Here is a 144179-nt window from a genome sequence, read left to right on the forward strand (position 1 = left end):
TGGCAATGTGACGGCTGAAAGATGATATCCTCATTCTCCTTTGCAGTTAGGTGTAACCAAAAATCTATGTTCTGGTTAATAAAATCAATGTAAACCAAAGTTATTGGGTGAAACTTCTGAGGAGTCCCTTAAGAGGGGGACTGGTGGCCAACAAGCCCACTTTTCACTTTCTCTGCATCATGCTGGGCCTGCCTGGAATAATGACGTGATGTCTGGAGTTCCAGCAGCTAGCTTAGAGCAGGAAGTCCTCCAGAGGGTAGAGGTCCTATTCCAAGAATGGCAGAATATATGAAGCAAAGGTGTCAGGGTGGCTGGTGACACTGCAAGACAGCTGTGCCAGGCCCAGACCAACTCTCCTGACCTCATTACAGGACAGAGGAGTATGTTTTTAATCTTACCATTTAAAAAGTCAGATTTGTTTCAGTGTTATTTAAATCACTTTTTATTTCTGGTCTCCATTGCCAGGGGCTGAGCCCAATTTATAGCAGAGGCCTCCTGTGAGGTACTTGTGGGCCGCCAAGGCAGTTAAGAGGTGTCTGAGCCACACGCAATGTCTACTGTACAGACGCTCAAATGAAGTTTCCTGAGTCAGTGGGAGGATGGATGTACACATGGGTGGATGGGTGGGGTTTGTGGATGTGTGGATAAATGGACAGACATGTGGATGCATGGATTGATTGAGAGATAAATGGGTAGATGAATAAATAAATGGTTGGATGAATGAATGCATGGACAAATGGGTGGGTAAGTAGATGAATGGGTGGGTGAGTAGATGGATGGGTGGGTGGATAGATGGACGGGTGAATAGATGGAGGGCTGGATGAGTGGGTAGGTGGATATGTGGGTGGATGAATGAATGGATGGATAAACACATGGGGGGTGGATGTGTAGATGAATGGTTGTATCCATGAATGGATGGATGGGTGGGTGCGTGGATGGATATGTGGATAGATGGATGGATAATTGGATGGATGGATAAATAGGTGCATGGATAGATGGATGGATGGGTGGCTAGAAAAATAGATGGATGAATAGGTGGATGGGTAAGTGGATGGATGGATTGACAGACTTAGAAACAAGTAAATTTCTACCTGATATTTTTGTATTGTTGTATAACTTTCTAGGTGTTCATTCATTGAGGAACAACTATGAAACAGGGGCTCTGGATTCATTAGCCCACCTCTGCTGATGAGGAAACATCCTGGGACCATTGAGCTTGTCAGTGGTGGGCTGGGATGAAAATCAAGAGCCCTTTGCTTCTGAGTCCAGGCCATTTGCAGCACATTGCCTTGTGACTGCCTCAAAACCACAGGAATTTTCCTCAGAGTGTTCACAGTGGTCAAAGATAAAGAGTGTCTTGTAGCCCAGAGTTCATACATTGGAAATGTTATGGTTTGTGCCCATCAGTGCTGCAAATTATTTTTAAAACAGTAATTTAATTTGGCAAAAACTTGATGTGTGATCCTATGTCTGTGTGTCTTTTTAATTTTCTTACCTGTAATATTGGTTGAGTCTTCAGAAGAAATTAAAAGGCATTAGGGAAGTTGCATAATATACAAACAACAACTTTGTTGATGAAGCTTATGCTTGCATTTAGTTTGGCTCAGAGTCAAGAAAGAATCAACTTCCCAGAATCCTGTATTTGAAGCGGGAATCCTGTTTACCCCTAAGTCTGCTTAGATGGGTAAACAACCTTGTGGGTTAGAACGAGTGGCCCGTTAGGACTGTATCCAAGACCTAAGGCTGAGTCTTGATCATGACAAGTGCTGACTATGATGGTCACAGTGCTGAATCTGAGAAGGCCATCCTAGGGTGTTCCAAAACAGAGAATGTGACAGGAGAGCTGTTGGAATTCGTGTCTGTTAATTTGTGTTTATCTGAGTTTTCCAACAAGCTAGGAGCAGGCTCAACTTTGTTTTTTTTTTTTTTTTTTTGAGACGGAGTCTCGCTCTGTCGCCCAGGCTGGAGTGCAGTGGCGCCATCTCGGCTCACTGCAAGCTCCGCCTCCCGGGTTCACGCCATTCTCCTGCCTCAGCCTCTCCGAGTAGCTGGGACTACAGGCGCCCGCCACCACGCCCGGCTAATTTTTTTGTATTTTTAGTAGAGACGGGGTTTCACCGTGGTCTCGATCTCCTGACCTCGTGATCCGCCCGCCTCGGCCTCCCAAAGTGCTGGGATTACAAGCGTGAGCCACCACGCCCGGCTCAACTTTGTTTTTAACATGGTACCTGGCAGACAGCCCAATGTACAGACTGGGTACTTTAGATGCTTAATCGCCCAACGGAATGCAGGCAAGGCAAAAGCGAGCTGACCACAAAACACTATGCGATAACAAAGCTCCTTATCTCTTTTCTTTTGCCTACGCACACACACACAAACACACACACATAAACGCACACACACACATTATATATGTGTGAGAATGCTACATGGTAAAAGTTAGCTTACATATGAATTCTAAAATGCCTGATTGTTTCAGTTATTGTGTATAACTAGCTATTCCAAAATTTACTGGTTTAAAAAGGCCACTGCACCCGGGCGTGGTGGCTCACGCCTGTAATCCCAGCATTTTGGGAGGCCGAGGCAGGCAGATCACGAGGTCAGGAGTTCGAGATGAGCCTGGCCAACATAGTGAAACCCATCTCTACTAAAAATACAAAAATTGGCTGGACATGGTGGTCCCAGCTACTCGGGAGGCTGAGGCAGGAGAACTGCTTGAACCTGGGAGGCGGAGGTTGTGGTGAGCCGAGATTCCACCACTGTACTCCAGCCTGGGCAACAGAGCGAGACTCCATCACAAAAAAAAAAAAAAAAGCCACTGCATGTATTTTCTTCATGAATCTGCAATGTAGACAGAGCTCAGCATGGGTGACTCTTCTGCTGAATTAGAAGGCTGGGGCTAAATCACGGAAGCTTTGCTCATCCACGTTTCTGATGCTTGAGGCTGGCTGCTGAAAAAGACTAGGACCAGGTACAGGATTTATAGGGCCCAACGCAGAATGAAAACATGAGGTCCCTTGCCCAAACTTTATTAAGAATTTCAAGATGGCAGAAACAGTATTCATCCAAGCATGGGGTCCCCTTCTGAGCACAAGTCCAACTGCATAGATTGTGGGCTCATGAAGTTGTCCCCGGCTTAGGTATTTGGTGTGGCCATCACCAAGAACACCCGCCATCACCAAGAACACCCGCCATCACCAAGAACACCCGCCCACGGCCTCTCTGCACAGCTTGGGCTTCTTCACAGCATATTGGCTGGATCCGAAAAGTGAGCATAGAGAAGGAGAGAGGGAAAGTGAGGTGACAGTCACAGCGTATTTACAACCTGGTTTCTGAAGTCATGTGGCAACCCCTCTGCACAAAAGCAGCCACAAATACCCACCCAATTTCAAGGAAAGGGGAATTAGATTCCCACTCTTGATGGGAAGTGCCAAGGTTCTGGAAGAGAGTGTGGGACAGAAATATTGCCGTGGCCATTTATGAAAAATATAATCTCTTCCAACAACAATATGTGCATCATTGCAGCTGTAGAGCTGATGCAAGCACATTTAAGCACTGTAATGTAATAACATGAAAATTATGTTTATTTATCCAATAAACATTGACTTAGCAAATAGAGTGTTACAGATCGTCTCCTACATGCAAAGCATGCCAAGGTGAGTAAGTCCTTTTTCTTTCATCAAATAGCCCAATTGTTCCATTGAGGAAGAGCAAAAAATGAAACAAAACAGCACACTACCACCACCACCAAAAATAACAATGTATGTCACACAATATGATATAGTCTACAGATGACGGACACAGAGTGCTGTGCGCGGAAACAGGAGAAAAATGGAGGCCATGCTGGTTGCGAAATGTTTCACGAAGGAGACTGCATTGAAGCTGGGTTGTGCAGAACGTGTAGGAGTCTTCCGGATAGGAAATGTACAGGCATCCATTCCAGAGAGCACACACGCATGAGCAAAAACACAGACATTGAGGGAAAAAAATTAGGACCTTAATGAGTAGGAAGAGAACTGGGAGGTGAGGGTGGGTAGGTAGTCTGGGATCAGGTGGGGATGAACCCTGTATGCCTTACCGAGTTGATATGGTTTAGCTCTCTGCTCCCACTCAAATCTCATCTCGAACTGTAATCCCCATGTGGAATACAGTGAAAACAGATCAACATGATTGTGCTCTCAGTGGTTCATTCCTGTAAACCCAGCACTTACAGAGTCTAAGGGGGAGGATCTCTTGTGGCCAGAAGTTTGAGACCAACCTGGGCAACACAATGACACCCTATCTCTATAAAAAAAAAAAAAAAAATTAGCAGGACATAGTGGTGCACACCTAGAGTCTCAGCTACTTGGGAGGCTGAGGTGGGATGATCACTTGAGCCCAGGAGTTCAAAGTTACAGTGAGATACGATTGTGCCTCTGCACTCCAGCCCGGGTGACAGAGTGAGATCTTATCTCTGAAAACAAATAAATAAGCATTTTTTAAAAATTTCTGCACTTGAGCTTCTAGAGGCTGTTCACGCCTTAGCTCCCTGGCTTGGAGAGCTTCCTGGCTGCCATATGCATGAGTCTGAGCTGCCTCAGCGAAGGCTGAGACATCACTTGGCACTAAACCAAGCTGCCCCAGCTGAGTCGTCCCAACCAGCCTGCTTCTGGCCACCCGGCAGCTGAGCACTGACTCATGAGTGAATCCAGCTGACCCCAGAGCTGCCTCACTGAGCCAAACCCAAATAGCTGAGCCACAGAACCGGGAATGAACTAAATGGGTATTGGTTTAAGGCACCGCGTTTTGGGGTGGTTTGTTATGCTGCAAAAGCTAATCGCTGTGTACCTAATGAGCTTCCCATCGTCCCCACTTCCCCATTCCAACACAGACATTATTGAGAATTTGCCAAGTTTTCAACGCTCTTCTAGGCACCTTGAGCGACACAAGATAAAGCATCCTCAAAGGCTTTGCAATCCTTTTTGGGGTTGGAGAAAGGGGAGGTACACACACACATGTTCAGTTTATGATCATAAACTGTTTATCTGGCTTTGATTTCCATGCTTAATCATCTTCTGGCGATTAACACCAAACTGGCTAGTCTGTGGTTTGCAGATTCTTCCAACATTTAAGGAAAATCCTTTGTTTGGTCTTGGTTGGCCATATATGGGCAGACAAAAATCCAACAGGATCACATTAATAGCTGCTTGAATTATAAGCCATGTATTTCTCATATTTTATTGCACTAGAACCTTAAGCAGGCAGTAAGAACCACCATTTATAATATACTTTATGCTATCTATCTCTCCTCATCTTATGAGGAAGTCATTGACATCCCTAATATTCTATTGCACTAGAACCTTAAATGAGCAGTAAGAACCATCACATTTATAATACACTTTATACCATCTATCTCTCCTCATCATCTTATGAGGAGTCATTGACATCCATAATATTTAAAAAAAAACAAAAAACAAGGAAATGAATCCAAGGCAGTTGATTCACATCTTGAAATTAAAACAGCTCATCTTTGAACCTTTCTCTCTCTTCCAGGGTCAGATCAGGACACCTGCATATTCTGTTCGCAGGTTCTCGTCACCGGCAAATCAACGAACCGAATTTTAATTGATGTGTGTGCAGGTGTGCATGCATGTCTGTGTATGTGTGTGTGTGTGTGTTTATGCATCCATCACTTTAACCCCATCATGGGTTCTAGTTAATGCTTAACCCTGATTTCAAAGAAGCAGATAGATTTGTTACTCAATGTAATAAAACTACTTCTCCTTAACAGGGAATGATGTTAAGTCAACTTCAAAGATAAACATGGGGCTGGGGGCCGTGGCTCACACCTATAATCCCAGCACTTTGGGAGGCCAAGACAGGTGGGTCATTTGAGGTCGGGAGTTCGAGACCAGCCTGGCCAACATGGTGAAACCCCATCTCTACTAAAAATACAAAAATTAGCTGGGCGTGCTGGCGGGCGCCTGTAATCCCAGCTACTTGGGAGGCTGAGGCAGAAGAATCGCTTGAACCTGGGAGGCGGAGGTTGCAGTGAGCCGAGATCGTGCCACTGCACTCCAGCCCAGCTGACAGAGTGAGACTCCATCTCAAAAATAAATAAATAAAAAATAAAGATGGGAAAGTTTTCGGTTCCAGACAGGATTATTTCATGACGCCCAAGCAAATTTAGATTTTGAAATATAACAAGACATGGTAAAATGTACCATTAGTTTTCTGCATAATGTTTACAAATTGTAATTTTATATTTTTTCTTTAAATTTCCTTTTGAGGTAATTAAAGAGTCTAAGGAAGATGCAAGTACACAAGACCCCCACCTAGAGTTTCATTTGCCCTTAACCCAGCTTCATTTTCTATTAGGATTGGGGTGCAATATCAGAGCCAGGTCACCAACACTGGTGCACTTCTAATAACAAGACTACAGACATCGATCGGTTGTCACAAGTTTAATAGCTTTAAGTCAACACATCTTCATTAACTCCAATATACACAAAGCATTACAGAGGAATATTTATCAGCCAATCCAGAACTATTTATGGAATGGTCAGCTCTGTGCTGGATTCTGGGAGAGATACCTAGCAATTGTTTCACAGGGTCATGTTGCAACGTCTTCCAACTTGAGGGCTGAAGGAGTGCCTGCAGGTCAATGCTGAAGGGTCTTGTTGCTCCATGCACACACAGTAATAAAAAGCTGTGCTAGGGGCCGGGCGCGATGGCTCATGCCTGTAATCCCAGCACTTTGGGTGGCCAAGGTGGGTGGATCACCTGAGGTCATGAGTTCGAGACCAGACTGGCCAACATGGTGAAACCCTGTCTCTACTAAAAATACAAAAATTTGCCAGATGTGGTGGTGGGTGCCTGGGAGGTTGCAGTGAGCCGAGATCGCACCATTGCACTCCAGCCTGGGTGACAGAGCAAGACTCCATCTCAAAAAAAAAAAAAAGCTGTGTGATAGTTCCAGGAATTCATGAGAAGGAAGAACAATTTAGATTCCCTTGGGTTACTTTCAGGAATTAGTTCTGGTTTGTTTATTGGGCCAAACAAACCAGGGTAGACGTAAAATGGCCCCATCAAAACCATCCTACGGAACACTTTTTCACTGCTGGCGGGAATGTAAACTAGCACAACCACTATGAAAAACAGCGTGGAGATTCCTTGCAGAACTAACAGTAGAACTACCATTCGGGGGAGCTGTCTCACTACTGGGTATTTACCCAGTGGGGGAAAAAAGTCATTATAGGAAAAAGGCACTTGCACACACATTTATAGCAGCACAATCCACAACTGCAAAGCTAGGGAAGCAAATTTAAGTGCCCATCAACCAATGCGTGCATAAACAAAATGTGGTATATATACACCATGGAATACTACTCAGACATAAAAAGGAATGAAATAATGTCTTTTGCAGCAACTTGGATGAAGCTGCAGGCCATTATCCTTTTTTTTTTTTTTTTTTTGAGATGGAGTTTTGCTCTTGTTGCCCAGGCTGGAGTGCAATGGTGCAATTTTGGCTTACTGCAACCTCTGCCTCCTAGGTTCAAGCGATTCTCCTGCCTCAGCCTCCCGAGTAGCTGGGATTACAGGCATGCGCCATGACGCCCAGTTAATTTTTTTGTATTTCTAGTAGAGACGGGGTTTCTCCATGTTGGTCAGGCTGGTCTCAAACTCCCGACCTCAGGTGATCCACCCGCCTCGGCCTCCCAAAGTGCAAGGATTACAGGTGTGAGCCACCGCGCTTGGCCCTGTAGGCCATTATTCTAAGTGAAGTAACTCAGGAATGGAAAACCAAATATCGTATGTTCTCATCTGTAAGGAGGAGCTAAGCTATGAGAATGCAAATGCACAAGAATAATATTGTGGAACTTGGGGACTTGGGGGTAAGGGTGGAAGGTGGGTGAAGATAAAAGACTACATATTCGGGCTGGGCGTGGTGGCTCATGCCTGTAATCCCAGCACTTTGGGAGGCCGAGACAGGCAGATCACCTGAAGTCAGGAGTTTTTGAGACCATCCTGGCCAACACGGTGAAACCTCATCTCTACTAAAAATACAAAAATTAGCTGGGCATGGTGGCATGCGCCTGTAGTCCCAGCTACTTGGGAGGCTGAACCAGGAGAATTGCTAGAACCTGGGAGGTGGAGGTTGCAGTAAGCTGAGATCACGTCATGGCACTCCAGCCTGGGTGACAGAGCGAGATTCCATTTCAAAAAACAGACAAACAAACAACAACAACAACTACATATTGGATACAGTGTACATTGTTCAGGTGACAGGTGCACTAAAATCTCAAAAATCACCACTAAAGAATTTATCCATGGAACCAAAAACCACCTCTACCCCCAAAACAATTGAAATAAAAAAAAAAAAATCTGTCACGCACCAGGGAATGTGTGAGCAAAGGCAGGAAGGAACAGAGCCCTGGGAAGGAGAATGGATCACCGAGATGACAGGGAGGGCAGGATTCTATCAATCCGCGTCCAGGCAGGCAGTGGTGGGACGGGCCATTCAGGGGTGAGGAGGCCACGGTCAGCAGCTTCTGTGCTGGGCCTTGGGGCCACAGAGAGCTGGGCTGGGGTGACATGCAGAGCCTGGGCTCGTAATCAGGTGGTGCAGCCGCTGGGAGGGGTGTGCTGCCGCCTGAGGGGCTCCGAGGAGACTAGAGGATATGAATGAGATTCCTGGGAGTGGCATAACAAATGACCACAAACAGTGGTATAGAACAACAGGAACTGATCGGGCATGGTGGCTCACACCTGTTATCCCAGCCCTTTGGGAGACCGAGGTGGGCAGATCACCTGAGGTCAGGAGTTTGAGAGCAGCCTGGCCAACATGACAAAACCCGTCTCTACTAAAAAAACAAAAATTAGCCGGTGTGGTAGTGCGCATCTGTAATCCCAGCTACTTGGGAGGCTGAGGCAGGAGGATCACTTGAACCCAGGAGGCAGAGGTTGCAGTGAGCCGAGATAGCACCACTGTACTGCAGCCAGAACAACAGAGCAAGACTCTGTCTCAAACACAAAACAAAACAACAACAGGAATTTATTCTCTCCCAGTTCTGGAGAGCAGCAGTCTGAGATCAAGGGGTGGGCAGGGCTGTGCTTCCTCTGGAGGCCCTAGGGGAGGATCCTTCCCGCCCCTCCCAGCTCCTAGGGGCTCCAGGCGTCCCTGGGCTTGTGGGCGCATCACTCCAGTCTCTGCCTCCATCTCCACCTGGCCTCCTCTGTGTCTGTCTTCATCTCCTCTTGTTATAAATACAGCAGTCACTAAATCAGGGCCCACCCTAGTGACCTCAACTGCAAAGACTGTTGTGAGCTGAATTCTGTCCTCTAAATGTATCAGTTGATGCCCTAACTCCCAGGACTGCAGGGTGTCACTGTGTTTGGAGATATGGTCTTTAAAAAGGTGATTAATATAAAATGAGATCATTATGGTAGGTCCTAATCTGATATGATTAGTGGCCTTATAAGAAGCAGATATTGGGACACAGACATGAGCTCCCTCCAGGAAAATCCCTCCTGCCCCTCCTAGCTCCTGGGGGCTCCGGGCGTCCCTGGGCGTGTGGCCGCATCACTCCAGTCTCTGCCTCCGTCTCCACATGGCCTTCTCTGCATCTGTGTCTCCTCTTCTGTCTGTTACAAAGATACCTGTCGTTGAGTGGAGGGTCCACCCTATGCCATGATGATCTCATCTTGATTGGTTGCTGTAGTTGTTATTGTTTTCAGATGGAGTCTCGCTCTGTTGCCGAGGCTGGAGAGCAGTGATGTGATCTCAGCTCAAAGCAACCTCCTCCTCCCGGGTTCAAGCGATTCTCCTTCCTCAGCCTCCCAAGCAGCCGGGACTAGAGGCGCCTGCCACCATGCCCAGCTGATTTTTGTATTTTTAGTAGAGACAGTGTTTTGCCATGTTGGCTAGGCTGGTCTCGAACTCCTGACCTCAGGTGATCCACCCGCCTCGGCCTCCCAAAGCGCTGGGATTACAGGCGTGAGCCACCACACCCGGCCTTCATCTTGAGATTCTTAACTCAGTTACATCTGCAAAGACGCCTTTTCCAAGTAAGTTCTCATTCGCAGCTTCTGGGGATGAAGACATGGACATATCTTTTAGGAGGACCACTGTACAGCCCACTGCCGTTGTATCCAGTTGCTTCCAGAGGCTCTAGCAGAGGCTCCTTTTTGCCTCTCCCAGCCCCTTGTGGCTCCAGGAGTTCCTGGCCTTGTGGCCATCTTATGTCAGCCTCTGCCTCCATCTCCACATGACCTTCTCTGTGTCTCCGTCTGTGTCTCTTCTTCCGTCTCTTAGAAGGATGCCTGTCATTGGATTTAGGGCTCACTCTCATTCATCTTAACAAATCCATCTGCAAAGACCCTATTTCCACATAAGGTCTCATTCTGAAGTCCCTGGGAGACAGGAGTTTGGAAGGGCCACGGTTCACCCCGATACAAGTTTTACTGTCAAATTTCAGTCCCCTAGATTGGCCAACACTATTTACAAACTCACAGGGCTGAGTCCCTCTGATATAGTCTCTAAAAACCAACTCCCAGGGGAGAAAGTGGACATCGAAGGGTGAAGAGGACTATAGTCCAGGGATATAGATTAAGCACAAAAATTACATGTCAAGGGCTGTCCCTCCTTGAAAGTCACAGGACAGGGCTGGGTGCAGTGGCTTACACCTGTAATCCCAGCACTTTGGGAGGCCGAGGCAGGTGGATCACAAGGGCAAGAGTTTGAGACCAGCCTGGCCAATATGGTGAAACCCTGTCTCTACTAAAAATACAAAAATTAGCCAGGCGTGGTGGCACGGGCCTGTAATCCCAGCTACTCGGGAGGCTGAGGCATGAGAACCGCTTGAACCCGGGAGGTGGAGGCTGCAGTGAGCCGAGATCATGCCACTGCATTCCAGCCTGGGCGACAGAGCAAGACTCCATCTCAAAAAAAAAAAAAAAAAAAAAAGTCATAGGACTAAGAACGAAAAGCCCATTCAACTGGGGTTCTATCTTCTAGTACTGCTGTGCCAGGAAAATTCAACTCTTGAAAATAGGTAACTATAAAAGGCATTGACTTCTGCCTCTGATTCCTAGAATGTTGCTGTTCTGCTTTAAAAGTCAAATTAAAGCCATTTTGTCTGAAAGCCTTCTCATATGCTTTTTGGAATAAATGGAGTAAGAATAGATAAATACAGAAATAAAACATTATTCTGGCAGAGGACTGATTGTATTCCAAATTATCCTCAAGAAGAGCAAATAAAATACAGAGATGAATTTGGCAGACAATTTTCTTCACATGACATTTCAATGTTTGTACGGTTTTGAACTGGGAGTTTTCACGTGAAAACATGGGGCTTAATTTCTTACTGTCAGCATTTTCTGTTGGGAGAGATCACTTTCCTTCTCGTCTGTCTGCGGAGATGCTGTTGTACTGCATGTCACTGTTGCAAAATTCAGCCTCTTTTTTGTTTAATTTACAGAAGAGTGTTTGAAATATTCTTTATACTTAACATATAAAGAATATTTTTAATGTACAGAAAAAATTTAAAGAAAATGTAGTCAGGGGAGGAAAAGTATGGGAAAAAAAAAGAGCATAAGAAGCAAAATATTGCAGCCAAAAGTCACAGAAAATGTTTTGCGATGGAAACCATTTCCTTTTTAGATGCCACTGCAGGGCTGGGCACGGTGGCTCACGCCTGTAATCCCAGCAATTTGGGAGGCCGAGGCAGGCAGATCACTTGAGGTCAGGAGTTCAAGACAAGCCTGGCCAACATGATGAAACCCTGTCTCTACTTAAAATACAAAAATTATCTGGGCATGGTGGTGCATGCCTGTAATTCCAGCTACTCGGGAGACTGAGGCAAGAGAATCACTTCAACCCAGAGGCGGAGGTTGCAGTGAGCTGAGATTGCACCACTGTATTCCAGCCTGGGTGGCAGAGCGAGACTGCATCTCAGAAAAAAAAAGGAATATTTTTAATGTAAAGAAAAATTTAATGTAAAGAAAATACACGCAGGGGAAGGAAAATATGAGAAAAAAAGCATAAGAAGCAAAATATTGCAGCCAAAAGTCACAGAAAATGTTTTGCAATGGAAACCATTTCCTTTTTAAATACCACTGCATGGAAATGATGGGAAGTGGAAAACACCTCATTTTTAGTGGTCACCACAGGGCCAGCAAGCATGCTTAATCTGGCTCTAATTTTATATCCCAAGGCCACGCCAGGAGTGTGGGTGTTTATTATGCCGTTTGAAGAGACATGGAAGCCAAAGACATGAGGCTCCTCCAGTGAGGAGAGGTCCCAGGGGTGGCCTTGGCTGGGTGGGCTCTTCTGTGAGCCTCCACAGCGATGCTTGGGACTCAGGCTCGGGCCTGAGAAGGGTGCAATCAGCCCAGGTCCTGGGGCCGCTTCTTGCTGATGACTGTCACCACTGAGATATGTACAAATCAAGTCAGGGTGCCCCTTCACTAAAATGTGTGTGTATGTGTTTGTGTGTGTGTATACACTCAGACACACATGCATATGTGAGCGTGCACGTGTTTGAGACATAGCATATGTAAGAAGTGCAAATGTATATTAAATGTAGAGATACATAGAGATACATGGATAAATGGATATAGATACATGAATGCATAGATAGGTAAATATTGATACATGGATTGATAAAGAGATCCAAATAGATACATGGAGAGATGATTGCTAAATAGATATAGATACATGTATGGATATATTGATAGGAAGAATTAGATTCATGGATAAATGATGGATAGAGGTAGTTACATGGATGAATAGGCAGACAGGTGGGTAGGTAGACAGATAGATAGATAGACAGATAGATAGACAGACAGACAGACAGACAGACAGACAGACAGATAGAGATGAATGGAAAGATAGGTAGATACATAGACATGGATAGATACATAGTGTAGATATTGATAAATGGATGAATGGACAGATATATCGATAGAAAGAATAGGTAGTTAGATATATAGATATAGATATATAGATTATAGATATGGATATATAATATAGATGGATGAATGGATATATAGATGATAGATATAGATAGACAAATGCATAGGCAGATAGATATATAGATAGACATGGGTAGATATATAGATAGATATGGATAGATGGATGGATACATAGATGATAGAGATAGATAGAGATACAAATACATGAGAGGCCAAGTGCTATGGCTCAGACCTGTAATCCCAGCATATTGGGAGGCCAAGGCCAATGAATTGCTTGAGCCCAGGAATTTGAAACTAGCCTGGACAACATGGCAAGACCCATCTCTACAAAAAATTTTAAAAGTAGCAGGAAATGGTGGTGCACACCTATAGCACAACTACTTGGGAGGCTGAGGTAGGAGGATTGCTTGAGCCCAGGAATTGGATGCTGCAGTGAGCTATGATCACACCACGGCAGTCTGGCCAGGGCAAAAGGGCAAGACCTTGTCTCTAACGAAAAAGAAAAAGAAGTAGATGACAGATAGACAGATGGATATAGGTAGATACCTACGGAGAAACAGACAGACAGCTAGATCAATATATGAGACAGAGAGAAAGAGAGAGAGAGCGAAACAGAGAAAGAGTGTATGTGTGCGTTTGAAGCGAAGACAGGGTTTCTCAGCCTCAGCACTGTGGACATTCGAGTCTGGATCACTCTCTGAGGTGAGGCCGTCCTGTGCACTGTATGGGAAGCCCCGAGGCCATGGGAATAGCCTTGGGGCTGCAGTAAGGAACGGATCCACCACTAGAGCCTCCAGAAGGAACCCACCCTGCCCAGACCTTGATTTCAGACTTCTGCTTCCAAAACTGCGACAGAATGAATCCCAGTTGTAAGCCACCCGGTGTGTGACGGCTTCTACAGCAGCCCTGGGAAATGGATACAAGAGGTATGAGACACATTCTAATATACGTTCCAGCAAAGCAAGTCTGAGTTGATATTCTTTTTTATTTATTTACTTTTTTTTTTTTGAGACGGAGTCTCACTCTTGTCGCCCAGGCTGGAGTGCAATGGTGCGATCTCAGCTCACTGCAACCTCTGCCTCCCGGGTTCAAGCAATTCTCCTGCCTTAGCCTCCAAAGTAGCTGGGACTACCAGTGCCCGCCACCATGCCTGGCTAATTTTTCTATTTTTAGTAGAGAATGGGTTTTGCCATGTTGGCCAGGCTGGTCTCAAACTCCTGATCTCTAGTGACCACCTGCCTGGGCCTCCCAAAGTGCTGGGGATTACAGGTGTGAGCCACCACACCCAGCCCCTGGGGTCTCTTTTATAAGGGCACTGATCCCCTTCATGAGGCTCCACCCTCATGATCACATCACCTTCTAAAGACCCCACCTCCTAGCACCATCACTTTGCGGCACAGAAATTTAGGGGTAAAACAAGCATTCAGTTTATAGTGATGATCAAGGAGCAAGCCCTCTAACAACGCTGGAGAGTTTACTGCTCACAGTCCTGGAGGCTGCAGGTCCAAGGCAAAGACATGGCAGATTCAGTGTCTGGTGGGGACCCACTTCCTGGTTCCTAGATGGCACCTTCTGGCTGTGTCCTCACATGGTGGAAGGGGCGAGGGGGCTCTCTGGGGCCCCTTTTATAAGGGCACTGATCCCATCCATGAGGCCCCACCTTCACGACCTCATCACCTCCCAAAGGCCCCATGTCCGAACACCATCACCTTGGAGGTGAGGATATCAACATAGAAATTTTGGGGAGATATCAACATTCAGACCATAGCAAACTTTATATGCTACTTCCTAATAGGCTTACAATCATTTTTTTTTAAAAAGATCATTGAACTCCCATGAAATTCCTTATCACCCCTTTGACTTGGACATCTAATCTGTTTTTTAATATTTCATTTAAAATAGGAAGTTTGTCACCTCCTGGGACCACACATTCTACCTGTTCAATGTTTTTGACAGGTAGGCAGTCAGGAAACATTGGTTAATAACCATGCATGGGGAATACCGTTACTCAAGTCATCTCGTTTCTTTGCCTTTAAAATTACCTTTTCTGGGCCGGGCGTGGTGGCTCATGCCTGTAATCCCAGCACTTTGGGAGGCCAAGGTGGGTGGATCACGAGATCAGGAGATCGAGACCATCCTGGCTAACACAGTGAAACCCCATCTCTACTAAAAATACAAAAAATTAGCCGGTGTGGTGGCGGGCGCCTATAGTCCCAGCTACTTGAGAGGCTGAGCCAGGGGAATCGCCTGAACCTGGGAGGCAGAGGTTGCAGTGAGACGAGGTTGCACCACTGTGGCACTCCAGCCTGGGCGACAGAGCGAGACTCCATCTCAAAAAAAAAAAAAAAATTTACCTTTTCTTTCTTGCTACTCCCTCTGCTGAAAACATTTAAGGTGAATCACACAAAACTGTTTGAACCAATTGATGACTTTAAAAATTCATATTAGCAAAGACAACTTTTGCTCAAGACAAATTAAGAACCAACATCTAGGTTAAATTATCTTTTCTAAAGGGAAATTAAGTTTTAAATAGATATCCGCCCTCGGCCAGGCGCGATGGCTCATGCCTGTAATCCCAGCACTTTGGGAGGCCGAGGGGCGTGGATTGCCTGAGCTCAGGAGTTCAAGACCAGCCTGGGCAACACGGTGAAATCCCGTCTCTACTAAAATATAAAAAATTAGCTGAGTGTGGTGGCACGCACCTGTAATCCCAGCTACTCAGGAGGCTGAGACAGGAAAATCACTTGAACCTGAGAGGTGGAGGTTGCAGTGAGCCAAGATTGCACCATTGCACTCTAGTCAGGGCAACAGAGCAAGACTCCATCTCAAAAAAATAATAAAAAAAAAATCCTCACACTGGGATGAGACACCCAACACCTGGAAGACATTGGGTCTCACCAATTACATAAAAGATCATGTGTCCTTCATACCTCATGGCAAGCTGTTCGGGAACCAAAGGAATCCAATAAGCCTGACACATGTCTATTGCTCTCCTTGGAAGAAAACATTTTGCAAAGTCAGGGGGAAATTTCAGATTTTATCTACTTATTGTGATGACCAAACATGACCAAAAGCAACCAAACATGATCAACTTCCTCTTTTTTTTTTTTTTTTTTTTGCATTTGCAATTCTTCCTTAACAAGAACATGGTAACTGCAGGTATATAACAGGAAGGCAACCACTGGGGGCTAGTTCCAAATACATGGGCCTAATAAGGAATGGAAAAGCCACTTCTTCTCCAGGAAGGTAACTGCCATTTTTAACATTTTTATCTCATTTTCCCCAACCTCCCTGCTATGGACCATGTTCAGATCCTCATCAGCCTGGGCTCTTCCAGCAGCTTCTCAGCATTGCTCTCCAAGGTGTGGTCCCTGGATCAGCAGCATCAACCTCCCCTTGGTGCTTACTGGAGATGCAGAATCTCAGGCCTCGTGTCCCAGGCCTCCTCAATCAGAGTCTGCATTTCAGCCAGACTCCCCAGTGATTCCTGCACCCAATAGAGACTGGGAGTCCTGAGAGCTGTCCTGGTGCTGTGGAGTCCAAAGTTCCTGAGGCTCACTGCATAACAGCCAATCATTCAAGAGACAAAAAGTTAGAGCAAGAAAAGCATCTTTATTTGGAGAGCCAGCAAGTCAGGAAGATACTGGACCCATGTCCTAACGAACCATCTTTAAAGGCATGAATCTCAGGCTTCTTTGTACATTGGGAAGGAGAACAAGGAGGAGACTGAGGTGAGGGGGGTGGCTGGTGACCACAGACACTTGGGCATCAGCAGGGGCCCAAGGAGATTGCAAAACTTCTTTGTCCTTGCTCAGGTCACAGTGCTCCTACAAATCTTCAACATAACATTGTTACTTGTGTGCACGCCCTTCTTATCTCCTCAGAGGTTAGTTTTGGAAAGGAACTCTTATCATCCTTGCTTTCCAGTTAAACTGTAATCTAAGTTCTTTCCATGATTAACTTGGCCCGTGTGCAGAAGTGCCTAAAAGCAGTTAGCTTGAGGAGTCAGAAGCAAGATGGAGTCAGCTATGTTCGATTTCTCTCCCTATTACACTGGCAACCCATTCTATCCTCTTCTGAGAGGCTGAGTGTTTCAAAATGTGGGCCTCGCAGTGGCTTTCGGGATAAAATCTAGGTGTCTTTAGAACTAAGCAGGGTGCAGCCCTCTGCTCAGAACCGTGCATGTGTGGCATGGTATCCTCACTCTCTCCTTACAATAAAGGTAGACAAAAAATAAAAACAGTGCTTTTCTTTCTCTCTACTCTCACTCATTAAAACAAACAAAATGAAAGAGAGAGAGAGAGAGAAAGAAAGAGAAAAAGAAACAGAAAAAGAAAGAAGAGAGAAAGAAAGAGAGAGAGAAAGAACGAACGAACGAACACAGAGAGAAAGAAGGAAGAAACAGAGGGGGGTGAAGGAGGAATGGAGGAAGGGAGGAAGGAAGGAAGGAAGAAGGAAGGAAGGAAGGAAGGAAGGAAGGAAGGAAGGAAGGAAGAAGGAAGGAAGGAAGGCAGGCAGGCAGGCAGGCCGGCCATTGCCGGCACATGGCACCTGCTCCCCTCTGCAATTTCAACTCCTATCACCTAAGAAAACATCCCGTCCACATAATTCCTAAAACATAAAAGTCCATTTTCAAATCGCGAAATAAGTAAATGTTTCTACGGGAAGGCCATCGTTCTTCCTTTTTCTCTAAACACGGCGCCAAAGTAAGTATTTATCTTCCTCAGGGGAGAGTCCTTCTCCTATAGCCTGATCCAATGAAGGCTTTCCCTCTGGGTGAACTCTGTGGGGCTTTGTTTCTTTGTTTTGGGACCTCTGAAAAACAGACGCATCATGCAATGAATTTACAAAAGCAGCAGATAAAACCCACCCACGCTGTCTCGCAGCCCTGTTCTCTTCCAGCTGCCTGCTTTGTCACTAGAACAGACTCTGCAGGCCACTGGGCTCAGGGGGCTTCCCACTGGGTTCTTGCCTTTGGCAGATGTTTTTGTTTTTACTTTCTCAGCAGATGTTTTCTTCGGCTAAACTTGGCTTAGACAAAAGATGAGGAGCTGAAGTTGAGTAAGGATTACTGTTGTGGTGTGGGTGTTTCAAAAACTATGACAGAGGCTGGGCGCGGTGGCTCACGCCTGTAATCCTAGCACTTTGGGAGGCTGAGGTGGGCGGAGTTCAAGACTAGCCTGGGCAACAACGGTGAAACCCTGTCTCTACAAAAATACAAAAAATTAGCCGGGCGTGGCAGCATGCACCTGTACTCCCAGCTACTCGGGAGGCTGAGGCAGGAGAATTGCTTGAACCCAGGAGGCAGAGGTTGCAGTAAGCCAAGATCGCATCACTGCACTCCAGCCTGGGCAACGGAACGAGACTCCATCTCAAAAAAAAAAAAAAAAAAAAACTACGACAGAACTGAAAAGTTTTAGATCAGGTGGCAAGTTTATATTTTCAAAGCTACATGCCATTTGCAATGGGTAATTTTAAGACATAGCACAGAAATAGAAGAGTAACTGCAGAAATAAAAATAGTGTATGTGTGTTTAGCCTAGCCAGTCACAATGAGGAGGACTATTTTCTTTTTGTCATTGACAAATAAAAATTCGATATGCTTCTGATATACAACATGATGTTCCATTCATATACTGAAATATGTATCCATTATGGGATGGGTAACTAAAACTAATTAACATATTACCATACATACTTTTTTTTTTTAGACGGAGTCTGGCTCTGTCACCCAGGCTGGAGTGCAGTGGTGTAATCTTGGTTCACTGCAACCTCTGCCTCCTGGGTTCAAGCAATTCTCCTGCCTCAGCCTCCCAAGTAGCTGGGACTATAGGTGCCTGCCACCACGCCTGGCTAAATTTTTGTATTTTTAGTAGAGATGGGGTTCCACTGTGTTAGCCAGGATGGTCTCAATCTCCTGTCCTCGTGATCCACCCCCCTCGCCCTCCCAAAGTGCTGGGATTACAGGCGTGAGCCACCATTCCCAGCCCATACTTATTTTTTTAATGTGGTGAAAACAGTTAAAATCTACTGTCTTAGTGGTTTTCAAGTATGCAGTACATTGATATTAACTACAATCACCACATTGTGCAATGTATCTCTTGAATTTATTCCTTAGGTCTAACTGAAATGTTCTGTCCTTTTATTATAATGCGGTGGAAGGTATCTTGAGTTACCAGTGGTGAATCCATACAGGCCTGCAGCCACGGGAATTCTTGCCTCCTCAGACGAAAGAATTTGAATGAGGGCCATAAGGCAGAGAGAGAGAGACCCAGGCAAGTTTCAGAGCAGGTGTGGAAGGTTTTTGTTTTTGTTTTGAGACAGAGTTTCACTCTTGCCGCCCAGGCTGGAGTGCAGCAGTGTGATCTCGGCTCATTGCAACCTCCACCTCCCGGGTTCAAGCGATTCTCCTGCCTCTATCTCCCAAGTAGCTGGGATTACAGGTGTGCACCACCATGCACGGCTAATTTTTGTATTTTTAGTAGAGACGGGGTTTCACCGTATTGGCTAGGCTGGTCTCGAACTTCTCACCTTCTGATCCACCCACCTCAGCCTCCCAAAGTGCTGGGATTACAGGCATGAGCCACTGCGCCTAGCCGAGTGGAATTTTATTTTAAAAGCTTTAGAACAGAAAAGAACGGAAGTACACTTGAAAGAGACCCAAGCAGGCGCCCTGAAGAACAAGTGTGGTGCTTAACTTTATAGGACCTTATAGGCTGGTCCACTTCAAGCATCTTGTATCCCTTTCCCATGATTCTTCCCCTAGGGTGAGCTGCCCGCATGCACAGGGCCCTCCTTATGCTTGGGAGGTGAGCATGAGGTTTAGGAAGCTGTAGCGTGCCCCTCTTCCTGTTTCCAGTGGAGTAACCTCAGAAGGTCATATTCCGTCATGTTTTCTCCTAATGTGCATGCTTAGGAAGTTGTGTCTCCACGGCACTTGCACTCAATGAACAATTGAGTGTGACAGGTGTGGAACATCAGGAAATGGTCTCTCCCTGCCACGGGCTGCCAAGTTATCTTTTTTTTTTTTTTTTTTTTTTTTGACACTGAGTCTCACTCTATTGCCCAGGCTGGAGTGCAGTGGCACGATCTCAGCTCACTGCAACAACCTCCGCCTCGCGGTTTCAAGCAATTCTCCTGCCTCAGCCTCCCGAGTAGCTGGGATTACAGGCATGCACCATCATGCCTGGCTAATTTTGTATTTTTAGTAGAGATGGGGTTTCACCATCTTGGCCAGGCTGGTCTTGAACTCCTGACCTCGTGATCCACCTGCCTTGGCCTTCCAAAGTGCTGGGATTACAGGTGTGTGCCACCGTGCCCAGCCGCCAATTTATCATTTTTTAGAGAGGCAATGCGATCATCGCTGAACCATCACCTGGCATTGCTGGTGGGTGGGAGAAAAGCCCTCTCCTGCCCGCCCATGCCTGTCTAGTGGCCTGTAATACTCTGACCAACATCTTCCCACGCCCCACCCATGCCCATCCCCTGGTAATCACCACTGTGCTCTCTGCTTCTGTGAGATCAAGGTTTCTAGACTTTTCCATAGGAATGAGATCATGTGGTACTTGTCTTTCTGTGCCTGGCTTATTTCACTGAACACAATATCCTTCACATTCACCCGTGTTGTTGCAAATGACAGATGTTCTTTTTTTTTTTTTTTTTTTGAGATGGAGTCTCACCCTGTTGCCCAGGCTGGAGTGCAGTGGCATGATCTTGGCTCACTGCAACCTCCACCTCCCGGGTTCAAGTACTTCCCTGCCTCAGCCTCCCAAGTAGCTGGGATTACAGGCACCTGCCACCACACTTAGCTAATTTTTGTATTTTCAGTTGAGACGGGTTTCACCACCTTGGCCAGGCTGGTCTCCAACTCCCGACCTCAGGTAATCTGCCCGCCTTGGCCTCCCAAAGTGCTGAGATTACAGGAGTGAGCCACCGTGCCCAGCCGCTCTGACACTCTTGAATCACCCACACTCATGGGCCATTGGACCCTCCCTGCAGGGCCACACCTTGGGCTCCCATCCCCCTGTGGCTCACTGCTCCTTCCCAAACACCACACCTGCAAAGGAGGATGCAGGCACATGTGCAAATCATGAAGGTTTCCGAGAAGCAGGATCTGTCCCTCCTATACCACCAATGTAAATTGCAAAGTCAATTATTCTGCCAACACATATAGTCTATTGATGTCTCAGAATATAATGAAGACCCTCAAATAATGCGTCTGGCCCTAGTGGGTATTGATACAGGGTGTTTGTTTAAGGTGGGGGTAGTAGGTGGGCAAAAGAGAGAGAAGGGATTTGGGAGGTGGGGCTGGAACTCTGCATAGTTCAATCACTCTCTGGTCTGCTGTCATATCCAGGGTCTGGGACGCTTGTATGAAAACATGGTCAGCCAGGCGTGGTGGCTCATACCTGTTAATCCCAGCACTTTGGGAGGCCGAGGCAGGTGGATCACCTGAGGTCAGGAGTTCGAGACCAGCCTGGCCAATATGGCGAAATCCCGTCTCTACTAGAAATACAAAAATTAGCCAGGCATGGTGGTGCACACCTGTAATCACACCTACTCAGGAGACTGAGGCAGGAGAATCGCTTGAATCCGGGGGGACAGAGGTTGCAGTGAGCCAAGATCACGCCACTGCACTCCAGCCTGGGCAACAGAGTGAGACTCCATCTCAAAAAAAAAAAAAAAGAATAAAAAATGAAGAGCCTCACATAATGCGTCTGGCCCTAGTGGGTATTTCTACGGGGTGTTTGTTTAAGGTAGGGGTAATGAAGGGATTTGGGAGGTGAGGCTGGGACTCTGCATAGTTCAATCACCCTCTGGTCTGCTGTCATCCCCAGGGTCTGGGACGTTTGTGTAAAGGCATGGTCAGCCAGGCGCGGTGACTCACGCCTGTAATCCCAGCACTTTGGGAGGCCGAGGCGGGCGGATCACCTGAGGTCAGGAGTTCGAGACCAGCCTGGGTAACATAATGAAACCCCGTCTCTACTAAAAAATACAAAAATTAGCTGGGCGTGGTGGCGAATGCCTGTAATCCCAGCTACTTGGGAGGCAGAGGCAGGAGACTTGTTTGATCCCGGGTGGTGGAGGTTGCAGTGAGCTGAGATCGAGCCATTGCACTCAAGCCTGGGGAAGAAAAGCAAGACCCCTCTCAAAAAAATTTAAAAAAAGCAAAAAAAAAAGAAAGAAAAGAAAATAATATCTCTGAGTGTGGGGGTGCATGTCTGTCATCCCAGCACTTTAGGAGGCTGAGGTGGGAGGATCACTTGAGCCCAGGAGTTCAAGACCAGCCTGCGCTACATAGTGAAGCCCCATCTCCAGGAAACATTTAAACATTAACCAGGCTGTGATCCCAGCACTTTGGGAGGCTAAGGCGGGTGTATCGCTTGAGCTCAGGAGTTCGAGACCAACCTGGACAACATGGTGAAACCTTGTGTCTTTAAAAAATAAAAAATAAAAAAATAGCCGAATGTGGTGGCTAGTGCCTGTGGCTGCAGCTACTTAGGAGGCCAAGGTAGGAATATCGCTTTAGCCCAGGAGGCAGAGATTGCAGTGAGCCAAGAGACTGTACCACTGCACTCCAGCTTGGGCATGAAAACCTGCATGAAACCCTGTCTCCAAAAAATATAAAAATTTAAAAAATTAGGCAGGCATGGGGGTGTGTGTGTGTAGTCCCAGCTACTCAGGAGGCTGAGGAGAGAGCATGGCTTGAGCCCAGGAGGTCGAAGCTGCAGTGAGCCATGATCACTTCACTGTACTCCAGGCTGGGCAACAGAGTGAGGTCCTGTCTCAAGAAAAGAAAAGAAGGGAAAAGAAAAGGGAAGGGGGACGGGAGTGGAGGGGGAAGTGGAGGGAAGGGGAGGGGGCAGGGGAGGGGAAGGGGAGGGGAGGGGAAAGGAGAGGGGGAAGGGGAGAAAGGGAAGAGAAGAGAGGAGGGAAGGGAAGGAAGAAAGAAATGAAGCAAGAAACAAGGGAAAGGGGGAGGGGAGGGGAAGGGGAAGGAGGAAGGAAGGAAGGAGAGAGAAAGAAAAGAAAGAGCTTGATCATGGCTGATATCCACATTGATTGAGATCCACAGAGAACAATGGGCCATCCTGATAATATAGACAATTGCCATTTCTCTCTCGTATCACCACGAAACTAGAGAGACGCTTTCTGGAGGAGCGAAGGTGCTTGAGAAATGTGGAATCCCGGCACTCGCAATGAGAAGCTTTCTCAGAAGCGAGCTCAACAATGTGCTCATCTGTTTTGTTTTTGTTTTTTTTTTCCGAGTTATGGGTGATGGGCTTTGTAAACAAGAAAAAAAAAGAGAGAGAGAGAATGCAACTGTGAATAGAGAGATTGGATGTGTCTGACGCAAGGTTGTCGCAGTTCCTGTTTTCTGGTTAGGCCTGCATTTCCTTATGAATCGCAGGGAATGGAGAACTTTTCTGGATAATAATGGCTCATTCTATGCAGAGCAGGACTTGAGATGTTATGATAAATGTATAATTTCTCAAAAGTGGTCTACTTGAGAACACAGTTTCAAGGAGTTCCTCTCCATATTTGTTCCTGGGTAAAGTAGCTCTTCCTAAGGCAATTCAGCTTTCAATTTATTTGAATCAGCACTTCAGCTCAGGCCAGCAATGTCCCTATGCTTTCCAGCCAGGATGGTCCCAGGGTGCCTCAGACATTGAGACAGAGAGGAGTGTGAAATGACTGTCACTGAGGGGTAAAGTAGAATCTGATATGAGAAAAAAACAGAGATATGTAGAAATCACAAAAGCAGCATACTATATTTCCAGTGCAATTCCATTTTAGGTGAATATAGAAAATAATTGCAAAATTTCACATATGCCTTCATTAATTTCTGCCATACTAATTTTCACATATGCCCAAGTTAATTCATACTAATTTACACTAACTACCATCAAGGCCATACAATTCTGCCCAAGGTAAAATTTACCCACTGTCAGAAGCAAATGTGGTGTTTTAAAACGAATTCTACAGTCAAGAGATCCCCACTAACCACACTTCTTAAAACCAGATGAGCAAGTTCTATCAGATTAACTCTGGAGCTTAAAATCCAACTACACAGAGAACTTTTGAAAACCCTGAATGATTAGTCCCACCTGCTGGAAGTGGTTCCCTTCACTCGGGCAACTGCTAAGTCATTGTTTTATTCAGTGTAATGGAAACACAGTAACGCATTAGATATTCGTAAGATTAAAATATTTTGAGGCAGGTCCAAGGAGCACAGTTAACGCCGAAGTGGTCATGAGCATAAAGGATATTTCATCTGCAACTCGTGTACAGTGACAGGAAAGTATTTGTGATAATGGTTGGTGAGAAATCTACAGGCAATGCTGAATTGCAGTTACAAGTGAGTGAACGCAGAGATGCAGACTTGGTCCCATCTGAGCTGACGGAGCCCTGGAATTTTACTCACAGACGTCTGGGTTCTCTCAACATATACCAAGGCAAAGAACAAAACCTCCAACGATAGGGTAACAGACGAGGGAACGAGTGGCCAGCCTTGTTCATTTGAGATACCATTTAAATAACAAACTTAAAGCAGAAATAATTAAAATGAAATTGCATGTGAAACTGCTCCTCTATATGCTTACTTTTGGTTTCCCTTGCTCCTTTTATTTATTTTTCATTATTATTATTATTATTATTGAGACGGAGTGTTGCTCTGTCACCCAGGCTGGAATGCCGTGGCGCCATCTCGGCTCACTGCAACCTCCACCTCCCAGGTTCAAGTTATTCTCCTGCCTCAGCCTCCCGAGTAGCTGGGACTACAGGTGCATGCCACCACGCCTGGCTACTTTTTGTATTTTTAGTAGAGATGGGGTTTCACCATATTGGCCAGGCTGGTCTCAAACTCCTGACCTTATGATCCGCCTGCCACTGCCTCCTAATTTTCATTATATTTTTAATCAGTAATAATTGCATATGTCTCTGGGGTGCAATGTGATGTTTCTCTGTATCTTTCCGATTGGATTCATCCTCAGCGTCAGTACAAAAACCATCATATTTGCAGACACTTGATTTGAAGAGATCCAACGCTCAATGGAAACGTCTATCAGACAATGAGTGAACGGCTGTGCCTTCCATATAAAAGCACGATAATGATGCGTTCTGAGTGGAGGCATGCCTCTGTGGTTTTACACCTCTCCCAGCTCAGCTGGGACCCAGATTCTTTCAGATTTACACCTGAGTAAAAAAAAAAAAAAAAAAGAGCTGGGACCCAGACTCTCAGAGTTAAGTACAGCCTTTCTGCAAGAGGCTCTTTGTCCACATCAACAGTGAGATAATTTGCTGTCTCAGAACTGCTAGACCAGCTGAACTTTCCTTGTTTGCTTTCTTGTTAGAGTGCCCGTGAAAAGGCAGATTGGAGATAAAATTGATTCAAGAGAGGCCATGGGTAAGAGATGTTTTGTCTCCAGTTGCATCAGAATCACAAACTATTCCAGGGGAAGGTACACAGAAGACATTTCTGTAGGCTATTCTGTGCTGAAAAGGATTATGAATGACATTTGTCACTGTGGTTCATGCATATTCTTTCTGGTATCTCAGCAGCGATGTGATACCCACGAACACAGTCAACATCGTAGAGACTGGGATGCGAAGAAGAGCACAGGAGAGCCCAGTGCCTGTGGAAAGCTCCCAGGTCCAGTATCAACACTACATTCCTTCAGCCTGTCTCTCTCTGATGTATCCCTCTTGTCAAGAGAGGGAAATGCCATTAGAGGGAGTCCATTTAATTTTTGTTGAGTGAGTGAAAGAATGAATGCATGATGAGTTCTTGTCTGTGGCCACATGCCTCTCTGCCAAAATCTATTTCTTCAAACTTAATTTCTGTCTGAACATCTCTATTCATGCTCCCTGTGCCTTTGGTATTTCAGCAAAAATCCTCCCTGGGTTCTGACTCCAGGAGACATGAACCACTCAAGTAATCTTTAGAAATCCTTCAATTAATTTTTAAAAATTATTTGTAGAGACAGGTCTGGCTATGTTGCCCAGGCTGGTCTCAAACTCTTGAGGTTCAACTGCTCCTTCTACCTTGGCCTCCAAAGGTGCTGGGGTTACAGTTGTGAGCCACTGCACCTGGCCCCAATTCTGTCTTCCAGATTTACCCTCACTGATGATCCAGTCACCTGCTCACTCTCCTCTTTGGGTCATGAGAGCTGGTGACTATGCAGCCAACAGGGTACCTTCTGCAGACTTCAACAGAGTCCTGCCCTTCCATTTACATTTAACCTCATTGTTTATCGGTGGCCCCCAGGAACTCTCAGAAACAACAGTTAGAGTGGGGGGGTCCTAAGGGGAGTGGAGTGAAGTTAGACCTGAGCTTCTAAGTTATCCTTCCTCACTTCTCCTCTGTCCCTCCCTTCTCTCACATTCCTCCTCCCCTTCTCTATCTCTTGACCCCCATCCCTTCTCTCAATTCCTCTTTTTTCTCAAGCTCTGAGAATGTTCTGGCATCTTCCACCATACAGAGAGTATGGTAGGAGGTTAGGAACTAATGGCTCTGGAATCAATGTCTCCTTCAGGTGACATTTCCTTTCAATCAGCATCTCCAAGTCTGTTCATGTTCTTATGACATCAGAGACGGAAGCAAGATTATTTGGTGCCCAGCCAGTCTCCCCCTCCTCTGGGAGATGTCCAGCCTCTGCGTCCTCTCTTCTGTCTGCACCCAGGGGACCAGGTATTTGGAAGCCACACACAGAGACTCAGCTTTAGGGGGCTGGCTCCCCATCTCAAAGACATCTGGTGGTTGAGGTTGGTTGACCCATCCAATCAGTGGTCTTTCAGTTGGTAAGTTTTTTAGCGGGGAGAGGGAGTAAGCTTATGAAGAAAAAGCACCAGATCCCTAAGAAGAAAAAGCACCAGATCCCCGTGCTTTTCAGTCTCTCATTCCTGACTCAGAGCAGGGAACCGATCTCTGGGGGACTTTGAGCTGGGAGGAGCTGACAACGGCTGCTATTGATTCGGGGCTGAGACCTCTCCGGGTTTCTGACAAGTTTGGAACTTGTTGACTTTGGGTAGGACCAAAGGCAATGAATGTTAAGGGGTGTTTAGGCTTCTGGAGGGGGTCTTGGAGAGGTGCCTGGGGCTTTTGGTCAGGGGTGATTCCCAGGAGATGCTTCTACAGGAAAAGGGCGAAGCAAGAACCTATAGATGGTTCTACAGCTCTGGAGACTGAGAGGTGAACTGGACAAAATGAAGATAGCAGGAGTCGCTGGGCCAGCAGGTGGAGGACAAGGTCAGAGGTCAACGTCCACTAAGCAAACAGCCTTTACCAGGCGTGCTACCAATTAAAGGGACAGCTTTGTGGGGCTCCAGAAGCATGTTGGTGTGCCACACTCCTGTCTTCTCCACTGAGATTTCTGTGGGGAAGGATGTTGTTGTGGAAGAATACCCATAACATTAACTTCATCATTTAACCTTTTCATTTGTGTATATATGTATTTATTTGTTTTAGAGATGAGGGTCTCCCTGTCACCCAGGCTGCAGTGCAGTGACAGAAACATCTCTCATTACAGCCTTGACTTCCTGGGCTCAAGTGATCCTCCCACCTCAGCCTCCAGAGGAGACGGGACTACAGGCACATGCCACCATGCCCAGCTTATTTTTAAAAATTTTTTGGTAGAGACTGGATCTCACTGTGTTGCCCACTCTGGTCTTGAACTCCTAGGATCAAGCAATCCTCCCACCTTGGCCTTGCAAAGAGTTGAGATTACAGGTGTGAGCCACTGCACCCAGCCTGTTTTCACTTTTTTTTTTTTTTTTTTCCGAAATGGAGTCTCATTCTGTCACCCAGGCTGGAGTGCAGTGGCGCGATCTCGGCTCACTGCAACCTTCGCCTCCCGGGTTCAAGCGATTCTTCTGCCTCAGCCTTCTGAGTAGCTAGCAAAACAGGCATGTGCCACCAGAAAAATACAGGCATGTGCCACAAAAAAAAAAAAGTTTTTGTATTTTTAGTAGAGACGGTGTTTCACCATGTTGGCCAGACTGGTCTCGAACTCCTGACCTCATAATCCGCCTGCCTCGGCCTCCCAAAGTGCTGGGATTACAGGCGTGAGGCACCGCGCCCGGCCTGTTTTTACCATTTTTAAGTGAACAATTCAGGCTCATTTAGTACATTCACAGTGTTATGCCGCCATCACCGCTATCTAGTTCCAGAACCTGTCATCACTGCAAAAGGAAACTTCGTATCTATCAGGTAATCACTCTTCATTTCCGCCCCCCAGCCCTAAGCAACCACGAATTCAATTTCTGTCTTGATGGCTTTAACTATTCTGGACATTTTATATAAAGTGACTCCTACAATACGTGACCTTTTGTGTCTCTCTTTCTGCACTTAGCATAATGTCTTCAAGGTTCATTCACGTTGTAGCATGTGACTATTTCATTCCTTTTCATGGCTGAATAATATTCCATTGTATGGATGGAACACATGGGGTTTATCCATTTAGTATTAGATGGACATCGGATTGTTTTCACCTTTTGGCATTTTGGATATTGCTACATACATTTGTGTACACATTTCTGTTTGCACATCTGTTTTCAGTATCTTTAGGTATTAGGTAGAAGTAGGATTGCTGTATCACTTGGTAATTCTGTGTTTAATGGCTACACCATTTTAACTTTCCACCAGCAAAGTAGGAGAATTCTAATGTCTCCACATCCTTGCCAATAATGATTCCTTTCCTTCTTTGTAAAAACAATTATCAGAATTCCAGTGATGCTTTGAGGATTTAAACACTGCTCAGGCGTGGCACGGTGGCTCACACCTATAATCCCAACAACTCTGGGAGGCCACATGGGTGGATCACCTGAGGTCAGGAGTTCAAGACTACCCTGGCCAACACATGAAACCCTGTGTCTACTAAAAATACAAAAAATTACCCGAGTGTGGTGTCACGTGCCTGTAATCCCAGCTACTCGGGAGGCTGTGGTGGGAGAATCACTTGAACCTTGGAGGCGGAGGTTGCAATGAGCCAAGATGGCACCATTGCACCCAGCCTGGGCGACAAGAGCGAAACTCCATCTCAAAAGCAAACAAATGAACAAAAACATCGTTCAGAACTCTGGTTCTGTGCATTCAGGGGTGTGGGAAACAAAGGCTCAGGTTGTCTTATTTGTAGTCCCATATTAAGAACTGAAAATACAGAACTGCGGACAGGCAGGCAAACAGATTTTTCTATCTTGGTAATCTGCAATCTAAACCACTTGAAGGGCACATACAGAACCTGCTGTCCTGGGTTTGCACAGTTAACTCTGCAGAAAAGCTATTCTGAACACAAGAAAGAGTCCATAGTCACAGACCCCATAGTTAGCAATTTGCTTATTGTCAGCCTTTTATTTATTTATTCATTTATTTTATTTATTTATTTTTTGAGATGGAGTTTCCCTCTTGTTGCCCAGGCTGGAGTGCAATGGTGCGATCTCAGCTCACCACAACCTCTGCCTCCCTGGTTCAAGCGATTCTCCTGTCTCAGCCTCCCAAGTAGCTGGGATTACAGGCATGCACCACCATGCCCAGCTAATTTTGTATTTTTAGTAGAGATGGGGTTTCTCCATGTTGGTCAGGCTGGTCTCGAACTCCAGACCTCAGGTGATCCGCCTGCCTTGGCCTCCCAAAGTGCTGGGATTACAGATGTGAGCCACTGCACCCAGCTTTATCAGCCTTTTATAATCAACTCAATGGGTGGTGCATCCATCACAAATGAAGTAAAGTAGGAGAGGCCAACAGCCAGGATATATCTGTGCCATCGTTATCCATCTGCATTATGTGACCTCCCACAGCGGGCACTACGGGGGGAAAAGAACACACACACGGACCCCCAAACACTGGAGTCTCTTTCTCCCTCTGTTGTCCCCTGGACCAGTAGGAGGAAAATAACACCTTGTCATCCACCAGAGATGAAAAAGGATCCCCAGCCAGGTGCAGTGGCTCATGCCTGTCACCCCAGCACTTTGGGAGGCTGAGGCAGGTAGATCGCTTGAAGTCAGGAGTTCGAGACCAGCGTGGCCAACATGGTGAAACCCCATCTCTACTAAAAATACAAAAATTAGCTGGGCGTGGTGGCAAGCGCCTATAATCCCAGCTACTCGGGAGGCTGAGGCAGTAGAATGGCATGAACCCAGGAGGCAGAGGTGGCAGTGCGCCAAGATCGCACCACTGCACTCCAGCCTGGGTGAGAGAGTTAGGCTTCATCTCAAAACAAAAACAGAGAGAGAAAGAAGATGAGGGAGGGGGTATGGCAGGAGTCTCCTTGAGGAGACCAGCATCATTAGTTTGTTCTCACATTGCTATAAAGAAACAACTAAGACTGGATAATTTATAAAGAAAAAAGACTCCGTCTCAAAAGAAAAAAAAATGAGAAAAAGAAACCCCAAAGCTTCAGGAGATCCAGGGTATGAAACTGCAAATCCATTGGGCAAGGAAGATGATGCCTCAGTATCCCAATTCTTCAGATCTTCTTCTTCTTCTTCCTTCTTCCTTTCTTTTTTTCTTTTTTTTTTTTTTTTTTGTGTGTGTGTGTGTGTTTTGTTTGAGACGCAGTCTCACTCTGTCGCCCAGGCTGGAGTGCAGTGGCATGATCTTGGCTCACTGCAACCTCCACCTCCCGGGTTCAAGCGAATCTCCTGCCTCAGCCTCCCGAGTACCTGGGATTACAGGCGTGCGCCACCATGGTCAGCTAATTTTTGTATTTTTAGTAGAGACGGGGTTTCACCATGTTGGCCAGGATGGTCTCAATCTCCTGACTGATCTACCTGCCTCGGCCTCCAAAAGTGCTGGGATTACAGGCGTGAGACCCCGCACCCAGCCCAGACCTTCCTCTTATCAGTCACCAACTCAGCTTCCCCTGGGACCACTTCAAAAATCAGCTGTTCATGAGCCCCGGTGCCAAATGCCTGGCTTCTAAGAGATAGATGAACACCCTGATTCCTCTTTTCATGGGGAAGGCGTCTCTGTCCACCCAGTGGACAGCACAGACAGCTCCTAGCACCAGAATGGCAGGGCAAGGGTAAGAGCGTGCCCAGTGGGGAGGCGGGAATGTATACACGTGCTTCCAGACAGGATGTACAAGACAAAGAATTTGAATGACTTTTTGAAACAATGTCATACGGTCACCTATGCCAAGCCAATTCCCACTCAGGAGACGGCGCCTACTCAGTGTGCTGAAACAAGCATCCCTGTGTGAGGAAGTGACTGCTGCCGGCACGGGCAGCTCACTTGGCAGAGAGGAGAGGCTGGAATGAAGACTAAAGGCATTTTCAGGGTGTGGACTCCCATCAATGACTTCTACAGAGGAATCCTGAACCCAATCTGGGGTCTGGAGTGGGGGCCAAAGGGACAGAGGGGAGGCAGGAAGGGGCTCCCTGGGAGATTTGGTGGATGACAGAGAACCACAGACACAGAAAAGGCAAAGGCCTGAACCCACCATTTGAAAATCAAGGTTAGGGAGACCCAACACAGGAGAGGATTTGGTAAAGGTCACCCAGGACAAGAGGCAGGCAAGGCTCCCTGATCGGAGCTCTCTACACCTGCATTTCTCTTTGTCCTGGTCACCAGGAGAGAGAAAAAGAGAGCCTCCGCCTGACTCAAATGAAAGATGTCTCCGTGGGTAAGGATTTCATTTTCCCCTGATGACCTAAGGAGAAAAATTCTCACTTTCATCCTCACAAATCTATCCTTCTCTTTGCATTCACCTTTGCATCTATCTACATATCTAGCCAGCCACCCACATCCATCCATCCATCTATCTGCTCATCCACCCATCCATGAACCTATTTATTCATGCATCCATCCATCCAATCATCTACTTATCTACCTATCCATCTATCCATCCATCCATCCATCCACCCATCCATTCATCTACTCATCCACTCATCTAACCATCCATCCACCCACTCATCCATCTACTCATCCACCAAACCACTCACCCAGCCCACCAATGATACATCCCCCTATTCATTGACACATCTATTCGCTGATCCATCCATCCATCTACCCATCAATCTATCTATCCATCCACCTTTCCACCTACGCATCCACCCAAACACCTGTCCATCCATGTATGTGTCTATTCATCCATCAAACACTTATCCATCTCTCCATCCATCCATCCGTCTACCCATCCACTCAGCCATTGATTCATCCATCCATCCATCCATCCACCCATATCCATCCATCCACCCATCTACCCATCCATCCAAATATCCATCCAAACACCCATCTATCCATTTTACCCACCAATTCACCATCCATTCATGCATCTATCCATTCGTCCACCTTTCCATCCATTTAGCTATCCATCCATTCACCCATCCTTCCCTCCTTCTCACTTTCCCTCAGTTCCTGCATGTGGACACCTAGACAGGTCTAGACATCCATGTAGCCATGAGCCCACCTGTAACATCATTCCTGCACAGCCTTGCCTGCTGTATTGTAGCCAATGATCATGACTATGGGTGGCAGAATATCAACAGCAGGGTGGGAAACCTGGGGCCACCGCAATTGGGCACATCTGTGAAAATGTCCGTGGATCTTTCCTTTGTGTCTTATTTCTTAGAGGACTCGGACTGTAGCACTTGTGTTATTTATCAAGTTTCTCTTCTGCTGGCCTCTGCTCAAGGGAGTTAGAAGAAGCGGCAGGAGTGAGTCTATGGGAAGCCCTTAACTCAGAGCCCCACACAGAGGAAGACGCTGGTCTTAATTGAGACCTCAAATAATAATTATAATGTGAAAATAGATCAAAGTAATCTCTCTGCCCTGCAAAATACTGAGAGGGGAAAAACACGTATTACATTTTCTAAAGATACGAACACTATTTTCCATTGGGCAAAACAGTCTAGAAAGCCTACTTGAAAGAGCCAGATAATGTTGTAAGATTTATTTGCCTAAACCAGGGCCCCGGAAAACCTTGTTTATCTGTTTACACTGCTCCCTGCTATACCGGACTAGAATAATTCCCATGTACTACTTGCTGGGGGTCCAGGAAGGGAAACTGAGACTGATTCACCCCTAGGATATCAGGGCCATAATCTAGTTGCAAGCAGAGACTTTCAGGACAAATGTCTTGATATTTGAATTTCACTTCTGCTGTTTATTAGCAGTGCATTAGCTGAACACGTCACCAATCTGATCTTCAAGTTTCTGACTTGTAGAATGACAGTGATCATTCTTACTCTAAGTTTGGTGCAGATTTTCTGAAAGTGCTTGCAAAGCACCTGCCATGTAGAGAGGGTTCCATCAAGCAGCATGGATGTTGTTATAAATTTCATTCCTGCCCCTAAAAAGGGAATTCTTGACAAGCCATCCCCAGCCCCTGACTTGTGGATTGAGCCTGCTGATGTTCAGTCAGTGGTGGGAAATGAGACCTGCTAACGGGACCCTGTACTGCACCAAGGTGCTGAACTGTTGGGAAGATAAAGGAAGAAGTCAGACAAGGTCTGGTGAGCCAGCTGACTCACCATGAAAAACATCTACAAGGAGCTCTCACGTATCTGGAACTAAATTCTGAACTTATGCATGAGTTAAAACGAAAAACAGGCTGGACACGGTGGCTCACACCTGTAATCCCAGCACTTTGGGAGGCTGACGTGGGTGGATCACGAGGTCAGGAGTTCAAGACCAGCCTTGGCCAAGATGCTGAAACCCCATCTCTACTAAAAATACAAAAATTAGCCGGGCGTGGTGGTGGGCACCTGTAATCCCAGCTACTTGGGAGGCTGAGGCAGGGAACTGCTTGAACCCGGGAGACAGAGGTTGCAGTGAGCCAAGATTGTGCCACTGCACTCCAGCCTGGGCAAAATCTCAAAGCACACAAACAAACAAAAAACATGCCAGGGGAGATAACTGCATGCTCCTTGCACCCATAAAAATAAGCTATACAAGCTCATGTTTGCCCATATCTGCACAGAAACAAGAGACCTTGTTGGAACATTTAAAATGTTGCTAAGATTTCTGCATGATTTCTTCAGCCATGTAGTATTTTTTTTTCTTGATTAGCATGTTCTCACTGGTTTTGTTTTTTAGCATTTTGAATTGATCAGCCTACTGCCTTCCGACTTCCAAAGTTTCCGATGGGAAGTCTGATGATAATCTTCTTTAGGATCCCTGGGATGGGATCAGTCACTTCTGTCTTGTGGCTTTCACTGTGCTTCAGGGTGGATCTCTGACTTCATCCCACCTGAAGTTTGCTGACTTTCTTGGATGTTTATTTCAAATAGTTGCACTGACAGGTCTAAGAATTTCCCCTGTACCATGGTGAGTGAAATGGATGAGCATGCCCATGAGAGCTCTCAGATTTTCCAACCACCCATGCGTGGGTTGTGTTCAATTTCCTCCTCCTACAACCATTTTCCTTCCTAATGAAAATGCCTGGGTCACCTCACAATGTGATCACATGACCAAATCTGGTCACACAGCCTATGCTTGGCGCCTTCACATCTACTTTGCCCCCAGCCTTTGGGGTCCCTACTCCTGAGGTCCTGAGCATTCATAGAGAACAGATCTCATTAAGAGGGGCGGAAAGGATTTGCGAGATTAAGTGGGCCAAGTCTTGTAATACCAGTCGTAGGTAGAAGCAATAGCAGGATCCAAAGACATCCATGTCCTGATTCCCAGAACCCGTGCAAGAGAAATGAAGGTTGCAGATGGAATGAAGGTTGCTGATCAGCTGAGCTTGAGATGAGAAGACATTACTGGATTACCCAGGTAGGACCAATGTTATCACGTGGGTCTTTATCATTGAAAGAGGGAAGCAAGAGGGTCAGAGTTAGAGAGACTGGAAGATGCTACACTGCTGGCTTTGAAGATGGAGGGAGCAGCCACATAACAAGGTGTGCAGGCAGCTTCTAGAAGCTGGAAATGTGAAGCAAACCCTTTCTCTCCTACAGCCTCCAGAAGGAAGCCGGCCCTGCTGACACCTTGATGGGAGCCCCGGGAAACCCATTTCAGACTTCTTACCTCCAGAACCGTAAGCAAAGAAATGTGTATTGTTTTAAGCTGCAAAGTCTGTGAGCCTTTGTCCTAGAAGCAAGAGGAAACTTATCTAACCCCCGGCAGCAGTTGAAGGAAATCAAGTCAACAGCAAGTGAAGTCATTAGAGTGATGTCTCAGATTCCCATGGGGAATTTTGTTCCTTGCTCTTGGTTTTGCTCAAGACCTAGGATCTGATTTTGGCTGGTGCAAAAGCCACCAAAGTTACCGAGATTAGGGGGAATGGGATTCAGGGCTGAGGGGGGACATAAGAAGCCTGGAGCAGAAGCTGAAGAGCCAACAGACGTCAATCTAAAACACAGCACATTCTTAGCATCGGGCGATGTGCCTGCAACTAAATGATCGGATGGTGTGTGTTTTCTGTGTCTTTTTCAATATCTTAAAGGCAAAATCACAACAGTGCGTAAGGGTGACCGCACAGCAAAACTGTTCTTCTAGACTCATCTTGCACCATAGTGGCAGCTGCAGGAATTGTGCACCACGATGCATCCCTGGGGTCAGGAAAGACTTCTAGGATGCCTGGGAGCTGAACGAGGTGGTAAATGATGGTGTTGGCGCTGAAGAGAAGTGCAGGGTAGGCATTCCAGGTGAGAGGAAGGAAATAAGGAAGCCAAGCAGTGTGGTGGTGAGAAGCAGCACAGGTTCAGCCATGTGTGTGGACCTCTGCTTCTTCACATCCAGGAACCCAGCCAGTCCTGGAGATGCACAGATGAGCAAACCGTGGCCAGACACTCGCTCTCATGTTGCTTAGCGTCTAACGAGGAAAGCAGACATTTAAACAAAACTGCCCACAGGACATAAAAGTAGTGCTGTGGTCAGAGCAACAGTAAAGTGAGGCTTCTAGATGCTTATAATGTGGTCAACTTGGGTCAGACAGGGACACAGATGTGAACTTTTTTATTTTTTTATTTTTTTTATTTTTTTGAGACAGAGTCTCACTCTGTCGCCTAGGCTGGAGTGCAGCAGCGCGATCTCCGCTCACTGCAATCTCCGCCTCCCGGGTTCAAGCGATTCTCCTGCCTCAGCCTCCTGAGTAGCTGGGACCACAGGCACATACCACCACACTCGGATAATTTTTTTGCATTTGTAGCGGAGATGGGGTTTCACCATGCTAGCCAGGATGGTCTCGATCTCCTGACCTCATGATCCGCCCACCTCGGCCTCCCAAAGTGCTGGGATGACAAGAGTGAGCCACCGTACCCGGCCACAGATGTGAACTTTTAAGAAGTGACAATGGAGCTGACAGTGGAGCTGACAATGGAAGTATGAAGACAGCACAAGGTACAGGCAGAAAGGAGTTTTGTGTAGCAAGTGTGGTACGTGCAAAGGGCCTGTGGTCAATGGAACTGAGGATCCCGTGGGGCTCAGTGAGGAAGGAAAGAGGAGCTCAGGTATGGCATGGCATGGAGGGGGACACAATGAGGCCACAGTCAGTCCTCAGCCTTGAAAATGGCCCTTTGACTGTCCTCAGGGGCTAGTCTTGCTTGCCATGTTCATTATGCCTGGCACCCTCTGCTTGCTCCCAGACAGCTTTCTCCTGCCTCCCAGCTCTGTGTCTCTCAGATCCTGGCTCTGATCCCACGCTGCTGTTGCTTCCACTCATGTACCCATTGCTAATGGCATCATTTCTTGGAGTAATTCATTGCAAAGTTCATTTCCCACTATAAACGCACTCCACGCTCATTACAGTCAACAGGGTCGCCCAAAAGAGTTCAGTTAAAGGAAAAAAATAAATCAAATTTTCCCTTGAAAAGAAGCCAGTGATATGGCTTGGGTCCACCTTCCTGAAGTTTGAAAACTTCTCTGTTAGTGTTGGTTGCTTTTAGGCCTGGTCCTGCTGCATATACAATGTGTGTCTTTCTCTCTTTTTTTTTTTCTTTTTTGAGATGGAGTCTCGCTCTGTCAGCCAGGCTGGAGTGCAGTGGTGTGATCTCGGCCACTGCAACTTCCGCCTCCCGAGTTTAAGCGATTCTCGTGCCTCAGCCTCCCAAGTAGCTGGGATTACAGGTGTGTGCCACCACACCCGGCTAGTTGTTTTAAGACTTGAGTCTCGCTTTACTGCCCGGGCTGGAGTGCAGTGGCGTGATCTTGGCTCACTGCAACCTCCGCCTTCTGGGTTCAAGCAATTCTCCTGCCTCAGCCTCCCGAGTAACTGGGATTACAGGCACCCGCCAGCACGCCTGACTAATTTTTGTATTTTTGGTAGAGACGGGGTTTCACCATGTTGGCCAGGCTGGTCTCGAACTCCTGACCTCAGGTGATCCACCCACCTCAGCCTCCCAAAGTGCTGGGATTACAGGCAGGAGCCACTGTGCCTGGCCTTTCTCTTTATATGTAGACGGTGCCCTCTCCTGGTGGGAGGCTCTCAGTGCCTGGCTCCAAATCCATGACCCTAGAGGTGGAGAGGTCCCCAGCCGCCCCCCTTACTTCTCCCAAGCTGGTGCCCTTGGGAATCACCAACTTTCTGTGCCCACCTGTTCTAGCTACTTTGTTCACTTTGACCCAGCCCCTCAGGGGTGACACCCTCCCTCATCAGGCTCCCAGATCCCATCAGGTGTTCAAACCCTATGTGGCAGGCACAATCCTGGTCCCCAGAGATGCCCACATCCTAATTCTTAGAACTTGTGACCTTTTAGGACAAAGAGGAATTTGCAGATAGGATTCAGGTAAGGTTCTTAATATGGGGACATTTTTTGAATGATCTATGTAATCACAGTGGGGTTCCAGGGCTTTTATAAGAGAGAGGAAGGGAGATATTTAACCGCAGAAAAAAGGGATGTGAGGATGGAAGCAGACGTTGGAGTGATGTGCTTTGAAGATGGGGTAACGACTAATGAGCCAAGGATGGCAGGTGGCTTGTAAAAACCAGAAAAAGCAAGGAATGAATTCTCTCCTAGAGATTCTGGAGAGACTGCAAGCCTCCCAACACCTTGATTTTAAAATAGTGAAATCCATTTCAGACTCCTTACCTACACAAATGTAAGAAAACAAACGTGTTGTTTTCAGTGTTGGCAGCCCGTTACCACAGCAACAAGTAATGCACACACTTCCTCAATTCATCCTTCTTCCTCCACCCACTCAGGAATAAAGCTCCCTCTCTTCAAAATGGCCTTTGTCTGCAGTGTATGAGGAGTGTGAATACAGGTGTCATGATGTGTATTTTTGTGTTTTTCTTTTCGTTTTTTTAGAGATGGGGTCTCACTATGTTGCCCAGGCTGGACTTGAATTCCTGGTCTCAAGCAATCCTCCTGCCTTAACCTCCCAAAGTGCTAGGATTACAGGGATGAGCAACTGTGCTCAACCTGTATCTTTTTGGTTTTGTTTTTGTTTTTGAGACAGAGTCTCATTCTGTCGCCCAGGCTGGAGTGCAATGGCACGATCTCAGCTCACTGCAACCGATGCCTCCTGGTTCAAGCAATTTTCCTGCTTCAGCCTCCCAAGTAGCTGGGATTACAGGTGCCCACCAGCCTGCCCAGCCAATTTTTGTATTTTTAGTAAAGACAGAGTTTCACCATGTTGCCCAGGCTGGTCTCAGGTGATCCTCCTCTCTCAGCCTCTTGAGTAGCTGGGGTTGCTGACATAAGCCACTGCACCTGGCCTTTGAATCCTTTCGAGAATTAAGTCAATGGTCTGTTTCTGCAATTCTACTCACTTATTTCCCCACAGCCCTTCTCCTCCTTTTTCCCTTTTTCCACCTCCCACACGCTTCATGCCTCACACACCCTTCCTATGAGTCTCAGCATCCACGCATCCTTGCACCAAAGCGTGAGAGACATGGGGTCAGTCTTGGATGGAGAAGGAGCTCCCTTCTACGCTTTCCTGAGCTCCTGGAGCTGATGTTACTGGTGCCCCATCCTCCCTGTCAATCACCTTCGCCTTCTGCCATCCCTCCCATGAAGGTCGGCCCCACCTCAGGCTATCCCCTCATAGCCCCGACCTCCGTTACCACTTCTGTGCCCCCCTCCAGCCCTGTGCTCACTGCTTCTCATGCTCTATACCTGCAGTCTTTGACTGCTGCCCTTGAATTGCTGGGTTTGCTCTTTCCTGTGATCTGAAAAAGCTGGAGAAGCACAGGGGTTTTCCTTCCTCCCCTTTGCTGTGGTGTGAACCCCCACTCCCTTGCCACGCAGGTCTGGAGGGTCTGCCTAAGTAAACCACTAGCATGATTGCATGCCAGAGTTGCATATTGTTGTGAGTCATAAAAAAATACGTGCGGCTGGGCACAGTGGCTCACGTCTGTAATCCCACCACTTTGCGAGGCTGAGGCGGGCAGATCACGAGGTCAGAAGTTCGAGACCAGCCTGAGCAACATGGCAAAACCCCGTCTCTACTAAAAATACAAAAATTAGCCAGGTGTGGTGGTGGATGCCTGTAATCCCAACTACTCGGGAGGCTGAGGCAGGAGAATAGCTTGAACCCAGGAGATGGAGGTTGCAGTGAGCTGAAATCGTGCCATTGCACTCCAGCCTGGGCGACAGAGTGAGAGTCTGTCTAAAAAAAAAAAAAAGATGTGCATGTCCTCACCCTCAAAATGTAGAAATAGGATCTTACTTAGAAATAGGTTCCTTGCAGACATACTTAAGTGAAGGATCTTGAGATAAGATCATCCCAGATTTGGGGGGGCCCTAAATCCAATTACTAGTGTCCTCAAAAGGAGATATAGATTTGGAGACACCGAGGAGGCGGCCACGTGGAGATGGAGGCAGGGACTACAGTGATGTGGCCACAAGCCCAGGGACACCTGGAACCCCCAGGAGCTGGGAGAAGCAGGAAGGGTCCTGCCCTAGAGCCTCTGGGGTAGCGCAGCCCTGCTCACGCCTAGATCTCAGACTTCTGGTCTTTGGAACCATGACAACATCAATTTCCTTTGTCAATTTCCAACGTCAATTTCCTTTCCTGAAGTCACCCAGTGAGTGGTGACTAGCTGTGGTAATGTGATCAATTCTCACTTCAGAAGACATCGGAGTGACCCCATCTGGGTCAAGGTATCCTGAGGTCTGTGTGGCATTTCTTGTAATCATACCCGTGAACGACCAGTGTGTGAAAAGCTTCCCTAGCTTGCCCTAAGGTGACAATTTCTTCCCTTGCAAAATTCTCCAGAGCATCTCTTTAGTGTGGTATCCATTGCGGCATCTCCTCTTTCCATAATTAAGATGTTTGAGCCCAAAAATGTGATCATTAGTATTAGTTGTGTTTTTTTGTTTGTTTTTCTGAAACAGTCTCGCTCTGTTGCCAGGCTGGAGTACAGTGGCGCGATCTCAGCTCACTGCAACCTCCACCCCCTAGGTTCAAGCGCTTCTTCTACCTCAGCCTCCTGAGTAGCTGGGACTACAGGCACCCGCCACCACACCTGGCTAATTTTTTGTATTTTTTTTAGTAGAGATGGAATTTTGCCATGTTAGCCAGGATGGTCTCGATCTCCTGACCTCGTGATCCGCCCGCCTTGGCCTCCCAAAGTGCTAAGATTACAGGCATGAGCTATTGCGCCCGGCCAGCATTAGGGGTTTTTAATAAATAAAACTGGAGAAGCATCATTTTAGCTACAGGATACTAAGAAAAAGTTCATTCTTGAGCTGAGGAAAAAAAAAAAAAAACCTGGCTGGGCATGGTGGCTCACGCCTGTAATCCCAGCACTTTCGGAGGCTGAGGCAGGCGAATCACCTGAGGTCAGTGGTTCAAGAGCTGCCTGGCCGACGTGGTGAAGCCCCGTCTCCACAAAAATATAAAAATTAGTCAGGCATGATGGCAGGTGCCTGTAATCTCAGCTATTCAGGAGGCTGAGGCAGAAGAATCACTTGAACCTGGAAAGCAGAGTTTGCAGTGAGCCGAGATCGTGCCACTGCACTCCAGCCTGAGGGACAGAGAGAGACTCCATCTCAAAAACAAAACAAAACGAAACTCTGACACTAGAACAATTGTGTTGTCAAGTAAATTAGAGGATGCTGGGACAGTGACATTCTTTCCCTCTCTCCTGGACCCTGGCAGTAAAGCACTAGAGGGGTTCACATGCACCTGAATCATGGGGCATGTGACCCAGGGCCGCTTTTTCACCCAAAGACATTTCCAGCCTCACAATGGCACTGTGGTTAGAACTTCATCAACAAGACACATGCGTAACACCAAGGAATGCGGCACAATTCAGCAGTCCCGAATACAGCGGCATGAATGGTGCCTTCTAAGAGCATTCAGAGCAGCTAACGAGCATGAGATGACGGCTGGCATTTCTCAATAAACAACTGCAGTACGTTACCCTTTGTACATCAAGCAATATTTTTCAACATCTCCTGGTGAGAAACTTAGATAATGCCTGATAAGAACACACATGGCAGCATAGAATGCATTCTTCCATTTGCTTCCTTTAGGCAGGGATGTTTTTTTCTCTTGGAACTGACCCCAGAGTTCTAGCAGAGGCTTTGTTAAGTGAGGTGGGATGGAGAATTGTTGAGAAACACTAATGACCAAAGCATGCATTTTCACGTTTATATTTGTTCTCTCCGGAGCCACCAGACACCCAGTGCAACAAAACCAACCCAATTCTATGGAAAGGAAGGGAAATGTATTAGCCACACGCCTGTGGGCTCCAGGAATTCTGGCTCCGTAGCTGCCTGCATTCCAAAGTAAGAGCTGCAGTTAGGATGGGCACCGTGGCTCACGCATGTAATCCCAGCACTTTGGGAGGCCGAGGCAGGCGGATCATCTGAGGTTGGGAGTTCGAGACCAGCCTGACCAACGCGGAGAAACCCCATCTCTAGTAAAAATACAAAATTAGCCAGGCGTAGTGGCGCATGCCTGTAATCCCAGCTATTCAGAAGGCTGAAGCAGGAGAATCGCTTGAACCCAGGAGGTGGGGATTGCGGTGAGCCGAGATCACACCATTGCACTCCAGCCTGGGCGACAAGAGCGAAACTCCATCTCAAAAAAAAAAGGGTTGCAGTCACTTGAATCTTCTGTCCTTAGTCGGTTGCATGTTTCTCCAAGTTACATGGTTCCGTAGATGCTGAGATGTTTGTGACATCCATGTCCCCTTCGATTTTGGTCCTTTGTTTCTGACAGGGGTTGTATGGTTGACTCCAATGACCAATCATCAAATTTCCATTACGCCAAAATTGCATGTGCATGTGTGTGTGTGTGTGTGTGTGCATGTGTGTGTGTATAACTATATGCAAGTACGTACGTGTGTATGGGGGTATTTGTGTGTATGTGCATATCCCTGTGTATGTGTTTGTGTATATGTGTTTGTGTACGTGTGTAGGTGTAAGTATGCATGTATGGTATGTATGTACATGTGTATCTGTGTATGTATGTATTTGTGTGCATGTGTGTATGTGTATATCTCTGTGTTTGTGTATGTGTGTGTATAGGTCTAAGTATGAATGTTATGTTTGGTATGTATGAATATGCATATCTGTGTGTACATGTGTATATCTGCAGGCTTGTGGATATGTGTGCATGCATGTGTGTATATGTGTATGCACATATCTGTGTCTACGTTTGTATGCATACCTATGTATGTTACGTATGTGTATATCTGTGTATGGTTTATGTGCATAGGTATATGTGTATATCTGTGTGTGTATGTCTGCATATATGTGCATGTGAATGTGTATCTGTGTATGTGTGTCTACATTTGTGCATGTATGTGTGTGTATATCTGTGTATACATGTGCATGTATGTATTTGTACAGATGTGTGTAACTGTGTATGCACGTGTATGTGTGGTATATGTGAATGTGATTGTGTACACACAAGGGTTTAAAACTTAGTGCAATAGAACCTTTGTGAATAACCATGGGAAAACAATTGTGCTTCCTATTGGTACCAGAGAGAAAGAGGAAGAACATTTTATAAAACTCTCTTTTGTTAGTTTTCATCGTATAATGGTAGGAAGAAGTATGGCATGAAGGACAGTTTTGTACATGCTGCAGGAATTTCTACCACCCAGGAGAAACCTGGGACCATATAAATCTCAAAAATAACCAAGGAAATATCTGACTCATATTTTAGACACTGACCAAAGAAGAAAAACTAGAAGAAAAACTTAACAACTTTATAAGCTCTTCAATGCATCTCTAGTGTATATTAATGGCTTTTATGCTTACATGCCTGATAACAAAAACTATCGTAACAGACTGCAAAAATCTCACCCTCGCAAAAAAAAATCCTTCCACAAGGACATCTGCCCCAAAACTGGCTGTCCAAACTCAGACTGGTGTCACCATGTTATTGATCTTTTTAGCCAAGGATAATCATTTCAAAAGAATTATGGAATCCTCTTCATTATTTCCTTTCAAATCCTTTTTTCCCCTTTACCTCCCTGAATATGCACATAGTTTAATATGGCACATCTATTCTCATGGCACTACTATACTCCCAAATAAACATCTTTTCTATTACAGAGTGTATTAGTCAGTCCTTACACTGCTATAAAGAAATACCTGAGACGGGGTAATTTATAAAGAAAAAGAGGTTTAATTGGCTCACGGTTCCACAGGCAGTACAGGAAGCATGGCTGGGAAGGCCTCAGGAAATTTACAATCATGGTGGAAGGCAAAGGGGAAACAGGCACGTCTTACATGGCCACAGCAGGAGCAGGACAGGGGTGGGGAAGTTGTTGCACCCTTTAAACAACCAGATCGGATGATAACTCACTTCCGCCACAACAGCACCATGGGGAACAGTGGTAAACCATGCAATGGAAACCACCCCCATAATGCAGTCACCTCCCACCAGGCCCCACCTCCAAACCGGGGATTCCAACTCAACCTAAGATGTGGTGGGGAACCAGATCCAAACCATCTCTTTGTTGACACCAATACTTAGGTTGACACCAATACCCTGTAGCTGTATCTGTTTCATCCAATTTTATTCTTTTTCATAAAAGCAATGCAGTAAAGATACAACTAAATGTGGACCCTGGGAACAAGGAGTCCGGAGGTTGCCCAAAGAGTTGCAAAGTGCATCAGGAAACCTGAACATGAAGATGGGTGACCGAAAGCCTGACGCCAGCCTCCTCTTGGGTCCTGATTGAAATCTTCCCAGGTTGCTACTGGATTTGGCACGTACGAGCCTCCATCAGAGGATAGACTTAGGCATATGGTTTGCCCAGCGAATTGAACGATCTCCAGAGTTTATGAATTGAAGAGTGGGATGAACACAATACACAGAGCACCGAAGCAAACACATCAGAGTCGAGGCAACTCCCCCGGGAGAAAAAACGGAAAGCTTGAGCTGAATAGTTCAGAACAGGTTGTCACAAACCGGGCATCTCAGGGACCTTTTACCCCCAAGAACTGGAATCTGGAAAGAGCTTTGCCTGTTTATCATGATTTATTTTTCTTGGGAGGTATAAATTCCCAGTGCCCTCCCCTCTATCTTACTGTGGAGGGTATTAGCTCAGTTTTTCAATTTTTAGACAGGTATCGCCAAAAAGTGTCTTCTCAATGCTTCCCACGCTATTCCACATGGACTTCTGGCTTACAGTTTACTTGCATTTTACCCACTTTTTATCTATCATCTAATATGTCAATCAATTGCCTATTAATCATCTCTCTCTCAAAATATCTTCTATCATTCATATATCTATATATCCATTTCTATCATTTATCTATCTCTGTGTATATTTATCTATCCATGTATTCATCTGTCTATCCACCTACCCTGTCTACGTATCTATGTATGTACTGGCTCTATCTATATCATGTGTCTAGCCATTTATTCATTTATCTATCCACCCACTCTGTATATATAGCTATATATCTATCAGTCTAATCTGTGTATCTATGTATCTAATCTCTATCATCTATCAATCAATCATGTATCTAGCCATTTATTCATTTACCTACCAATCAATCATATATCTATACATTTATTCATTTATTTTTTTTTTTATTATTATTTTTTGAGACGGAGTCTTGCTCTGTCACCCAGGCTGGAGTGCAGTGGCGCGATCTCGGCTCACTGCAAGCTCCGCCTCCCGGGTTCACGCCATTCTCCTGCCTCAGCCTCTCCGAGTAGCTGGGACTACAGGCGCCCGCCACCACGCCCGGCTAATTTTTTTGTATTTTTAGTAGAGACAGGGTTTCACCATGGTCTCGATCTCCTGACCTCATGATCCGCCAGCCTCAGCCTCCCAAAGTGCTGGGATTACAGGTGTGAGCCACCGCGCCCAGCACATTTATTCATTTGTCTATGCACCCACCCTGTATATATCAGGTCTAATCTATGTATCTGTCTATGTATCTATGTAATATCTATCTATCAATCATCTATCATGAATCTATCTATCTGTATCAATGTATTTGTCTGTCTACCTATCTTTATTAACTTATTGACCACAAGTAACTTGAACAAGATAAATTCACAAATTTCCTGGGAGAAAATTTCAAGTTGATTCCAGCAGGTAGCAAACATAGAAGCTGTCTTACACCAGGAAACAGGGTTAAAGACCCAAAGGAGGAAGAACTTTTTCATCCTTTGATAAAAGACCAACAAGTCTGATGGGGAAGCTGTAGCTGTGCCTTAAAGTGCAAAGTGACTCAGAGAACAAGGTGCAGGTTAAAGAAGAAAGCTCGTAAGGTCAGAGGTGGGAGAACCAACAGAGCTCGCTTAGATGGAAACTTTTTTTTTTTTTTTTGAGATGGAGTCTTGCTCTATTGCCCAGGCTGGCGTGCAGTGGTGCAATCTCAGCTCACTGCAACCTCTGCCTCCAGGGTGCAAGTGATTTTCCTGCCTCAGCCTACAGAGTAGCTGGGATTACAGGTACCTGCCACCAGCCTGGCTAATTTTTGTATTTTTAGTAGAGATGAGGGTTTTTCCATGTTGGCCAGGCTGGTTTTGAACACCTGACTTCAAGTGATTGACCTGCCTCAGCCTCCCAAAGTGCTGGGACTGCAGGCGTGAGCCACTGTGTCCAGCCAGATGGAAACAGATGGAAACTTTTTGTTTTTGTTTTTGTTTTTGAGATGGAGTTTTGCTCTTGTGGCCCAGGCTGGAGTGCAATAGCACGATCTCGGCTCACCACAACCTCCACCTCCCAGGCTCAAGCAATTCTCCTGCCTCAGCCTCCAGAGTTGGGATTACAGGCATGTGCCATCACACCCGACTAATTTTGTATTTTTAGTAGAGATGGGGTTTCTCCATGTTGGTCAGGCTGGTCTCAAACTCCCAGCCTCAGGTGATCCGCCCGCCTCGGCCCCCCAAAGTGCTAGGATTACAGGCATGAGCCATCATGCCTGACAAAAACTTTTAAATCATTTAAACGAGCGCCCTGTCTGTAGCCCAATGTCCTCTGCACCTTTTCATCCTTGAAGGGTGACAGCCAAAATCCCACTCTAGGCTGACGGAATGAGGAAGCTCCATGAAATCTCTGTTTTCAAGCTGTCCCTGAGTGAAATGATCTATTTCCTTGCTTTCTTCACTGGTAGAGATGACTGGGCCAGCCAAAACCCTCCGATGCCCTCAAGCCAATGCTGAATATGAATTTTACCATTTAGTTAATGTATTATTTTAGTCATTTAAAAATAAAATCCGGTCAATAGCCAGACATGCTAGCCAGAAACAAGCTAAGGCAATGCACCATCTCTGTTCTGTGTGTCTTGAAAGTGTGCCTTCTTTGGATAACGAAAATCTCTACAATATTTTCTTGGGCTAATGAGAAGTCAAGTGTTTATTTGTATTTTTAATATGAAAGAGAATATCTTTGCCCCTGGGAAATATTTCTGAGGAACATAACTAAATGGAGACTAAGCTTTCCTTTTCATTTGCCTTCTGCATCACAGATTCTTGTGTTTCTTCAAAGCACTAATTAAATATTTAAAGCTGTTGTCAATGCAGAAACGTTCCTCCCTAAAATGTTTCAATGAGCTGGAAAGAAGCGGAGAATAATTTGCTACTGTCTACAGATTCACAGCATAAGGATGTCAGGAGGTATCAGAGTCACTTTCGACATGTCTGACTACACAGCATGGGTAATACTACAACACTTCCAGCTTTCAAGGTGTAAATTTTTCACCTCCTCCTTTTCACTTCCTTCCATCGGTATCCAGGCCCCTTGGAGAGGTGGCTGCAGGTCACTTTTTTATTATTATTTTTATTTAATTTTAATTGTATTTATATTTATTTTTTTTTATTTTTTTTTTTTTGAGACAGAGTCTTGCTCTGTCGCCCAGGCTGGAGTGCAATGGTGCGATCTCATCTCACTGCAACCTCCACCTCCCAGGTTCAAGTGATTCCCCTGCCTCAGCCTCCTGAGTAGCTGGGACTATAGGCGTGTGCCACCATGCCTGGCTAATTTTTGTTTGTTTGTTTTTGAGACGGAGTCTCGTTCTGTTGCCCAGGCTGGAGTGCAGTGAAGCCATCTCAGCTCACTGCAACCTCTGGCTCCCAAGTTCAAGCAATTCTCCTGCCTCGGCCTCCTGAGTAGCTGGGATTACAGCCGCCTGCCACCACGCCCAGTTAATTTTTTGTATTTTTACTAGAGACAGGGTTTCACCATGTTGACCAGGATGGTCTTGATCTCCTGACCTCAGGTGATCCACCTGCCTCAGCCTCCCAAAGTGCTGAGATTACAGGCATGAGCCACCACTCCCAGCTGGTCACATTTATTTTTTAGCCAGTTTCTGTGCAGCAAAGAAGGGACAGCCTTCCGGAAGCATTTTAAAAGGGAGGCAGTAAAAAGCTATATGAAGTTCATTCCAAAACATATCTCCCAGATTTCTCAAAGAACTAAAAAGAGAACTATCATTTAGTTCAGCAATCCCATTCCTGGATACATACATGAAGGAAAATAAGCTATCCTACCAAAAAGACTCCTGCATAAGCATGTTGATCACAGCACTATTCCCCATACCAAAGACATGGAATCAACCTAAATGCCCATCAACGGTGGATTGGATAAAGAACATGTGGTCCATAGACGCTGTGGGATACTACACAGCCACAGAAAAGAACAAAACCACGTCCTTTGCAGTAACATGGATGGAGCTGGAGGTTCTTATTGTAATCAAACTAATCCAGAAACAGAAAACCAAATATTGCACATTCTCATGTATAAGTGGATCTACATACTGGATACTCATGGACACAAAGATAGGAACAGACACTGGGGGCTTCCAGAGGGTGGAGGGAGGGAGAGGGTAAGAACTGAAGAACTACCTATTGGGTGCCATGCTCACTACCTGGGTGATGGGATCGGTCATACCCCAAACCTCAGCATCACACAGTCCACCCAGGTAACAAGCCTGCATATGTACAACAAGTCAGCAAAATAAATCATGATGAAAATAATGAAATGTTCTTAGTTTTATTTTAACCACAAATTAGAAATCAGACATTGTTCAACTATCTGCCTTGGACCTGATTCTAGGGAAAATATCCTAGGTCTGTGTTTTATAAAGATATGTGTAAATATATGTGTGTATATGTGTGTGTGTATATATATATATATATAACATATATGTACATAATGTGGGTATGCTTGTATATGTGTATATACCTATACATATATGTGTGTATATATACATATATATGTGTATACCTATACATACCTATACATGCACGTAGAGGTATACACACATATATATGTATGTATATATACACATACCAGCATACACACATAAATAATCAACAGTGTCTTAGTCTTCACATTGAATTTATTGTTCTGCAAATAGAATAACTGTTGATATTTTAAAATAGAACATGCATTTGCTATTCTATTTCATCCATATTTTTTTAACCCCTTCTGTGTTTCACGCAGTGTCCTAGATAGATCTGGGGATTTTGGAGTTGAACAAAACACAGTTCCTTCTTGAAACTGACATTTAGAGACCCATATCTGAGAGATAAGCAAATAAGGTCAAGCATTAATAAGGCTATGAATAAATACATCAAACCACTGAATAAGAAATATTTATTTAAGTATTACTCATCTACTTGACAGAGAAGAAAGCACATGAAAACTTGAAAGCCAACCTATCTGGTCATCAGGGAAATGCAAATCAAAACCACAATGAGATAGCCCATCATACACACTAGGATGGCTCTAATGACAAATATGGACAGTGACAAGTGTTGGCTCAGATGTACAGAAACTGGAGCACTCTTATATTGTTTGTAGGATGGTGCAATGGTGCGGCTGCTTTGAAAAGCAGCCTGGCGGATCCTTCAATGGTTAAACATAGAGTTGTCATATGACCCAGCCATTCCCCTCCTGGGTATTTATCCAAAAAATTGAAAAGAGTTACTCAGACAAGTATGTACATAGAAGTCCTAACTGTATGCTAAGTGCTAAGCATTATTCATGGTAGTCACACAGTGGAAAGAACCCAATGCCCATCAACAAGTGTGTGAATAAACAAAACGTGGTCTACCCATACAATGGAATGTCATTCGGCCATCAAAAGGAATGAAATTCTGATGCATGGTACAAAATCGATGGACCTCAAAAATATTATGCTGAGTGAAAGAAGCCAGGCACAAAACCACGTGGGAGGCCATTTGTTTGAAATGCCCCTGATAGGCAAATCCATGGGATAGGAAGTAGATTTGTGAGTGGCTGCATAGGGCTGGAGCAGATGGCAGGATGGGGGTGATGACCCAGGGACTGTTGCAACTATCCTTATGAACCAGGAAGTGCTACAATTATCCAGATGAACCAGGAAGTATGGCAATGTCCCTACGAACCAGGAAGTGCTACAATTATCCCTATGAACCAGATGGTTCCAAATGTCTTTATGAACCAGGAAGTGCTACAATTATCCATATGAACCAGAAAGTGTTACAATGTCCCTGCAAACTAGAAAGTTCTACAATTATCCGAATGAACCAGAAGTGTTGCAATGTCCCTGTGAACCAGGAAGTGCTACTATTATCCATATGAACCAGGAAGTGCTACAATTATCTGGATGAACCAGCAAGTGTGGCAATGTCCCTATGAACCAGGAAGTGCTACTATTATCCATATGAATCAGGAAGTGTGGCAATGTCACTATTAACCAGAAAGTGTCACAATTTCCCTATAAACCGGGAAGTGCTACAATTATCCAGATGAACCAGGAAGTGTGGCGATGTCCCTACGAACCAGCACTTCCTGGTTCATAGGAAAATTGTGACACTTTGTGGTTCATAGTGACGTTGCCACATTTTCTGGTTCACAGGGACATTGCCACACTTCTTGGTTCATCAGGATAACTGTAGCACTTCCTGGTTCATAAGGATATTGCAACACTTTCTGGTTCGTATGGATAATTACAGCACTTTCTGGTTCATATGGATAATAGTAGCACTTCCACAATATCCCTAAAAGCTAAGAAGTGCTACAATTTTCCGTATGAACCAGGAAGTATTGCAATGGCCCTATAAACCAGAAGTGCTACAATTATCCCTATGAACCAGGAAGTGCTACAATTATCCATATGAACCTGGAAATGCTACAATTTCCCTATGAACCAGCAAGTGCTACAATTATCCATATGAACCAGAAAGTGTTGCAATATCCCTATGAACCAGGAAGTGCTACAATTATCTGGATGAACCAGGAAATGTGGCAATGTCCCTATGAACCAGGAAGTGCTACTATTATCCACACGGACCAGGAAGTGTGGCAATGTCACTATGAACCAGAAAGTGTCCCAATTTCCCTATGAACCAGAAGTGCTACAATTATCCAGATGAACCAGGAAGTGTTGTAATGTCCCTGTGAACCAGGAAGTGCTACTATTATCCACATGAACTAGGAAGTGCTACAATTATCCATATGAACCAGAAAGTGTCACAATATCCCTATGAACCAGGAAGTGCTACAATTATCCGGATGAACCAGGAAGTGTGGCAATGTCCCTATGAACCAGGAAGTGCTACTATTATCCAAGTGCTACAGTTATCTGGATGAACCAGGAAGTGTGGCAATGTCCCTACGAACCAGGAAGTGCTACAATTATCCCTATGAACCAGACAGTTCCAAATGTCTTTATGAACCAGGAAGTTCTACAATTATCCATATGAACCAGAAAGTGTTGCAGTGTCACTATGAACCAGGAAGTGTCACAATGACCCTAAAAACTAAGAAGTGCTACAATTATCCATATGAACCAGGAAGTACTGCAATGTCCCTGCAAACCAGGAAGTGCTACAATTATCCATATGAACCAGGAAGTGCTACAATTATCCGTATGTATGAACCTGGAAATGTTACTATGTCGCTATGAACCAGGAAGTGCTACAATTATCCATATGAACCAGAAAGTGTTACAATGTCCCTGCAAACCAGGAAGTTATACAATTATTGGAATGAACCAGGAAGTGTTGCAATGTCCCTGTGAAACAGGAAGTGTTGCAATGTCTGTGTGAACCAGGAATTGCTATTATCTATATGAACCAGGACTACTGGTTCATACTATCCATATGAACCAGAAAGTATTACAATGTCCCTATGAAACAGGAAGTGCTACAATTATCCCTACGAACCAGGAAGTGTTGCAATGTCCCTGGGAATCAGAAAGTGCTAACAATTATGTGTATGAACCAAAAAGTGTTGCAATGTCCCTATGAACCAGGAAGTGCTACAATTACCCAGAAAAACCAGGAAGTGTCACAATGTCCCTGTGAACCAGAAAGTGCTACTATTATCCATTTGAACCAAGAAATGTAACAATGTGAGCCAGAAAGTTTTACAATGTCCCTGTGAATCAGAAAGCATTACAATCTCCAGATAAAGCAGGAAGTGTTACAATGTCCCTATAAACTAGAAAGTGCTGCAACCTTCCAATGACCCAGGAAGTTCATTTACCATGTCTGGGAAGCAGGAAGTGCTACAACCTCCCCAGTGACCCAGGAAGTTCATTGACCATCTCTAGGAAGCAGGAAGTGCTACAACCTCCCCAGTGACCCAGGACATTTATTTACCATCTCCAGGAAGCAGGAAGTACTACAACCTTCCCAGTGATTCAGGAAGTTCATTGACCATCTCTGGGCAGCAGGAAGTGCTACAACCTCCCGTGTGACACAGGAAGTTTATTTACCATCTCCAGGAAGCAGGAAGTGCTACAAATTTCCCAATGACCCAGGGAGTTCATTTACCATGTCTAGAAAGCAGGAAGCGCTACAACCTTCCAGTTGATGGGGTACAGGACACCCCACCCTGAATAGGAATGTAGATCATTATGTGACACCCTGAAATATGACACCTTGGCATACTGATTGCCTCGAGCAGAAATAAATCAAGAACCAGCCAAAGCACAACCCATGGTCTCTTGACTTCGTCACAGTGCTCTTGTCTGACGTTTCTTATTGGCTTTAAAAATGTCCTGTCTCTGACATTTCTTAGGTCCAACAGGAAACCCCAAGCCAGGTAGTGGGAGCCAGGCCAGCCCCTGGACGTCAGCGGCTGCCTGCCTCTCTCACCATGCACTTCATCTTGCAAATTTGCTGTGACCTGACGTACAGGGGGGGAAAGCTGTTTTTTCCTTTGACACGCACACCCCTCTCATCCTTCACTTCTGACACTGAATGTGTAGGAACAACTGCTTTTTTCTATACATACACTCAAAATCTCTGTGACCAGAAGTCACAGAGATTCTGGGACTCTGTGCTGATAATCATTTTTTCCAGCCCTCTCATCCCTGTGACCCAGGGCCCAGGTAGCCAGGAAAACCAGCAATTACTCAGCAGTAAACGACCACTCATTCAATCCTTGTTGTCATGTATTGGATCCAGGTTACTGGGTCCTCACAGGTTAGATCCACCCTCCAACAGCTGCATCTAAGCTATCCAATGGGCTGGTGCATCTTCCAGGGAAAGATCATTTGGGGCTTCAGGAGAATTTGAAGGGCTGGGGGCAGCCATGGCAACCTGGGTGCCAAAGTCTTTCAATGACTTTTTTTTCAATGGTCCTCTCCACTTTTATTTCTGTCTCTTTCCACATGTGAAACCTCCTTCATCCTCTGACGCACGCCTCTCTAACGAACCTATGATTCCATCGTAATTACACAGCTCATCCTAAATAATCTTCCCATGTCAAGATCCTTAATGTAATCCCATTTGCAAAGTCCCATGTGTTGCATAAGGTCACACACTTACATGATCAAGGGGTTAGGATGTGGGAATCTCTGGGGACTAGTATTTCACCTATCACATGGGGTTTCAACACCTGATGGGATCTGGGAGCCTGATGAGGGAGGGGGTCACCCCTGAAGAGCTGGCTCAAAGTGAACCAAGTAGCTAGAACAGGTGGGCACAGGAAGTTGGTGATTCCCAAGGGCACCACTTTGGCAGAACTAAGCGGGACTGTTGGGGACCCTCTACCTCTTGGGTCATGGATTTGTAGACAGACACTGAGAGCCTCCCACCAGAAGAGGGCACTGTCTGCATATAAAGAGAAAGATACACCTTGCTAATGCAGCAAGAACAGGCCTAAAAGCAACTAACACTAACGGAGAGGCTTTCAAACCTCAGGGAGGTGGACCCAAATGCTATCACTGGTTTCTTTTCGAGGGAAAGTTTGAATTTTTTTTTCTTTAACTGTACTCTTTTGGGTCTCCCAGTTGATTGTTATTAGTACAGACTGCTTTTCTAATGGGAAATTAACTTTGCACTTAGCTGCTGAAGGGAATGATGACATTAGCAATGGGTACATGAGTGTAAGCAACAGCAGCGTGGGATCAGAGCCAGGATCTGAGAGACGCAGAGCTGGGAGGCAGGAGAGAGCTCTCTGGGAGCAAGCAGAGGGGAGCAGGGGTAATAAGCACTGAAAACAAGGATGGCCCCTAGGGACACTCAAAGGGACATTTTCAAGACTGGGCACTGACTGTAGCCTCACTCTGTTCCCCTCCATCCCATGCCATGCCTGACTTCCTCTTTTCCCCCTCACTGAGCCCCACAGGCACCCTCAGCTCCATTGACCACAGGCCCTTTGCACATGCCACATTTGCTACACAAAACTCCCTTTGACCCACTCCTTGGGCTATAAGTCATCCTCACTCCTCAGCTGTCATCTCAACTGTCATGTCCCTCCAGGGGTCCACATGTGTGCCCCTGCCTGAGCCCCACGCAACTAATATGGAAGCATCTAGAAGCCTCGAACCTTCATCACTGTTCTTCCTACAGCACTCCAAAAACACAAACAAACTATATGCAATTCGGCAACAGAGGAGACTTTAAATAGAGTTACTCACTGTTTCATTCACCATGAAGAAACATCTGTGAAATCAAAGTCATCCCCTAAAGAAGGGAAACAGGCTGTTAACACCAAAGTTCTGAGAGAAATGAGAAACAAAAGACCTGGAAGCAGATGGAGAAAACGTCACAGGCCTAAGTTTCTAAGTGTTTTCTAAGTATCACTGTGACCAGGACCTCATAAGAAAAAGTCAATTCCTGATCATTTTCACATCACTCTTCTCTCAGATGTAAAGAATAAAAGATGAGAGCAAGAGTCAGGGGTGGAAAGAGAGGGAGAGAGAGAGAGAGAAACAAAGTAATTTATAAATGAACTGTGCTGGCTGGACGAAGTTGGAACTTAACTCTGACAACACACGACTCCCTCCTGTTGATTTCCCATCCCATCACCATCTCCCTTCAGGTAACCAACACCTTCCGCCACAGAGGCCCTAAGAGGTGGGGACACATGATTATGATCAGATTTGGGCTACAGGGTGTCTAAAAAGTGGCTCTATCAACCCAGACGTACTGGACAAACTGACATGAAAATTCACCATGGTTTCAGAGGTTGCCTTCTAGTTTTAAGCTTTTCAAATCCTGACTAAGGCTGGAGAAATTTTTATACTGAAAGGCGATAATAAGGAGGCTTAAATAAAAGAAACATGAGGGGCTACAGCAAATCCGATATTTTTCCAAAACCATGTAAGAACATGGTTTCAATGAGTGATCAATAACTTACATGGTTTTAATGAGTAATCAATAAAAACCAGATGATTATCCAAATATATACATATATATATATATGTGTATATATATATAGAATTAAGAAACCTCATGGTATGAAAACCAATAATATTATATATTTGGGGAGAAAAGTATACCAGAATAGAATGACCCTTCCTGAAATGACTACATTTTTTAAAGGCAATTTATTTTATTTAAAAGTGAATATCTTTGTGTTTTTGCTTTAAAGTCAGGAATTTAAAATATCTGCTCTCTTCACTCATATTTAAACCTGTCCTGGGTTTACTATCAAAGGTAATACAACAAAAATACAAATAAAATGTAAAGAGAACATATAAAGATAGAAAATTGAAAAATATTTAAAAATCATGTGCAAATAATATGATTGTCTTCTTAGAAAGGTAAGAAATGAGAAAAAAAATAGAAATTTAATAAGGGATCATAGTTCGGGATATAGTAAGGAAAAATATATTAAATTCTTTCTATGTAACAAAAATAAACAGAAAGATAGTGGGCATAAAAATATATCCAGAAAAATGAAAAAAAAAAGAAAAAATCAGAAATGCATTAAAAGAAATCATCAGGGAAAGAGGTATATCGAATATCAAGAAAAATCTCAATTTTGCAGGCATGTTGGTTCTGAAGTTCAAAGGAAAAAATGTCAGCTGGGCATGGTGGCTCACGCCTGTAATCCCAGCACTTTGGGAGGCTGAGGCAGGTAGATCATGAGGTCAGGAGTTCAAGACCAGCCTGGCCGATATGGTGAAATCCCGTGTCTACTAAAAATACAAAAATTAGCTGGGCATGGTGGTGGGTGCCTGTAGTCCCAGCTGCTGGAGAGGCTGAGGCAGGAGAATCTCTTGAACCCGGGAGGGAGAGGTTGCAGTGAGTCGAGATCGTGCCACTGCAGTCCAGCCTGGGCGACAGAGCAAGACTCTGTCTCAAACAAAAAAAAAGTCACCAAAATCAGAAAGCTCAGACAAATACAAGACACCACGAATAAAAATTTGAAGACTTGCCTGTCAAAAAATACTGTTAAACTATCCAATGGCAAAAATAAGATGAAGAAGCATTTTCATAGTACATGGTTGGCAATATTTAATGTCTATAAAAAAATGAGGAATGCTTATAAAACAATACGGACATATCAGAAGATAAGAATAAAGGCAAAGTAATCAATACATATAGAAGAAGTAGGCTGGGCACAGTGGCTCATGCCTGTAATCCTAGCACTTTGGGAGGCCGAGGCGGGTGGACTGCCTGAGCTCAGGAGTTGGATACCAGCCTGGGCAACATGGTGAAACCCCATCTCTACTAAAATACAAAAAAAAAAAAAATTAGCCGGGCATGGTGGTGTGCACCTGCAGTCCCAGCTACTTGGGGGCTGAGGCAGCAGAATTGCTTGAACCCAGGAGGCAGAGGTTGCAGTGAGCTGAGATGGTGCTCCTGCACTCCAGCCTGGCGACACAGCGAGACACTATCTCAAAGGAAAAAAAAAAAAAAAAAAAGAAGTATATGTGGCAAATTGATGTACTATTTGCTATTTTTTTTAAATTGCAGAACTAAAGAACTGAAACTAGGCAAAGATTAATGTTACATGTGATAGTACATGACAAAGGTTTTCTAGGTGATCATCAGCAGTAACGATGGTGGGAAGAAAGGGACATTTGCACATATCCCTGGCATCAAAATAAATTCATATAATTCTGGGCCAATTTCAGAACCAGGTCAAAAGCTATCGAAGTACTCATACACATTGATCTAAACAATTTGCATTCTAGAAATTGATTCGAAGGAATAAAAACAAGTGCATAAAGTTGATTCAAATTGGCTTTGAAATCCATAATTCTAAAATGTTAGAAGAAACAGAACATTTTCAAAATTAAATATTGAAGTATATAATTATGTGTGAAATAAATAAGAATATAAAATTGACAGTAAAAGTCATGTTAGAAAGACTTAAATGACATGAGAAAATCATCAAGAAATATGAATATGCCAAAAATAACGTTACTAGCACAGAACTATCAAAATGTCAACAGGATTTGGACACTATCTATATTTTTCTGTGTTACAAGTTAAACAAGCATGTAAACAAAAAATTCACTAACGATCTAACTATTTGAAAAGCACTCACTTCTCCACTGGGAATGCAAATATCCCTTCCTTCATATCATGTCTGTATTTAAAACCTCATATTCAACTTTTTAGAGGTGGAATCCAAAAAATCTCAGAATTTAAGATTCTATTTAAGATTTATGACTTCAATCTTAAAATCTCAGAAGTAAAATCAGGACACTAAAAATATAATCCAAATCAAAATTATATAGTTGAAAACTAGGTTTTGTAATTTCCCTGTACAAGGAGTGAAGAGTGAGCACAGGTTTCATGTGAAATCTCCTCCCAGCTGACATGGACATCACTGTCCTGTAAACAACATACAGATGACCCATAGGGTTAGAGGCTCTTACCAGTGGAATCAGGCTGCTTGGGGTTTGGATTTGGCTTTGGTTTGGGTGGGTTTGGTGGTGCTGGCTCATCTGTTTGTAAAAGATGAGAGTTGCGATTATGAGTGCCTTGCAGTGAAGAAAATGAAACAATTTGCATACAGACGTTCACTAAACAGATAAAAATTGGACCCTGCTCTTTGTCATGGTGGGGATACCCATACACACAGCCTCCTGCCAATATCCTTCCAACATCTTCCAGCTACAGTACTCATAAAGCATTTTCAATAAAACCTATCCGGCAGCTTTTCAGATCAGCTACAGAATTGGCAAGGTACTGTGTAAAATGAAAATGCAGAAACCCTTGCTCAACTGTATTAAGAATTTCAAGATGACAACTACAGACTCATAAACCAATATGGCACCCTTGTAAGCATGGGTCCCTGGGTGATCGAACAAGTCACACACTCATGAAGCCGAACTTGGCCAGGGGAGTCACATTTGCCTTACGTCATTCCAAAGACTGTAAGAGTTTTAAAATAAAACTATGCATACTGGTAAATACAATAACAAAGTCCAACAACATCCAAAACAAACAACAACACACCTACTCCCTAACTTTCCACTGTGCAAACAGGTTTCATTGATCATTCACAAGAGATACGTTCCTTGGAAACGAAAATAATTTGGCGATAATAAGCAAGTCAGCCACAGAGGAGACTTTAAGGAGTTACTCACAGTTTCCTTTGTCATGTAAGGCATCTGCTAAGTCAAAGTCATCCCCTAGAGGACAGAAACGGGCTGTTAACACCAAAGTTCTGAGAGAAATGAGGAAGAAATGATCTCGTAAACAGATGCAGAAAACACCATAACCCCACGTTCCTAAATACTTTTCTGGATATCCCTCTAACCAGAATCTCAATAGAAAAAGTGAATTCCTGATCATTTTCACATCACTCTCCCTTCTGATGAAAAGAACAAAAGATGAGAGCCAGAGAGAGAGAAATAAAATAGTTTATAAATCAATTGTGCTGCCTGGACAGAGATGGAATTCCAACTCTAACCTGCACATGGTTCTCTCCTGCTGATTTCCTGTCCAAATATCAACTCCTCCCAGGTAACCAACACCTTCCACCAGGGAGGCCCTAAGAGGGGCTAGAGGGTGTCTAAAAAGTGACTCCACCAACCCATTTGTGCTGGACAAACTGACGTGAAAACTCACCATGGTTTGAGAGTTTGCCTTCTAGTTTTAAGCTTTTCAAATCCCAACTAAAGTTGGGGAAATTTTTTTTTTTTTTTGAGACGGAGTCTTGCTCTATTCCCCAGGCTGGAGGGCAGTGGCGCAATCTCGGCTCACTACAACAACCTCCTCCTCCCAGGTTCAAGCAATTCTCCTGCCTCAGCCTCCTGAGTAGCTGGGACTACAGGTGTCCGCCACCACACCCAGCTAATTTTTGTATTTTTAGTAGAAATGGGGTTTCACCATATCGGCCAAGCTGATCTCAAACTCCTGACCTTGTGATCCACCCACCTCAGCCTCCCAAAGTGCTGGGATTACAGGCGTGAGCCACTGTGCTCGGCCAGGTTGGGGAAATTTTTATACTGAAAGGGGATAACAAGGAGACTTAAATAAAAGAAACATGAGGGGGCTACATCAAATCCAACATTTTTACAAAACCATGTAAGAGTACATAAGCAATCAATAAAAATAAAATAGTCAAATGTATTGTATATAAATAAGAAATTTCATGGTATGAGAAACTATACTATTATATGTTTAGGAAAAAAAGTATACTGGAGTAGAAAGAGGCTTTTTGAAGTGATTTATTTTATTTAAAGGTGAATCTCTTTGGGTTTTTGCCCTAAAGTCTGAAATAAAAGCTGTTTACGGTATTTACAATTCTACATATGAAAAGCTGTCCTGGGTTTATCTAGCAAAGACAGTACACCCAAATTACAAATAAACTGTAAATAAAATGTACAAATATAAAAAAGGGGAAATTAAAGAAAATTTGCCAACAATTTGTGGATCGTAAAGAAAAATATACAAAATCCTTTGTATATTATAGTATAAACAGAAACATAGTGGACATAGAAATAGATTCAGAGAAACAAAAAACAAAAAACAACTGAGAAATCCATTGACAGAAATCATCAGGAAAAACAGATGCATCAAATCTCAAGGAAAAAACTCAACTTTGAAAATGCTTCACAACTTCTTTGATCAACTTATGTTTGAAGACAATTCAAATGAAATTAAAAAGACGGTTTTACTTTTCCCAAGCGGGAGACACAATGGCAAAATTATTCTCCATTAAAAAAAAAAGTCACAAAACCAGAAAACCAACACAAACATAAGACACCATAAAAAGATAGGTCTTGCTTGTGAAACATTCCTGTTAAAAATATTAAAAGGCAAAAATAAATAGCAAAAACATTTTCATAGTAAGTGGCTGATAATCTTTAATATCCATAAATAACTGAAGACGACTTATAAATCAGTAGGTACATATGAGAATTTAAGAATAAAGGGCCTAAGATCCAATACACAAAAGAAGTATCCGTGGCCAACTGGAATGCACTATTTTTTTTTTTAATTTCAGAATTAGAGATGCAAAACTAAGACAAGTTTTATATAATCCTTACACTATCTACAAAGGTTTTGCAGGTGATAACCAGTATAGAGATGGTGTGAAGACAGAGACATCTGCACACACCATCATCAAAATAAACTGGGACGATTCTGGGGCAAATGATGAACCAGGTCAAAAACTATAAGAGGACTCATATACGTTCATCTAGACAATTTGAATGCCAGAAATCTCTTCAGAGGAATAATAAAAAAAAAAAGTAGATGAAGTTGACTCAAATTTGCTTTGTAATTCATAATTCTAAAAAGTCAGAAGACACAATATTTTAGATATTAGGGATTAGTTAAATAAATTAATGTATTATATATTTATATAGAATAGTATATAATTGACAGTAAATGTCATATGATATAAATGATAAAATGACATGAGCAAATGTTCAGTGACCATTAATAAGTATAAAATAGGCCAGGCACAGTGGCTCATGCCTGTAATCCCAGCACTTTGGGAGGCCGAGGTGGGCAGATCACCTAAGGTCAGGAGTTCAAGACCAGCTTGGCCAGCATAGTGAAACCCTGTCTCTACTAAAAATACACACAAAAAAATTAGCCGGGCATGGTGTTGCATGCCTGTAATCCCAGCTACTCAGGAGCTGAGGCAGCAGAATTGCTTGAACCCAGGAGGCAGAGGTTGCTGTGAGCCGAGATCGCACTACTGCACTCCAGCCTGGGTGACACAGCGAGATTCCATCTCAAATAATAATAATAAAAATAATAATAATGTTACAATGCAGTATGAACAAAAGACTGGCTTTATTACTTAACGTTTGCTTCATTTAAACTGATATATAAAATATAAGCGCAAATAACCATCAAAATGCCAAGAGGATATGAACATTATGTTTCTGTGTTAAAAATTAAAAACAAAAATAAAAAAGAACTAAAAACCTGAATGTTTCACAACAATTCAGTTCAAAAAACAGTTGCTAGTCAGATTACCCGAGAATGCTGTCACATGTCAAAATAGCTGATACAAACATTCAAGGGCAAAAACATTGAAAACATCCAAGTTTCTCTACAGGGAATGCACAGGCCATTTTCTCTATACCAAGTTCATATGAAAATCTCGTGCTCGGTGTTTTAGAAGTTCCATAAAATCTTGGAAGTAAAATCAGCAAACTAAAAATAAAACGCAAGTCAAATATCTATTTCAGAAAACTGTGTATTTCACTCCCTGCCCACTGGAGTAACTATACAGAGAGTCAACAGCAAGCGCGTGCTCATCTGAAAGCCTCTCGTCCCCACTCTACTGTGGACAATACACAGACAACCTATAGAGTGACAAGCACTTACCAATGAATCCAGGCTGCTCAGGGTTCGCATTTGGCTTTGGTTTGGGTGAATTAGGAGGTGCTGGGTCACCTGTTTGTGACAATGAGAGTTGCAATCGTGAGTGTCTTGGAGTAAAGAAAATGAAACATCAATTTGCACAGAGATGGCTGACGGATCAGGTAAAAGTTGGAGCTTGTTGCTTGTCATGGCAGGGCTAACCGTACACACAGCCTCCTGCCAACTTTCTTCCATCATCTTCCGGCTACATTGCTTAATATCAAATTAAACTAAAGCAGGTGTCTAGACCAGTGACAGAGTTGGCGAGGTCCCGTGCAAAACAAAAATGTGGGACCCCTCATCTCAACTGTATGAAGAAGAGCAACATGGTAACTACAGAGCAGTAAGCCAATATGGTGCCTTTGTAAGCACAGGTCCTTGGGTGACCTCGCAAGCTGCATGCCCGGAAGCCTGACCTGGCCAGGGGAGTCACATTTGCATTACATCATTCCAAAGACTGTAGGAGTTTCTAAACAAAAGCAAGTGGACTGGTTAAAAAAACAAAAGTCCAACAACATCAAAAACAGACAACACCACACTTACTCCCTAGCTTTCCACTGTGCAAACAAGTTCCATTGATCCTTCTCAAGAGGTAAGTCTCTTGCAAATGATAATAATTGGGTGATAATAAGCAAGTCAGCAACAGACAAGACTTTAAAGAGCTACTCACTGTTTCCTCCACCACGAAGGGCATCTGCTAAGTCAAAGTCAGCCCCTACAAAAACGAAACAGGCTGTTAACACCAAAGTTCTGAGAAATGAGGAAGGAATGAGCTCGTAAACAGAGAAATCACCGGAGCCCCACGTGACTAAATACTTTATCGAACATGACTCTCACCAGGATCTCATCAGAAAAAGCAAATTCCTGACCATTTTCACATCACTCTTCTCTCACATGAACAGATTAGAGACCAGAAGGTGGCTGGGGGGAGAGAGAAAGAGAGAGAGAAAAAAGAGATAGATATAAAGAGAGAAAGAAACTAACTCATAAATCAATTCTGCTCCCAGACTGAGCAGGAACCCCAACTTTGCCTGCATACTATTTGCTCCTATTTATTCCCATCCCATCAACATCTCATCCGAGACCCCCAACACCTTCTGTGAGGGAGACCCTAAGAAGTGAGGAAGAATGACTGTGATCAGATTTGGGCTAGAGAGTGTCTAAAAAGTGGGTCTACCCGCCCAGGTGTGTTCCACAAACTGCTGTGACATTCTTGATCATTTCAGAGGCTGCCTTCCAGTTCTAAGGTTTTCAAATCCTAACTAAGGTCGAGGAACCATTTTTGTTTTGTTTTGAGACAGGGTCTTCCTCTGTCACCCAGGCTGGATTGCAGTGGTGTGACCACAGCTCACTGCAGCCTCCACCTCCTGGCCTCAAGCAATCCTCCTGCCTCAGCCTCCCAAGCAGGTGGGACAGCAGGTATGTGCCACCATGCCTGGCTGATTTTTCATTTCATCGTAGAGAGGGGGTCTTGCTATGTTGCCCAGGCTGGTCTTGAACTCCTGGGCTCAAAAGATGCTCCCATCTCAGCCTCCCAAAGTGCTGGGATTATATGTGTGAACCTCTATTCCTGGCCATCATGAACTTTTTATATGGGGAAGGGAGAAAAAAGAGGTTTAAATGAAGGAAACTTTGAAACCAACACTTTTCAAAACCATGTAACAGTACATTAGTAAACCCTAAAAAACCAATGATTTTTCAAATATATTGTGTATAAAGAAATAAGAAGTCTCACAGTATGAGAACCTATACTATTGTATGTTTAGAAAAAAAAAGTATACTAGAATAGAGAGATCTTCTTGGAATGAATATCTGGCTTTGTAAAGACAATTTATTTTATTTACAGGTGAACCTCTAGGTTTTACCTTGAAATCAGGAATAAAAAATGTCTACTCTCTTCACTCATACTTAAAGCCATCATGTGTTCTCTAGCAAAGCCAATTCAACAAAAATACAAATGCACTCTGAAGACAACAAAAAAACATAGAAAAGGAGACAAATTTTAAAAATCACTTACAAATAATATGTCGGTCTTCTTAGAAACATGAGAAATGAAGAGAAAACAACTGGAAGTTCATAAGGGTTCATCATTCAGTGGAGAGTAACAGAGAATGCACAAAAATGTTGCTATAGTTCAGAAACAGAGAGACAAATAGCACACATAAAAATGTACTCACCAAAACAAATCAATACTGACGGGAAAACACCTTAGAAATCCGTTTAAATAAATCACCAGGAGAAAAAGGCACACAGAAGAATCTGAGTCCCAACGAAAATGCTCGATTTTACAAATATTTTAGCGCTCTATAAATCAATTCATAGTTGTAAGTAATTCAAATGAAAAGAAAAAGATGGTTTTCTTTTTCCCAAGAGGGAAGAGAGACAGCGATAAAATGGTTCTGAAGTTAAAAGGAAAAACATGTTACACAAAGGTGGAAACTCACACAAACCTAAGACAACATAAAAAAGAAAAATTCAAGCCTTGCTTGTAAATGGTTCTGTTCAAAATGTTTTCAGAGGCAACAATAAAGTGGAAACACATTTTCATAATACATTGGGCAATGTTTATTGTCTACAAATAATTCAAAAATGACTAGAAATCAGAGAGGACATATCAGGATAGAAGAATAAAAGACACAGTATCCCATACACAGAAGAAGAAGTCTCCACGGCCCACTGATGCATTGTTTTTGTTTCAAGTTTCAGAATTAAAGACGTGAAACTAAGACAGGGTTAGCATGACATTTTGCACTACTGGACAAAGATGTTTTGGTGAACACCAATATCAGAGACGGCGTGAAGAAAGGGTCATCTGCGCACCCCGCCGCCATCAAAATAAATTGGTGCAATTCTGGGACAATTTCAAAACCATGTCAGAAGCTACAAAAGTACTCACACACATTGATCTAAACAACTCGCACTCTAGAAATATACCTTCAAACATAAAGGAAAGTGCATGAAGGGCAGTCAAATATGCTTTGTAATTTATAATTCCAAAACATCAGAAGAAACATAACTTCAGAATTAGGGATTAAAGAAACCAAAGTATGTAATTAAGTATGTAGTATAATAATGTAAAGTCGTATGATACAAATGATTAAATGACATGAGAAAATGTTCAAGGAATATTCTTATGCCAATAACATCACCAGCAAAAAACCATAAAAATGTCAACAGGATTTAGACCATCTTGAGAGTTTTCTGTGTTAAAAATTAAACAAACATGTAAAGAAAAACACTCAGTAAAAATCTAATTATTTAAAACAAGTTGGCTTCTCCATGGGAAACACACAGATTCTTTTCCTCATATCAAGTCTACATCTAAAAGCTCTTATTCAATTATTTGGAAGTTCCATTTATCTTTGAAGTAAAATCAAGAAAAGGAAAATAAAATCCAAACCAAAAACCTGTTTTCATAATCTAGGTTTTCCGCTACTTGAACACTGGAATCACCTTGTAATTCAACAGTAGGAACAGGCTCACCTGAAATCTCCTCTTCTCAGATGACACGGACATCACTGCCAGGTAAACAACATGGAGACCACCCCGTAGGGTTACAGGCTCTTCTCAGTGAAACCAGGTCAGTTGGGATTTGGATCTGGCTTTGGTTAGGGGGGATTAGGTGGTGCTGGGTCACCTGTTTGTAAAACATGAGAGTTGCGATCATCAGTGCCTTTCAGTCAAGAAAATGAAAACTCAATTTCCACAGCCACCAGAAAAGCAAATGAAAAATCAATTTGCATGGAGACCGTTCACTAAACAGGTAAAAAATGACCCTTGTTTTTGTCATGCTGCGGATGCCCATACACATAGCCTCCTGCCAACTCCCTTCCATCATCTTCCAGCTACAGGATTTAATTTCAAGTATTTTCAAAGAAAACTAAGCCAGGTGTCCAGACCACCTCCAGAATTTGAGAGGTCCAGCACAAAATGAAAATGCAAGATTCTCTTCCAATTTTATGAAGAATTTCAAGATGGCAGCTACAGAGTAATACACCAATATGGTGCCCTCGTATGCACAGGTCCCTGTGTGATGGCACAGGTCACATGCCCATGAAGTCTGATCTGGCCAGGGAAGTGACATTTGCCTTATATCATTCCAAAGACTGTAACAATTGTAAAATAAAAGGCAGCACATTGGTGGGAAAGAAAAACAAAAATCCAACAACAACAAAAATAAAGCACAACAAGGCATACACTTCCAATATTTCCACTGTATAAACCCAATCCATGGATTATGCAAAAGAGGTAAGTCCCTTGGAAATGACAGTAATTTGGTGACAATAACAAATCAGCAACAGAGGAGACTTTAACGAGTTACTCACCGTTTCCTCCATCACCAAAGGCATCTGCTAAGTCAAAGTCAGCCCCTAAAGGAAGGAAACAGTCTGTTAATAGTAAAGCTCTGAGAAATGAGGAAGGAATGACCTTGGAAACAGATGGAGAAATCACCAGAGACCCACATGACTAAAGACTTTTCTGAATATCACACTGACCAGGATCTCGTTTGAAAAAGTAAATTCCTGACCATTTTCACATCATTCTTCCCCCAGATGAAAAGAGTAAGAGATGACAGCAAGACAAAGAGGGAGACAGAAATAATGTCATTTGTAAATCAACTGTGCTGCCTGGACCCAACTGGGACTCCGAATCTGCCTGCACACAACTCTGTCCCATTGATTCCCCATTATCTCTTCCCAGGTCCCCAACACCTTCAGCAAGGCAGACCATAAGAGGTAGGGAAGGTGACTGTGATCTGATCTGTGACTGACAGATTCTGATCTGTGTCTGACAAGTGGCTCTACCCACCCAGCTGGGCTCCACAAACTAATGTGACATTCATGCTAGTTTCAAAGCCAGCCTTCTAGTTCTTCTTTTTTTTTTTTTTTTCATATGGAGTTTTGTCCTTTTGCCTGGCTGGAGTGCAGTGGTGTGATCTCGGCTCACTGCAACCTCCGCCTCCCAGGTTCAAGCCATTCTCCTGCCTCAGCCTCCCGAGTAGCTGGGATTACAGGCATGCACCACCATGCCTGGATAATTTTTGTATTTTTAGCAGAGGCAGGGTTTCTCCATGTTGGTCAGGCTGGTCTTGAACTCCTGACCTCAAGTGATCCAGCCGCCTCAGCCTCCTAAGGTGCTAGGATTACAGGTATGAGCCACTTTACCTGGCCCAGCCTTCTACTTCCAAGCTTTTCAAATCCCCATTAAGGTCGAGGCACATTTTATATTGGGAGTGATCAAGGAGGCTCAAATGAAAGAAACATAAGGGGCTACATCAAAATGAATCTTTTTTTCAAAACCATATTAAAATACACAAGTAATGAATAAAAAGCACAGATTTTTCACATATATTGTATAGAAAGAAATAAGAAATCTCATGGTATGAGAACCTGTGTTCAGAAAAAAAGTATACTAGAAGAGAAAGACACTTATTGAAATGATTTATTTTATTTAAAGGTGAATCTCTTTGGGTTTTTGTCCTAATGTCTGGAAAAAAGCTGTCTACCGTATTTACAACTCTACATATTAAAAGTTGTCCTGAGTTTTCTAGCAAAGGCCATAGAACTAAATTACAAATAAACTGTAAAGAGAACATATAAATCTAGGAACAGGGAAAATTTTAAAAATCCATTACCAAATAACATGACCGACTTCTTAGAAAAGGTCAGAAATGAAGAGAAAAAAATTGGAATTTAACAAAGGGTCATCATTTCATGGACAGTAAAAATATATATACACAATCTCTTCTACATGACAGAAACAAACAGAAAAACAGTGGACACGAAAATGGATTCAGAGTAACAAAAACAAGGAAAAAAACACTTTAGAGGCCGGGCGCGGTGGCTCACGCTTGTAATCCCAGCACTTTGGGAGGCCAAGACGGGCGGATCATGAGGTCAGGAGATCGAGACCATCCTGGCTAACACGGTGAAACCCCGCCTCGACTAAAAATACAAAAAATGAGCCGGGCATGGTGGCGGGCGCCTGTAGTCCCAGCTACTCGGGAGGCTGAGGCAGGAGAATGGCTTGAACCCGGGAGGCAGAGCTTGCAGTGAGCCGAGATCGCACCACTGCACTCCAGCCTGGGCGACAGAGCGAGACTCCATCTCAAAAAAAAAAAAAACAAAAACAAATCACTTTAGAAACCAATTGACAGAATCAACAAGAGAAAGAGACAAATCGAATCTCAAAGAAAAAGCTCAGGCCGGCATGGTGGCTCACACCTGTAATCCCAGCACTTTGAGAGGCTGAGGTGGGCGGATGACCTGAGGTCAGGGGTTCAAGATCAGCCTGGCTAACATGGCGAAACCCCATCTCTACTGAAAATACAAGAATTTGCCTGGCATGGTGGTGCATGTTTGTAATCCTAGCTAATTGGGAGGCTGAGGCACAAGAATCACTTGAACCCAGGAAGTAGAGGTTGCACTGAGCCAAGATCACGCCACTGCACTCCAGCCTGGGCGACAGAGAGAGACTCTGTCTCAAAAAGAAAAGAAAAGAAAAGAAAAAACTCAACATTGAAAACACGTTACCATTCCTTGAATCAACCTACGGTGATAAACAATTCAAATGAAATTAAAAAGAAGGTTTTACTTCTCGGAAGAGAAGGGACAATAGCAAAATGATTCTCAATTTAAAAGGAAAAAAAGTTACAAAAAGCAGGATATCCACACAAACATAAGACACCATAAAAAAAATAAACATACCACTTGTAAAACATTCCTGTTAAAAATATTCAAAGGCAAAAATAAAGTGCAAAACCATTTTCATAATAAGTGGCTGGTAATCTTCAGTATCGATAAATCACTGAAGAAGGCTCATACATCAGTAGGTTGGGAGGCCGAGGCAGGCGGAACATCTGAGGTCAGGAGTTTGAGACCAGCCTGGCCAACATGGTGAAACCCCATCTCTACTAACAATACAAAAATGAGCCGGGCCTGGTGGCAGGCACCATGAATTGAAGGATCAAAGCCAAAGCATCCAATACACAAAACAAGAAGTCTCCATGGCCCATTGGGATGCATTATCCTTTTTACATTTCAGAACAAGAGATGTGAAACTAAGACCAGTTTGATATAATAATTACACTATTTGACAAAGGTTTTGTAGGTGATAATTGTTACTGGAAAAGGTTGGAAGACAGGGACATTTGCAGACACCCCAGTATCAAATCAAATTGGTGCAATTCTGGGGCAAACAAACACCAGGTTAAAAGCTACAAAAGTACTCACGAGCATTAATCTAGACAATCTGAATGCCAGAAATCTCTTCAAAGGAATGAAAAAGAATAGACAAAGTTGACTCAAATTGGCTTTGTAATTCATAATTCTAAAATGTCAGAAGACACAACGTTTTCAACATTAGGGGTTAAAGAAATTAATGTATTTTATTATATATTTAGGTAGAGTAATATTTAATTGTCAGTAAATGTCATATGATAGAAATGAGAAAACATGAGAAAATGTGAATATTCTTATTAATAACTATAAAATAAAGTTACAATAAACAACAGAGAGAGCACCCGTAGGGTTAGAGGGTCTTACCAGTGAAACCAGGTCAGTTGGGGTTTGGATCTGGCTTTGGTTTGGGGGGATTAGGTGGTGCTGGGTCACCTTTGTGTAAAACATGAGAGTTGCAATCATCAGTACCTAGTAGTCAAGAAAATGAAAACTCAATTTCCATAGCGACCAGAAAATGAAAAATCAATTTCGATAGCGACCAGAAAATGAAAAATCAATTTTCACAGCGACCAGAAAATGAAAAATCAATTTCCATGGCGATGAGAAAAGAAAATGAAATACCAATTTGCACAGAGACCGTTCACTAAACAGGTAAAAACTGGCCCTTGTTTTTGTCATGGTGGGGATACCCATACATGTAGCCTCCTGCCAATTCCCTTCTGTCGTCTTCCAGGTACAGGATTTAACTTCAAGTATTTTCAAAGAAAACTAAACCAGGTGTCCAGACCAACTCCAGAATTTGGGAGGTCCTGTGCAAAATGAAAATGTGCAACCCATTGTTCTGACTGTATGAAGAATTTGAAGATGGCAGCAACACAGCAATAAAGCAACATGGCACCCTTGTGAGCACAGGTCCCTGTGTGACTGCACAGGTCTATGCCCATGAGGCCTGACCTGGCTAAGGGAGTCACATTTGCCTTACGTTGTTCCAAAGACTAACCGTTTTAAAATAAAAGCCGGCATACTGGCTGAGCGTGATGGCTCGCACCTATAATCCCAGCACTTTAGGAGGCCAAGGTGAGTGCATAGTTTGAGTTTAGGAGTTTGAGACCAGCCTGCTCCACATAGCAAAACCCAGCCCCTACTAAAAAGACAAAAATTAGCCGGGCGTGGTAGTGGGCGCCTGTAATCCCAGATACTCAGGAGGCTGAGGCACGAGAATCGCTGAAGCCCAGGAGGCGGAGGTTGCAGTGAGCCGAGATTGCGCCACTGCACTCCAGCCTGGGCCACAGAGTGAGACTCTGAACCTACACTTAAAAAAAAAAAAAAAAAAATCAAAAATCCAACAACAAAAATAACACAACACATATACTTCCCATGTTCCCACTGTCCAAACTCAATCCATTTATCATGCAAAAGAGATGTCTCGAAAATGACAATAATTCAATGACAATCAGCAAAGTCAGCAACAGAGGAGACTTTAAAAAGTTACTCACTGTTTCCTCCACCACGAAAGGCATCGCTAAGTCAAAGTCAGCCCTTAAAGGAGGGAAATGAGCTGTTAATACCAACATTCTGAGAAATGAGGAAGGAATGACCCAAAACAGGTGGAGAAAACACCACAGCCCCACGTTTCTAAATACTTCAGAAAAAGTGAATTCCTATCTTCTCATCACTCTCCCCTCAGGTGAAAACAGTAAAAGATGAGCATGAGACAGAAAAAGAGGGAGGAAGAGAGGGGAAAGAGAGAGAAGAGGGGGAGAGAGAGAGGAGATAGCAGAAAGAGGAGAGAGAGGAGAGAGAGGGGAGAGAGTGAGGAGATAGAGGAGAGAGATAGGCGAGAGAGACAGGAGGGAGAAGGAGAGAGGAGAGAGATGGGAGAGAGGAGAGAGATGGGAGAGAGGAGAGAGAAGAGAGGAGAGGAGAGAGAGACGAGAGAGAAAAGGAGAGAGAGAAGGGGGAGAGAGAGAAGAGGGGGAGAAATAGGCGAGAGAGAGAGGAAACAGATGAGAGGGAGAGAGGAGAGTGAGGAGAGAGAGAAAAGAGAAAGGGGAGAGGAGAGGGGAGAGAGAGGAGAGGGGGGAGAGAGGAGAGGAGAGAGGGAGAGAAGAGGAGGAGAGAAAGGAAAGAAGACAGGAGAGAGAGAGAGAAAGAGAAGAGAGAATGCAGTATCCATAAGATCCATAAGAATGTCACCAGGGTTGGGGGGAATCGGATGCCACCTCTTCCCCAGGTTCCCCTAAATTTAAGAGTTTGCGATTCTGAAAACTATAGAAGGAAAATTAAAACTTGGAACCCCAGTTCACTCTGCCAAAATAATTAATAATAATAATAATAAAGCTGGAAGCTGAGTCAGGCAAGAAGCTGTCTTTCCTTCTGTTCCCAAGCAGACAGATGCAGAGAAGAGGGCAACAACTCTCTGTTGACCTTATCTTAGTAAAGTGCCAATTTAGTGAGCGCAAGACAAATACATAATTGACTATTCTACCTGCGCCTTTTCTTTTGCAACAGGTGAATTCGGTCAAAGGAGCCTTCCTCCTTCTTTCCCCTCCAGCGTGCTTTCTCCCCTTTAAGTAGCGAAGCTCTCAATCACATCTTTGGAGAAAAGCATAGACCCGTCTCCCAGGCTCCTTCCTGACCTTCGCCAAATCAACTCAAACGGATTGAGACTTGCCCCAGATACTTTTTGGTTTACAAAAGAAACGCTGACTTTTTCCTCTGAAACGGCTCCCACCTGGCCCCAGGAAGAGCGTTGGGGAGAAAGTGGGCGCCTCCCCCGGACCTGGGCCCCCATGGGCACAGCGCGTCCCGCCGGGTACGGAAGAGGGGCCGGGTATCCCCGCGGGGTGCCCCGCCCCCGCACCCCCAATTGGATCCCCGGGCCCAGCCCGCGCCACCCGCCGCGTCCCCCCACTCGGATCCCGCCGCTCGCTCACCCGGGGCGGCCACCAGAGGGCGGAGCAGGCCGAGGAGCAGCAGCGCCAGCGCAGCCCCGCGCGCCATGGCGCGCCCAAGGCGAGCAGAGACCGTCCGCGAGTGCAGCGCGCGGGCGAAGGCGGCGGGACGGAACCTCCCCCACGGGCCGGGTGGGGCGGAGCCCGCGGAGGACTCGAAGGGGTTGGGTGAGGGGAGCAGCCCCGCAAACTCAGCCCAGGCTGCGCCCGCCCCGCCCCACCCCACCCCACCCCGGCCTCCACTTGCGCACGGAAGGGGAGGGAACGCCGGGCTCGGGGAGGGGACAGAGGAGGGGCCCGGGGAGGAGACAGAGGAGGGGCCCGGGGAGGAGACAGAGGAGGGGCCCGGGGAGGAGACAGAGGAGGGGGCGGACGGAGGTGGTTCGGGCGGCGCCGAGGGGACCACGGGACGCCCCCCTTCCCTTCTCAGGAAACTGTGAGTGCCCCCCGCCCACAAGCCCGTCGCCAGGACGCGGCCAGCTAGAGCAAAGTGCAACCCCCAACATTCTCGGGAAAGTGCGGGTCCTTTCCTCTCTACAGCCCCTTAAATGCACGCCCCAGGGCGGCCCCTACCTGAAGCCAAGAGAAACCGCTGCCCTTCTTGGAGAGGTGGGCCTCTCCGCGCTCGCCCATGCTGTCCCTTCTCTGTTCCTAACAGGCACCCCCCCAGGCAGCCCCAACGGGGAGGAAATGAAACTCTTCCTGCTCCTCTGCTCTGAAAAGTATGGGGCCCCCTTCCCGCTGCTCGCGGGGCGCTCAGGGCGATCCCCAAGGGGTGCAAAGTGCAGTCCCCTCCCTGCTCAGGAAGGCGTAGGCCTCGACAGGCAGCCACGGCCCCTGGTCCTTTCTGGAGCGTCCGAGCTGGGGGCGCTCAGTGGAGAAGGATGGTGGGGGTGGGGGCCTCTGAGACACACTGCGGATACCCCCTCTGCGCGGGACCAAGGATGTTCCGCCGCAAGCTCAGAGACAGGGTTGGGAGTGAGGACTTGTGGTCGTGGGTTGGGGTTGGGGGTAAGACCCCTATCTGGGTCGCCTGGCTGAGTCCTGGTCCTTGGCGACTCGCCCCAGCAGGCTGCATCAAGGGCCCTTGGGTAACACTGGTCTTGTGCTGTCTCAGGCCTGCGGCGACTCCATCTCTCCCCAGGCCACCTGTGCCCCTGGATCAGACACGGACAAGGCCAGAGGGGCCGCCCCGCACCCCGGGGCCCACTAAAGGGGTTTGAGGAATGCAGCAGTCTAACTATGCACTCCACTCCTGGAGGCAGAATCATTTTTCTTTTTTCTTTCTTTTTTTGCCTTTGCTTCATCCTGAACCTGCCTGGGATAATGACGTGATGGCTGGAGTCCCAGCAGCCAGTTTGGAGCAGGAAGTCTCCTACAGGATAGAAGTTGTGTGTGTGTTGTTTGTTTGTTTTGAGATGGAGTCTTGCTCTGTGGCCCAGGCTAGAGTGCAGTGGCACAATCTTGTTTCACTGCCACCTCCGCCTCCCGGGTTCAAGTGATTCTCCTGCTTCAGCCTCCCCAGTACCTGGGATTACAGGCATGTACCACCATGCCTGGCTACTTTTTGTATTTTTAGTAAAGACAAGGTTTCACCTTGTTGGCCAGGCTGGTCTCGAACTCCTGACCTCATGATCCGCCCACCTCGGCCTCCCAAAGTGCTGGGATTACAGGCATGAGCCACCGCGCCCAGCCAGAAGTTGTATTCTAAGCATGGCAGAACACGTTGAGCAAAGGTATCAGGGTGGCTGGTGATAGAGCAGGACGGCTGTGCCAGCCCGACTCACTCTCCCAACTTCTTTTACAGGACAAAGGAGTACATTTTTATCTTACCATTTGCTAAAGTTAGGTTTCCATCAGCTTTCTTTAAATCACTTTTATTTCCGGTTTTCATTACCAAGGTCTGAGCCCAACTTAGAGACCTCCCGTGAGGTTCTTGTAGGCAACCAAAGCACTTAAGAGGTGTCAGAGCATCACACACCATGTCTGCTGCACAGACGATCAAATGAAGCTTTTGAAGTCAGTGGATGATGGGTGGATAGATAGGTCTGGGGGTAGGAAGTGGTGGATGGATGAATGAATGGACAGACGGCCATCTGGATGCATGAATGGATGGATCACTTGCTGGAAGGATGGATAAAGAGATAGATGGCTGGATGAATGAATAAATGGGTGGACAAATGGGTGGGTGGATGAGGGGATGAGTGGATAGATGGATGGAAAGATGAGTGGATGATTGGATGGATAGATAGTTGGGTGGATGGATGAATGGATGGATACATAGATGAATAAATGGATGAATGGATGGGTGGGTGCAGGAATGGATGGATAAATGGACAAATGAATAAATAGATGGATGAAAGGGGGGATAGATGGATTGATCTGTGGATAGATGGACAGATAGATAGGTGGGTAGATGGGGGGGTGGATGGATGGTTGGAAGGATAGATGGGTGGACAGATTACTGGGTGGCTGGAGGGATAGAGAGATAGATGAGTGGGTGGGTGGGTGGATGGATAGATAGATGGATGAACGAATGGATGGATAGATGGGTGGACAGATTACTGGCTGGATGGATGGATAGGTAGAGAGATAGATGAGTGGGTGGATGGATGGATGGATGGACGAATGGATGGATGGATAGATGGACAGACAGGTGGATAGATAGCTGGATAGACGGGTGGGTAGAAGAATAGATGGATGAGTGAGTGAATAGATGGATTGATGGACAAACAAGTAAATTTTTACCTGACATTTTTGTATTGTCATGTAACTTTCTGTGTGTTCATTCATTGGGAAACAATTGTGATACATGGATATTGGACTTATTAGCTCACGTCTGCTGATAAGAAAACAACACAGGGCCATAGAGTTCATTAGCAGTGGGCTGGGATCAAAACGAAGGGCTCTTTGATTCTGAGTTCAGGTCATTTGGACCACTTTGCCTTGTGACTGTCCCCAAATCACTGGAATTTCCTTGGGGTTCACAGCGCCCAAAGGTAAACAGTATTTGGTAGCCTAGAGTTCATACATTGGAAATTTCATGGTCTGTGCCCCCTCAGTGGTGCAAAGCATTTTTACAGCAATAATTAATTTGGCAATACCTTGATGTGTGAGCCTGTGTATGCGTCTTTTCAGCTGGCTAGTACAGTACCAGTGATGCCATGTTCGCACGCTAAATACCAGCCAGAGACATGCAAGAAAAGAAGGGCAGGCCGGGTGCCGTGCTTATGCCTGTAATCCCAGTACTTTGGGAGGCCGAGGTGGGTGGATCACCTGAGGTCAGGATTTGAGACCAGCCTGGCCAACATGGTGAAACCCCATCTCTACTAAAAATGCAAAAATTAGCTGGGCATGGCGGTGAGTGCCTGTAATCCCAGCTACTCTGGAGGCTGAGGCAGGAGAATCACTTGAACCTGGGAGGTGGATGTTGCGGTGAGCTCAGATCACGCTACTGCACTCCAGCCTGGACAACAGAGCAAGATTACATCTAAAAAAAAAAAAAAAAAGAAAGAAGAAGAGGGGCACAGCCTACCAGATCTGCTCAGACACATGTTTTTTATCTGAACTTTTGGGGGTCAACTCAAAATCCAATCAACAGATGACAATGACATCCTGAAAACTGTTCCCAGATCAAACAGTAAAATTTCACAGATTCTGTCTTTGAGTCATGGGAATTTGCGTCTCTGTAGATTCAGGAGAAACATCTCATGCATACAGTTCCAGAGAGTCAGGGACCAGCCTTTTCTGTAAAAAGGGAAACAAAATGGAATTGCACATTGGCAAGGATGCAAGGAGACATGACTGATTGCAGCTCCTTTACAAACCCTCTCCTAGGAAGCACTTTCCTTCTTCACTTTCAGCAGTCAAGCCTCTCCAATGTCATTGCATCTAAACCTGTTGACATGATGGGGCTGTGGTTCACCTGGAAGATGGGCTCTATTCCTGACCATTCTGAAGGCAAAGAACTTGAAATAAGTTCAAATTCAAGTTGCAACACATCCACGGAGCAGCTGGAAGTGCTGCCTGTGGCCTGTCATAATGGCAGGGTAGCAGGGAGAGAGAAATATGTTTCCTCACCCATCATTGGGTTTATGACTAAGGCCCCTAGAACAAAAGACAGAACAGCAAAAGAAAAGCAGGCTCATGTATTTAGGTTTTATGTGACACAGAAGCCATCATAAAGAAACAGGAAAATCTGAGTATTTTTATGCTTAGGTTTTTGTTTTGTTTTGTTTTTTGTTTTGTTTTTTTTTTTGAGACGGAGTCTCACTCTGTTGCCCAGGCTGGAGTGCAGTGGTGGGATCTTGGCTCATTGTAACCTCCACCTCCTGGGTTCAAGCGACTCTCCTGCCTCAGCCTCCCGAGTAGCCGGGACTGTAGGCAAGCACCACCACGTCTGGCTAATTTTTGTATTTTTAGTAGAGACGGAGTTTCACCATGTTGGCCAGGCCGGTTTCGAACTCCTGACCTTAGCTGATCCACCCGCCTCGGCCTCCCAAAATGCTGGGATTACAGATGTGATATGCTTAGTTTTAACGAAGAGTGGACAGTGATAGAGAAGTATGATTATTGGACAAAAGCGTTACAGGAATGGGGTCCCAATCCAGACTGCAAGAGAGGGTTCCTGGATCTCGAGCAAGAAAGAATTCAGGGTGAGTCCATAGAGTAAAGTGAAAGCAAGTTTATTAGGAAACAAAAGGAATAAAGAATGGCTACTCCATAGAGCAGCCCGGGGGGTTCCTGGTTGCCCATTTTTATGGTTATTTCTTGATAATATGCTAAATGAGGGGTGGATTATTCATGCCTCCCCTTTTTAGACCATATAAGGTAACTTCCTGACGTTGCCATGGCATCTGTAAACTGTCATGGTGCTGGTGGGAGTGTAGCAGTGAGGACGACCAGAGGTCACTGTTGTGGCCATCTTGGTTTTGGTGGGTTTTGGCTGGCTTCTTTCCTGCAACCTGTTTCATCAGCAAGGTCTATGTCACCTGTATCTTGTACCGACCTCCTATCTCATCCTGTGACTTAGAATGCCTTAACCATCTGGGAATGCAGCCAAGTAGGTTTTAGCCTCATTTTACCCAGCCCCTATTCAAGATGGAGTGGCTCTGTTTTACACGCCTCTGGCAAAAGGATCTGATCTAATGCGAATAAACTGCGGGAACTTAGCAGGGCCTGTTTGTTCAGATTCTTCTGCGTCCCTGCATGTTCAGAGTTAAGGATATTCTCTTCCTCCTGGTATAGGGAGGGCACCTCTGGAATGAGGGTCCCCTGACCTGCTTCAGGGTAAGGTCAGAGAGTCCTTCCGAGGTTTTATGACCTATGTTAAGGAAGAACCATGAGGGTAAGGTGAAAGTGACCTTCTTACTTAAATCGTTTTCTCAAATGCCACAGTTCCATATTTTGGTGGAATGTTTCCTGAACCCCATCAGAAAGCAAAGCAAGGAGAAAACGATTTGGGGGGACAAGACAAGGAGATATAACAGATCGGGGAGGTTTGTGGTCGACTACATCACTCCTAGAGGCATTCAACCCAGGAATATTTCAGAATATCTGGTAACACACACCAGGAACAGCCTCATCTACTCCCTAAAAGGAGTCTAGTTCATTACTGAGTTTATGGCTTCCCTGCATTTCCTTGTTTCTGACCACAACCATATATATATATTTTTTTTTATTGAGACTGGGTCTCCCTCTGTCGCCCAGGCTGGAGTGCAGTGGCGCAATCTCGGCTCACTGCAACCTCTGCCTGTCGGGTTCAAGCGATTCTCCAGCCTCAACCTCTCAAGTAGCTGGGGGTACAGGCATGCACCACCACGCCCAGCCAATTTTTGTATTTTCAGTAGAGACGCGGTTTCACCACGTTGGCCAGGCTGGTCTCAAACTCCTAACCTCAGGTGATCCCTCTGCCTCGGCCTCCCAAAGTGTTGGGATTACAGGCATGAGCCACCATGCTCACCTCCCCTGCCTGCCCAATTTTTTTTTTTTTTAATTAGCCAGGCATGCTGATTGCTTGAGCCTGGGAGGTGGAGACTGCAGAGATGTAATTGCACCACTGCACTCCAGCCCAGGCGACTGAGACTCTATCTCAAAATACAACAAAATAAAACAAAAAAGAAGAATGCAGACTCAGAGCACAGCCAAAACCAGGTTTTAGCTGCAAGACAGGTTATGGGAGGGAGAAAGGAAAAGGCTTTCCTAGCAAGAGTGGGCTTGTTATGTAGATGCAGCTTCACAGGTAGCAGCCCCCAGAGAGAAGAGATGGTGAATGTTTCTTTTCAGGTCTTTAAAGGCACCATACTCTCAGTTAATCTCTCCTAGATCCGCACAAGAGAAGTGCTGGCCGCCTTACAGCAGACCCTGTACAGATTGACAGATGCAAGGTTCCCCCACAAAAGACAGTGTTTCTTCTTCTTTTTTGTTTTTCTTCAACTTTTATTTTAAATTCAAGGGTGTATGTGCAGGATGTGCAGGTTTGTTACCTAAGTAAACATGTGCCATGGTGTTTTGCTGCACAGATCAACCCACCACTCAGGTACGAAGCCAGCATCCATTAGCTATTCTTCCTGAGGCTCTCCCTCCCCCTACCTCCGACCTTTTCACAGACCGCAGTGTGTGTCCTCCTCCCTGTGTCCATGTGCTCTCATTCTTCAGCTCCCACTTATAAGTGAGAACATGCAGTATTTTATTTTCTCTTCCTGCATTAGTTTGCTGAGGATAACAGCTTCCAACTCCATCCGTGTCCTGCAAAGGACATGAACTCATTCTTTTGTATGGCTGCATAGTATTCCATGGTGTATATGTACCACATTTTCTTTTTTTCTTTTCTTTTTTTCTTTCTTTTTGAAATGGAGTCTTGCTCTGTCACCCAGGCTGGAGTGCTGTGGTGCAATCTCAGCTCACTGCAACCTCCGCTTCCCGGGTTCAAGTGATTCTCCTGCCTCAGCCTCCCAAGTAGCTGGGATTACAGGCACCCGCCATCACACCCAGCAAATTTTTGTATTTTTAGTAGAGACGGGGTTTCACCATGTTGGCCAGGCTGGTCTTGAACACCTGACCTCAAGAGATCCGCCCACCTCAGCCTCCCAAACTGCTGGGATTACAGGCATGAGCCACTGTGCCTGGCCACTGCATTTTCTTTATCCAGCCTATTATTTAGGCATTTAGGTTGATTCTATGTCTTTGCTATTGTGAACAGTGCTGCAATGAACATATGCATGCATGTATCTTTATAATAGAATGATTTTTCCTTTGGGTACGTACCCAGTAATGGAATTGCTGGGTCAAATGGTAATTCTGCCTTGAGGTCTCTGAGGAATCGCCACACTGTCTTCCACAATGGTTAGACTCATTTACATTCCCAGCAACAGCGTAACAGTGTTCCTATTTCTCCACAACCTTGCCAGCACCTGTTCTGTTTTGACTTTTTAATAATCGCCATCCTGACTGGTGTGAGGATGATCACTTTGATTTGCATTTCTCTAATAATCAGCAGTGTTGAGGTTTTTCCATGTGTTTTTTTTGGCCACATGAATGTCTTCTTTTGAGAAGTGGAAAGACAGCATTTCAGGAGTATTCCCCAATATATTAAAGAAATATATTTTGAGATAAAGTATTTTTATTTCCTTTAGTGTATTTTATTTATTTATTTATTTATTTATTTATTTATTTATTTTTCTTTGAGACAGGGTCTTGCTCTGTTACCCAGGCTGGAATGCAGTGGTGTGATCTCGGCTCTCTGCAACCTCCATCTCCCGGGTTCAAACAATTCTCCTGTCTCAGCCTCCCAAGTAGCTGGGATTACAGGTGCCTGCTACCACAGCTGGCTCATTGTTTTGTATTTTTAATAGAGATGGGATTTTGCCATATTGGTCAGGCTGGTCTCAAACTCCTGACCTCAGGTGATCAACCCGCCTCCCAAAGTGCTGGGATTACAGGTGTGAGCCACTGTGGCCAGCCTGTTTCTTTTCTTATACAAACAAACCTATAATGGTAAAGTTTAATTTATGAATTAGGCACAGTGAAAGATTAACAACAACAGACTAATAATAAAATAGAACAATTACAACAATATACTGTAGTAAAAGTTATGTGAATGTGATGTGCTCTCTCTCTTTCATGTGTGTGTCTCACTCTCTCTCTCGAAATATCTTAGTATCTTCAGCCATAGTTGACCAGTGATAACAGAAACCACATGTTGTAGGCTGTTCTTGCATTGCTGCAAAGAAATACCAGAGACTGGGTAATTTATATGAAAAAAAAGAGGTGGGCTGGGCACGGTGGCTCACACCTGTAATCCCAGTACTTTGGGAGGCTGAGGCGGGAGGACCACTTGAGATCAGGAGTTTGAGACCAGCCTGGCCAACATGGTGAAACCCCGTCTCTACCAAAAATACAAAAAATTAGCCAGGGGTCATGGTGGGCGCTTGTAATCCCAGCTACCTGGGAGGCTGAGGCAAGAGAATCACTTGAACCTGGGAGGTGGTGGTTGCAGTGAGCTGAGATCATACCACTGTACTCCAGCCTGGGCGACAGCAAGACTCCTGTCACACACACACACACACACACACGAGGTGTAACTGGCTCATGGTTCTGCAGGCTATGGAGAAAGCACGGCACCGGCATCTGCTCAGTTTCTAGGGGGGCCTCAGGAAGCTTCCAGTTATGGTGGAAGATGAAATGGGGGTGGACATATCACACGGGAAAAACAGGAGCAACACGGGGGTGGTGAGAGGTGCCACAGCACTAAAACAGCCAGATCTGGCAAGAACTCACTCACTATTTCGAGGACAGAAGTAAGCCATGAGGAATCTGCCCCCATGACCCAAACACCTGCCACCAGGCCCACCTCCAGCATTGGGCATGACAGTTTGACATGAGATTTGACAGGGACAAATACCCAAACTCTTTCACCACGGAAAGCAAAACCACAGATAACGGGGGGCTACTGTACGTTGTGCAGAAAGGCAGCTCCTCGGAGCCGGCTGGGGGAAGGAGCAGGTCTCTCAGCTGCTGAACAGTTTTGGGAGATTACTTACCATCACTTCTCTCTGTCCCAGAATCACACAAAATGGTCAGCTGTGCCAAGTGCCTTGCCCAATTCTCTGCACCTTTCCTTCTGTCTCCTTCCACGTGTGACCACCCCCTTCACCATCTTGTCGTCGCGTCTAAAGCTACCTCCACGCGTTGCATGATAGCCAGTAAGTCTAGACACAAGGTGTGAAGGTGAGGACAGCAACTTTATTTTGAAGAACCAGCAAGTCAAGAAGACGGAAGACTGCTGTCCTAAAAAGCCATCTTTTTTTATTTTAATTTATTATTATACTTTAAGTTCCGAGATACATGTGCAGAATGTGCAGGTTTGTTACATAGTTATACATGTGCCATGGTGGTTTGCTGCACGCATCAACCCATCATCTAGGTTTTAAGCCCCGCAGGCATTAGGTATTTGTCCTAATGCTCTCCCTCCCCTTGCCCCCCACCCCGCAACAGGCCCCAGTGTGTGATGTTCCCCTCCCTGTGTCCATGTGTTCTCATTGTTCAGCTCCCACTTATGAGCAAGAACATGTGGTGTTTGGTTTTCTGTTCCTGTGTTAGTTTGCTGAGAATGATGGTTTCCAGCTTCATCCATGTCCCTGCAAAGGACATGAACTCATTCTTTTTTATGGCTGCATAGTATTCCATGGTGTATATGTGCTACATATTCTTTATCCAGTCTATCACTGATGGGCATTTGGGTTGAAAGAACCATCTTAATAGGATTTTAGGCTCCTTTTTTGCTAGGGGGAGAGGGAGGGTGATAGAGGGCAAGTGGTGAGCAATGACCACAGACATCTGGGCGGCTATTATGGTCCAAGGGGCCTTGTGGAACTTCCTCATCCTTGGTCAGGTCACGATGCTCTTATAAATCTTTGACATAACATTGTTCCTTCTGTGCACATCCTCCTGATCCCCTCGGGGGTTATTTTTGGGAAGGGACTATGATCATTCTTGCTTTAAAGTTAAACTGTAAACTGAATTCATGATTAGCTTGACCTGTTTGTAGGAATGAGCAAATGCAGTTAGCTTGTGAGGTGAGAAGCAAGACGGAGTGAACTATGTTAGATTTTTCTCAACATTCACACATAGGTTCTTGGCCAAAGAAGCACATTACCAACACATTCTCTTTTGGTTTTTTTTTTGTTTTTTTTTTTGAGACAGAGCTTCTCTCTTGTCCCCCAGGATGGAGTGCAATGGCGCACGATCTTGGGTCACTGCGACCTCCGCCTCCCGGGTTCAAGCGATTCTTCTGCCTCAGCCTCCTGAGTAGCTGGGATTACAGGCGCCCGCCACCATGCCTAGCTAATTTTTTATATTTTTAGTAGAGACAGGGTTTCACTATGTTGGCCAGGCTGGTCTCGAACTCCTGACCTCAAATGATCCCACCCACTTCGGCCTCCCAAAGTGCTGGGATTACAGGTATGAGCCACCACGCCCGGCCCAACATGTTCTCTTGTTAGAGGCACTTGAACCGGAGCAACTCAATCTTGAATAGGAGCTGGGTAAAATGAGGCTGAGACCTGCTGGGCTGCATTCCCAGGAGGTTAGGCATTCTTAGTCACAGAATGAGACAGGAGGTCAGCATAAGATACAGATCATAAAGACCTTGCTGATAAAACACGTTGCAGTAAAGAAGCCAGCCAGAACCCACCAAAACCAAGATGGCAAGGAGAGTGACCTCTGGTCATCCTCGCTGCCCATTATACCCTAATTCTAATACATTCGCTTCTCGAAGATACTCCCACCAGTGTCATGACAGTTTACAAATGCCATGGCAACATCCAGAAGTTACCCTATATTGTCTAAAAGGGGAGGAACCCTCAGTTATAGAAACTCCCATTTCCCAGAAAACTCTTGAATTTAGCATATAATATGGCATTCAGATTAGATGCTAAATGCCCTTTGCTTAGCATATAATCCAGAAATAACCATAAGTATACTCGGTCAAGCAGCCCACGCTTCTGTTCTGTCTATGGAGTAGCCATTGTTTTATTCCTTTACTGTCTTTTTTTTTTCCCCCGAGACAAGTTCTCGCTCTGTTAACCAGGGTGGAGTCCATTGACACAATCAGAGTTCACTGTAGCCTCAACCTGTTGGGCTTAAGCAATCCTCCCACCTCAGTCTCCCAAGTAGCTGGGACCATAGGTTCATGCCACCGCACCCAGCTAATTTCTTAATTTTTGGTAGAGATGGAGTTTTGTCATGTTGGCAACGCTGGTTTCAAACTCTTGAGCTCAAGCATTCCGCCTGTCTCAGCCTCCCAAAGTGCTGGCATTACAGGCATGAGCCACCCTGCCCAGCCCTTTTACTTTCTTAATAAAGTTGCTTTCACTCTGTGGACTCATCCTGAATTTTTTCTTGCATGAGATCCAAAAACTCTCTCGGGGTTTGAATTGGGACCCCTTTCCGGTAACACTTTGACTCCTCTGTTCAGATGTCATCACTCCCTCCAGCAAACCTGAAGTGTTCAAACTCTTTTCCATCCATCCTTTCCTCTCAAGGCAAAGAGGCAACTTGGCTATTCTCATAGACACACAGATAGGAGATGTAGGAATTCACAGGCAGACATTCAACTCAGATGTTAGATCTATTGATAAACAAGATGGCAGCTTGTCTTGCTGCTTAGATAGAAAAGATGCTGTTGCTTGCTTGCAAAAAAATGAAGCATGTTCCTGGAGTTCACCAATATGGCGTGGACTTTATCTCCTCATCAGTATCAGTCAGTGCCAGATGGTCCAACCTCTGGGTGCCGAGACACGCACTCATTTTCCCAATGTCATTCTCTTATCCCTTGAGCCTGCTTTCCCACCGGCTATCTGTGTTTGGATCTGTGTTCCCACCCAAACCTCATATCGAATTATGATTCCCAGTGTTGGAGCTGGGGCCCAGTGGGAGCTGGTTGGGTCATGGGGGTGGTTTTTCATGAATGGTCTAGCATCCTCTTCTTGGTGCTGTTCTCATGCTAGTGAGTGAGTTCTCACAAGATCAAGTTGTTTAATAGTGTGTGGCACCTCCCTTCTCACTCACTCTCTTGCTCCTGTTCTAACCACATAAGGGGCACCTGCTTGCCCTTTGCCTTCCACCATAATTGTAAGTTTCCTGAGGCTTCCCCAGTCAGGCTTCCTGTCCAGCCTGCAGAACTGTGAGCCGATTAAACCTCTCTTCTTTATCAATTACCCATTCTCAGGTATTTCTTTATAGCAGTGCAAGAAGGGCCAAATACACCACCCATTGAGCAGATTGGAAGTGCAAGAAAACTAGCACATGCCCCCATCCTGGAAGCAACCTCAGCCAACACATGTCGGGAAATGACAGAAAAAGACCCCGGCCTTCCTCACTTTTCCGGTGGAATGACCCTGAGTCTCCAAGCTCTCATTGCAGTCACTGGCCTGATAATATCTTCCACTCTCTGTCTTCATTCCCTCTCCCCTCCCACTGCTCCCTGGGACCCACCCCCTCCCACCCTCCCCAAACACAAAGGCTTTGCAGTAAAATCATGGTCTCAAGGTCTGCTTTGGGGAGAAAAGAGTCACCTCCTTGAAATCTAGACTTTCTGTGCTTCCAGAAAACATGTTGAAATGTTACCTGTCAATTAAATTCCGGGAAGCCTGGGTGTATCACACTTTGAATCATACGGACAGACACCACGAAGAGCCTGGAGTTTGGTGAACTTTGTTGAAACCCCTCCATCACTCTCCTGGTTGAATCCAATCCAATCCTCATGTCCTCATGAGTTCATTTTCATTTCCTAAATGACATCCATGGAAAAATAATGGGGAGAGAGGAAAGCACAATTTTACATTTGTATCTGACAGGCTCTGAAAGGGAGCTAGAGAATGTAGTTAGCATCCATAAATTATGGAAGAGGGTATTTCCCATCTTCTTAATACATGCAACACTTCTAAGGGGACTGCAAAAACCCCAGCAGCCTTTCAATGTCCCCCACATCTTAGCACACATAAATATCTACATCTCTCTTATCAAGAAACAGATATGCATGCATATCATTATTTTGGAGATATAGCATGAGCAGTTTGTTTGCAAGAAACAAGTATGCATGCATATCATTATTTTTGGAGATACAGTGAATGCACTTTTCAAAATGGTTTGCTAAACTGAAAGTGGTTGTCATTACCCTTAATTTCTGCAAGGAATAAACAAGTATGTCCTGGCGGCACATTGCTACAAATAAAGCAGACTATTTCAGGGCTATGGGAGTTCTATGGAAAGCGTGAGCCAAAACATGGTTTTTCCTGTGTCTTGTTTATGATGCTTATTCATAATGGGAGGGAACAGAATATTGGCTTCATTCATGTCCTTGATTTATGATGGAATCCATAGGAATCTGCCACCTTGGGTGAATGAGCAATACCTAAAGGAATGTCCTATATGATAACGAGATATGCCACCCAAAATATGACTTAGGAGGCCAAGATTGTGATTTTTATAAAAAGCTCATCAGCAACCATTAGTGTTAGTGGGGTTTTTTTGGGTTTTTTTTGTTTTTGTTTTTTTGTTTGTTTGTTTGAGACAGAGTCTCACTCTGTCACCCAGGCTGGAGTGCAGTGACATGATTTTGGCTCGCTGCACACTGCAACCTCCATCTCCCAGGCTAAACCAATTCTCGTGCCCCAGCCTCCCGAGTAGCTGAGAGTACAGGTGTGCACCACCACACCTGGCTAATTTTTGCATTTTCCTTTTAGTAGAGATGGGGTTTCACCATGTTGACCAGGCTGGTTTCAAACTCCAGGCCTCCAGGAATCCACCTGCCTTGGCCTCCCAATGTGTTGGGATTATGGGAATGAGCCACTGCACCTGGCCAGTGTATGTTTGTAAGGGTCACCCACATTGTAGCATGTGTCAGTACTTGAAACCTTTTTCTGCCTGAATCACATTCCACTGTATGGATATGCCATATTTTGTTAAATCCGTTCATCGGCTGAGGGACGTTTGGGTCACCTCCACTTTTTGGCTGTTGTGAGTAGTGCAGCTATCAACATTACGTGTATAAATGTACAAGCTATTTGGTGGACACATGTTCTCATTTTTCTCTTGAGTATATGCCCAGAAGCAGAATTGCTGGCTCATAGGGTGATGTGGTTTGGCTGTGTCCCCACCCAAATCTCATCTTGAATTCCCACATGTGGTGGGAGGTAATTGAATCATGAGGGCAGGTCTTTCCCATGCTGTATTCATGGTAGTGAATAAGTCTCATGAGATCTGATGGTTTTATAAAAGGGAGTTTTCCTGCACAAGCTCTCTCTTTGCCTGCTACCATCCATGTAAGACGTGACTTGCTTCTCCTTGCCTTCTGCCATGATTGTGAGGCCTCCCCAGCCACATGGAACTATAAGTTCATTAAACCTCTCTTTCTTCTGTTAGTTGCCCAGTTTTGGGTATGTCTTTATCAGCAGTGTGAAAACAGACTACTACATATGGTATGTCTTCAGTTAACCTTTTGAGGAAACATCAGACTCTTCCATCTCTGTATCTTTCCAATTTCAATCTAAACGGACTCAAATCTGACTCTTAGACTCCACTCCCCTGGGAAATGTGATGTCGGCTATTATTGCGGTTCCCTCTCCTCCCTAGAGTCTCCTAAGAATTTGGGTCATGCTCCATTTTCAGGCAATTTGAAAATTGGTCCATCATGGTCTCTGCTCTGAAAAGCTTCATTCTCATCCCACCTTCTGCCCTGGCTTCCAGCAGCCTCCCTTAAAGTTCTGGGGACGCAGACATCTGTGCTGAGGCTGAGAAGCCAGGAGCTTGGAGACCAGCGTCCCTGGGCAGGTGCAGTGGAACCAGCTGGCCATGTGCCAAAATTCCTGTGACCCTTCCCTGGTACTGTGCTGTCTGCGCTGGAGCTGGCCGCCTGCTCAGGGGTCCCTAAATCTTACACTGGACAACTGGATAAGTGAGAAATAATTATTTAATTGTTAAGCCACAGAAATTCCAGGGCTCATCTGTTACAGCCCGTCATTTCTCATGAACTAATACAGTAGATGGCTTGGATCAACCCCCTCTGATGGGATGCTGCTTCTCTTCTCGGTTGGTGGAAAAAGAATTTCCATCAGTCTCTCTCTCCTTGTCTCTCTCTCTATCTCTCTCTCTCTCTTTATTCCTTTTCCTTTCTGTCTCTATCTCCCTCTCCCTGACTCTTCTGGCTCCTCCCTACCATTGTCAGATAAAATATCAGGTTGCATGCGGTAACGCACGTGTGTAATCCTAGCACTTTAGGAGACTAAGGCAGGAGGATTTCTTGAGTTCAAGAGTTCAAGACCACCCTGGACAACACAGTGATACCTCGTCTCTACAGAACAAACAAACAAACATATTAGCTGATCATGATGGCACATGCCTGTGATTTTAGCTAGTCTGGAGGCTGAGGTGGGAGGCTTGCTTGCCCCCAGGATGTCAAGGCTGCAGTGAGCTGTAATGGCACCACTTCTTTCTAGCCTGGGTGACAGAACAAGACCCCCATTTCAAAAAAAAAAAAAAAAAAAGACACAACATCATCAAAAATTGTACTTAAATATAAAAGTTTGAATACTGAAAAGTCTCCCACAGCAAGCAGGCTTTAAAACTCCAAAATCTATCTGAACACAGTAAGCACATTTTTTTTCACTCTTCTCAGATCTAAGAACGATGACAGGTGGCCATGGTGCCTGGCGTCCCCTTGCAGGGATGCAGAGGTACATACACACCTTTTTTTTTTTTTTTTTTTGAGACGGAATCTCGCTCTGTCGCCCAAGCTGGAGTGTAGTGGTGAGATCTCGGCTCACTGCAAACTCCGCCTTCCGGATTCACGCCATTCTCCTGCCTCAGCCTCCAGAGTAGCTGGGACTACAGGCGCCCAGCCATCACGCCAGGCTAATTTTTTGTACTTTTAGTAGAGACGGGGTTTCACCATGTTGGCCAGGCTGGTCTCGAACTCCGGACCTCGTGATCCTCCCGCCTCGGCCTCCCAAAGTGCTTGGATGACAGGCGTGAGCCACCGCACCTGGCCTCGGTGAAGACCTCAGAGGCAGGCAGCATATTCCCTGCAGAGCCGGTAGGTGGCGCAGTCAGATAAGCATTAACTGAATCACAGCTCCCTCTCCCCATCAGAATCTTTATCTAGAGGGTAACCCCAAACCTGAGAATTTGGTCAGGTCCCCACACACATAGGCATCATCATTCTTCAGCGCCATCGTGAAGGGCTCTTCTCCCACTGTTAAAGGAAACTAACACATAGTCTTCCGAAACAGCCAGTCAAAAACTCTGTGATGCAGGAAAGAACAAAAAAAAAAATTAAAGGATGATTACGGTATAAATATTTACATTTCTGCCTGTAACACAGACTCTGACGCATTGGAATAATGAGGACTTGCACACTGCAAATGGGCATTAAAATCTGGCTTTATACTTGAAAAATGAAGTTTTGTGTCAAAGAAAAGGGACATTTCAAACATTTATGTTTGACCCACATATATATGTGATTTTAGCTGGTCTGATATTATATTTTATATATATATATATATTTGTTTGTTTGTTTGTTTGTTTGTTTGTTTTGAGACAGAGACTCACTCTGTCGCCCAGGCTGGAGTGTTGCGGCGCAATCTCGGCTCACTGCAGTCTCCGTCTCCTGGGTTCAAGCGATTCTCCCGCCTCAGCCTCCCAAGTAGTTAGGACTACAGGCACCCACTACCATGCCCTGCTAATTTTTGTATTTTTAGTAAAGACAGGGTTTACTAAAAACGGGGTTTACATGTTGGCCAGGCTGGTCTCGAACTCCTGACTTCAGGTGATCCACCTGCCTCGGCCTCCCAAGGCGCTGGGATTACAGGCATGAGCCACCGCACCGGGCCAGTACCTTTATACCCTTCTGGAAACAGAACATGTTCCTTCCCCTATTGACACTGAATTACGTCAACAGTTCTCCCCCAAGTAATGCACGGGTTTAAATCACGTAGGTGATTTCCACTTGCTGCCCCCACTATTTCACTTGAAAAAGGACACAGTCATGCCTACCTGAGAGGCAGTGGCTCTACGTTAAAAGTTTTAACACACAGGAAACACCATTAAAGGGTTAGTGACTAACCCGTGTTTCCTGTTTTGTTTTTTTTTTTGGTTTGTTTTCCCCACACATCCCCACTGGCCTGAATGAGACCTCAAGGTGTCTCATTCTTACTTTATCTCACAATCGCTCTAATGGTCAAGAAGCTTGACCACATGGGAATTCTTAAATCAAGGCACATGCTTGTTACAAAGAATAGACGCTGAGGTGGGCGGATCACCTGAGGTCAGGATTTCGAGACTAGCCTGGCCAATATGGTGAAACCCCGTCTCTACTAAAAATACAAAAATTAGACGGGTGGGGTGGCGAGTGCCTGTAATCCCAGCTACTGAGGAGGCTGAGGCAGGAGAATCGCTTGAGCCTGGGAAGCGGAAGTTGCAGTGAGCTGAGATCGCGCCACTGCACTCCAGCCTGGGCAACAGAGCAAGACTCCATCTCAAAAAAAAAAAAACTGTTGTCAAATGTCCAGTTGACAAAGCCCTGAGATCTTCTTGGTATGCCTGTCTTTTTGGAAAGGCTTTGGGTTGAGACAGAGGGACAGCTTGTCTTAAAGGAATTAAAGGAGAAGAGTTAAGCTTGTTTGAACTTTTCTTCTCCAACTCAGCATTTTCATACAAGGTGTCCCTGGGCGAGTGTATGCCAATAATCTGCATCTGCTTCCACCCCCACCCAGGATATTCTCTACTTTTCAGTATGTTGGAAAGCCATCCTGAATAATGATTATAGAAAGTAATGTAAACTGTCTGGGTGCTGTGGTTCATGTCTATAATCCCAGCACTTTTTGGAGGCCAAGGCGGGTGGATCACCCGAGGTCAGGAGGTCGAGACCAGCCCGGTCAGCATGGCAAAACGTCATCTCTACTAAAAATACAAAAATTAGCTAGGCGTGATGGCAGGCGCCAGTAATCCCAGCTACTTGGGATGTTGAGGCAGGAGGATCACTTGAACCCAGGGAGCGGAGGTTGCAGTGAGCCGAAATCGCACCACGGCACTACAGCCTGGGTGAAAGAGTGAAACCCCATCTCAAAAAACAAACAAACAAAAAACAAGAAAGCAACGTAAACTCTCCTGGACTTAGAGATTTCGCCCCTTCCTCACAATTCAGACACAGACCATCCATTTTTATCAGGCAGCCACTCTCCTATCTACATAAAGGGCAAAGCTATAAAATATGGATTGAAGTTGGGTCTCAACACCTCATAATTAAAGATCATTTCAAATGTTCATTGAGAAGCCACAGATTTGCATGCAAATCATAACAAATCCCATATTCTGTACACAGTAGCCTGAGAAATAAAATATCATGATTGCATATAACTTATAAAAAAATTTAAATCGAGACGATAAATTCAATCAGCACACAGTGTTTTACAGCTTCTAAACGCTGTATAAAGAAACTTATCACCGGGTGTGGTGGCTCATGCTACTAATCCCAATATTTGGGGAGGCCAAGGCAGGAGGATCACTTGAACCCAGAAGTTGGAGATCAGCCCTGGAAACATAGAAGACCACATCTCTACAAAAAATGAAAAATTAGCTGGGCATAGTGCTGCACACCTATAGTACCAGCTACTTGGGAGGCTGAGGTGAGAGGGTGGCTTGATCCTGTGAGGTTAAGTCTGCAAGGAACCATGACTGCATCGCTACACTCCAGCCTAGGTGACAGAGCGAGACCCTATCTCAAAATACAAACAAACAAAAGAGAAAGCAAAAAATGTGTGATAATAATTCAACTTTTTCCAAGTGAAAAGGCCTTTCACTTCCAAGACACGGAGGCAGGAAGAAATATTAATTTATTTGAGATGTCAGTTTAAACAGCCTACGACATCAAAAAGCAATGTACAGCCCTTAACGAAATTCCCCTCAAACCAATGCTGAAACCACTGGTCGACAGATACATTGTTTGATTCGACTTAATTTCAAAAATTTTAAATGTTGCCAGGCACGGTGGCTCACGCCTGTAATCTCAGCACTTTGAGAGGCTGAGGTCAGAAGTTTGAGACCAGCCTGGCCAATATGGTGAAACCCTGTCTCCACTAAAAATGCAAAAATTAGCCAGGCGTGGTCGTGCCTGTAATCCCAGCTACTCAGGAGGCTGAGGCAGGAGAATCGCTTGAACCTGGGAGGCAGAGGTTGCAGTGAGCCAAGATCATGCCACTGCACTCCAGCCTGGATGACAGAGCGAGACTCCATCTCAAAACAAAAACAACAAAAACAAACCAAAAAAACAAGTTAATTAGAATGCATGGCCAACGTTATATTCCCCAGCTCTGTTGGTTTTCATATTTTTTCCACAAACCAAATAAAAATGAAAGCAAAGCTTAAAGCTAAAAAGCATACCCATTTAGACAATCTGGAAATATATACTCATTGTTGAATAACACTGTGAGAGTTTGGGCATATTTCTTTGGTCGTTTTCGTGATCTGAATCTATGGCTGACTGGCTCCCACTCTGCTATTTTAAAAATGTCCTTTCTTCTATCGTTTCTATGGTTTCGTCACCAATCCATATTTGCTGGAATAAGGTAGTAAAAAACATACACTAAAGTCCGAACTCCCCGTCAGCTCTGCTGACTTATTACTAGTTTTCACACACACTGAGTTTAATGAGACTGTGTTTTGGAACAAAGCAGTTACCTTAGGAACTTGAGAGATGTTTCCAGCTGGGCGCGGTGGCTCACGCCTATAATCCCAGCACTTTGGGAGGCCAAGGCGGGTGGATCACAAGGTCAGGAGATAGAGACCATCTTGGCCAACATGGTGAAAGCTCATCTCTACTAAAAATACAAAAAGCGTGGTGGCACGCACTTGTAATCCCAGCTACTTGGGAGGCCGAGGCAGGGGAACTGCTTGAACTCAGGAGGCGGAGGTTGCAGTGAGCCTAGATTGTGCCACTGCACTCCAGCCTGGCAACAGAGTGAGACGCCGGCTCAGGAAAAAAAAAAAAAAATCTAGAGAGATGTTTCCTCGTAAAACCACCCCATTCTAAAAAACAGGTGGGTTACATCCGCTTCCCTGTAAAGGGAACTCTTTATAGTATTAGCTCCTGTGTTCATAGATAAAAAATGCTGGACACCTAAAGTGTTAGTTTAAATTTATTAATAGCATCTACATAAAATCTTAGCTATTTCACACAACAATACCCAGTATCATATTTGAAATAATTTGAGCAAATAGTAAAAAGACATATTCCAAAGACAACAACACTGGCAGACTAAAGAAAAGCAGAAACCATGAACTAAGAAGGTAAAATGCTTTTGAACCTCTAAGCAACTCCTGCTATTACAGAAACATCCGTTTTCGTCCATTGGGTTTTATCAGTTTTTATCATTGGCTTTCTGTTTTGCCTAAATTAGCAAATAATAGCGAGTCTGTTTATGCCTCAGTTAACCTGTAGACTTAACCTCACTAAAAATAACAACACATTAGGGAAAACTATCAGCAAAAACAATAACCACACCTCCACCCCAACACAAAGGCACACATAAAGAGGGACTGGACACAAATCCATACCACAGACTTGATTTGGTTTACAAACTTCATTTTGTAACCCAAATACTTTTTGTTTTTGAGACAGAGTCTCACTCTGTCGCCCGGGCTGGAGTGCCCTGGTGCAATCTCAGCTCACTGCAACCTCTGCCTTCCGGGTTCGAGCAATTCTCCTGCCTCAGCCTCCCAAGTGGCTGGGAGTACAGGCGCATTCCACCACGGCCAGCTAACTTTTGTATTTTTAGTAGAGATGAGGTTTCACCATGTTGGTCAGGCTGGTCTTGAACTCCTGACCACAGGTGATCCACTCACCTTGGCCTCCCAAAGTGCTGGGATTACAGGCATGAGCCACCGAGCCCGGCTGCAACCCAGATCTTGATTTTTGACCTTGATTTGACCCACAGATTTGGGAATGAGAAGTGATTACAGAGTTGGAGCCTTGGAGGGAGAGAGGGTTTCTATGTGAGCAGGGGGATGGAGAAACAGTAGTCAAAATCCTGACTTTGACCAAGATTTTTTCCAAATCTTGATTTTTGACCTTGATTTGTAAACCAAATCAGTTTTGTTTTGTCTTGTTTCCTGCTTTTTTGTTGTTTGAGACGGAGTCTCACTCTGTCGCTCAGGCTGGAGTGCAGTGACGTAATCTCGGCTCACTGCAACCTCTACCTCCTGGGTTCAAGCGATTCTCCTGCTTCAGCCTTCCAAGTAGCTGGGACAACAGGTGCCCGCCACCACACCCAGCTAATTTTTGTATTTTAGGAGAGACAGAGTTTCACCATGTTGGCCAGGCTGGTCTCGAACTGCTGACCTCAAGCAATCCACCTGCCTCAGCCTCCCAAAGGGCTAGGATTATAGGCGTGAGACACCATGCCCGGCCAAATCAGTTTCATATAGCACATTGCGAAAGCTGGTCACTGGATCACCTGAGTTTGAATTATTTTGAATATTGATGACCCAACGTGCAGATCCAGGAGACAGAGCCAGGACCCAAGATTTTCAATCCTTCAAAGGAGCCCAGGATTGTCAAGAATTTGGGCAAGTTTCCTCTGGTTAAAAAACAAAACGCATGTTTCAGCATTCAAAGTGAAGCAGAGGAAAAGCACTTATTATTCAATTACTTTAGGCAATTGAGTCAAGCCAGAGATAGACACGATCCAAAAACTCTTGGGAAAGATGTTCCATCTTCTATATGGAATGCTGGACCTATCCCAAAGTTCTCCAGGGATACCCTGAAGAGTTGTAGCACATTCAAGAAAGTACACACATTTCTTCAATAAACAGACCCAGCGATAGCTGTCCACCTGGAGCAGATTCTGGTCAGCCCATGAGCAGCTCTTACTCACACACATACTGAGCCAATCAGAAGTGATAAAATCCTTCCAATACTTCTAATCACTCAGGAATGGAATTGGTCAATGGGGAACTTTTCCTGCCCTCATCTGCCTGCCCCAGGGCTCATGATTCATCTTCTCCATGAGTTTCTACATGCAACTATGAGCTAAAATAAAAACAAACTGGCCCAGGCGCAGTGCCTTACACCTGTGAGCACTTTGGGATGCCGAGGCAGGCAGATGACTTGAGGTCAAGAGTTCGAGACTAGCCTGGCCAGCATGGAGAAACTTCATCTCTACTGAAAATACAAAAATTAGTTGGGTGTGGTGGCGCACGCCTGTAGTCCCAGCCACTTGGGAGGCTGAGGCAGGAGAATGGCTTGAACCCAGGAGGTGGAGGTTGCAGTGAGTGGAGATTGTACCACTGCACTCCAGCCTGGGCGACAGAGTGAGACTCTGTCTCAAAAACAAAAACAAAAACAAACAAATAAAAAACCCATATACACAGCTTAAAAAGGAGAAGTCCTCATCACTCATAGTAAGTCAATAGATTACTGTCCCCATTAGAAGCTCTGCATCTCAGGACCAAACAACCACAAGCCATATATGGAGAGAGCGTTTAGTAGTTCACACATTGTGATTTAGGAAGCAACCACTTCTCTGATTCTAAAATAATTCACTCTAGGGAGAGTGGCTGCCCTGAAACATTGCCTTCCCACCATATTTAGTTCAAGAAGTCACTCAGGGATGAGGAAAATTAAGGATATGTGCATGACTGCAGGATTAAGTGGCAGAAACAGCATTTTATTTTTATTTTTAAAATGCAATCTTGGCTCACTGTAACCTCCACCTCTTGGGTTCACCATGTTGGCCAGGCTGGTCTCGAGCTCCTGACCTCAAATGATTCACCCATCTCTGCCTCCCAAAGTGCTGGGATTATAGGCATGAGCCACAGCACTCAGCCACTAGCTTCTAATAATGATAATTCTACTCTCTAATTCTATGAGCTTAACTTTTTTGTAGCTCCCACTTATGAGTGAAAACATGGGTATTTATCTTTCCATGCCTGACTTTCTTCACTGAAGATAACATCTTCCAAGGTCATCTGCTTTGTTGCAAATGGCAGATTTCATTTTTTATGGCCGAATAGTATTCCATGATGGACAGATATCACATTTTCTTTATCTAGTCATGTGTTAATGAACACCTTAGCTATTATGAAGAGTGTTGCAATAAACTTGGGGGTGCAGATATCTCTCGCATAGACAGACTTTCTTTTAAAAATGTATACAGTAGTAAGATTATGGAATCATATGGCAGCTCTAGTTTGAGTTTTTTGAGAAAGTGCCATACAGTTTTCCATCCTGGCTGTATTCATTTACATTCCCACCAACAGTATATGAGTTTCTGTTTATCCCCATCCTCACCAGCGTTTTTCACTTTTTGTCTCTTTGATAATAGCGAAAACTAGGGTGAGTTGGCCATGAGTCTGTCTTTTCTGGGGGAAATTTGTATTCAGATCCTTTGATTTTTTTTTTTTTTTTTTTTTTTGGCACCATCTTGGCTCACTGCAACCTCCGCCTCCCAGGTTCAAGTGATTCTCCTGCCTCAGCCTCTCAAGTAGCTGCGATGACAGGTGCCCACCACACCCAGCTAAGGGTTTTGCCATGTTGGCCAGGCTGGTCTGGAACTCCTGACCTCAGGTGATCCACCTGCCTCAGCCTCCCAAAGTGCTGGGATTACAGGCGTGAGCCACCGCACGCGGCCCTTTTGGTAATTTTTAAACTGGATTACTGTTTTTTACTCTTGAGTTGTTTGAGATCCTTGTAATTTTAGAGATTCATCCCATCAGATGAGTAATTATTGTCCCCAAATATTTGTAAATATTTTCTTCTATTCTACAGCTTATCTCTCCACTCGGTTGATTGTTTCCTTTGCTGTGCAGAAGCTTTTCTGGTTTAATATAGACCCATTTATCTATTTTCGGCTGTGGTACCTGTACTTTCGAGTTGTTGCCCACAAAATCATGGCCTAGACCAAGGTCCTGAAGCATTTCCTCTTCTTTTAGCTTTAGTCATCTCATCGTTTGGGGTCTTCTATTTCAGTCTTTAATTCATGTGGAGTTTGTTTTTGTATATGGTGAGGGATGGGGGCTAGTTGTATTCTTCTGAGTACAGTATCCGTTTTTCCTAGCACCATTTCTTCAATAGAGGGTTCTTTCCCCTGTGTACTTCCTGCTGCTTTTGTCAAAAGTCAGTTGGGTGTAAATCCATGTTTTTTTTTTTCCTGGGATGTCTATTCTGTTCTGTGTCTTCCTACATTAAAAATCACATTATAGGCCAGGCACAGTGGCTCATGCCTGTAATCCCAGCACTTTGGGAAGCCAACATGAGTGGATCACCTGAGGCCAGGAGTTCGAGACCAGCCTGGCCAACATGGTGAAAACCCATCTCTATTAAAAAATACAAAAAATTAGCCAGACGTGGTGGCGAGTGCCCGTAATCCCAGCTACTCAGGAGGCTCAGGCAGGAGAATCACTTGAACCCGGGAGGCACAGGTTTCAGTGAGCTGAGATCGCACCACTGCACCCCAGCCTGGGTGACAGAGTGAGACACTGTCTCAAAAAAAAAAAATCAAATTATATTTGTGAGAAAGGAATCGTGGTGTATTGGCTCTGAACCTGCCTTGTACCTTTCCATCTGAATGTTCTTTTTGCTCTTGGCTTCACTGTGGGTGTCTGATAAATTGTACAGACAAAATTAAGTTTACAAACTGTCTGGAACTTTGGTGTTTCTTCCCCTGAGGAATTCCCTTGAGGAATACTAACTCTTCATGTGCAGAGAAGTGGAAGTATAGAAATTCAGTTATCCCTCTTCTCTCAGCCGATGAACACCTAGAGGCTGGAAACGCAGGTTCAATTGAAAGTTAGAAGCTGCTGCCCTGGAAATGTACACACTGTCGCTGAGCGGGGACCTTGTCATGCAGCACATTGACAGTTCACTGTGTGGGCACGTGCACACACACCCGCACACACACACACAATTGATTTCCTCCCTAAAGTGGCAAGAAGAAGCTGCCTGGCTGCAAGCCCTGCTGGCATGGGTCATGCTATGTACAAAACTGTTCCCTTGCTCCCCACTTTTGCTCGAAAACCTTTCACAGACTGCAGATTCAAGGGAAAGCCACGCCAGCCGCCCCGCTATCTGTTGGGAGACCTGAGGTGGGCTCTTCTCTTTGCTCAGCAGGAAGAGGGTCTCCTCCCTCCCACCTGTGTCATCTGGGGGAAGAGCTGTCTCTGGAATGGAAACACCAGGTAGAAGGGTGCAGAGGAGAGATTGCATCGCCACTTTAGTGCTTGACGAATTCCTTTTTCCCCGACCCACACAGCCCTCTGATATCATGGTACATTTTCCTGGCATCCTTACTCAGCTGCAAATCCATCCTAGACCATAGCAGGGGAGGCTATTTTTACCTGGGTCAGGTCATATCTTCTCCTTTGTTCCTGTTTCTGAAGGTCAGGAATGCCTTACCCTCGGGAGCCAGGATCTCAGACAAAGGCTCTCCAACCCTGAAGCTCTTTCTGTTTCCCACAACCGTGGGGCATCGGTGCTGGGGTCACTGCATGCAGGTATATAATTTTCCCTCAGCAGTGCGTCACTGCAGGCAAGCGAGGACTTCTACCAGGCATGGTGGAACAGCTCCTGTTCACTGGTGTTAGGGGCCACAGGTAGTGGAGACAAAAATCAGGGCATGAAATGCCTGAATTGTGTATTTGCTGGGAAACTGGGTGGTACCTGTTCTTCCATGTCATGGATTCCTGGTGCAAGCCCTATGCCCCCGTCCAACACCCCCAGCTCCCTCCCTCCCTTAAAGAGAGTATTCAGGATGCCCAGCTAGGAAGGAACTACCTCCTTTTCCAAGAATTTGGGCTCCTTTGGCCTTCTGTGCTGTGCCCTGACCTGTTCGTGTCTCCACCAGACATCAGCCCTAAACACAGCTCACACTTCAGGAAAAATGTGTGTGCACCCACGTGCTACAATGCCTGTCTCTCCATTCCCCAGGGCTAAGCCCCAAAGGCTAAGAGACAAACGTGGGGTGGAGGGCTTTCTGTGATGCAAGGGCAGAAACCTGGATTCTTACACTAAGGCGTCTGTGTGCATTGCCCCTTTATCACGGGACTGTGAGTCTCACACCAAGGCCTGTGCCTCACCCCTTCATCACAGAATCCAGTCTCCCCCTTCCCCTTATGTAAGCTGTGACTCTGGGCAAGGGTGTGTGCTTTTTTCCTGCCTGGGCCCATCCTGCTTGGTGTCAGCAATGAGTTAGTTGCAACTTGAAACCCCCTTCCCTATACAAGAGATGAGAGAGAGAGAGAGAGAGAGAGACAGAGAGAGAGGAGAGAAGAGGGAGAGAAGGGGCAGCTTCTCTCCATGAGCACCTTCATTCTTTGATGAGAATATCGCAGCTCACCCATACCGGGGTGCAGGGTGAGAGGGAAAGAGGAAAGAAAGGGGACTGCCAAAGAAGGGGTGAGATGCAAGACCTGGACGAGAGAGACATCCACTGCCGCGCTGGAGAGAGGGGGCCGGGAAAAGCAGAGAGGTGGGAGGGGTGATGGAAAGGCACGCAGTGGGGGACGCCTGCTCTCCCCCCACCCTCCCCATCTGCAAAGGGAGGCCCCCAGCCCAGTGCCGCAGCCCCTCCCCGCGCGCTCGCCCCCGCGCCTCCCTCCCGCGCCCCCGCGCCCCCCGCCGCCAGTGGACGGCTGCGCGCTGCTGCCCGCGGGGCTGGCGTTTCCACCTGTCACCGCGCCGCCTCCGCCCCAAGTTTTCGGGGGACTTGCCCGGCGCGCCGCCTTCCTCCAGCTCTCCCCCATGGCCGCCGCCCCCTCCTCCCTGCCGCCCCCCGGGCCCCCCGTGCCCCCCGCCCAGCCCAGCGGCCGCCGGGCCCGGTGAGCGCCAGCAGCTGGGGGGACCCGGGCGGTGGGAGCCCCGCGCGCAGCCGCCTGCACCCGAGCGTGCCGGCCTCCGAGCAGCCACCACCGCCGCCGCCGAGCAGCCACCCAGGCAGCGTCCGTCCCGGGCACGGAGCATTGCGGATGCGGCGCGGGGCCGGCGCGGGGCTCCGGGCGCGCTCGGGGGTCGTGAGCGCCGCGCCCCGCGCCCCCGCGCGCCCCCCGCCCTCCCGCGCGCCCCGCTGGGGCCATGCAGTCTCTCATCTCGCCGGTGACCAAGGCGATCCTGGTGGCCCTCTTCATCTTTGCCATCCTCCTCATCCTCTACGTGATCCTCTGGTACATCTGCCGCGATGTGGACTGTGACCACGGCATCTGAGCGCCGCGGACCACCGGGGTCGCCACGCGGGGGGCGCCCCCAGCGCCAGGGCCATGGGGACTGAGCCGTCCCGCGGTGCCCCCCAGCTCGGCGCCCGCGCCCCCTACTCCGGGCCCCACCGCCCGCCCTGCACCTCCACCGCCTCCTGGCCTTGACCTTCAGGGACGCACCGGAGAGAGCGGGTGAGTGCGCTCGTGCAAACGCTTTGAGGGGCCACGATTGGGGAGCCCCAACTTCGGGGAGGGCGCGGAATCCGGACGCGGGACTGAACCCGAGGATTCACGGAGCCCAGGGCTCCCGCATGGGGCACGGGAAGCGGCAGATGCGCGTGCAGAGAGGTGGGCGCAGGCCCCCCCATGTCCCCTCCAGGTCCGTCCCACCCACCCCCTGGGCACCTTGGGTCCGAGGAGCATAGGCGCTCCCGCCTGTGGCCGCCACCGGTGCAGCAGAACGCGGGCTCTCGGGTGGGTCCGCTGCGCTATGGCACACCAGGCGCTATCGGGTCCCCAGCCCTCTTCTCCGGCGGTGGGGACCCCGCACTCAAGTCCCCTATAACCTCCATGGACAAACACGGTGAGCGCGAGGCTAGGAACCGAGTGAGCGTTATCCACCGCCAAGGGACACCTCTAGGGAGCAATGGAAAACAAAATTTCAACCAGGTCGGAAGGCGGTTTGCCTTTCTCACATTGCCAAGCGCCCCCAGGGAAGCCGAGGCCTTGGGGGTGGGGGGAGTAGGTGTCCTCCAAAGTCCTCTGGCCCCTGCTCCAGAGGGGAGAGGGACAGATGTGACAAGGATGAGGCTTTGCCCTACACCAAGTGTGCCGGGCAAGTTTGGGAAGGTGAAGCAATCTGTGACTTAAATAAATATCTTCTTAGGCAGAAAAATGCCTCCCTTTGAATATTTCTCTGGGAAAAAAAAAAAAAACTGTGAGGAAAAACACCCAGTTTAAATAGACTGCCAATTTATGCGTGGGCATGGCTTCCTTTGGTAATCAGGGCAGACAGAAGCTGTTTGGGGGCTCACTTCGGATCAGACGGAGCTCGGCTTGGTGTTATTTATGTTCGTTCACTCCTCTCTAATTAACAGTTTCCAGCCACTTAAGGGTTAAGGAAACTAAAAATCCTGGGACTTTTTTTTTTTTGGTCCCAGGATAATCTATAGATTTCTTGTCCCGGGAATCTTTGGAAATCCAATGGGACTGCAAATGTCTGATTTGGGATGGTTAGGGTGTGAGTGTGAGTGTGAGTGTGACTGTGTGTCTGTTTTCCATAGTTAAAATTGTAGTTGACACAGTGAGTGGTACTGCAGCACCTAACTCATGTCCACAGATGCCAGTATCTGCAAAGGGTTGGCAGGGGGGGGGGGGGCTGGTGTTAGGGGGAAGAGCCACCACTTTCAGGATAACAGATATGAGCTGAGAAAATGAAAACGTATGCAAAGTCCCCCCACATTCTGCATTAAAATACATTCTCATGGGACAATGTGGCTGGGTACATGTATTACATCTCCCAAGATGCCAAGTTTGTCTCTGGAATTTGTTGCCTCTCCTCAGCCTGGCCCCCCAACTCCCAGGTCGCATACCCAAATGTACGATTTTTACAGCTCAGTCCGAAAAGACTCTCTGACACCAGAACGGACCAATATTTTTGAAGTACTGCCTGTGCTCCAGGTATTAAATTAACTGAAAAGAAACAGGGTAGAAGCTTGATTATGAAAATCCAAAATGGGACGCTTTGCAAATTATTCCCGGCACAGAGAAAAAGGCCACTGGAGCTTCACGCAAGCATATCCCACCCAGGGGATCCAAAATGATGCCAAGCACAAACCCGACGGGCTAGTCGAATAGAACAAGGAAGATTTCATCCGAGAAGCCTGTTTCTCAGGTGAGGGTTTGGGAAGAACAGGGCTGTGGAGTCAGTCACTAGCGGGGCTTGTCTGGGAATGATATGAAAATACAGTTGCAGCTGAAACTGGATGTGAGCCACTCACCAAGCTCGCCCGAAACATGATAGCTGAAGTCCTGTTCACATCTGATGATTCCTCAGAGCTTGGACATTCTCAGCCTCTCTTGGATTATTTTTCTTATATAAAATTTCCATATTCCAATCGAGCACTGTTTATTCAATTTCCCAGAGAATGCCTTCTCATAAATTAGAAACTAGCCATCTACATATTGATTCTATGAACGATTACATTAAAATTCCTACTTTATAGTCGCTACCATGTCTGCTGAAAGGCTCATCACCAAATGAGAACAAAACGCAGGGATTTAGAATTCAAATGGTAGGGCGCTCACGAAGTCACAAAGTGAACAGCTAATTAACGCTCTTGGAAAAGAACACTCATCTCCATCACAGATAGTCTCCTTCCCCCAGATAGACAAGGCTAGAACCAGAAAGAAACCTTTAGACAAAAGGAAATTGCAGTAACTCATGTCTGTGTAGCCTCCTGTGTGATCTACAAAAGACCTTCCCATGTGGTGTTCCTCCAAATCTACGCCACTGTCCTGGGAAGATGCCAGGTTGGTGCTAACATCCCTGTTTCAGGTACACAAACCAAGGCAGGTAGAAGTGCTTCTTGCCCAAGGTCACGCAGTGAGTCAGTGCAGAGTTGTCACTGGAAGCGACACAGACTCCCACTTGGAGCTTTTGGCTAGAGATTGGGGGGCATTTCTTTCTACAAGTGTGACTCTTCTCTGTGGTCTGTTTTATGTCCATCAGTGCACACTGACATCCATCAGTTCTCCAAGGGAGTACTTAGATCATGGTGAACATTTGGGTATTTCTTTTCTTTCTTTTTTTCTTTTCTTTTTTTTTTTTTTTTTTCTGAGATGGAGTCTTGCTCCGTCGCCCAGGCTGGAGTGCAGTGGCGCAGTCTCACTGCAACCTCTGCCTCCCAGGTTCAAGCGATTCTCCTGCCTCAGCCTCCTGAGTAGCTGGGATTACTGGCACGTGCCACCATGCCCGGCTAATTTTTGTATTTTTAGTAGAGATGGGGTTTCACCCATGTTGGCCAGGCTGGCCTCAAACTCCTAACCTCGTGATCCTCCCACCTCAGCCTCCCAAAGTGCTGGGATGACAGGTGTGAGCCACGGCTCCTGGCCCGTTTGGGTCACACACCTAAAGAAGATATGAGTATTGAAACAGCAGCATGATCACTCAGGATGCTTTCCTGGAACCTAGAAAGATAAGCCCTGACTGGAAAAAAGGACAATCTTCAGTGAAGCTGGGAAGAGCATGATGAGACAGAAACCTCGGCGCTATTATCTTAATTTTCTGTGGACAACCCACACATGCAAGGGTGGTTACACTTACTGTCAAAAGACCTACGGTTTCCTATAAATAACAATTACACCTAATAATTGCTGAGTGTTTTACTAAACACCAGATCTGGAGTGAAAATAATATTATATACATTGTATTTTACCCTCCTGACAGCAACATGAATATAATTAGTATCCCAATTACACAGAATAGAAAAATAAGGCTGGAAAAAAAACAGGTTATGTAACTTCCCCAAGAATAAAAGAAAAAACTCAATCATCAGTAACCAAGCTTTTACCAACGGACCTGTGGCACACATGTGTGTTTATGGGGTGTGTGTGTGTGTGTGTGTGTGTGTGTGTGTAAAATCTCACATCCATTGCAGTAATATTACACAAAAGTTTTAAATTATATTTCTACTTGCAACTCTCCTTTAGGGTTTAAAATTAATCATTCTCTTTAAAGTTTTTAAAAAATTGATTACAGAATAACTGCTAATTCTCTATTTCTAGACACTGCTCACACAGGTTTCCATTTTTAAAACTTTTTATGTATTTTTTTTTTTTTTTTTTAAGACAGAGTCTTGCTCTGTCACCCAGGCTGGAGTGCAATGGTACAATCTTGGCTCTCTGCAACCTCCACCTTCTGGGCTCAAGCAATTCTCGTGCCTCAGCCTCCCAAGTAGCTTGGACTACAGGCCTGAGCCACCATGCCCAGCTAATTTTTGGACTTTTTAGTAGAGACGGCATTTCATCATGTTGGCCAGGCTGGTTTCGAACTCCTGACCTCAAGTGATCCACCCACCTCGGCCTCCCAAAGTGCTGGGATTACAGGCTTTTGATGTTTTTTTTATGAATATTGACAATCAGTCATAGAAAACTTTAAAAAGTCAATTCAAGAGTTTTTCTATCTTTTAGAAGTTCTCAGTTATGTCCCTAGTATAAGGAAAACTCTCTTATCTTGTAAGAGGATCTGTGTGTGTGTGTGTGTGTGTGTGTGTGTGTACTTTTTTTTTTTTTTTTGAGAAGGAGTCTCTCTCTGTCACCCAGGCTGGAGTAGAGTGGCACAATGTTGGCTCACTGCAACCTCTGCCTCTTGGGCTCAAGCAATTCTTCTGCCTCAGCCTCCCAAGCAGCTGGGATTACAGGCTTGTGTCTGGCTAATTTTTGTATTTTTAGTAGAGATGAGGTTTCGCCACGTTGGCCAGGCTGGTCTCCAACTTCTGACCTAAAGTGATCCACCCGCCTCAGCCTCCCAAGGTGCTGGGATTACAGGTGTGAGCCACCATGCCCAGCCAATATATTTTATGTGTTCCAAACTGTAAATATTTTTATGAGTCTTAAAAAAAAAATGAACCTTAAAGCGAAGCTGCTGAAAAAGTGGCCCTAAATGCATTTTTCTTGGGATCCCATATAGTGTGAAGACCCTCCTAAAATCTCCCTTATATGGTTTTGGCAGCTTCCAAACTTAAGGGGAAGGTCCCCCAAGGGGCAGAGGGGGCCTCCTGGAAACCTCGGCTTCTGTGCAAGAAGAGTTGAGGGAAGAGGGTAAATTCGATCTGTAATGAAGCTTGAGATGTAGCGAGACAAAACATCTAGACACCATAATGAGGGACAGTTGGTGGCAATGATGAGAGGGGATGTGGTCAACTAGATGAGAGAGAATTTCCTCAAGCTCATCATTAAGGACAGGCTGGGCACAGCGGCTCACGACTGTAATCCCAGCACTTTGGGAGGCCAAGGTGGAAGGATGGATTGAGCCCAGGAGTTCGATACCAGCCTGGGCAACATAGTGAGACTCTATAAGAAAAAAAAAAAAAAGCAGGGAGAGGGAGCGGACCCAGTGGCTCATGCCTATAATCCCAGCACTTTGGGAGGCCGAGGCGGGCAGATCACCTGAGGTTAGGAGTTCCAGACCAGCTTGGCCAACATGGTGAAACCCCGCCTCTACTGAAATACAAAAATCAGCCAGGCATGGTGGCGCACATCTGTAATCCCAGCTACTCGGGAAGCTGAGGCAGAAAAATCGCTTGAACCCTAGAGGTGGGGGTTGCAGTGAGCCGACATCGCGCCACTGCACTCCAGCCTGGGCAACGGAGTGAGACTCCATCTCAAAAAAAGGAAAAAGAAAAAGAAAAAAAAAGAACAGGCTGCCTCAGAAGTGGTCAGAGGTGTTTGTTTCCTTGTTGTGTGTACTTCCCCAAAGGAAGTGTAGCGGGCAGGAGAGACGAATACGCAAGTGTTTGGGTCATAGGACTTCACACTCGATAAGAATATTTACATCCCTTCCAAATTTATATCACTGAAAAAAAATAAGATTCTTTAGCAGAAGTAAACATTTTGGAATTCAAGATAAGTGACATAGGGGAAAAAGAATTGGGTTGAAAATCTCACTCTAGGCTGGGCATGGTGGCTCATGCCTGTAATCCCAGCACTTTGGGAGGCCGAGGCGGGTGCATCACCTGAGGTCAGGAGTTCAAGACCAGCCTGGCCACCATGGCGAAACCCCGTCTCTATCAAAAATACAAAATTTTCCGGACATGGTGACACATGCCTGTAGTCCCAGCTACTTGGGAGGCTGAGGCAGGAGAATTACTTGAACTTGGGAGGCAGAGGTTGCAGTGAGCCGAGATCGCGCCATTGCACTCCAGCCTGGGTGACAGAGTAAGAGTCTGTCTGAAACAAAAAAAGAAAAAAAAAAAAAAAACCCAGGTTCTTTAGCAGAAGTAAACATTTTGGAATTCAAGATAAGTGACCTGCGGGAAAAAGAATTGAGTTGAAAATCTCACTGTTGTTTTCAAAGCTGTTCTCAGTTAATGAAGATGGAGCTTGAGGATGTGGCTGAGGTTATTGAGATGCTCCTTAACCATTCTTCTCCTCCTTCACCCTAAAATTAAGATCCTTTTATATCTCCTCTTCTCAGGCTCTGTTCTACAGATGTTCATACTGGAACTTGCCTGCATTGCAGATGTCTGTAAAAAAAAAAAGCGGGGGGAGTGGAGAGGCAGGCTGAAAGATAATAGAGGATTCCAAGGTGCCGACAGAGAAGGAAAGACCAGCCTGGGTCTTACATATTAGCTCTCTGATACTCCAAGCTCCACAGTGTCAAGCTAAATCCCATTTAGAAAGTGAAGTGGGAAATAGATGTGGATTTGGAGCTAGGAGGGGCAGTGCCGCGGCCTGACTCAGAGAGCTGGGTCCTTTCAGGATGTAAGAGACACGAAACAGAGGATTCCTAAGAGGAAGAGAAGGCTGCGTTCACTTTCATGCACTTCCCAAGGCAGCGTGTCAGGCCGGGAAGCTGTACAGTGGGAAGAAGAATCTGTAACAGCGCCTCAAAGCAGGAAAACAATACCGTACCATAAGCCAAACCCCTGCTGTGCTTTCTGAGTAATGCCATTTCTAAAAAGATCATGTTTCCATGAGTTATTTTTTCCCCTCTGCCGATTTGGTCTAGCCACATGTAAAGTGTAAATTCAAGGGAAACATGAGTGAAATAGAAACGGTGACTTTGGAGGTACCTGCAGTCGATGCAGTGCTGTGATGGGGCGTGCTGACCTAGAGGGGGATATTCCTCCATCAGAGAAAGGTCCCAGGGCTCTGCTGCCGTCTCACAAACCTGAGCGCTTCCTTTCCGAAACTATCCCCAGAGGCAGGATCTTTCAAGAAATGTCGTCCTTGGTCCTTGTCGTGCATCCTTAGCTAGGGAGCCTTCCAGGCAGGGGCAAGGATTTTTGGAAATACCTAAGCCTCCTTCAGTGCCAAGTCTGGGGGATAACTTTAGAAGCCAATTTAATCAATACGGCTTTTAGCTCAAAATAGCGCCAGCGTAAGGTAAGGTCTAGACAGGCGCTTGGAGGCAATTCTGAAACAGTTCCAAAAATAGTTTGAAGCAAACTGGGCCCTTTGAATGAGTAGCCGGCCTTCTGGAGGAAAGGGATCAAACTCACTTGTGTGCAAAACCTCAGGTGCGATTTGTGTTGTAAACTCTCCTCAGTCGCCTCCTAACTAGGATTTTTGGGGTGTGGGAGCAAGATGTTTGCATTTATTAAACACCTACTGTGGCTTTATGACAATTTTATGCTTTTATTACGAAACCTTGGGGTAGGCTGTTATGTTTTCCTCTGGGGAAGGTGAAAACTGTCTGTAATTATGCGCTCAAAAAGCTGTCCACGGCTGGGCGCGGTGTCTCATGCCTGCACTCCCAGCACTTCGGGAGGCCCAGGCTGGAGGATCACTTGAGGTCAGGAGTTCGAGACCAGCCTGGCCAACATGGCGAAACCCCGTCTCTACCAAGAATACAAAAATTAGCCAGGTGTGGTAGTGCACACCTGTAATCCAAGCTACTTGGGAGGCTGAGGCAGGAGAATCGCAGAGGCAGAGGTTGCAATGAGCCAAGACTGTGCCACTGCACTCCAGCCTGGGCAACAGGGTGGGACCCTGTCTCAAAATAAATAAATAGCAAATAAATAACTGTCCACTAGGTATCTCAAGGCCAGGTTGCCAGCGGTCAGCGGTGGCTATTTTTCATGTCATCGTACTATCTCTTACCACCTGACCAGACTCATCCTTCCATTCCATCCGCCTACGCCTGTCTCTGAGTCATCAGATGACTAAGCATACCTATGGGTTGGTACTGTTGGCGTGAATGCAGTGATTCAGGTTGTAAGTGAGCCCACCACACAGAAGGCTCACGAAAACATCCTCGGGGAAAATAGACAGACATCATTAGTGAAAGAGTAAAGCAAAGTATACCCAAAGCCTACCCATTACTGGTGGTCTGAACACAAGGCATTGCTGCGTTACTCTTCATTGCTCCCTAATTCCCATGTGTGTGAAGTGTGAGTGTAATTACGATGAAAGCTAAATGAATTAAATATGATTATTTTTTTTTTTTTTGGAGACAGAGTCTCGCTCTGTTGCCCAGCTGGATGTGGCATGATCTCGGCTCACTGTAACCTCCACCTCCCGGGTTCAAGCGATGCTCCTGCCTCAGCCTCCTGAGTAGCTGGGACTATAGGCACCCACGACCACGCTCAGCTCATTTTTGTATTTTTAGTAGAGATGGGGTTTCACTATTTTGGCCAGGCTGGTCTCGAAATCCTGACCTCAGGTGATCCACCTGCCTTGGCCTCCCAATGTGCTGGGATTACAGGCATGAGCCACCGCTCCCAGACAATTTTCTTTAGTTTCTCATCTTTTAGCATGACACCAATGGACAAGTCTAATAGGAATTACATAACATGGAAATTGGATCTTTCCTACGGTCAGCAATAATGTCAAGACCACAAAAGACAAAACAAACAAACAAAAAACTACCTAAGTGAATAAAATAGTAGAGGCGAACAGAAATATGAGAACAAAGGCATCTAAAAAAGATGCTTAAGAAAAAAACTTTGGGGAGGCCGAGGCAGGCAGGATCACTTGAGGTTCAGGAGTTCGAGGCCAGCCTGGCCAACATGGTGAAAACCTGTCTCTACTAAAAAAACAAAAAAACAACAACAACAACAACAATTAGCTGGATGTGGTGGCAGGAAACTGTAATCCCAGCTACTCAGGAGACTGAGGCAGGAGAATCACATGAACCCGAGAGGTGGAGGTTGCAGTAAGCTGAGATCTGGTTCAAGCGATTCTCCTGCCTCAGCCTCTTGAGTAGCTGGGACTACAGGTGATTCTCTCACCTCAGCCTCCTGAGGAGCTGGGACTACAGGCATGTAACACCACACCAGGCTAATTTTTGTATTTTTTTGTAGACATGGGGTTTTGCCATGTTGCCCAGGCTGTTCTCAAACTTCTGGGCTCAACTGATCCTCCTGCTTCAGCCTCCCAAAGTGCTGAGATTACAGGTGTGAGCCACCCTAACCACTGCAAACATCATTTTTTTCTTTTTCTTTTTTTATTTTTAACTTTTGTTTTTGTTTTTGTTTTTGAGACAGGGTCTCACTCTGTTGCCCAGGCTGGAGTGCAATGGCACGATCTTGGCTCACTGCAACCTCTGCCTCCCGGGTTCAAGTGATTTTCCTGCCTCAGCCTCCCGAGTAGCTAGGATTACAGGCGTGTGCCACTGCACCTGGCTTAATTTTGTATTTTTAGTAGAGACAGGGTTTTACCATGTTGGCCAGGCTGGTCTCGAACTCTTGACCTTAGGTGACCCACCCACCTTGGCCTTCCGAAGTGATGGGATTACAGGCCTGAGCCATCCTGCCCAGTGCAAACATCATTTCAATATCCCCTTGCATCCTGCAAGGGTTCTCCATTTGGGGACAGATGGTGGGGCAGTAAACCTTCAGAAGTGCAGAGAGAGACAACAGGTGCTTTCCTCAGGGGCAGGGGAGATGAATTCAACCAAGAACACGACTCTTGAGGAGGAAGACAACTGCAATGTTGGAACCACCAACCACACGTGGCTATTGAGTATGGTTTCATTCAAGGCTTGAATATTTATTTTTATTGAGCTATAATTGATTTAAACGTAAACAGCCACATGTGGCTGGTGGCTATTCTATTGGATTGCACAAGTAGAATTGTAATATATGTGCTGTTTGATTCATTCATTGTATTAGTTTGCTAAGGCTGTCATAACAAACGACCACAAACTTGGAAGCTTAAACAAGGGACATTGATTCTCCCGGAGCGCTGGAGGCTGGAAGTCTGAGATCCAGGTGTGGGCGGGGCTGGCTCCTCCTCAGGCCTCTCTCCTGGGCTTGTAGACACCATCTTCTCCCTGTGTCCTCACAGGGTCAACCCTCTGTGTGTGTCTGTGTCCTTGTCTCCTCTTTTTATAAGGGCACCAGTCCTATTGGATCAGGCCCTACCCTAATGACATAATTTTCACATAATTGCCTCTTTAAAGGCCTTATCTCCAAACACCGTCACAAATGAGGGCTAAGGTTTCAACACAGGCATTTCGAAGAGACACAATTTAGCCTGAAACACTCATTTAACAAACCTTTCCTGGCTCTTATGTACCAGCAGTTATAATACTGGACAAACCTGGTTCCTGCTCTCTGAGTGTAAATTCCCAGCTGGGGAGATAGCAAGGTTATTTGATAATTGTGGTACATTTTGATCCAGGGTATGACAGAAGTCCGGGCCACATGCCATAAAACACCTGGCAGACAGATCTCAGAGTCTCTGTGCTACAGGAACATGGAGGAAGAACCTAGGTGGGCTTGGGAGGAGATGTTTAAGGCGTTGTGATGCTTGGTGTAGCCCTGAAGGTCAAGATACTGTTATACAGATAACGCTAAGGCAAAGATTCATTTCAGGTAGAGGAAGCCACAGCACGTGAGATCCTGCATGCACACATACATATGTGCGCACGTGCACGCGCGCGCACACACACACACACACACACACACACTTCCATGCCCAAAGGCAGCAAATTCTGCAGCCCAATTTGTATTCCAGAGCCTGCTGTTGACCAGGTTGAGGTATGTCCTGAGACCAAATCATGCCTCAGTGCCTTTTTGTGTGTGTGTGTGTGATGGAGTCTCGCTCTGTTGCCAGGCTGGAGTGCAGTGACGCGATCTTGGCTCACTGCAACCTCCGCCTCCCGGGTTCAAGTGATTCTCCTGCCTTAGCCTCCCGAGTAGCTGGGACTTCAGGTGCACGCCGCCACACACGGCTAATTTTTGTATTTTTAGTAGAGATGAGGTTTCACCATGTTGGTCAGGATGGTCTTGATCTTTTGACCTCATGATCCACCCACCTCAGCCTCCCAAAGTGTTGGGATTACAGGCGTGAGCCACCACGCCTGGCCGGCTTAGTGCCCTTTTAAACGGGCTTCCCTCCCTCCCTCTGCAAATGCTGTATGTCTTTGAATCCCAACCTCAGTCTCTGTGTCTGGGGAACCCACCTTATGACAACACCTTATCCACACATAAGCTTTGGCAGGTAAGTAACATGATCATCACTCGACAGTCATGCTGGCTTAGGCCCAAGTCACCTGGCCAAGGTCCACCACTCATATTGAGCACCATGATTCTCCGTGTTGGACCTCTGCCTCAAGGATTCATGAAGAAACAGAGAAACTAAGGGGCTGATAAAGGTTCTTGTGTACTAAAATTGCACATCTGGAAACTGACTCTGAAAGTGGTGCCATACCCGGAACATAATTAGTGCAGGTCAAAAGCAAACCCATCATCCTGCATGTTGTTCCCTCTGGCCCTTCTTCCTGCTCCCTGGAGCCATGTTGGCATTAAACAAGACAGCATGAGTGGATATGTTTACACCTCTTGCAGCATTTTCGGGTTTTCCTGGGGCCTCCTGGAATCTCTGTGTCTGAAAGCAAGCCAGGGATGCTTTTGTGAAGGTGGCAACCCCAACTCTAAGGCCAGCCAAAAGAGCGTTGTCTGTGCCTCTCAAATTACCCCAGCTTCTTGGCCATCTGACTCAGCCCTGTTGGGCGTCAGTCTCATGGAAAGACACAGTAATGGGTGGAGACCTACCCATTCTTTTTGTTTGTTCTTTGTTTTGAGATGGAATCTAGTTCTGTTGCCCAGGCTGGAGTGCAGTGGCGTGATCTCAGCTCACTGCAACCTCCTCCTCCTGGGTTCAAGCAATTCTCCTGCCTCAGCCTCCTGAGTAGCTGGGACTACAGGTGCACGCCACCATGCCCAGCTAATTTTTGTATTTATAGTAGAGACAGGGTTTCACCATGTTGACCAGGCTAGTCTTGAACTCCTGACCTTAAGTGATCCATCCGCCTCGGCCTCCCAAAGTGCTGGGATTACAGACGTGAGCCACCGTGGCCAGCCCCTACCCATTCTTAAAGATAAGATTTATAGAGTTACAGGTGGGGAAAAGACAGACAGGAATTAGATTCCTTGCAAAAGCTGAATTGGATGCGGCTGGTTCCTGGGGCTAGCAAGTGTGATCATCATGATAATTTGTGGGGATCAACCCATTATCTTACCAACAGCAGCAATTCAGGAGGTGGTAGATGGTGTTCCCAGCTGAACATTTGAGATACTCAAGTGAAGGAAAGCCCTTTTCAGTAGGCTTTGAATTCTTTGAGAAGGTATCAAGGAATTCCCTATACCCCCGAGCTTCGTCCCAAGTGCTCAGAATAAATATCTAGTCACTTGCTCAGAATAAATTTCTGGTCACTTCCAGGTTGCTCCGGCTGATTTGCCTGGTGCAAGGACGGGTCCCTGGGGCACTGAATCTTCCTTGACTGATGACCCGGATGTTTGAGTCATCCTAATTGGGAAGAGTCTTCATGCCACTGTGAAAGGTGGAGGGACTGGGGTTCAAAGGGGTGAGAGATGGAGTAGCAGCCTACCCAGCCCGGTGTCCCTGGAGATCATGGGGCATTTGGGGTCCTCGGGAACACAGCTATGTGGCTACAGCCCCACCTAGTACTCCACTGAGGTACCCGGAGCCCTGTTTCTGTATTTTCCCTGGATGCCCCAGGTTTTCAGGGTCTAGAACAACTCTACCCGTCAGAAATAAAATATGGGGGCCGGGCGCGGTGGCTCACGCCTGTAATCCCAGCACTTTGGGAGGCCGAGGCGGGCGGATCACGAGGTCAGGAGATCGAGACTATCCTGGCTAACATGGTGAAACCCCGTCTCTACTAAAAATACAAAAAATTAGCCGGGCGAGGTGGCAGGCGCCTGTAGTCCCAGCTATGCGGGAAGCTGAGGCAGGAGAATGGCGTGAACCCCAGGGAGCGGAGCATGCAGTGAGCCAAGATCGCGCCACTGCACTCCAGCCTGGGTGAAAGAGCGAGACTCCGTCTCAAAAAAAAAAGAAAGAAAGAAAATATGGGCTGGGCACGGTGTCTCATGCCTGTCATCCCAGCACTTTGGGACGCCAAGGTGGGTGGATCACTTGAGGTCAGGAGTTCGAGACCAGCCTGGCCAACATGGTGAAACCCCCTACTCTACTTAAAATACAAAAATTAGCCAGGCGTGTTGGTGGGCGCCTGTAATCCCAGCTACTCAGAAGGCTGAGGCAGGAGAATTGCTTGAACCCAGGAGTCAGAGGTTACAGTGAGCCAAGATGGCACCATTGCACTCCAGCCTGGGCGACAGAGTGAGACTCGGTCTGGAAAAAAAAAAAAAAAAGAAATACAATATGATCCACATATGTACGTATATTTCTATATTTACATAAGTATGTACATTTACAGTTTATGTATATTTAAAATTAATTAAATATATACAAATTTTATTAAAATATATTTTCATATATTTATTTAATCACTATATCAAAGTCTCATTTCAACATGTATATATTTATATTTACATAAACAAATTTATAGCTTATGTATATTTTTCAGTTTATTAAATTTGTACAAATATTATCACAATATATTTATATATGATATTTATTTTATCACTATATAAAATAGTCTCATTTCAAAATGTATATTTATATAAATATATGAATTTATATTTTATTTATTTTTTAAAAGTAAAATATGTACACATTTTATTAAGATATATTTCTGGCCAGGCACGGTGACTTAGGCCTGTAATCCCAGCACTTTGGGAGGCCAAGGCGGGCAGATCACCTGAGGTCGGGAGTTCGAGGCCAGCCTGACCAACATGGAGAAACCCCAGCTCTACTGAAAATACAATTAGCCGAGCGTGGTGGCGCATGCTTGTAATCCCAGCTAGTTGGGAGGCTGAGGCAGGAGAATCGCTTGAACCCAGGAGGCAGAGGTTGCAGTGAGCCATGATCACGCCACTGTACTCCAGCCTGGGCAACAAGAGTGAAACTCAGTGTCCAAAAAAAAAAAAAGATATATTTCTATATAAACATATATTTATAAATGTCATAAATGAATATATATATTTTAAAGTATATAAAATAATTGTATACATATACACATAATTTATTTCAAATTTATATTTTAAAAATATATGTGTGAATATATTTAGAATTGTATATATAGGTATAATTATTTAGAATTGTATATATAGTTATTTAGAATATATTTAGAATTTTATATATATAGTTATTTAGAATAGATTTAGAATTGTATATATAGTTATTTAGAATAGAGTTGTATATATAGTTATTTAGAATTATTTAGAATAGATTTAGAGTTGTATATATAGTTATTTAGAATTATTTAGAATAGTATATGTAGTTATTTAGAATAGATTTAGGATAGTATATATAGCTATTTAGAATATATTAGAATTGTATATATAGTTATAAGTGAGATAGCACACATTCTTTTTTCACACCAAGTCTTCAAATCCAGTGTCTTTGTACACTTACAGCACATCTCCATTCAAATGAACTGACATCCTTTGGGTGTTTGTCCCTTCCAAATCTCCTGTTAAAATAGCATCCCCGGTGTTGGAGGTGAGGCCTGGTGGGAGGTGTTTTGGTCACAGGAACAGATTCCTCATGAATGACTTGGTGCCATCCTCATGGTAATGTGTGAGTTCTCACAGTATTAGTTCACACAAGAGCTGATTGTTAAAAAGAGCCTGGCTCCTCCTCCTGTCTCTCTTGCTCCCTCTTTCATCATGTGACACTCTGGTTCCCCTTGCCTTCCTCCACGAGTAAAAGCTTTCTGAGGCCTCACCAGAAGCTGAGCAGATGCCAACACCATGCTTGCTTCTTTTTTTTTTTTTTTTTTTTTTGAGACAGAGTCTTGCTCTGTCGCCCAGGCTGGAGTGCAGTGGTGCGATCTCGGCTCACTGCGAGCTCTGCCTCCCGGGTTCACACCATTCTCCTGCCTCAGCCTCCCAAGTAACTGGGACTACAGGAGCCTGCCACCATGCCCGGCTAATTTTTTTTTTCTTTTGTATTTTTAGTAGAGACGGGGTTTCACCATGCCAGTCACGATGGTCTCGATCTCCTGACCTCGTGATCTGCCCGCCTCGGCCTCCCAAAGTGCTGGGATTACAGGCTTGAGACACCGCGCCCGGCCTATGCTTGCTTCTTATACAGTTTGCAGAACGGTAAGCCTATTACACCCCTTTTCTTTAATAAGTCACCCAGCCTCAGGTATTCCTTTATAGCAATACAAAATGGACTAAGACACAGACCGCATCCAAATGCCATTTGTGGCTAGTGCCCCCAGTCTGGATAGCACAAGTCTCATTTTGTCTTCCAGCTAACCCTATGCTGTTCTTATGGAATTTCCCTCCCCTGGCCCTGAAGAAAGCATCTCTTCCCTCCCTGGCTCTTCTCTCATCTTCACTCTCAACCATCTGGTAGTTTTCTACATGTGATATTTATCCAGAACTATCCCTGATGGAGGGGCCTCCCCGCACGCAGGCCAAGCAAATTCACACAGGACTAAAGTCTGTTTCTTTGTTGGGTCATTGTCTTTCTGGGTAGACTGAGAGTCAGTGGGGATTCAGAATTTCTGTCCAGCTCCAGACAGCTCTTCTCAGGCTCCAGCATCCCAGATGCTTGTGTCTTGACTTCCATTTGGTTCTACCATTGCAGAATAAAAGTAATCTATAAATGGAAAAATGCGGCCAGGCGCAGTGGCTTAGGCCTGTCATCCCAGCACTTTGGGAGGCCGAGGCAGGTGGATCACGAGGTCAGGAGATCGAGACCAGCCTGGCCAACACGGTGAAACCCCATCTCTACTAAAAATACAAAAAATTAGCCGGGCGTGGTGGCGGGCACCTGTAGTCCCAGCTACTCGGGAGGCTGAGGCAGGAGAATTGCTTGAACCCGGGAGGCAGAGCTTGCAGTGAGCTGAGATTGAGCTACTGCACTCCAGCCTGGGCAACAGAGCGAGACTCCATCTCAAAAAAAAAGGAAAAATGCTAGTTATGCAGGTACTTGTTAGGGTCTCCTGCCCACCCCCCACCCCACACCCTTTGTAATCTAAATTCTTCTGTTTACTGGACTTCACTACTTTCCTCCTGATGTCCTCTTTCTGTCCCAGGATCTCATCCAGAACCCACATTACATTGAGTCATGTCTCCTCTTGGCTGTGACAGTTTCTCAGACTTGCCTTGTTTTTCATGACCTCGAAGCAAGGTCTTCTACATGACTCTTGTATGGGTTTATTTATTAAAAAGATATTTATTTGGCTCACGGTTCTGCAGACTGTTCAAGAGTCAAATACAAGACCTTACTTCAAGGTCATCCAAAGCAAGGCCTGCAGACCATACAAGGGCCCCTTGCCACAAATGGCACTTGGATGTGGCTTGTGTATTAGTGCATTTTGTATTGCTATAGAGGAGTAACTGAGCTGAGTGATTTATAAAGAAAAGAGGTTTATTTGGCTCACGGTGCTGCAGACTATACGAGAAACATTGTCTTGAGGACAACGGGTCAGGTATTTTGTCAAGCTGTCCCTCTGTCGGGATTTGTCTGCAGCTTTTCTCGTGGTGAGACTAGGGTGGTTGGCTTTGGGGAGGATGACGGCAGAGATGAAGAGTCATTCTCATTACATCATATCAAGGTACATACTGTCAGCATGACCTACCATTGCTGATGTTGGCCTTGATCATGTCTGAGGTGGTGTTTGTCAGATTTCTCCACTGAAAAGTTATTGATCTCCCTGACCATGCTCTTTGAAAGGAAGTCTCTACGTGCAACCCACACTTAGTGGGGAGTTATGTTTCATCTTCTTGAGAATAAAATATCTACATCAATTATTTGGATGGGACTCTTCTGCATAGGGGATTTGTATCTCCACCTTCATTTATGTTTTTATTCAGTAATTGCTTGCTTTGTGTTACCATCTAATATTATTTTATTTTATTGCCCAAATTGTTTCAGCTTTGAGCACCAGGAGCTCTTTCAGGTTGGCTTTTGCTTATCTTTCACACACCCCCATTTTTGTGTGTATTTGAGCATTTTCTTATTTTCTTGTACTACAAGATGGCCCAGGCATATCTGTATCACCCAAGCTCCATTCTTAGAATTAACCATCATTCCAGAGAGCCCTGGTTCTTTTTTTTGAACATGATACTAGGAACCAAAGTGCTGGGTGAAATGACTTCTGAGTAGCATTAAAGAGATGTACTGGCTGGGCGCCGTGGCTCATGCCTGTCAGCACAGTACTTTGGGAGCCTGAGGTGGAAGGATTACTTGAGTCCAAGAGTTCAAGACCAGCCTGGGAAACTTAATGAGACAAAAAAAAATTAAAAATTATCTGCTTGGTGGCACACACTTGTAGCATTAACTACTCAGGAGACTGAGGTAGAAGAATTGCTTAAGCCCGGGCATTTAAGATGACAGTCAGCTATGGTTGCGCCACTGTGCTCCAGCCTAAGCAACAGAGCCAGGCCCCATCTCTTAAAAAATTTAAAAAGTGCAAGGGTTTGAGATTACAGTCAGCTGTGATTGCACCTCTGCACTCCAGCTTGGGTAACAGAGCCAGACCCTGTCTCTAAAGAGAGCAGGAGGCGGCGGTGGGGGGTAACCTTTCATCAGATCACCATTGATTTTTTTTTTCTTACTCTTTTTTTTCCTTTTCTTTGCATCTGCTTAGGGCCCCTAAAGCGATGGAGTGGCTGTGGAGTCTTCAGTTTGCCTGCATGCCAGGTGCCAGCCAGGGAGTTGTAAGAGCATCCCCCTCATAAGCTACCAGCAGGCCAGGACTCCAGCGTGGAGGGATGGATCTCGGAAGGTCACTGCTTGGCCCTTCTCTGAAGTCCGTCCACCAGCATGTCAGCCCAGCTGCACTGCAGGGGTGAAGGGTGAGATGACTGTCACTAAGGATAAAGGCCATCTTCCCCGCCCGTCACTCATTCTGCCAAGCCATCACTGGGCAACCAGGACTCACGGGCAGTGTCACCTCCGGGGCCATGCTGGCATCTGTAACCTCCATCCATCCTTGTGGTCCCATTCAGCCATCTCTGCCCCCTTGCCTGGCCCATTCTGTTGTGAAGTTTTCGTCCACCTTGCTCTTGTGCAGAGTCGGAATTCACAGGGGTTCCAATGCCCAAGGGAAGCCCAGTGGAACTGCTTACTCTTATTACTGGCTAGAGATGTCCAGAGGACAAATCAGCTTCAGATTATACTGTCGTTAGAGTAGGTGCAACTGGAGGGCTTGCCCTACTTAACTCTGCAATGCAATCCATGCTGCCAGCTTCATACAGACTCCATCCAGTGCAAATGGCTTCTTTCTGTGTGCAGAGCAAATGCTCCAGGGAAGAGACACAGAGGATTCCCCATCATCATTGTTGCCAAGTGACCCCAAATATTCCTATCCTGTCTGTTGTAAAAAGGAAAAGTCATGTCTTGGAAGAACAGCATCGCCCTACAGATACAGACGAGACACTTTGCACATGAAACAAGAGTCCCAGAAATTTCTAGAAGCAAAACTCGCATTCGTGACCGCCGAACTCTACGGGATGTGTAAGGCACATTCTCAATCTCATCACTTGTGAGTTGCATTGCCTAGTCCAGCAGCCGCGAAGGACTCTGCTGTTTTTCCTCTGCTTCATTTAACACTAGAGTGAAGAGATGAAGATCGAGGCGGGCCCTGCGCCAGGGCACATGTGTATCTCTCTGAATGTCCTTGACAGACAGCAGCAGCCCAGCGACGCCCAGCCCCCATCCTGTCTGTATGCACCCTGGTGAGCATTTTCTACAGTCTCCTAAACGCTACCATTATTCTGTTTTGCAGGTGTGATGTGTGGCACCTCAGTGTCGTCATAGCTTCTGCCTGCTCTGTGTGGAGAGAGGGCATAAAGACAGAGCTGAGATATTATGGCTATTCCAGAAAATAAAATATTTTTTGAAACCACATGGCTCAGCTGCAGCTCTTTGTGTCATTGTGAAAACAGAAGCCTCGCCTGTATACCGTTAGCTTGGTAGCACTTGGATAACAGACAGAGTATTCACTGGCCCTGCAGAGGAGCATGGGTGGAAATGAATTTATCAGCTGATGTTGGCACAGTTTGCTGTTGGTGCATTATTATTATTATTATTTTTATTTTTTAGACGGAGTCTCACTCTGTCGTCCAGGCTGGAGTACAGTGAGTGGCACAATCTCGGCTCACCACAACCTCCACCTCCTGGGTTCAAGCAATTCTCCTGCCTCAGCCTCCCAAGTAGCTGGGATTACAGGTGCCCACCACCACGCCTGGCTAATTTTTTGTATTTTTAGTAGAGACAGGGTTTCACCATGTTGGTCAGGCTGGTCTCGAACTCCTGACCTCAGGTGATCTGCCCGCCTCGGCCTCCCAAAGTGCTGGGATGACAGGAGTGAGCCACTGCGCCCGGCCTCTCGGTGCATTCTACAGAACGAGATGCCTCTCACATGGTCTCCATAGCTGTGGGAAGGGGTGCTTTCTATTAAAACAACAACAAAAAGCGGCTGGCAAAGCTCACATGATGATTTTAACAATCGAGCTATTCTATGTCATTTCCCTAAAGGAGGTCTGGTTTCTCTGTGTCTCGGAAAAACTCAGGAAGGCTCCTCACCCTCTGCACAGGGGACACAGCACTCCACCCTCGCTGCTCCCAGCTTTCACTGGGCATGCGCTCAACGTGCCAGTCAGACCACTAGGCAGAAAAACCTGCTGTAAGATTCACACAAGTACCTCGACCTACCCCAGAACAGGGTCAAAAGCTAAGAGACAAAGTTTGAAAAGGCATATTTCATAAGTACAATTTTAATTGTATTTATGATTTAAAAAGAGCATGTTTTTCTTTTTCTTTTTTTTTTTTTGAGTCAGAGTCTCACTCTGTCACCCAGGCTGGAGTTCAGTGGTGCGATCTCGGCTCACTGCAACCTCCACCTCCTTGCGTTCAGGCGGTTCTCTTGCCTCAGCCTCCTGAGTAGCTGGGATTACAGGCGTACGCCACCATACCCGTCTAATTTTGTATTTTTTTTTTTTAGTAGAGACGGGGTTTCAGCATGTTGGCCAGGTTGGTCTCGAACTCCTGACCTCAGGTAATCTGCCCACCTTGGCCTCCCGAAGTGCTGGGATGACAGGCGTGAGCCACTGCATCCCATCGACTCATGTCTTAATACACTTATTTTATTATTAGCCCCAAGAAGGAAAATGTGGCAGACACATGCCTAAGGGTTAGTTTTCATATCTACACGGCTAACAAGATGGTTGGGTGTTTGAGGGAGCTGTGAGGAGGGTACATTCCTCTGGGAAGGGACCTTTATAATCTTGGGGTGACGGATGGCATAAGATAATTATCGTTCATCTAAGAGAATGTGGGAAGATCGTTAAGACGTGGCTGAGACTCGGTGCAGTGGCTCATGCGTATAATACCAACACTTTGGGAGGCCATGGAGGGAGGATCCCTTGAGCCCAGGAATTCAAGACCAGCCTGGGCAACATAGTGAAACCCCATCTCTACTAAAAATTTAAAAAACTGCCCAGCGCAGTGGCTCATACCTGTCATCCCAGCAGTTTGGGAGGCCTAGGCGGGTGGATTGCCTGAGATCAGGAGTTCAAGACCAGCCTGGCCAACATGGAGAAACCCCATCTCTACTAAAAATATAACAATTCGCCAGGTGTGGTAGCAGACGTCTGTAATCCCAGCTACTGAGAAGGCTGAGGCAGGAGAATCGCTTGAACCGGGGAGGCGGAGGTTGCAGTGAGCTGAGATCACGCCACTGCACTCCAGCCTGGGCAACACAGTGAGACTGCATCTCAAAAAAAAAAAAAAAAATTAAAAAAATTAGCCAGGCATGGTGTTGTGCACCTGTAGTCCCAGTAATGCAGGAGGCCAAGGTGGGAGGATTACTTTAGCATGTGAGGTCAAGGCTGCAGTGAACTATGATCGCACCACTGCACTGCAGCCTGGGTGACAGAACAAGACCCTGTCTCAAAATTTAAAAAAAAGGAAATAAAAGTGGCAGGCTTGGTGGTAGTATGGGGACCCAAGCATTGGTGGGGAGAGCACTAGAGGAAGGCAGAGCTTCCCGACGGGTTGAGGGAGCATTGTCATAAGACACAGGCAGACTCATGGGTGCATACCCTACATTCAACATTGTGTACAGACTTGATCTCTCTACTGCTTGTCCTTAGGTATAAAAGAAGGGGAGAAGCTCCTCTTAATGGAAGGGGTCAGGGTCCCCCCCAGTACAAAGGTCTGGACAGAGAGCATAGTCTGGAACTAGAATCGGGTTGCTTTGGCTTAAAGCCCGGTTTGGGCATACAATTGTAACACAACCTGAGCCAAATCCTTAACCTTTGCCTACCTAAGGTGCCCTAGTTTGAAAAACAATGATAACGATAATCTAATGCCTACCACAACACAATATTTCTACATGCATATCACACAGAAATATGTTAATATGGACCGGGCACGGTGGCTCACACTTGTAATCCCAGAACTTTCGGAGGCTGAGGCAGGCAGATCACTTGAGATCAGGGGTTTGAGACCAGCCTGGTCAACATGGTGAAACCTCATCTCTACTAAAAATACAACAACAAAAAAAATTTAGCCGGGCATGGTGGCACACACCTGTAATCCTAGCTACTTGGGAGGCTGAGGCAGGAGAATCGCTTGAACCCTGGAGGCGGAGGTTTCAGTGAGCCGAGATCGTGCCACTGCACTCCAGCCTGGGCAACAGATTGAGAGTCTGTCTTAAAAATAATAATAATAATAAAGAGATATATTAATACATGCAGAATTTGTTTAAAAACTTCGAGCACATTATAAGCCAGGGATACTCGCAGCCATTACCGCTACCATTATTCTGAATATTTTAAATTCACCAAAGAACAAAATGAGAAAAAGTAGATGTGTGTGATCTTAAGTGTGAATCTTGTTGAATTAAGTGGGCAGGATTCTGTAATTAAGTCACAGCTGCAACTTTATCCTTGAATGCTAGCTAACAAGATAAAAATTTACACTCCTCTTTAAAAACTTTTTTTTTTTTTTTTGGAAAGGGCCTTAGAACCTTGTCTAAAACTCTGAATGGCAAAGATATTTCTTTTTCATTAAAAAGATTCTGTTGAAGATTGAAGTTGTGTTTTTGGCAGCAGCTGTGAAAAGATGGTGTGATGGTTAATACTGAGTGTCAACTTGATTAGATTGAACGATGCAAAGTATTGATCCTGAGTGTGTCTGTGAGGGTGTTGCCAAAGGACATTAACATTTAAGTCCATGGGCTGGGAAAGGAACTCCTCCCCCGCCCCGCTTCATCTGGGTGTGCACCATCTCATCAGCAACCAATTTGGCTAGAATATAAGCAGGCAGAAAAATGTGCAAAGAGAGACTGGCCTAGCCTCCCAGACTGCATCTTTCTCCCGTGCTGGACGCTTCCTGCCCTTGAACATTGGACTCCAGGTTCTTCAGTTTTCGGACTGGCTTCCTTGCTCTTCAGCCTGCAGACAGCTTATTGTGCGACCTTGTAATCATGAGTTAATATATAATAAACTCCCCTTTATGTGCATATATATATACATATATATAGAGAGAGAGAGAGAATATACATATATATATTCCATTATCCATTAGTTCTGTCCGTCTAGAGAACCTGTACAGATGGGAAGAGAGGTATATTTGAGACTGACCTGAAAATTCCGAATATGAATGAAAACCGGGCACGTTTAAAAAGAAAAGTCATGCATGGGTTATCGGGGGTTTGCTGAAACCCCTATCTTGTCTATGAGCAGCTCTGATGAGACACACTGATTTGGGTATCTCAGATATGCTAAGTAGACTGGCTACAGTGGACTCAGTACTCTTCCTATAATTTGCAGATATGACCATAGCAAAAAGAAATGAAGGTAATTATTGTTAATAGCTGTTTCATGCCCTATTGGGAGTTTGGAGAAAATGTTTAAAATTAAGTACTTTTGGATAATACTTTTGTTTATTTATTTATTTATTATTATTTTGAGACAAGGTCTCTCTCTGTCACCCACGCTGGAATGACATCATAGCTCACTTCAGTGTTGACCTCCTGTGCTCAAGCCATCCTCCCATGTCAGCCTCCTGAGTAGCTGGGACTACAGGCACACACCTCCATGACTGGCTAATTTTTTAAAGATATTTTGAGAGATGGAGTCTTGCTATGTTGCCCAAGCTGGTTTCAAACTTCGGGGCTCAAGTGATCCTCCCACCTCAGCCTCCCAAAGTGCTGGGATTGCAGGTGTAAGCCACTGCACCCAGCTGAGAAAACTTAGAGTGTTGTGAAAAAAATAGAAGGGAACCGTGCTAACATGCTCCCTGCTTACTCTGGAAATGAAGAAGTAGAGCTCCATTTCCTAGAGTCAATTCTAAGAGAGTAAAACAAGGCATCGATTAGGCATAAGCACTTTCACAGAGCACACTGTTTGTGGTAACATCATGTTGTAATATGATGTTAAATAAAAATGTGTCATTGCAGGCCAGGCATGGTGGCTCTTACCTGTAGTCCTAGCACTTTGGGAGGCTGTGGCAGGCAGATCACCTGAGGTCAGGGGTTTGAGACCATCCTGGCCAACATGGCAAAACTCCGTCTCTACTAAAAATACAAAAATTAGCAGGGCGTGGTGACAGGTGCCTGTAATCCCAGCTACTCGGGAGGCTGAGACAGGAGAATCACTTGAACCCAGGAGGCAGAGGCTGCAGTGAGCCGAGATCGTGCCGCTGCACTGCAGCCTGGGTGACAGAGTGAGACTCTTCTCAAAAAAAAAAAAAAAATATATATATACACACACACACACACACACACACACACACACACATACATATAGTGATTGCCGCAGTGTAAGAGTCAGTGCTCCCAGGATAAATATAATTTCATTTAATCGTCAGCAAGCCTGTGAACCTGCTTGGTAATAACCCCTACCCCTATTCTCACTTGCATTTGGATTTGTTTCATTCATTGGCTGAATGCAGACAGCTTATTGTTCTTCCTGCGTGTTATACAGGGTTATTCATCTTCCACATTGCGGTTGACACCACTGTGTTTTTATGACATGTCTTATTCCAGATAACTTTGGACTCCTGTTTCTTTTATTGGAAGAGATGTAAATTCAAAAGTAAGGTCACTTACTTTTAAGCGATACACAAATGGACAGGGTTTGTGGTCGGGAAATGAGTGACCTCATTTTTTTGAGCCACGGAAGAGGACTGTCCTGAAGTGCATTTGAAGAGGCACATTTAATGATCATTCTCTGAATTGTAGTAGCATCCCTTCAGCTCTCCCTACGCCACTGAGACTCAGATTTTCTCACGTCATTCTCGCAGCCATCCTGTCCTCTGCTTTAAAGATGTGACGGGGAGCAGAGAAGTTGAGTTACATGAACAAGATAACACAGCTGGTCCCTGAGGCTGCTGAGAACAGCACACCTGCTTAGAACTACTGTATGGGATCACCCATTTTGCACCCCCTGGGACCACCAATCGACATGAAAGGTGGAGAGGAGTTGGCATTAAGCCATGAAGTTGAGAATCTTCCATCTGTCTGTCCAACCATCTATGCGATTATTTATCTATCCATACATATATTCATCTATTTTTCCATCTGTAATCCATCCAACCAAGTATCTATCCAACTATCTATGCATCCATTCACCCATGCAGTCTGTCCATCTATCATCCATTTATCTCTCCATATAACCATCTATCCAACTATCTATCTGCCCATTTGTCCAATCAACTATCCAACTATTTATCTACCCATCATCCGTCTACCCATTTATCAGCCTAACCATCATCCATATATCCATCCATTCGTCTCTCCATATAACCATCTATTCAACTATCTATCCATCCATTCATTCAATCAAATAACCAATTATGTATCTACCCTTTCATCCATCCACCCATCCATCTGTCCATCCATCATCCATATATGCATCCATCCAACTCTCTATATAACATCTATCTGACTATCTATCCATCCATTCATCCAATCAACTATCCAACTACCTAGCTACCCACATATTCATCTACCCATCTATCTGTCCATCCATTAATCCATCTAATAATTCATCCATCTATGCACCCAACTTTCTATCCAGCTATCCATTCACCCACTTACCCCGCCCATCCATCCATCTATCTCTCTATCTACCTATTATTTTCTGAGACCAAATGTTGGGACCCATATATATGCAGGCCTACTCCAGTATCTGGCACAGTCTATGTCATTAATATTCATTAAATGAATGCATGCACCCATGAATGAATGAATTGACTTTGTCTGGATCATCCTAGAGAATCTTTGCAGGGATATTCCATTTTTGCCATGGAATGAATTCAAGAGAAGAGAACAACTTGGTTGGAAGAAGCCTGAGTTCCCCATTTCATTGGGGGAATTGCATTCCCCTGGAGACAGAGCCAAACTCATGATGCAAAAAGATCACAAAACACATTCTGTGAAATGTGCATGAACCTCTACAGTTTTCTCTGCTTAACTATTCGTTCCAGCCAGAGGGGAAAAAGACAATTAGATTCCAAAGAGTTTTCATGACTTTATATATTAAACATTGGCCATGTGTAATTGCAAAATGGATGCAAAAGCTATGGTTCATAAATAACACTAAAAAGAGGCACTGTATTCTCCTGATGGTTCAGGAAATTGGAAACGACAGGTTGCAGTACTGAGTATTACTCACTGTTTAATCTCAGTCTAGTTTCCAACAATTGCAACACATTCTACAACAGAAATTTGGAAAATAAAGGAATAATGTTTATACTCTAGTGTTGACAAATGTTTGGATGGGTCTGGAGTACTTTATATGCTAACTATTGCTCATTACATGGTCCCTGGAAGATCTCATGTAATTTTTTAAAGAAATAAAATAGATCTTAATATTAATATCTTTGATTTTAGAATGTCCACCTTAATGCATTTTTTTGCCAGTGCCAGTAAGTTTAAATAGCCAATTACCCTGGGTGAAATTAATCATTTCATACCACTGAGACAGAAGGATGTTGAAAAGACGGTAAAGGGTGACATTTTAGCATCTAGATGCTAGATAATTTCAGCATCACTTATTATCATCACTGACCTTCAGACTTTCCTTTATAAACCTGAGCCCCCAAGCCCTCTGGGCAAATGCACTTTTCTCAAGGCAGAATGGAGCTGCCCTCTCTTATCCTCCAGAGAAGTCCATGGGGAGCTCTCACACACCAACTTTGTCTCTACGAACAACGAGTTCTAAAGGCATCAACTTAGCAAGACTCCCTTTTTTGTTTCTTTCTTGGTTTTGGAAATGGTCTGTGTAGCCCAGGCTGGAGTGTAGTGGCACAACCGCAGCTCACTGCAGACTCAACCTGCTGGGCTCCAGTGATCCTTTCATCTCAGCCACCAAGCCTGGGGGGCTCAGCTAAGTTTTCTTTTTCCTTTTTTCTTTTCTTTCTTTTCTTTTCTTTTCTTTTGTTTTCTTTCGTCCTTTCTTTTTTCTCTCTCTCCTTCCTTTCCTTCCTTCCTTCTCTCTCTCTTTCTTTCTCTCTTTCTCTCTTCATTTCTTCCTTTCTTTCTTTTTTTGAGACAGGGTTTTGCCATGTTGTCCAGGCTGGTCTTTAACTCCCGGGCTCAAGCAATCCTACTGTCTCAGCCTCCCATAGTGTTGGGATTATAGGCATGAGCCACCGTGCCCAGCCAAGACTCCCTTGTCCCTAGGCGGCAAGAGGCATTTCTGCTTCAGGGACCAACCTCACATCAGCAGTAGAGGAAGATGCTACCATAGAACATGAATCCAGCCAGGTAGCCATCATTTTAGTTACTTCTACTAGTACTGATGCATTTGAGTTGATCCATCTGGGGCATTTACTTTGTCTTTCTTGTGATAAATTGCCTGGACACATGCAGTTCCTGCTAAGGGTCAAGAAAGTGGCCATCCCAAGTTCCACGCTGAGTTAAGCCAACCCAGGAACCCCTAGGTTGCGCTCTGCTACCATTTCCAGCCCAGGTCGTTTTCTGTAGTGAGTTTATGTAGGGTATCACCTATATACATAAACCTATATACACCTGTGTTGTAAAACCTCAAGACACAATATATGGTCCATGGATGAGCAGTATCAGCATTGCCCAGGACTTAGACACATAGAATGTGAAGCCCCACCCAGACCCATTGAAACAGAATCTGCCTTGTAGCAGAACCCCAAGAAATTCACACACATGATAGACTAGGAATCACCATGTACCTGAGAGCACAAAACAAAATTAGGTAAAAGCATGCTGCTTTCTTACGAAGATATCCATGCAGAGTTTTTAAGGACAACCAAAACCCATCATCATCTTCTCTGCCCAAGACCACTTTGGGAATCTTGGAGAAGAGAGAATAAAGGCAGAAATGAGGATACAGAAAGCATGTCACTTGAAGATCAAGAAGTCAAGCTTGGATGCCAATGGTAAAGTGGTAAGCCTACTGGTTTTGATCTTGGGCATGGAATGAGTTTGCCAGACCTCAACTCTGAAGACGGCTCTAGAAGGACCTAGACTTGCTACAGAAAGTGTATTCCAAATAGAATGAGAAGTTTGGGTAATGTATGCCACAAGACATTGGTCATTTGCAGAGTGGAGATAATCATTAAGTACTTGGCTCTTAACTACCGTTGATTATCCCAACTAGTCAGGAACTCAGCTACCAGAGATATGGAAGTTTCCAACCCTAACCCCAGTGGCAGCTGCATGTTTAAATCCAGCAGACAGGTGTTGTAAATCCTTTCCCTCACCAAGTACAACCTGAGTCTTCCATCCTAGACTGAATGCATTACCTAATCTGCAATACTTTGTATTCGTAATTATGTTTATGCCTGAAACAGGAGTGGGTAAGATCAAAGGCTTGATTTTGTGGCTGGAATGTAAATTAAGTAGTCATTGAGCCTGTTGGAGAAAAAAACGTCTAATTTGGAAGTAATGAGTGTGATGAATGAACACAGCTGTAGAGAGTCGATTCTAGGTGAGTATGGGGTTGGCTTGGTTACTTTGCTGTGGAGCCTTGGAAGTTCTGTTTTTTTGGCTTGCAGATTTATAGAAGTTCTAGTCTAAGATGCAACATGGGAAATATAATTTCATGCGATGACTGACATTGGCCTCCCATGAGTTAGAGAAATATGTGTTTAAGGGGATAATCTGATTTCGGAAAATAATGTTCCAATGCCATCATGTTTTCATGTTGATTCCTCTCCACACTGGCTCAGCACTCTCTTATTAAAAACAATTTCCTGCCGAGCACAGTGGCTGACGCCTGTAATCCCAGCACTTTGGGAGGCTTAGATGGGCGGATCATCTGAGGTTGGAGTTCGAGACCAGCCTGACCAACATGGAGAAACCCCATCTCTACTAAAAATACAAAAATTAGCCGGGTATGATGGTGCATGCCTGTAATCCCAGCTACTCAGGAGGCTGAGGCAGGGGAGTCACTTGAACCCGGGAGGTGGGGGTTGTGGTGAGCCAAGATCACGCCATTGCACTCCAGCCTGGGTGACAAGAGCGAAACTCCATCTAAAAAAAAAAAAAAAAAATCAATTTCCTGCTGATATTAATGATGTTAAACCATCAAAATGTATGTAAAGGTGAAAGACTGGTAACTGTGATTTGAAAATGAAAAGACATTGACAGCTAGACAGATCAAAATAAAGGCTTTGCTTTAGAGAGCCAGAAGAGAAACTTTTCTGACCCTTTTCTTAATTTTGTTAAATCAGATATGTTTGGCTCATGGTTCCATAGCTTAAGGATGTTATGAAGCCATTTTGAGTGGCTGACTATATTAGCCTGTTCCCGTTACTAGAATAGCATAGATCTGATGTAGGATGGATTACTCCTACAATACAGATGTAGGACCCAAGAACCTAGAGGCAAGGTCCATTGTCCAGTGTAATGAGCTAACCAATGGCAGTTCTGGGACCACATACTTAGGTCCCCTCACCCTAAACCCAATACTCTTTCCTCTTCTGGTGGAAAAAGTGATGGCCCCAGTGAGGTCCATGTCCTCATCCCCATGTGATAGACAACATAATGGCTCCAAAGATGTCAACATCCTAATCCTAATGTGGTAGACAGAATAATGACCCCCAAAATGTCCACATCCTAATCTCCATGTAGTAGACAGGTGATGGCCCCAAAGATGTCCACATCCTAATCCCCATGTGGTAGACAGAATAACATCCCCCAAAGATGTCCACATTCTAATCCCTATGTGGTAGACAGAATAATGGCCCCAAAGACGTCCACATTCTAATCCCTGAAATCTGTGAGTATGTGACCTTATATGGCAAAAGTGATTTGGCAAAAGTGATTGAGTTAAGGATTTTAAGATGAGAGGATTATCCTGGATTATAATCAGGGTATCTCAATGTCATCACAAGCATCCTTATACCGGAAAGAGGACGCATGAGGGTCACAGTCAGACAGGGAGATGTGGGGATAGAAACAGAGGTCTGAGAGGAGGGAAATGTGCTGATGTCTTTAAGGTAGAGGAAGGGGCCACAAGCCAAGGCATGCAAAGCAGCCTCTACAAGCTTCAAACGGCAAGGGAGTAGGTTCTGCTCTGGAGACTCCAGAAAGAATAAGCTCTGACAACACCTGGGTGTTAGCTCAGCAATACTAATTTCAGGCTTCTCAGAATCAGAACTCCAGAATCAGAAGACAATACATTTCTGTTCTTTTAAAGCCACGAAACTGGTGGTAATTTGTTATGGCAACCGGAGAAGACAAAAATGCACATCTTTTACAAAATGACAGTGATGTGGTTTGGCTGTGTCCCCACCCAAATCTCAACTTGAATTCTACCTCCCACAATTCCCACATGTTGTGGGAGGGACCCAGGGGAGGTAATTAAATCATGGGGGAATGGTCTTTCCCATGCTGTTCTTGTGATAGTGAATACGCCTCACAAGATCTGATGGGTTTATCAGGGGTTTCGGCTTTTGCTTCTTCCTCACTTTTCTCTTGCCCCTGCCATGTAAGAAGTGCCTTTTGCCTCCCACCATGATTCTGAGGCCTCCCCAGCCGTGTAGAACTGTAAGTCCAATTAAACCTCTTTTTCTTCCCAGTCTCAAGTATGTCTTTATCAGCAGCATAAATACAGACTAATACAGACAGTGTCAGAGGGCGTTTGAACCATGGCAACTCCATCTTGAATAGGGGCTGGGTAAAATAAGGCTGAGACCTACTGGGCTGTATTCCCAGGAGGTTAGGCATTCTAAGACACAGGATGAGACAGGAGGTCAACACAAGCTACAGGTCACAAAGACCTAGCTGATAAGACAGGTTGGAGTAAAGAAGCTGGCCAAACCCCACCAAAACTCCAAGATGGCAATGAGAGTGACCTCTGGTCATCCTCACTGCTACACTCCCACCAGCGCCATGACAGTTTACAAATGCCATGGCAACATCAGGAAGTTACCCTCTATGGTCTAAAAACAGGAGGCATGAATAATTCACCTCTTGTTTAGCATATCATCAAGAAACAACCATAAAAATGGACCACCAGCAGCCTCCAGGGCTGCTCTGCATGTGGAATAGCCATTCTTTTATTCCTCTACTTTCTTTTTTTTGTTTGTTTTGAGACGGGGTCTCACTCTGTCACCAGGCTCGAGTGCAGTGGCCAGATCTCGGCTCACTGCAACCTCCACCTCCAGGTTCAAGCGATTCTCCTGCCTCAGCCTCCCGAGTAGCTGGGATTACAGGTGCGCACCACCATGCCCAGCTACTTTTTGTATTTTTAGTAGAGATGGGGTTTCGCCACGTTGGCCAGGATGGTCTCTGTCTCTTGACCTTGTGATCTGCCTGCCTCAGCCTCCCAAAGTGCTGGGATTACAGGCGTGAGCCACTACACCCGGCCAGTTTTTATCTCTTTAAGTGTCTTCATTTCCCCAGGATTTCCTAGGTCTGGCATCTCTGGAAACCTCAATGGCAGATTCTGAAATCATTCATAAAGAACCAGGACTTTGTCAACTTCCTGGAAAACACTGATGGTTTTCCTCAATTACTTTATAATTATGCATAAGCAGGTGTGCCACTCTTCCCTGTTAACTGGAACTGCACCTGTGTCCTGACAAGTAAAATGATTAGAAAACTAATCATTGGAGTTTTGCCTTGGCTGAAGTCTAAAATCCTCAGAGTGTGCAGTCAGTTCTCAAATTTGGCCAGGTGTGGTGGCTCACACCTGTAATCCCAGCACTTTGGGAGGCTGAGGCGGGAGGACCACTTGAGGTAAGGAGTTCGAGACCATTCTGGCCAACAAATACAAAAATTAGCTGGGAGTGGTGGTGGGCACCTGTAATCCCAGCTACTTGGGAGGCTGAGGCAGGAGAATTGCTTGAACCCAGGAGACGGAGGTTCCAGCAAGCCCAGATCGTGCCACAGCACTCCAGCTTGGGTGACAGAGCGGGACTCCATCTCAAAAAACAAAACAAAACAACACACAAAAAAGAAACCCACTTGTTGAGAAAACACGGCAAACTCAGATAACACAGGACTTAAGCATATGAACATTTTCACCTACACGTGCATGAAACATAAATCTTGTGTTTCCATGGAGGGTGCATGGCACATTTATACTGCACCATTCAACTTCCTTAGAAAAGGCATCCAGCTCTTGTCCAAAGTTGTTGTAACTAGTAAATTTTATCTGACTGGGATTATTGAACAAATGCTTCGGTGACTTTCGGACTTTTACGGTTCTACTCCCTGGAATCCCTTGTGATTGAAATGTTAATAACTGACTTTAGCAAAAACAGTTCTGTGGTTAAAGAATTTGGGGAACGCGGACCACAGTACTCACAGTATCTCTCCTGGGGAGATTTAATTGCCCTTCAGCAAACAAAAGACTGAGAAATCTTGCTGAAAAGAACAGCTCAACTCTGAGAAGCTCAGCCTTTTCCACGTTTTTTTTTTTTTCCTGAATTTAGAGCCTCTTTTTTCCCCCAGGCACTTTTATTAGCATTCCAAGACATTTGTATTGGAAAGAATTGCCCAATATAGTTCAGAAAATATTTAGCTACATAATAGAGACAAAGAAACATCTGGCAGTTCCCATGGAGGGATGTGCTGCGGAAGGCACTGTCGATGACGGTGCTAAACGTGAGTGTTTTCTTCTCGGTTTCATCTTGGGTCATGCAGCTGACCCCATCTATAATTGTAGCTCATGCTAAAAACACTCCTAGGCTGAGTGTTCCATACACTTGCATTTATTTATTTTTATTTTGTAGAGACAGAGTCCTGCTCTGTCACCCAGGATAGAGTGCAGTGGTGCAATCACAGCTCACTGCAGCCTCGACCTCCTGGTCTCAAGCGATCCTCCAACCTCAGCCTCCCCAGTAGCTGGGAATACAGGTGCATCCTACCATGTCCAGCTAATTTTTTTTTTTTTTTTTTTTTTTGTAGAGGTGGGATCTCACCATGTTGCCCATGCTGGTCTCCAACTCCTGGTCTCAAGGGATCCTCCACCTTGGCCTCCCAAAGTGCTAGGATTACAGGTGGGACTTTTATTTACAAAAGTCGTGTGTGACAGCTGTCAAGTAAATATGTTAAAATAGCTCATGGAACATGGTTTTTGTAACTTCCTGAAAGTTCTACACATTTCTAAAATATTTAAGAAAGTGATACTGGGCCAGGCGTGGTGGCTCACACCTGTAATCCCAGTACTTTGGGGGGCGGAGGCGGGGGGATCACCTGAGCTGAGGAGTTCGAGACCAGCCTGACTAACGTGGTGAAACCCCATCTCTACTAAAATACAAAAGTTAGCTGGGCGTCGTGGTGGGTTCCTGTAATCCCAGCTACTTGGGAGGCTGAGGCAGAAGAATCACTTAAACCCAGGAGGCAGAGGTTGCAGTGAGCTGACATCGCGCCAGTGCACTCCAGACTGGGGGACAGAGCCAGACTCCGTCTGAAAATAGAAAAAGAAAAAAAAAGTGATACCGAAACATCTTTCTCTTTTTAAAGCATGATATTTACCATGCACTTAACAGTGAGTTCACACAATTCATGTGACCCATACGTGTTGAAACCATGGAAACACAATATGTTTTCTGATTTTATTTTTTTTACAGTATTGTACAGCCTCTCATTCCCTAAATAAAAATAAGTGCCTTAAAAAGAATCTTGCTGGCCAGGCGCGGTGGCTTACGCCTGTAATCCCAGCACTTTGGGAGGCCGAGGTGGGCAGATCACCTGAGGTTGGGAGTTCGAGACCAGCCCGACCAACATGGAGAAACCCCCATCTCTACTAAAAGTATAAAATTAGCCGGGCGTGGTGGCGCATGCCTGTAATCACAGCTACTCGGGAAGGCTGAGGCAGGAGAATCGCTTGAACCCAGGAGGCAGAGGTTGTGGCGAGCCGAGATCGCATCATTGCACTCCAGCCTGGGCAACAACAGCAAAACTCCGTCTCAAAAAAAAAAGAATCTTGCTAGGTGCTGTGGCTCACACCTGTAATCCCAGTACTTTGCAAGCTGAGGTGGGAGGATCACTTGAGCCCAGAATTTCAGCACCAGCCTGGGCAACATAGTGAGACCTCATTTCTACCAAAAAATACAAAAATTACCCAGGTGTGGTGGCACACACCTGTCATCCTAGCTACTTGGGAGGCTGAGGTGCAAGGATCACCTGAGCCTGGGAAGCTGAGGTTGCAGTGAGCCATGATCACATCACTGCACTCCAGCCTGGGTAACAGAGGGAGACCCTGTCTGGGGGGGAAAAAAAAAAGATTTTGCACAAACTTTTACGATGACTCTGCTCTATAATTAAAAGTGATTTCTGCTTTGTTGGTGTTTTCTCACACCTTTATCTGGTTGACCAGATATCTGCATATGATAGAGTAAGGATGACCCATTTCCCTCCAAGAAGAACAGCATTGCAAGGGGGTTGAGGATCACGCGTGTGGAATCCAAACATCGAATGCACCGAGACGGTGGTGCCTGAAGCCTGTCTGTGAGTTTATGATGAAGCTGCACAGAGCTCCATAGCTGGCTCTCACTCCTCTCTCTCACCCTTTGGCTTCAGTTTAATTACATACACACCCTTCAGAGCTGCTCGGGGCCACCACGTCTTCAGCCTTCTGGCATTTTTTTGTAAGAAACACTAAACCTCTTTCCAACGTTGCCCTTGGATTTTGTGTGCACGTCTTCTAGCCCCTGAGCTGCTTGACCTGTACTTGCATGGGTACCCTAACACTAGATAGGACAGAAGCTCCGCCCAGCCCCACGTGAGAGCTCTGTGCTCTTCAGGAACCATGTCCTGTTCACACTGTCTCCCTCACATCTAATACAGCCACGATACTTGGCAATATAGTACTCCACCCAACAGGCAACTGAGAGTCTGCCAGTGATACAGGAGTTAAGAAGAAATCGCTTAGGCAGACAGTAAGGGTATGGGAGTCCTCGGTAAGGCTTTTCTCTTTAATGAAAAGCAGCCCCAAGACATTTTCTAACAAAGAGCAGCCTGTCAAGTCGAGCTGCAGACATAGACAAGCCAGCTAGGAGCTTGCACGGGTGAATGCTGGCAGGAACTAGGGACTAGACACGTTCAAGGTGGTGGTTTCATGCGCGTCCGTGTGAAGAGACCACCGAACAGGCTTTGTGTGAGCAGCAAGGCTGTTTATTGCACCCGGGCGCAGGCGGGCTGAGTCGGAAAACAGTCGGCGAAGGGACATAGGGGTGGGGCCGTTTTACAAGATTTGGCAGGTAAAGGAAAATTACAGTCAAAGGCGGTTTGTTCTCTGGCAGGCAGGAGTGGGGGTCGCAAGGTGCTCAGTGGGGGAGCTTTCTGAGCCCGGATGAGCCAGGAAAAGGACTTTCACAAGGTAATGTCATCACTTAAGGCAAGGACCGGCCATTTACACTTCTTTTGTGGTGGCATGTCATCAGTTAAGGTGGGGCAGGGCATATTCACTTCTTTTGTGATTCTTCAGTTACTTCAGGCCATCTGGGCGTATACGTGCAAGTCACAGGGGATGCAATGGCTTGGCTTGGGCTAAGAGGCCTGACAGGTGGCTCCATCTTCCCTCCTGTTTGTCAGACAGACATGTGTACAGTAAGGAGCAGACAAGATGGCGCCTATCAAGTGGCAAGCCCATTTGCATAATAAGATTAAGGTGGGGCAACCAGCCTTCCCCACGGGCGCTACGTAAACATACCTGATGGAACCAATCTGTGAGCCCTACATAAATCAAACACCACCTTCTCCAGCCTGCCTATAAAATCTGCTGCTGACTGCCACCTCCCTACTTCTCAGATGTCTCTCTCTCTCTTTCTTTCTCCCTCTTTCTCCCTCTCTCTCTCCCTCTCCCTCTCTCTCTCCCCCTCTCCCCCTCTCCCCCTCTCCCTTTCCCTCTCCCTCCCTCCCTCTCTCCCCCTCTCCTCTCCCTCTCCCTCCTCCTCCCCCTCTCCCTCTCCTTCTCCCTCCCCCTCCCCCTCCCTCCCCCTCCCCTTCTCCCTTTCTTCTCCTCTCCCTCCCTCCTCCTCTCCTCCTCCTTCCCCTCTTTCTCCTCCCCCCCCTCTCTCTCTCTCTCGCAAGGTGCTGCTCTCCTCTTTCCTTTCTTTGTCTCTTAAACTTTCCACTCCTTAATCCACCCACATGTGTCTGTATCCTGAATTCTTTCTCGGTGAGAGACAATGAACCTCAGGGTATGTACCCCAGACAATGTAGCTGTTTCATCATGACGACAGTCACATGCAAACCAAGGTGGTGATAACTGCATTTGCTCACTGGCTCTGCAACAAATCCACTCAGGACCTAGAAAAGAGTATATTCAATCTGCGACCCTCCATGCTGCAGAGGTACCTGATGAGAGAGGGCTTTTTGCAGAATCGGGTTAAAGTATGGTCGGCGGTGTTTGAACCAGAGCCACTCCATCCTGAATAGGGGCTGGGCAAAATGAAGCTGAGACCTACCGGGCTGCGTTCCCAGATGGTTAAGGCATTCTAAGTCACAGGATGAGATGGGAGGTCGGTACAAGATACAGGTCATAAAGACCTTACTGGTAAAACAGGTTGCAGTAAAGAAGCCGGCCAAATCCCACCAAAACCAAGATGGCCACAAGAGTGACCTCTGGTGGTCCTCACTGCTACACTCCCACCAGCGCCATGACAGTTTACAAATGCCATGGCAACGTCAGGAAGTTACCCTGTATGGTCTAAAAGGGGAGGCATGAATAATCCACCCCTTGTTTAGCATATCCATAGAAATAACCATGATCCACCCCTTGTTAAGCATATCCAAGAAATAACCATAAAAATGGGCAACCAGCAGTCCTGGGGCTACTCTGGCTGTGGAGTAGCCATTCTTGATTCCTTTATTTTCCTAATAAACTTGGCTTTCATTTTATGGACTTGCACTAAATTCTTTGTTGCGCAAGATCCAAGAATACTCTCTTGAGGGTCTGGATCGGGACCTCTTTCTGGTAATACCGGTGTGATCTGGTTTCAAAAGAAGAGGCTTTTGCTGAATCTGAATACTTCAGGCCGTTCTCCCTCCAAATTACAGGCTGTCCGGCAAAGCTTTCAACAAAGCAACACATCCTAGCCTGCAGGATGCAGTGCTTCCAGCTGTCCATCGCATGAAATGAGTGTGTGCTTTTTGTGCAGCTTAAGGAGTCTCATGCATAACAGATGTGTTCAAACGGGGGATGGAAAGAACTTAGGCATTGATGGATGATCCCTGTAGAGTTAAGAGTCTTTCTCGTTCGGGTCGAATTTCATTTACGAATAGAAATCTTCCACTCTTCCAAATACCCAGTGTGTCTAAAATCCCATGTAAATGGAAAAAGGAAAAGAAAAACAAGACCACCCCACCTGTGTGCATGCCTAGAAGGTTCTAACTGAGGAAGGGAGGCCAGGATCATCGGCAACTGGGAACTTCACAATTGAATTATGGTCTTGTGGGCTGGGTGTGGTGGCTCCTGCCTGTAATCCCAGCACTTTGGGAGACTGAGGCAGGCAGATCACTTGAGGTCAGGAGTTTGAGACCAGCCTGGCCAACATGTTGAAACCCCGTGTCTAGTAAAAACACAAAAATCAACCGGGCATGGTGGTGCGTGTCTGTAGTCCCAGCTACTTGGGAGGCTGAAGCAAGAGAATCGCTTGAACCTGGGAGGTAGAGGTGGCAGTGAGCTGAGATCGCACCACAGCACTCCAGCCTGGGCAACAGAGCAAGACTCTGTCTCAAAAAAAAAAAGAAAGAAAACAAAGAATTATAGTCTTGTCAATCTAGATCGTTTTACTTTTATCCAAGGACACTAGTGTAGCCATAGCCTTTTTTTTCTTTTTTTTTTTTAAAGCAAGGTCTCATTCTAAGAGCCTGGGACTGGAGTGCAGTGGTGGAATCATGGCTCACTGCAGGCTTCAACTCCTGGGCTCAAGTGATCCTCTCTTCTTAGCCTCCTGAGCAGCTGGGACTATAGGTGTGCGTGCCACCAGGCCTGGCTAATTTTTTTTAGAGAGACAAGATCTCGCTATGTTGCACAGCCTGGTCTGAAACTTTTGGCCTCAAGTGACCTTCCTGTCTTGGCCTCCCCAAATGCTAAGATTACAGGCATGAGCCACCATGCTGGGCCGGTGAGCCCATCTTGAAAGAATAGGATGCACCAGTTCCTCCCAAATTTGGTCAGGATGTCAAGACTCATGACCCCCCCCACCCCCCCCCACCACACACACACATACACACATCCAAAGAGAGTATATGCAAACACACATTTCTTACATAATGCAGCTTTTGCGGGAGAGCAGGAAAGATCTTCCAAGCTGATCCAGAATAGCCCAAGATGGTAAAGAAACTCTAGATTGAATTTTTATTGTGGGTAAGGAGCGGGGTAGGGTGAGATTCCCAAATGCAGGACAGCAGCTTGCCTGGTTTCAATTTTTGTAACTTTTTATTTTTTGAAATGGAGTCTTACTCTGTCACCCAGGGTGGAGTGCAGTGGTGAGATCTCGGTGCAGTGGTGAGACTCTGGGCTAACAGAATAACACGCTCTTGGCTTCCTTCTGAGGCTTGCTGAGGGAATCAAATGAGAATTTTGTATTGCTGGGCAATAAAAAATACAAAAATACAAAATACAAAAATACAGAAGTTTGTATTGCCGGGCGTGGTGGCTCACGCTTGTAATCCCAGCACTTTGGGAGGCCGAAGCGGGCGGATCACGAGGTCAGGAGATCGAGACCACGGTGAAACCCCGTCTCTACTAAAAATACAAAAAATTAGCCGGGCGTGGTGGCGGGCGCCTGTAGTCCCAGCTACTCGGAGAGGCTGAGGCAGGAGAATGGCGTGAACCCGGGAGGTGGAGCTTGCAGTGAGCCGAGATCGCACCACTGCACTCCAGCCTGGGCGACAGAGTGAGACTCTGTCTCAAAAAAAAAAAAAGAAAGTTTGTATTAAAGAGTGTGATGCCAGTTTTTGATATTTGGTTGCTGAGAACTTTCAAGTGCACCCTCTCCATCCCCCTGGAATGGAGATATGTTTATTTGTCTGGTTCTTGTCTTAGTCCGTTTTGCATTGTGATGTGATTTGGATTTGTGTCCCCACCCAAATCTCACATCCAATTGTAATCTCCAATATTGGAGGAAGGGCATGGTGGGAGGTGACTGGATCAAGGGGTGGATTCCCCCCTTGCTGTTTGTGTGATAATGAGTGAGTTCACAAGACATCTAGTTGTTTAAAAGTGTGTACCACCTCCTGCTTCACTCTGTTTCTTCTACTCCAACCACGTAAGAAGTGCCTCCTTCTTCTTCAGCTTCCGCCATGATTGTAAGTTTCCTGAGGCCTCCCCAGCCATGCCTCTTGTTTAGCCTACAGAACCATGAGCCAATTAAACCTTTTTTCTCTATGAATTACCCAGTTTCCAATAGTTCTTTATAGCAATGTGAGAACGAACTAATACACATTGCTCTAAAGGCATACCAGAGGCTGTGTGGTTTATAAAGAAAAGAGGTTTATTTGGCTCACAGTTCTGCAGACTGTACAAGCATGGAGCCAGCATCTGCTTCTGGTGAGGCCTCAGGAAGCTTCCACGCATGGTGGAAGGTGAAGTGGAGCTGGCATGTCACAGGGTGAGAAAGGAGGTGAGAGAGAGAGGTGCCAGGCTGTTTTAAACAACCAGCTCTCATGTGAACAAACAGAGAGCAAGAACTCACTCATTACTGTAGAGACAGAACAAAGACATTCATGAGAGATCTGCTCCCATAACCCAAATACCTCCCACTAGGCCCTACCACCAACATTCGGGGCCAAATTTCAAAGTGAGACTTGGAGGAGACAGATATTCAAACTATATTAGTTCTGTATCTCTGAAGAGCCTGACAATCCCAGTGTTGTTATGTGATGATAAGCTCTCAGCATGCCTGGCTCAGAGCCCTCCCTACTGCCTCATTCCACACCTTCATCCATGTGTTGAGTTGAAGGTCATGGAGAGAACTCATCTGGCTTCCAAGAACTTTCTCCTTGGAGGCACTTGTCTGGGTAACAGAGGCCATTTCCAGTATGTATTAGTCAGGGTGCTCTTGAGGGACAGAACTAATCAGATAGACGTATATATGAAGGGGAATTTATTAGGATAACTGACTCACATAATCACAAGGTGAAGTCCTACAATAGCCCGTCTGCAAGCTGAGGAGCAAGGAAGCCAGTCCGAGTCCCTAAACCTAAAAAGTAGGGAAGCTGAAAGTGCAGCCTTTAGTCTGTGGCCAAAGGCCTGAGAGGCCCCTGGCAAACCACTGTAGGTCCAAGAGTCCAAGCACTGAAGACCTTGGAGTCTGATGTTCGAGGGCAGGAAGCAGCCAACATGGGCGGAAGATGGAGGCCGGGAGACTCAGCAAGTCTGCTCATTCCATGTTCCTCTGCCTGCTTTTACCCTAGCCACACTGGGAGCTGATGAGATCATTCCCACCCACATTGAGGGTGAGTCTGCGTCTCCCAGTCCACTGACTCAAATGTGAATCTCCTTTGGAAACACCCTCACAGACACACCCAGGAACAATGCTTTGCATCCTTCAATCCAATCAAGTTGACCCTCAATCCTAACTGTCACACAGCAGGACTCTGGCCAGAAGATTTTCAGAAGGAGGGGACAAAGGTCTGCACCACTGGTCCCCAAACTTCTTGGCACCAGGGACTGGTTTTGTGGAAGACAATTTTTCCATGGACCAGGGGAGGGGCAGATGGTTTCAGGATGATTCAAGCACATTGCATTTATTGTGCTCTTTATTTCCATTGCTATTACATTGGAATACATAGTGAACTAAGTCTACAACTTGCCATCATGTAGAATCAGTGGGAGCCGTGACTTGTTTTCCTGCAACTACATGGTCCTATCTGGGGGTGATGGGAGACAGTGACAGATCATCAGGCACTAGATTCTTATAACGAGCACGCAACTTAGATCTCTCATATGGGCAGTTCACAATAGGGTTCATGCTTCCATGATAATCTAATGCCACCACTGACCTGACAGGAGGCAGAGCTCAGATGGTAATGGCAGTGATGAGAAGCAGCTGCAAATACAGATGTAAATACAGGTGCCCTCTGCTCACCTCTTGCTGGGCAGCCCAGTTCCTAACAGGCCACAGACTGGTACAAGTCTGCAACTGGGGGTTGGAGAACCCTGGTCTAAACACATCTTCCTAGGAACATTGAACACCGTATCAGATTGTGCTCCTGCTGCTGTGGTCATAGCGCCCTTTGAACCAATCACCTGCGGGGACTAAGGTTTTTCCTCCCAAGATCACCAGCTTGTCATCTTTCTCTGCCTTGTACACCTTGACATAGAGGGGTGCTAGGAGTAGCTCGTATGAGCTCATGAGAACCAACAGGGCATATCTCTTTCCAAATCCACATTCCATAATCTCACCTAAGTACCTTTAAATCAACCACAAGAGGAAAATTTACACCAGAGAAATTGGCATAGGCTGTGACCAGCATTTCTTTTCTTTCTTTTTTTTTTTTTTTTTTTTTGGTAGAATTCATTGTTAAAACTTTCAGCAAGCTACTACTGTCCTGATGGTATGCAGCCCGCTAGGAGAAAGGAAAAAGTTGGGTTGAATATAGGCATTTAAAATTCATACAAAAAAGTATTGAAATGATAAGCCACTATTCAAAGGGTAACTATAACATTCTAAAGAAAAAGCAATTTCTATAACCAGGTAGGAAAAAGGGAATAGCTTTCTGTGAAATTCCCAGCACCCTGCCACAGCTTCTTGTTGGTGGCATTTGCAAAATTCAGCACAGTGCTATGCAGAGATGCGTAAGAATTTCAAGCTGGAGGCACCGTCCCAGGCAGCTTTTAACTGAGAAAACTTCTGTGTGCAAAAATGTTGGGCTAGCAGAAGTGCCAACTTTTCTGTTACTAAAAAAAAAAGAGGGTGGAAATGTTTTGTAAACATCTGACCGCCTTATCAAGCTGAAGCAGACCTTTTGCAGCATGAGGAAGCATTGGTTTATTTCCAAGTTATTTTTTTTCTTTTTGGCCACAAAACATCTTTCAGCTGAAAATGAATGCATTTGGGTAAACATTTGGAGTCAAAGTGAGATTTTGATGCCAATTTTTTGGGGGAGTGAGGATGGACACATCATGAGTAACATAATTTTGTTCAATAATTTTTTCTTATTATAAATTTCTTTTAAAACATACATGTCAGAGTAAAACCATCACTAAAATTATGGCTTGGAGATTACTTATTTATTTTTTTTTTGAGATGAAGTCTTGTGCTGTTACTGAGGCTAGAGTGCAGTGGTGCGATCTCAGCTCACTGCAACCTCCGCCTCCCAGGTTCAAGTGATTCTCCTGCCTCAACACCCCAAGTAGCTGGGATTACAGTCACCTGCCACCCCACCTGGCTAATTTTTGTATTTTTAGCAGAAATGGGGTTTTGCCATGTTGACCAGGCTGATCCTGAACTCTTGACCTCAAGTGATCCACCCACCTCAGCCTCCCAAAGTGCTGGGATTACAGACCTGAGCCACTGCACCCAGCCTAGAGGTTATTTTAGTTTATTTTATTTTTTGAGACCGAGTCTTGCCCTGTCGCCCAGGCTGGAGTGCAATGGTGCCATCTCGGCTCACTGAAACCTCCACCTCCAGGTTCAAGCAATTCTCCTGCCTCAGCCTCCCGAGTAGCTGGGATTACAGGCGCCATGCCACCACGCCTGGCTAATTTTTTGTGTCTTTAGTAGAGACGGGGTTTCACCATGTTGGCTGGGCTGGTCCCAAACCCCTGCCTTCGTGATCCGCCCGCCTCAGCCTCCCAAAGTGCTGGGATTACAGGCATAAGCCACTGCACACGGCCTAGAGGTTATTTTTTTAAGCACTTAAATTGAGGAAGGATGGTGAGTACACATGTTTATGCATTGAGGTATTCGCATGAATGAACATTTATTATCTGTACAAAAGAACACGGGCATGTTATGACATTAATATGTGGGAATTAAACAAGAACATCTTGTGAAAGGAATAAAATGGAAGTGCCTGGGGTAGTCGTCCATCGATGAAATTGAAGTGCCATAAACTCCAACACACGTGAAAAACATTACATCAGGGTTAAGTAAGAAAGCAGGCCGGTTGCGGTGGCTCACACCTGTAATCCCAGCACTTGGGGAGGTCGAGGTGGGCGGATCACCTGAGATCAGGAGTTTGAGACCAGCCTGGCTAACATGGTGAAACCCTGTCTGTACTAAAAATACAAAAATTCGCCAGGAGGGGTGGCGGGCGCCTATAATCCAGCTACTTGGGAGGCTGAGGCCAGAGAGTTGCTTGAACCTGGAAGGTGGAGGTTGCAGTGAGCCAAGATTGCACCACTGCACTCCAGCCTGGCAACAAGAACAAAACTCCATCTCAAAAAAACCCCAAACAAAACCCTAAACAAACCCCAATCAACCCCCAAAAAAACCCCAAACCATGGAGAGGAGGGGTTTACGTGAGAAGGAAGCATCTAAGCAGATGCCTCTCGGAGAAAATTAATGAAATCTTAGGTCAAATGAAACCTATCCTCCAACAGACCCAGAGGAAATATCTGAAGGCACACCTCAGAGATTCAATATGACAAGAAAAAGCCAGCAGTCAGTGTGACTTCAGTTTGTTTTTTTGTTGTTGTTGTTTTTTTCAGAAACCTGAACGCAAGATGCAGGGAGCTGCCTGTTTTTCCCTTTTGAGGGCGTAGCTTTCAATGATCCACAAGGAAAACAGCTCAACAATCAAGTAAAGAAAGCCCCAGAGGCCAGGCATGGTGGCTCACGCCTGTAATCCCAGCACTTTGGGAGGCCGAAGGCCGGAGGGTCACCTGAACCCAGGCATTTGAGCCCAGCCTGGACAACATGGTGAAACCCGATCTCTACAAAAAAAAAAAAATAAAAATTAGGCTGGATGCCGTGGCTTATGCCTGTAATCACAGAACTTTGGGAGGCCAACGTGGGAGGATCAACTGAGGTCAGGAGTTCAAGACCAGCCTGGCCAACATGTTGAAACCTGTCTCTACTAAAAATACAAACATTAACCGGGCCTGGTGGCACGTGCCTGTAATCCTGGCTACTTGGGAGGCTGAGGCACAAGAATCGCTTGAACCCGAGAGGTGGACATTGCAGTGAGCTCAGATCAAGCCATTGCACTCTAGCCTGATGACAGAGTGAAACTCCGTCTCAAAAAAAAAAAAAGAAAGAAAAAGAAAAAGAAAAAACAATTAGCTGAGCATCATGGTGTGTGCCTGCAGTCCCCAGCTAATCGGGTGGCTGAGATGGGAGAATCATTGAGCCTGGGAGGTCAAGGCTAAGGTGAGCCATGATCCTGCCACTGCACTCCAGTCTGGGTGACAGAGCGAGACCCTGTCAAAAAAAAAAAAAAAAAAAAAAGAAAGAAAGAAAAAAAGAAAAGAAAGTTCAAGAAAAATGTGCATCCATTCTCTAGTAGTTTATCAGTAATAAAACAACTTGCACTGATAAATCATTCTCCCGGTGGGGCGCAGTGGCTCATGCCTATAATCTCAGCACTTTGGGAGGCCGAGGCGGGCAGATCACCTAAGGCCAGGAGTTTGAGACCAGCCTGGCCAACATGGTGAAACCTTTTCTCTCCTAAAGAAGCACAAAAAAGTTGCCGGGTGTGGTGGCTCGTGCCTGTAATCCCAACTATTTGGGAGGCTGAGACATGAGAGTCGCTTGAACCTGGGAGGCGGAGGTTGCAGTGAGCCAAGATTGCACCACTGCACTCCAGCCTGGGCAACAGACCGAGACTCAGGAAAAAAAAAAAAATCAGCCAGGTGTGCGGTGGCTCACGCCTGCAATCCCAGCACTTTGGGAGGCCAAGGCGGGTGGATCTCCTGAGGTCAGGAGTTCGAGACCAGCCTGGCCCACATGGTGAAACCCTGTCTCTGCTAAAGAAGTACAAAAAATTTGCTGGGTGTGGTGGCTTGTGCCTGTAATCCCAGCTATTCGGGAGGCTGAGACATGAGAATCACTTGAACCTGGGAAGCAGAGGTTGCAGTGAGCCGAGATCATGCCACTGCACTCCAGCCTGGGCAACAGAGCAAGACTCCATCACACACACACACAAAAAATCATTCCCCCAATATAACTGGAAACACTGTATTTTAAAATCACTTAAAACTCCTATGAAGCTATAAGCAGAAGAGAATGTCCACGAATTGCTTTCAGAGTGAGAAAGATATAGATTTCTTTCAGCTCCCATTTTCATTTACTTTAAGGCACAGACATCTGAAACAATCTAAAATATCATTTTTCAATTCTAATGAAAGGAACTAGTAAATAATTCAAAACTGTGACTAATAAAAATGAGGCTGGCTTTGAGAATGAATACATACTAGCAGATATCACAAATCTACAATTTAAATTACATTTCAGAAGCCATTATCAGTGTTCAAATTCCATGACTAATTGAACAAGGACGAACCCACAGCTTCCTAACAGGTGACTGGGAAAAGGAGACTGAAATTAAATAAGCCCCGCAGCGCATCCCAGTTGGAGAACTGAAAGCCTGTGTTGTAGCAGAGGACAAAGGAATGGAAACAATAACAACAAAAAGAAAGTGTGTAACGATCTCTGAATTTTGCTATTTTTACTCTTCTCTCTGCCCTCCTTGGAGATGATATCTATAGTAAAACGTATGGTACTGAGGCCGAGCGCAGTGGCTCATGCCAGTAATCCCAGCACTTTGCGAGGCCAAGGCGGGAGGATCACAAGGTCAGGAGTTGGAGACCAGCCTGACCAACATGATGAAACTCCGTCTCTACTAAAAAATACAAAAATTAGCCAGGTGTGGTGGCAGGTGCCTGTAATCCCAGCTACTCAGGAGGCTGAGGCAGGAGAATCACTTGAACCTGGGAGGCGGAGGTTGCAGTGAGTTGAGATTGCATCACTGTGGACTCCAGCCTGGGTGACAGAGCGAAACTCCGTCTCAAAAAAAAAAAAAAAGAAGCAAGTCCCAGGTCTTGTCCATACTCAATGGGAGGGGATCATGCAAGAA

The 144179-nt window shown here is 45.5% G+C and overlaps 1 long non-coding RNA gene across 5 annotated transcripts; it reads right to left on the minus strand.

Annotated features, from left to right (window-relative positions):
• Nucleotides 1-10983: 10983 nt before the first annotated feature.
• On the minus strand, nucleotides 10984-71625 carry LOC116811491 (uncharacterized). Of its 5 annotated transcripts, XR_009212100.1 has the most exons (10): nucleotides 71390-71625; nucleotides 69950-69992; nucleotides 68817-68921; nucleotides 65598-65642; nucleotides 64756-64909; nucleotides 61943-61987; nucleotides 61237-61305; nucleotides 58032-58111; nucleotides 57318-57386; nucleotides 17426-17769 (listed from the first exon to the last, which is right to left on the minus strand). It is a non-coding gene; the product is annotated as an uncharacterized LOC116811491 (long non-coding RNA). The 5 variants fall into 5 exon arrangements; XR_009212099.1 differs by lacking the exons at nucleotides 17426-17769; nucleotides 65598-65642 and adding an exon at nucleotides 10984-13860; XR_009212101.1 differs by lacking the exon at nucleotides 65598-65642 and having other exon boundaries at nucleotides 68817-68885.
• Between the last annotated feature and the right edge of the window lie 72554 nt (nucleotides 71626-144179).

Source organism: Hylobates moloch, unplaced genomic scaffold (assembly GCF_009828535.3).
Source record: "Hylobates moloch isolate HMO894 unplaced genomic scaffold, HMol_V3 SCAFFOLD_46, whole genome shotgun sequence".
In the NCBI taxonomy this organism is placed as follows: Eukaryota; Metazoa; Chordata; class Mammalia; order Primates; family Hylobatidae; genus Hylobates; species Hylobates moloch.